Source organism: Hemicordylus capensis, chromosome 5 (assembly GCF_027244095.1).
Source record: "Hemicordylus capensis ecotype Gifberg chromosome 5, rHemCap1.1.pri, whole genome shotgun sequence".
Classification (NCBI taxonomy): domain Eukaryota; kingdom Metazoa; phylum Chordata; class Lepidosauria; order Squamata; family Cordylidae; genus Hemicordylus; species Hemicordylus capensis.
The window spans coordinates 121,608,899-121,753,077 of NC_069661.1; the positions used below are offsets into that span (position 1 = coordinate 121,608,899).

At 42.8% G+C, this 144,179-nt stretch overlaps 1 protein-coding gene across 2 annotated transcripts; it reads left to right on the forward strand.

Annotated features, from left to right (window-relative positions):
* The first annotated feature begins 10,888 nt into the window (after positions 1-10,888).
* Positions 10,889-103,907, forward strand: SLC2A9 (solute carrier family 2 member 9). Of its 2 annotated transcripts, XM_053258571.1 has the most exons (12): positions 10,889-10,993; positions 16,358-16,456; positions 27,464-27,624; positions 30,648-30,772; positions 32,627-32,772; positions 38,694-38,826; positions 48,708-48,895; positions 58,149-58,259; positions 61,476-61,577; positions 64,929-65,004; positions 89,256-89,383; positions 99,202-103,907. In XM_053258571.1, exons 1-12 carry the CDS (start codon positions 10,943-10,945, stop codon positions 99,457-99,459), a joined length of 1,578 nt encoding a protein of 525 aa, XP_053114546.1. In that variant the 5' UTR covers positions 10,889-10,942; the 3' UTR covers positions 99,460-103,907. The 2 variants fall into 2 exon arrangements, with proteins under 2 accessions (XP_053114546.1, XP_053114547.1); XM_053258572.1 differs by lacking the exon at positions 16,358-16,456 and having other exon boundaries at positions 10,936-10,993.
* The last annotated feature ends 40,272 nt before the right edge of the window (positions 103,908-144,179 follow it).

Genomic DNA, 144,179 nt, shown 5'->3' on the forward strand with positions numbered 1-144,179 from the left:
AGTTTTTATCCCCCTTCTAAAATAAAGCTAAAATACTCAGAGTTCTGAAATATATCATGCAGATTTTAAATTTCCCTGATGTTGGAAACCTGCATCACCAGAAATCACAGTATTTCTAGTTTTATTGATGATGATTGTAATGATAATATTGATTATGGTGGATTTTTGCTTGACAGGATCAAGGCTTTGATTTGTAATGGTGCTTGCAGAAGACAATTCCTTCACCAGCTAATTTGAAGAGGCTTATTGTGAATATCTTTCCATATTTTAACAGATAACAAAATGGATAACAAAACTAATAGCAATGGAGGCATTAAAGATAATCCTGTAGGAAAGAAGAAAGTGGTGAGTGATACTTTTTTCCATTTTAAATTCTGTCAAAATGTGAACAGTGCATTTTGTTTGAGAGCAAGTGGTCACTTCATTTAAGATAACAGCAGTCAAATATTTGACAATGGGTTCATTCAATTATAATTTTCAGATGGTTGATCTCATGTTACTAATTAGCTTCCTAACTTTTTTATTGTGTGGTTTAGACCACATGTGTTTGCAAATCTGGAGTATGTTTGACAACCATAAACAAACCCTTTTCCAGTGCTAATGGCAGTCGAGACCTGGTAAACATGATAGCTAGAATACTGCATGGTTTAGGGACCATACGACAAATACCAATGTTTCTGTGATTGACTGCCCAACAGCTCCTGGAGGAGTTAAAAATCTTCAGTGCTCCATGTATCCAACAAGTAACATGAGCCTGGCTGCATGTTTTTGAGAGGACTCAGTTGCTTGTGCTGGCATTAGGAGGGGGGTCATATCAGTACAGCACAGAGAAGCTCTTGATCCCAACCCTTCATCTCTTTTGAAATAGCTTGACACATTCAGAATGCTTTGGTAAAATATTAAGCCTGAGTAATATACTACTTAACACATAAGAAATGACGGTATAACACATCTGAGCCCTTAAAACAAGGACTTCAGCCGTTGGACCAAGAGACCTTGCTCTGTGCACTACCACAGAAACTTACCCGAGGAGGGAGCTGCTGGCCTGCTTTATGGTATACTGGAGCACCAACATTGCAAGTGGAAAGGCCAATAAGGTTCTATGAAGCTTCTGACTCTGGTCAGCCTCATCAGTCTGAACTTCTTAGAATATAAGAACAGCCCTGCTGGATCAAGCCCAAGGCCCATCTAGTCCAGCATCCCGTTTCACACAGTGGCCCACTAGATGTCGCTGTAAGCCTACGGGTAGGAGTTGAGGGCATGCCCTCTTTCCTGCTGTTACTCCCAAGCAACTGGTACTCAGAGGCATCTCAGATGCCTTTGAGGCTGGAGGTGGCCTTTGCCCTCCAACTAGTAGCCGCTGATAGACCTCTCCTCTATGAAGTTATCCAAACCCCTCTTAAAGCCATCTAGCTTGTTGGCTGTCACCATATCTTGTGGCAGAGAATTCCACAAGTTGATTATGCATTGTGCGAAAAAGTACCTCTGTTTGTTGGTCCTAGACCTCCTGGCAATCAATTTCATGGGATGACCCCTGGTTCTAGTATTATGGGAGAGGGAGAAGAATTTCTCTCTATTCACTTTCTCCACACATGATTTTATAGACCTCTCCACATGATTTTATAGACCTCTATCATGTTTCCCCAAAGTCATCTTTTTTCTAAACTAAAAAGCCCCAGGTGTTGTAATCTGGCCTTATAGGAGAGGTGCTCTAGGCCCCTGATCATCTTGGTTGCCCTCTTCTGCACCTTTTCCAGTTCTACAATGTCCTTTTTTAGATGTGGTGACCAGAATTGTATACATTACTCCAAGTGAGGCTGCACCATAGTTTTGTATAAGGGCATTATAATATTAGCCGTTTTATTTCCAATCCCCTTCCTAATGATTCCTAGCATGGAATTGGCCTTTTTCACAGCTGCCGCACATTGAGTCGACACGTTCAATGAGCTGTCCACCATTACCCTAGGATCCTTCTCCTGGTCAGTCACCAACAGCTCAAATTCCATCAATGTATACTTGAAGGTGGGGTTCTTCGTCCCAATGTGCATCACTTTACAATTGCCAACACTGAAACACATTTGCCACTTTGTTGCCCACTCCCCCAGTTTGGAGAGATCCTTTTGGAGCTCCTCACAATCCATTTTGGATTTCGCTACCCGAAAGTGTTTGGTATCATCTGCAAATCTGGCCACCTCTCTGTTTACTCCTATATCTAGATCATTTATGAATAAGTTAAAAAGCACCAGTCCTAGTACAGATCCCTGGGGGACCCCACTTCTCTCCATTGTGAAAACTCTCAATTTATACCTACCCTCTGTTTCCTGTCCTTCAACCAGTTACCAATCCACACATGTATTTGTCCCCTTACATGCTAAGTTTTCTCAGGAGCAGGGGCGTAACTATAATAGGGCAAGGGGAGACAGTTGTCTGGGGGCCCACTGCCTTGGGGGGGCCCTAGAGGCAAGTCACATGGCTGACTCCCCCAGCCACACACTCACCCAGGCTTCCTTCAGTTGTATTCATCCTCTGAAATTGATGTGAGAGTTAAGACCTCAGCCTCATTTAAGATTTCTTTACTTCATGAGCTGAGCTTCAGTGAGGGGGGCCCATTTTAAAATCTTGTCTCTAAGCCCACTCCAACCTTGCTACACCCGTGCTCAGGAGTCTTTGATGAGGAGCTTTGTCAAAAGTTTTTTGGAAGACCAGGTATACTATGTCAACAGGATCACCTTGATCCACACACTTGTTGACACTCTCAAAGAACTCCAAAAGGTTGGTGAGGCAAGATATACCTTTGCAGATATACGCTTCCCCTACTGACTTTCTGTCTTCATAACTCGTTTTGTTGGCAGTTTACAGTATTTAGAGATAGTTTATTAGGATAGGTCTCAGCTGTATTGGTCAGCTATTTAACTGTCCAAACTGCCTTTCTCAAGAATATGAGGGAGGATACAGGCTGGCCAAACTGCTCAGATACAGGACCGGCCAAACTGCTCTTGGTCTACCCATCCTCACTTGCCTGCTTGATCACCTGCTTGCCTCCAGCCTTGACAGACTGCAATCCTACAAACAGCTTTATTTATATTAATCTCAATCTTGTCCAATGGTCTTATAATGAACTATGCTTAAAGCATAGTTGTCTCAGAGACAAGATCTCTCACTAATCAGACCTCAAAAATTTATGATCAACAGTAATTTGGCCCAATGAAGCCTACTGTACTTGGGAAAAGATTTTATAAATATTTCAAATACTGGTACCACAATCAGAGATAATTACAGAGGAAGACAAAGGTAGTGAATCTGTGGTTTTGTTTCAGAAGCTGAACTATTTTTATTTATTTTATTGTTAGATTTATATACCGCCTTTCGCTAAAAACAACCCCAAGGCAGTTTACAAAAGTTAAAACACATAAAAATGAATTAAAAGTATTTAGTTAAAAATATAAAAACAATCCGATATTAAAATATATAATATACAAAATACAAAAAACTATACATGGATGAAAACACACAGAAGCAGGAATAAAACAATCATGTAAAGGCCTGGATAAAAAGCCAAGATTTGACCAGCTTTCTAAAAACAGTAACGTAGTCTGAGGAGTGAATGGCCACAAGGAAAGCATTCCAAAGCCTGGGGGCAGCAACAGAGAAGGCCCTGGTGTGATGTGATCACACCGGGCATCTCCAGATAGAACCCTAGCTGCTGCATTTTGTACAAGCTGCAGTTTTTGAATATTCTTCAAAGGCAGTCCCACATAGAGCGCATTGCAGTAATCCAGCCATGACATGACTAAGGCGTGGGTAACTGTGGCCAGATCTATCTTCTCAAGAAAGGGACGCAGCTGGCGCACTAGCCGAAGCTGTGCAAAGGCACCCCTGGCCACCGCCTCCACCTGAGCTTCCAAAAGCAGAGCTGGGTCCAGTAATACCCCCAAGCTGCGTACTTGCTCCTTCAAGGGGAGTGCAACCCCATCCAGAACTGGTAAGATCTCCTCATCCCAATTGGCTCTCCTACTGACCAACATCACCTCCGTCTTGTCTGGATTCAATCTCAGTTTATTAGCCCACATCCAACCCATCATGGCCTCCAATCCCTGATTCAGGACATCCACCACCTCCCTAGGATCTGGTGACAAGGAGAGATAGAGCTGAGTGTCATCTGCATACTGCTGACAACTCAGTCCAAGTCTCCGGATGACCTCTCCCAGAGGCTTCATGTAGATGTTAAACATCATGGGGGACAAAATCAAACCCTGTGGGACCCCACAGGCCAATGGCCACGGGGCCGAGCAGTAATCCCCCAGCACCACCTTCTGGACCCTCCCCCCAAGAAAGGAACGGAGCCACTCCAACACAGTACCTCCAATTCCCATACTCAAGAGGTGGTCCAGAAGGAGACCATGGTCGATGGTATCGAATGCTGCCGAGAGGTCACCAAAGTTGTCACCAAAGTTTGTTGTCACCAAAGTTTACTATTCCATGGCTCAGAAAACAAATCTCAGTGATAGATTATCTTTTTTATTACGGTCATAGACCAATTAATCTTTACATTTTACAAAATATTCAATTAAGTAATGCAGGCTTTACAAAGCTTACATACAGTAAAACAAACTTTGGCCACATTAACAGTCATCGCAGGTTTAAAATTGGACAGCAGATACTCCAAGTAAAAAAAAAATCGGTGTGGCCCGGACAATTCTTTAGCAAAGGTAAAAGAAACTTAGAATGACTATCCCTATAAAATTCACAATGAAGAATTACATGAGCAGTGGTCTCCATTTCATCTGCACCACAGGGACAAAGGTGGGCCGCATAAGGTAGCCGCTTGTATTTCCCTCCAAGACCGCGATAGGAAGTACATTGAGGCAGGCCAGGGTCAATGCTCTCCTAAATTTAGATACTAGAATGTTACTAAATAATCGGCAGGTTTAAGATGAAAACCTTGAGGGCCTACATATAGCCCTCTTGTCACCCGTACAGATTCCTCTTGCAGCTCTATATCTAGAGCTCGTTGTTTGATAAATTGAATAGCCTGATTGAATCCCCGCCCTATAAGTTCTTCCTGGGATGTACCAAGATGATGCAACTTTGTTTTTAATGCTGTTTTCCATTTGGATGTAAAGCTATCAACTAATATTAGAGGGGCAAGGCCAGTAGGAGAAAATACCAGGTTCAACCAAAATTTTATTATACACAGCCAAATGTTCAGCTTTAACATGGTGACCCCAGCCTCTCTTCGGAGAGCAGCATTAGTAACACCACAGGGAACTTGGAGAATAGCCCTTAGAAACTTAGTCTGGATTACTTCCAAAGGAGTAAAGGGCCAAGCTGTGCACCATATAGAATATGAGAGTATACCTTAGCGATAAAGAGTTTAATGGCCGCTGGAACAAAAAGGGCACCCCTTGAGAAATAAAAAGACTTAATGGCATTTGCCGACCGCTGTGCACTATGAGAAACAGTATTAAGGTAGGCTTTATGACCCCCACTAGAGTAGAAGGCTACCCCAAGATATTTAAACACCCTCACCTGTTCAATTATTTGCCCATTTATAGACCATCTAAAGTTCTTTGGGTGCTTTGCAAACACCAAGACCTTTGTTTTGGAATAATTTATCTCCAAGGCCTCCTTAGCACAGTAAGAAATCAGAGATGCTTAGCCTTATTTTAGTTTGTGAAAGTAGCACTATGTCATCTGCGTAGAGTAGTATTGGGATATGTCTACGTGCCAATTTAGGAGGGTGAAGGGCTGGATCATTCAGGTGGGAGACAAAAGAGTTAATATAGAAATTAAATAGAGATGGGGCTAAAATACACCCTTGCCTCACTCTTCTATACGTAGGTATTTCTGCAGAGAGATGTCCTTTCGCACTGCAGTGCACTCTAAGGCGGGTATTAACATGGAGGTTATGTATTAGTAGCAATAAACGCGACTCAATAGTTGACTCCTTTAACTTAGCCCACAATCTATCCCTCGAGATGGAATCGAAAGCTCCTTTAAAATCTATGAATGCAGCAAACAGGGAAGACTTGGGCCTAAAGGAATATTTTTCAACTAGATGCTGTATAATAAACGCTTGCTGGATGGTGGAACATCCCTCACGAATCCCTGTTCAGCCGAAAGAATGTCGTCAGAATCAAACCACTCATGCAATTTTCCCAGGAGGTGTCTTGGCGTACAATTTGCTGATGACACTAAGCAAACTATTGTTGGGATCATCTCTAGACCCTTTTTTATAAATTGGAATAATTATTTAAGTGCCCCAATCTTCAGGAATTTTGGTGGTCAAGTCAATAAAGGTAAATAACAAGGCTAATAGAGGGGCCCACCATTCCATATTGTTACGTATAATTTTGATTGTAATGTAGTCTGACCCTGGGCCCTTGCCCACCTTGCATTTCTTAACTAAGCTCTCAATTTCAGAAACAGAAACCGTACTCCAACCTGGTAGTTGATCAACATTATAATCCAGAATAACTGCAGAGGGACCCTTCTTTTTATATAGTGCCAAAAAGTGGCATTCCCATACCCCGGCTGGGATAATTAAATCGAAAGTAGAAGGAGCCCTCGCTATAGGGCGTGAGATCAAACACCAAAATTTAGCCTGATTCTTAAGTTTGGAGGCACCGATCAAGTCAGCCCATTCCGCTTTCTTGGCCTGTAATTTCTTATTTCTCAGTAATTTCTTATACTGCTTCTTCAGAGCTACTAAGGTCTGGGCCGAAATAGTCGTAAGGCCCTCAGTGTAAGATTTAAATGTATGAACTAACTTTCTTTTGGCCTCCAGACAATTGTGGTCGAACCAGGTATAGGAGGTATATTTAACAGTCTTGTTGGAAATGGGAATTGTATTGGCTAGAACCGGCATAAGCAGATCAACCAAATGCTTATATAGCTCTCAAAACAAATCTCAGTGACTTTTCATTTTCATTCTGAAGTGAACAGGGCCGAGCTATTACAAGCAGATTTTAAACATTCTGGATAAACAAGCCCCACCTTTTTTTCCAAGCATTCTTCATTTTCCTCATAATTACCTGTCTGGAGAGCCTGTGGAGCCTCACTATTCAAAATGATATCCAAACAGTCAAGTAATCCTGGGAGAGAAATGGAAATGCTGTTGCTGCAGTATGAAATGTTCGTGCAAGACAAAACATGAGACAACCTTTTCCCTCTCTGCTAAAAAGTAATAAGACTGAGAAGTAAAATTATCCAGTGACTTCTACCTATGAAAGATTCAGGGTGGATGAGAGATATGTTGCTTTCTCAGATTCTTCTAGAATTAAAAGGTATGAAAATTCTCTCACATCAGAGATTCATAACATAAATAAATAAAACAAATTGTTGCAACTGCTGCTAGATAATCGTGCTAGAAATTGAAACTAAGGACATTAATAATAGGGTGTAAAACTAAGAAAATGTGTAAAACTGAAGTTTATATGATACTTGTTTGAGGCATATCGCTTATAGAATGTTCTTATGTAAATTTTTCACAGTTTACTATCCACTAATTTAGAAATGGAAATTAAAAGCAGGAATCTCTTTGAACATCACATGCCTCAACACCAGCAGTTATATAAGCCTTCAAGGGTGTGTCAGAGTAGTTTGCCCCTAGGGCAGTGAAAGCCCTAAATAAGAACAGCACTGCTGGATCAGGCACAAGGCCCATCCAGTCCAGCATCCTGTTTCACACAGTGGCCCACTGGATGCTTCTGGGGAGCCCACAGGCAAGAGGTATGTGCATGCCCTCTCTCCTGCTGTTGCTCCCCTACAATTGGTATTGAGAGGCATCGTGCCTCTGAAGCTGGAGATGGCCCACAGCCACCAGACTAGTAGCCGTTGATAGACCTGTCCACCATGAATCTGTCTAAGTGCCTATTAAAGCCATCCAAGCTGGTGGCCATCACCACATTCCATGGCAAGGAATTCCACATATTAATTATGTGCTGTGTGGAAAAGTATTTCCGTTTGTTGGTCCTAAATTTCCCAACCTTCAGTTTCTTGGGGTGACCCCTGGTTCTAGTGTTGTGAGAGAGGGAGAGAAATTTCTCTCCATCTACCCTCTCCACTCCATGCATAATTTTATACACTTTGATCATGTCTCCCCTTAGTTGCCTCTTTTCCAAGGTAAAGAGCCCCAGATGCTGTAGCCTAGCCTCATAGGGAAGGTGCTCCAGGCCCCTGATCATTTTGGCCCATCCAGTCTAGCATCCTGTTTCACACAGTGGCCGACCAGATGCTTCTGAGGAGCCCACAGGCAAGAGGTATGTGCATGCCCTCTCTCCTGCTGTTGCTCCCCTACAACTGGTATTGAGAGGCATCGTGCCTCTGAAGCTGGAGATGGCCCACAGCCACCAGACTAGTAGCCGTTGATAGACCTGTCCACCATGAATCTGTCTAAGTGCCTATTAAAGCCATCCAAGCTGGTGGCCATCACCACATTCCATGGCAAGGAATTCCACATATTAATTATGTGCTGTGTGGAAAAGTATTTCCGTTTGTTGGTCCTAAATTTCCCAACCTTCAGTTTCTTGGGGTGACCCCTGGTTCTAGTGTTGTGAGAGAGGGAGAGAAATTTCTCTCCATCTAACCTCTCCACTCCATGCATAATTTTATACACTTTGATCATGTCTCCCCTTAGTCGCCCCTTTTCCAAGGTAAAGAGCCCCAGATGCTGTAGCCTAGCCTCATAGGGAAGGTGCTCCAGGCCCCTGATCATTTTGGTTGCCCTCTTCTGCACCTTTTCCAGTTCTACAATATCCTTCTTAAGATACAGTGACCAAAGCTGTACACTCCAGATGTGGCCACACAAGCAATTTGTATAAGGACATTATAATATTAGCATTTTTATTTTCAATCCCCCTCCTGATAATTCCTAACATGGAATTAGCACCGCTGCCACACACTGGGACAACACTTTCAATGAGCTGTCCACCACAACCCCAAGATCTCTCTCCTGGTCAGTCACCGACAGGTCGGATCCCATCAATGTATATGTGAAGTTGGTGTTTTTTGCTCCAATGTGCATCACTTTACACTTGCTTACTTTGAACCACATTTGCCATTTTCACCCAGTCCCCCCGTTTTAGAGAGATCTTTTTGGAGTTCCTCACAATCCATTGTAGATTTCACTATCCTAAATAGTTTAGTGCCATCTGCAACTTTGGCCACTTCACTGGTCACCCCAACTTCTAGTTCGTTTATGAACAAGTTAAAGAGCAGTGGTCCCAGTACTGATCCCTGGGGGACCCCACTTCCTACCTACCTCCACTGTGAAAACTGTCCATTTATTCCTACTCTGTTTCCTGTCCTTCAACCAGCTACCGATCCACACATGAACCTGTCCCCTTATTCCATGACTGCTAAGTTTACACAAGAGCCTTTTGTGGGGAACTTTATCAAAAGCTTTTTGGAAGTCCAAGTATACTATGTCAACCGGATCACCTTTATCCACACGCTTGTTGACACTCCCAAAGATGCAATGCAACTCCCTTAAGGATCCCTTACTTTTTAATGCTCACTATGAAATGATAATGTGAATGTACTTCAGTTTTAAGAAGTATCCAATCTTCACCAGGATGAAATTAATACTAACTGGGAAATGAGGTCTGGTAATTAAGAGAACAAGCTTTCAGAGCCTTCCTTAAAACCTTTATGTGAACAGGGATGAACAGAACGTTTTGGTTTTTCTCATGTAAGTGTTGGTGGAATCAGGAATGCACTCATTCTGTTATGTCAAAACTCCAGAAACTCTAACCGGTTTTTGAGTGTAATCAATGTAGGTTTCACAGCTGCAGTGCTTTATATATTGATTTGAACACAAATAAGTTTAAAACCACATGTGAACATGTAAAAGTTTCCAGCAGGGAACTAGCAATGGAATGGCCAGTTGGTTAATAGGAGAGATTAGGAGGCGAGATCCAGCGGTTCCTCACTCAGTGTAGTCCAGGGATTCTCAAACTTGGGTCCTCAGGTCAGGTGTTATTGGACTTCAACTCCCATAATCCCCAGCCTCAGTGGCCTTTGGTTGGGGATTATGGGAGTTGAAGTCCAATAACACCCGAGGACCCAAGTTTGAGAATCACTGTCCATTCTTGGCCCTTAACTGTCTCCAGCAGTTTTTGAATCTTTCGTCTCTATGGCCATTCCTCTTACAATATTTTTTTCACTATCACCCACACAGCCAGCTTCATTGTATTCTCCCTCGCCTTAACCCGCCACAAACATGCAGTTCAAAAGTTGCATTACATAATATGTACAGAAACTGCAATCTGGGATAGAACAATCGGTTTCTTCACCGAAGGAAAACAGCCAATGATTAAGTTGATCTGATCCATCAGGTCGGGTGAAGAGGAAGTTCCTTGTTCTCTCACACACACGCGCTCCAACGTGGCTTTCTGATACAAGTAACAAGGTATTTCTTGTAGCAGGATTAAAAGCATCAGGTTTAAGGGTGAGTCTACGACTCCTCTGTGCTCAGGTTTCTCTCCCTGGCAAATATTCGGAGCAGCTCGTTGCTCTTTGAGCAACATTCTGGAAAGATCCCCCTCCCCTCCCGCAAGCAAGAGGTGTGCCGTGTGGCGCCCCAGCACAGCTTGCCGCGCGCGAGAGAGCAGGTCTTTGTACAGTGCCTAGGCTAAGGCTTTTCCTTCTCCTGACTGATTCCCAGTCGTGAGCAGCTAGAATCCGGCGTCGCTCCGAAACTGTGGTGCTCTCACGCGGAACACCCCCACCACCCTCCAGGACTTCTTGCCCTGCGGCGGCTCACTTTGCACTGCAGCCTCGCCCACGCCACCTTTGCAACGCCACGCCTGCCTGCCTGTGCCGTTTGGAGCCGCGCACGATACAGAAGTGACTCCGACGCCACTGCCCATGTGCACGGGCAGAGCCTGCTGGCCCAAGGCAGCGCCGGAGGAGGAGGGAAAGGCCCCAAACTCCTCCCAGCATGGCAAACCTAGTCCCCCTGATCCAAACTGGCAGTAAAAAAGGAAGAAAGGTAAGCAGAGTTCTGCTAGCCAAGCCGAGAGAGAGAGAGCCACGCTGACCAGCGCTCCTCCACGTGGCTTTTCTGCCGCAGCGCGCGATCCTGGGTGCGTTTACTCGGGAGAGGAGCCCTACCGTGTTCACTGGGGCTTGCTCCCAAGTAACCCTGCAAAAAAAGACTGCAGCCACAAGCGCACAACTCTTCTCTCTGGCGCTGACCTTTCCCCCAGCGTGGTGGGGAAAGTGTAGAAAGCAAGCAAGCAAGCACCAGGGGCGGGGATAGGATTTCCACGTTCTTCGTCGTCGACGCAGCTTGAGTCTCGGTGAAAAATAGCCGAAGGTTACAGATAGAATAGAGAGATAGCCGTGCTTCGTTCTTCAGAGAAGAGACACCAGGGCAGTGTAAGCGGTGCTGCCTGATCTTGGATGTATGTCTCGCTGCGATAGCTGGGTGGTGGGGGAAATGCACTTTGCACCTGTTCAGGAGCTGTGTTGTCTATTGTTACTTCGGAATCCTTCGGGGTTGAGCCCTGAGCCGGCGTTCATCCCGGCACAAATTAGATGCTGAAGGGGGAAAAAAAATTAAGTGGGAAATTGTCTCTTATAAACACCACTGAAATGGATGGAAGTTTTTACGCAGTCTCCATTCATTTCTGGCGCAGGAGAACTACTTGCTGGATTGTGACCAACCTTTCTCTTTATAGTGCATTTAAGACAGTAAAAGAGTGGCCATGTGGCACACACTGAGCTCTTGTTGTGGGGGCGTGGACTCCTTCCACTTTTCAGGGAGCTTTGGCAAAACAGCTGTTGAATACGCAGAGCTAAAAATACTGCCCCACACAGTATTACCCAAGGACAAGAAGTGCAGAGAAGTGACCTGGGTTATTATTAGCCATATCAGAGAAGAAGCAAGGAAGAGAGAAAGTGTGCATAAAGCAGGCAGAGAACGTTTGCTGTTCTATCCCACTCCCCGAACATTAACCTCTACCTTCCATAGAGTCGTTGGCACAACCCCTTAGTTCCCAAGCCCAATCCTATGCATGTTGACTCAAAAATAAGCTCCACTTCATTGAACGAGATGTACTCTCAAGTAATTCTGCATAGAATTGCAGTTTTAAATCACACTAATCTCTTGTGTACACTTGTTACTGCCTCCATCTGTTCTCTTTCCTCTGTTCTGTTCTCCCTCCCTCCCTTGCCAACTGCAACTGCAATTTTTTTTTACAAATTCTTTTGCTTTGTAAACTATTTCAAGAATTTTTTTGTTGAAAAGCAGTATGTAACTATTTAAAAAATAAATTATTTGAGATAGAGATCTCTCTCTTGTTTACATTACTCTGAAGAAGCATGCATAGTGACATTGCATGATTATAATGAATGGTAATAAATAAAGTATAATCATGGAGAAAAAAATAGTATAATAAGGTCATCCTCCAGTAAGACTGCAATCAAGAACATAGGGAGCTGCCATATACTGAATGAGACCATTGGTTTGTCTAGCTCAGTATTGTCTACACAGACTAGTAGAGGCTTCTCCAAGGCTGCAGGCAGGAATCTCAACTCTATATTGGAGAAGCCAGGGAGGAAACTTGGAACCTCTGTTCTTCCCAGAGCGGCTCCATCCCCTAAGGGGAATATCTTACAGTGCTCACACATCAAGTCTCCCATTCAGATGCAACCAGGGCAAACCCTGCTTAGCTAAGGGAACAAGTCATGCTTGCTACCACAAGACCAGCTCTCCTCTCTACTACTATTCATACTAAAGTGTGAATCCCTCTGAAAACAGTGATTGACACCATGACTAAATTGCTCAACAGAAGTCTCATTTAAATTAATAGGGCATTGTATTAATTTCAATCGGACTTTTGTTGAGTAATTTAGGATGTCAGCCAGTGGGATTCACTTCAGAATAAACACACAAATGATTGCATTGTATGACTGATCCAAGATCCTGATAGTATGCTTTGTTTGTTTTATTGCTGTTGATTTTGTTTTTATGTTTTTACTTATAAGCCGCTTTAGATGCATTTGTGAAAAATAAACTTTGTTAAATAAGTAAATAGAACTGGTTTAGCATAGTGGTTAATTCACTAGATAGCCTCACACAAATCATTAGTCTCTGAGCTTCAGTGCCTGATCTGCATGGAGGACCATAGTTTCTGTGGGGTCCGTGCCCCCTAAAGGAGATTCCAAGCTGTTTCCCTGAATTTTTGACTTTTATTTGGAAAATGAGGTAATTCTTTTGCATTTTTATTTGTGGTGATAGAAGAAAAACTGTACAGGCAATATTCTACTCTGCTGCTCAGTAAAAAGTAAATCTGCTTCTGGCAACAAATGTCCTGGGCAATGAATGCAAAGGAACTGGGATAACTGAGCAACACTAGGCCCTTTCTTTATAACAAAGAATGCAATTGAAGCACTGTTGGTTTTGGTGCTTCTGAAATGCTAGTTTCTCTCTCTCTCTCTCTCTCACGCACACACACTCTTGTGTCTTTCTGTTCAGTGATTTTCTCAAAGGCAAGAATTGAATGTGAGGAGAAATCCTCCCCATGATAAGGAACCCTATGGGAAGGATCTTTCCCCAGGTTCAGTGGTTGCCTCTGATCAATGCAGAGACTCCAGGGGGTGTGGCTAGGGAACAGGCTGGCAGAGACATGGGTAGCTGGGACACTCGTGTTTACTCTCTCCATGCATTTGCCATCCACAGAGGGCAAAAGCTCAAAGACAACCTCACTATTACTGTAATAAGTATGCAACTGGAGATTACCAGAATGCAGAGAGATTCAGAGGCGGGTCTCATGATCAGTGAGACTCTCTTCTAGGGGGTTTGCGGGGAGAGCAGGCTTAACCCACTCTCCCCGCAGATGAGCAAGGAAGCAGCCCTGGGCAGCCGGATCAGCTGCCCCACACTACAGCCGGCTCTGTGACAGAGCCGGTGGGGATCGGGGGCCGCGCGGCCCCTGGAAGTCCCAGGATGGCCCTTGTAAGTGTGCGGGGCATCCTGGAGAGACCCACAGGGCCGGGAGGCTTGTTTCAGCCTCCCGGCAGGGGTCTCCTCATGTGTTGCCGCAGCGTGGAGCCACGCCGTGGCAATACACGATCAAAAAGACGGGGTTAGCAGAGCGCTCGCTCCGCTAACCTCCTCTAAGGGGAGGGGGAATCTGGAGGGTTTGCTGCCGGGAGCCACGTGACTTCCGTGGCAGCAGACAATCAGCAAAAAGCGGGCTAGGCTCCCTTAGCCCGCTTTTTGCTGGTGGTGAGAATCTCCTCTTAGTGGTTAGCAGAAGCAAATTACAGATAAGGGCAGCGTAAATTGTCTTATTAAAAAGTAGTAGTATGGTATGACTCTTAACAGACTAAACGGCGTGAACTAGGAAATCCACGATTCAGATTTTGCCTGTGTCATGAAATGGCCATAAGTAAGTGTGGGCTTGGTTAAGTGGCTCTGTCTCATCCTCAGTTCCCCTCCTGCAATATGGAGATGATAATGCTCCTTTTGCGGGGAGCTGAAAAGATTATTGAGATGGTATGTGTGGTTATGAACACCTAGTGTCTGTGAAGTGCTTTGAGTATATTAAAAAGTACTGTGTGTAGGCTATTAGCACAATCAAAGTCTGGACTTTAAGCTTAGCAAAGATGAGTTATGCCGAGTTCATGGTTACCTGCGATCAGATAAGCTACCTATGGACTTTTTAGAACTCTTTGCCCTACTCTGATGGTTGTCATTTTAATGTGAGCCATCACTGTGGTGATACATGCTTACCTGCTCTAACTGTACTACAACAATCATGCACTAGGAAACTGTGAAGAAGGTTAATGTATGGCCAGAGTTATAGTAACCCTAGTAATAAAAGTTAAAGCAAGAAGGATAATTGCTTGATCCACTTGATGGAAACTACTTTTATATCTATCTATAGATATAGACAGTCATTTAAATCATGGTTTAGATCAGCGCTGCACAACTTTAGTCCTTCTGCAAATGTTGGACAACAACTCTCATCATCCCTGACTATTGGCCACTGCGGCTGGGGGTGATGGGAGTTGTAGTCCAAAAATAGTTGGAGAGCCAAAGTTGTGCAACCTTGGTTTAGATTATCAGGAATGAGTCACAGTGAATTTGCCGTGATCCCATCCTTTTCTCCTCCCTCTCATGTGAAAGTTTTGAATAAACTACAGCTTCCTGTTCTAACCGAACTTGAGAATAGTATTATAACTGTGGATAGTCTGAACAAACCAGGATCAAATCATGCTTTCCAATCTTGTTTGTTTGTTTTACTATCCACACTTTGAATCACTCAGTTTCCTGAGTTTGGATGTAACACGAAACTGATGTTTATTCCAAATTGAAAGTAGAAGCTTTTAGTCTTCTCCTGTTGCAAAAAAGGCAGGGATGTGTGTGCAAAGGCTTGAGGTTCACTGCAGCTCATCTATAATAATGGAAACCATGGTTATCTGAACTGGGTCATACATTGATTTATACACACTTAACATTATACATAATTTAAATCTAACATTATACATAATTTAAATCTAAAAAATCTTAGCAATTACTCTGTTCTTTTTTTCCTTAAACAGAAAGTGTTTCTGTGAAGAAAAATGTGCATTTTAAGTTAATGCCAATGGGGAAAGGAGTGAAAGAGTCAAATTTTATAACTCATCTGAAATAATGAAGCCAGGTATGCTAGAGAGGATTAGTGTAATTCTGAAGCCAGGTATGATAGAGAGGATTTGTTACCTTTTTAAAGAAATTTCTTTTTGACAGTTCAAAAATGGTGGTATTCCTTTTAAGTTGAACAACAGTCAGAGGTTATGGGATATATGATAGAAAGGTTCAAAAATAAAAGTCTCTGCCCAGAACTTCTATGGAAAATCATAGTTCTATGTTGGAACAATTAACCCATTATTAATTGACTATTTTTAAAAATCAGTTGACAGTCCTAAATAAAATGTGCTTAGACATTTGCTAAGAGAACTCTTTTCAAATTCTGCTACACACTAGATACTGGATAAGTACCTCTGGATTTTTCAGTTTAGTGGAAAAAAATATGTTTCTGATGTCTTTGTATAATAGCAACTTGCAAATATCTGATGTATATAATAGCAATTTTATTTTTAATATGATAACTTATGATTAGTTTTGTTGTAGTAATTATAACTTTGACAGTTTGCTGTCTGTATTTCTGTAATCTGCATTCCAAAGGTATGTGTATCAAATACAGTATGTTTTTAAAAGAATCATTTGCTATCAAAATTGTAATAATATTTTGATTAAAAACTATGTATGATGTATGATTTGGCACAGTCTGATCCACTCCCCCCACCCCTTCGACAATTTTTCTTTCCCCCCACCTTTTTTTTTTTTTTTTTTTCATTTTAGGACTGGTCAGCTAGTCTTATTGTTGCTTCTTTGGCTGGAGCCTTTGGATCCTCCTTCCTATATGGTTATAATCTTTCTGTAGTAAATGCTCCAACAGTGGTGAGTATAATTTGGGGGGGAAATCAAAGTCCAATTTGGCTCAATCCAGTGTAAGCTTTTCCCCTTATAATGGACCGCCTATAGACAAAAGTTTTGGGTGATATAGAAATATGCCAAATAAATAAATAAATAAATATTTTTTTCTTGCTTACTTTGCCCAAGATCAAATATTCATATCTAAATATGCTATACATCCGTTGTGAACAATTTAGATGATTTTGTCTTTTTTGTTGTTCGTAATTTTCAGATCTGTAAATTTTTGTGAGCAGAAAACCCCCTCAGTCCAGTAGAGGGCAATGTTGCCTCAGAACTGTGCATGTTAAACAGCTGTTGTATATAGGAGAGATATGCATGGAACTGGCCAGCCTGGTTTGGCTTGAATCCAGATCAGATTCGAGCCACCCCACATGGCTTGGTTCACACCCATACAAGCCCAGGCCTGATACAGTTCTGGTACAGTACAGCCGCCAAGCTACAAGACAGTTTTATTGTGTTCTAACCCATGAAGCTGTAGTGTTTGTATGTGTGTCAGGGGGAGAGCGAGAGAATCCTGCAACCACATAGATGTGGCTGATTACATGCATTGTTTTTCTTATCCAGTCATCACTCATCTGGATGGAAATCATCCAGTCATCACTCATCTGGATGGACGTGTAACAGAGTTGCATATGAGAGCCAGCATAATGTAGTGATTGTCAGATTAGGACTTGGGAGACCCATGTAATACATACAGTAACTAAGTTTGCATTGAGAATGAAAAGATGCTTGTTGTGCCCATCATAGGTTATGACACACTTTGGGTTCAGTGGTGGAGCATCTGCTTTGTATGAAGAAGGTCCCTGGTCCAAGGCAAATAGGGCAGGGAAATCCTTGCCTGAAACCCTGGAAAGTTGCTGCCTGTCAGTGTAAACAATACTGACCTAGATGGACCAGTGGTCTGACGCCACATAAGGCAGCTTCCTATATACTTATGTAGACTTGATAAATTCAGTTGAATCAGTAGGTACTAGGGACTAGGGTCAAACTCCTTGTTCATGAGCTTCCATGAATGGTACTCCTCAAGGTGTGTTGCTTCAAAAAGCAGCTACAAGATCAGGTTCCCTTTGGTATGTGGGGAAGTGGGGATTGGCCCTTTACCCCCACATCAATTCCCCAACTTGTACATTTCCCCTAATGGGCAAATAGCAGCTTAGGGTGAATTTCAAGTTGGGGAATCCACAAGGGGGCAAAAGGTTAAATTTCCCTTCCCATGAGCTGCCACCCGTCTGGATCAGAGTATGGAAGAAAAAAATCCAATGGTGTTCCCATAAAATAAGCCCATGTAATGTGTATTTTGGACTTTAGACACCAGTTTTGAATACACTTCTGAGTGATAGTAAATAATGTATTAAAACTAACCAAAAAAAAGCAGGATATGCATACTGTATTTATCTGAATCCAAGACTTGGTTTTTCCAAGTTTTTCATGTTAGAAATCAGGGGGTCATCTTAAATTCAGAGCCCTCTTCCTTTTGGGTAAATAAGGGCGTAACCTTTATTTAATCTTTATTTAATTAAATTTAATTTAATAAATAATTTAATTAATTTATTTAATTTTAAAGGGACTAATTGTAAATTCAGAGTCATCGTGCATTCTGGTAAATAGTGTAGTTGCATTCTGACATATTTTATTTCAAAGTATGTGATAGAAATGCTGCAGACATCTGTGTTTTCCTGCAGTTAAAGTGAAACTTGAAAATGGGATATTTGTTGTTCCAGATAAGTTGTTCCAGAACAGAGAATAGCTTGAACATGATATTGAACTATATACAATAATTTGATTCTGCATTGCAGAAAATGCATTTCTGAATAACAATATTTATATACCACTCTTCCAAAAGGTTCTAAGAGGTTTACATTATAAGAAAAATACAGTTTAAAGCCAACAGTTATAGTATATACATCAGCAATAGCATAAAAGCAGTCATATGAAACAGTGGGGCTATTCTCACAATCAGCAAAAATTGGATTAGGAGAGCCTAGCCCAATTTTTGCTGATTGTGTAAACCACCGGGCTCGCAGGCGAGCCCGGTGGCTTACAAGCAGCTAGCCCGCTTTTGTAGCCTTCCCCTTAGCCCGGGTTTGTGGAGCGAGCGCTCTGCAAACCTGGGCTTCCCAATCATGAGTAGCCATGGCGTGGCTCTGCGCTGCGGCTACTCATGAGGAGACCCCCGGAGGGGAGGCGAAAAGCCAGCTCCTGGGGTCCCACCAGCATGCCCTGCGCACTTGCACAGGGCATGCTGGAACTTCCGGGGCCGATTGGCCCCCACCGGCTCTGTCACAGAGCCAGCAATCATGTGGGGGGCCGATCTGGCCACCCAGGGCTCTCTCCCTGTTCCGGGCACTCACAAAACTGATTGTGAGACCCGGCTCAATATTGTCAGTCAGAAGTCTGACAGAAGAGGTGTGCTTTTATACCCTTCTGAAAAATAAGGCGTGAGAGAGAAATGTCTTAGATATGGTGGCCAACATCCTGACTAATGGTGTGTTTGTGTGCTTCTAATAAAAAGCACATGCCCCACACTAGTTCCCATGCTTCTTAAGTGTAGGTGCTCTTACACAAGAACGCGATGAGTTTTGCCGTTCTCCCCTTGCTCCAGAAGTGCTCTTTGACAGCAGAAACATATTCCTGAGGGTGATACAGTGTGTTTGCTGTCAAACATCAGGGATGTGTGTTTGCTGTCAAACAGTGCTTCCAGAGCAAGGAGAGAGCAGTGAAAATTGCTGTGGTCTTGTGCAAGAGTGCCCATGCTTTTAAAGTGTGGAGGGAGTGCTGTGTGTGTGCTTTTGCTAGAAGCACACACACACCCAATTAGGATGCTGATGTGTGTTTAGTATATTTATATAACATTTCTTTTCAACAAAAAAAGTTATCCAGGCAGTTTAGGTAGCAAAAGGAACGAGAAGGTGGTCCCTGTCCCAATTGGACTCCCAATCTATAATGCACATGTGCGCACACATACACCCTAGCCTCTGAGAGGGACACTGTGCTAAAGGCAATTGTTATCCCCTGCTGTGAGAGCTACCATTTTAATACACATACTACATGCTAAAATGGGCAAAGAGGCACCTTTGAAGTACTAAATATAAGAGGTGGCTCACTTAATTTCACAGGTGAATAGCATCCCTCCTAGTGGCTATTTCTGTGTCCCCATTGGGTTTCATTTTAATTTAACTCCTTTGGGATTGGACTTTTGGGTGAGGGGTAGGGGGGAATTGGACAATTTTTGTTGAAAAGTGGTATATAAATATTTTTAATAATTAAAGGTGCCTCTGAGCCCAGCTGGAAGGGGAATGCTAGAATGCGGGAAGGCAAAAGTATTTGTGGAAATTAAGGGGTTAGACTTGCACATTCCCGGACAGCAATACGTCATACAACACAACATGGCAGTAATGTAGCATAATGTCTGGAAACAACCTACCAACAAAGGTTGGGTTTTTAAAAAGCTGAATATCAGTCAGTATATAACTGCATTATAGCATTTAAAGTTCAAGACAGACTGTTTGCAGGAGCAGCATGGAAGGTAATAGTCACCCATAATGTAGTTGTTGAATGTTGAAATTAGTCACATTGGAGTTGTATTTAACTTACACCTTTGACCCCCTTTACTTGCACTTTGCTTGCTGATGAAATCTATTACATGCTTCAACAGCTTATCCAGTGAGAAATGGCAGTACATTTTATTGGGAAATTGACTGAGTCACTTTATTTCTTTTTATGTCTGCTTCTAATTCTTAGCTTTCAGATCTCTAATAATGTTGTATCTTTTAATCAAAGCCCTGTAGTCAAAGCCCTCTGCTTCTTCATATTCCCTTGAATTCTTCCATCTTTGTTTCTTTTTAATTTTCACAATACTTTGCTTTATATTTTCTCCTACAGGTGAAACTTGGAAAATTAGAATATCGTGCAAAAGTCCATTAATTTCAGTAATGCAAATTAAAAGGTGAAACTGATATATGAGACAGATGCATTACATGCAAAGTGAGATAAGTCAAGCCTTGATTTGTTATAATTGTGATGATCATGGCGTACAGCTCATGAAAACCCCAAATCCACAATCTCAGAAAATTAGAATATTACATGGAACCAAGAAGACAAGGATTGAAGAATAGAACAATATCGGACCTCTGAAAAGTATAAGCATGCATATGTATTCAGTACTTGGTTTGGGCCCCTTTTGCATCAATTACTGCCTCAATGCGGCGTGGCATGGATGCTATCAGCCTGTGGCACTGATGAGGTATTATGGAAGACCAGGATGCTTCATTAGCGGCCTTCAGCAATTCTGCATTGTTTGGTCTCATGTCTCTCATCCTTCTCTTGGCAATGCCCCATAGATTCTCTATGGGGTCAGGTCAGGCGAGTTTGCAGGCCAATCAAGCACAGTACACTGTATACTTTTCAGAGGTCCGATATTTTTCTGTTCTTCAATCCTTGTCTTATTGGTTCCTTGTAATATTCTAATTTTCTGAGATTGTGGATTTGGGGTTTTCATGAGCTGTACGCCATGATCATCACAATTATAACAAATTAAGGCTTGACTTATCTCGCTTTGCATGTAATGCGTCTGTCTCATATATCAGTTTCACCTTTTAATTTGCATTACTGAAATTAATGGACTTTTGCACGATATTCTAATTTTCCGAGTTTCACCTGTAAGCTCTCCTCCCTTTCTTCCATCTTCTTATCTCTTTCTGGCAAGTCTCTGTCCAGATCTAAATCTTTTTCTTTCAACATAGTCTCTAATTTCTGCTCTCTCACCACATATTTATTTATTTATTTACTCACTCACTCACTCACTCAGAGAGAATAAATTCGCAGTAAAGATATCATTTATTGTGTCTGTAGAGAAATTCCTTGATGCTCTTTCCTCTTTTTCTCTCTAGCAACCTTCTTGGAGTCTAGTTCTTCTAGAAATCTAGTCATTTGTGTTTTTTCAGTCTCCGTTAATTATCCCTTTGTTCTTCTTCCAATCTCTTTGCTTTAACAACAAACTTCAGAGTCTTTCATACACATGGACACACACTGATTTTGATCAATTATTAGTTAATGCCCTTATTAACTTTGTTTAGTACCCTCATTAATTCATTATCAATTTATTAATTCATACAGCTCAACATTCTTAATAAACATATATTCAAATATCTAAAAACACTATATCTTTTAAATTTATCTCTCTCTAGATCTCTGTAAGTGTATTTCTTTAGGTCAGAAAAAATCAGTGGCTGAGATCAGTGTTCCCTGTAACAGGGATTCCCAGATGTTGTTGACTACAACTCCCAGCATCCCCTGTTGTAATGGCCATTGCAGTGAGGATGCTAGGAGTTGTAGTCAGCAACATCTGAGAATCCCTGTTATAGAGAACACTGACTGAGATCCAGCTTAGCTTTGCACATAATAAATACCGTTTCACATACTCAACAGAGGTATGATTTTTGTCAAACTTCACTTCCCTCTGCAGACTTCTGTGCCTGATTAAAATATGTCTGGGCATTTATAAGACCCTCAGGAACATATTTTTGGGAGGCACAGAGGGTTGTGGGGGGGCGGAATCAGGAAAGGTTGCCCCTCCCACATCACATATGTGAAGTGTTATACGGATTCCCCTGCTAACTTGGCAAAGAGGCACCTTTTTAACATGATGATTCTCTTTATTTAGCAGGGGGAGAGTAATTGGCCCTGTCCACCCCCAGCACAGTACCTCCAGTGACTGTTGCTGGTGTCTATCTTATGTTTCTTTTTAGATTGTGAGCCCTTTGGGGACAGTGTTCCATCTTATTTGTTTGTTATTTCTCTGTGTAATTTTGGGGCCATTTTTGGAAGGGCCATTTTTGAGCTATTTTTGGAAGGGTGGTATAGAAATTGAATAAATAAACAATAATAATAATGTGCAGTGTTAAGTATGGATATCAGTCAATATGCACATACACACAAAACTCCAAAATTCATTCGTATCTTTTTATTCCCATTCTCAACTAAATCTCCAGCTGCTCTTTCAAAAGTTTACTGTCATAGAAATAGTTCATAGTGTGGCTTCCATAAGCATAGTCTATATAATTGTTTTTAAACACTTGATTTCTTCCATGAAGTCTCACCTATTAAATTATTGTTCTCATTAACAAAATACCTCCAAACAAAACTTCCATGTCTGGAATCATGATGCTTTTAATACTGCTTTTGTCTGCTGCTTTTTTGTTTTGTATATGTATATTATTCTCTTTTGTAAACTGCTGTGATAACATTATTGAAGAGCAGTTTTATACATTTTGCTAATATCCACCCCCAGCGCAGAACTTCCTCCAGTGACTGTTGCTGGTGTCTAGCTTGTATTTCTTTTTAGAATGTGAGCCCTTTGGGGACAGGGATCCATCTTATTTGCTTGTTATTTCTCTGTGTAAACCACCCTGAGCCATTTTTGGAAGGGCGGTATAGAAATCAAATTAATAATAAATAAATAAATATACATACATACATACATACATGGCGTGGCTTCTGTTTGTAAAGTGCCTAGGGCCTCCACAAACCTAAATTCAAGTCGGACAACCATGCATTGGTTGTGTTATTGCACACCTCTTCTATTTTTGTAATTTGAATTTTGTAAACCTCCAGCCAGAGTACATGCCTTGTACTCTGCCTGGAACCTTGAATGTTGCAAATCCTAGAAGGTTATTTATATTACTAGTATGCAGAAATTTCTTGCTGTTATTTTGTAGCAAATTCCAAAAATATAACCTTCAAACTGTAGGAATATCACAATTGATGTGGCTGCTGAGGGACAGAAGAAGCTTTAAACTCATAAAACTTAGCAATTGATTAATATTCAGTAACAGTCTTGTGAACTACATAAAATGTCGCATAATAGTAAATGGCTTCTTGGTTTACGAGTTTGGTACATGGCCAGTATGGTTCATTATTATAAATAGCTTACTACAGTATTTTAGATCCTGTTAATGAATATGAGATAACTTGCAGCTTCACAAAAAGCCGCTTCTTGTAGAGTCTCGAAGCCTAGTCCAAATATTACTCTAAACCAGTGGTCCCCAACGGTGGTGTAGTCGCAAATTCAGAAGTGCAGGCAGTCTCCATGACAACTCCATAGCCACGCCCACCCAATGGCCACACCCCATGGCCATCCCCACCCCACACTTAGATGCAATAATTTTTGGGGGGTGGGGTGGGGGTTCTGTTACAAGAAGATTGTGGATAAAATACAAAGAACAGTGCTTACATGTGAAGACTTGGCTTTTAACTCAGGCTTTTATGTACAGTGGTCCCTCGACTTACGAAGCACTCGACATCCGAAGATTTCGACATACGAACAACAAAAAATACCGGAAGTCGTTGCCGGTTTAGATGCGGCTTCCTCGACCTACGAATTTTTAGATGCGGTTTCCTCGACTTACGAGTGTTTCCGGACCTCCGTGGATGCGCTTTTCGACTTACGAAAATTCCGACCTACGAACATGCGTTCGGATCGGATTATCTTCGTAAGTCGAGGGACCACTGTACTTGTCTTCATTGCTGCTTCTTTGTATATTGTGTGGTATTTTTATGTATGTATTTTAAAAACATTTTTAATTAGATCCAATTTTATATTTTAGCATATTTTAATTGTGCAATTTTTATAGTCTTGTTTTAACTTTTTCTATGTGAACCGCCTTGTGATTATTTTAATGAAAGGCAGTATATAAATTTAACAATACATAAAATAAAATATTAAAAAATCTGGGGTTAGGCAAGACTAAGGCCCTGCTCCACAATCCTCCATGTGTGTGCCTAGGAGTGAATGTGCCTTCTCTTAAAAGATAAAAGATTTTATTAAAGAGTCTCCACTCCTTATCTTCCTTAAAGAGTCTCCACTCCTTATTTTCCAAGGCAGACATATTAAATTGTCAAAATAAAAGAATGCTTACTGTGTGTCTCACATATAACTCAGCAAGAAGAAATAGACACAGTAGATACACATTTATTTCAGTCATCATCAGACACATCTTTTTAAATTTAGAGCCTTTGGCTGCAATCCTATTCAATTTACCTGGCTGGGAGTAAGTCCCATTGAACTCGATGAGACTTCTGAATAGCCATGAAAAGGACTGCACTGCAGTGTTGTGTATGCAACATGAATAATAGCCATTCAGGGTTGGGAGGTGTCTTAGAAGTCATCTAGTCCAACCACCCAGGTTGTGTGAGAGAAATTAAACTTTATTTTGTTTCGACACATGAAGAGCATGCAATAGAAGAACACTGTGCGGCTCATAGAGAATACCTTGAGCTAGTCTAAGATTACTAAACCAAATCATTGCCTCTGTTGTATGAGATGAATGGCAGAGTTGGTAGGTTTTCTCACATTGTGTCAGTGATTCTTGGCTTTCCACATCAGCCCTGTAAAGTAGGTTGTAAAAACTTGAGAAAAGAGCTGTATAAAGCTGAGCAGCCATTTGAATATAGCAATCTATTTACTGCATCACAATGACAAAAACATTAATAATCAATGCAAGTTCCCCCCCCCCCCCATATTAACTGTGCCGTACAGGCGCAGCGGGGAAATGCTTGACTAACAAGTAGAAGATTGCCGGTTCCAATCCCTGCTGGTACTACATCGGGCAGCAGCGATATAGGAAGATGCTGAAAGGCATCATCTCGTACTGGAGGAGCCAGTGGTAAACCCCTCCTGTATTCTACCAAAGAAAACCAGAAGGCTTTGTGGGAGAGGAGTCGGATACTTACAACATCTGTATCAAAGAAAATTGCCTGTTAAATAAGATGCTTGTGGATGTTGCCATTCTAATATTCCAGAAACTGTTGAGCTGGGCAAGCCCTGGGCAGAATATTACATTAAAAATGTGTTCTGCCCAATTAGAGCAAGGCTCCATCTCCTACAGCATCCTGTTTTCAATGATGTTTGGGTGCATCCAGGACACAATGGGACATGAGGGCAATAGCCCTTCCCTGTTGTTTACTCTCCAGTAACTGGCATTCTCAGGTATACTACCTCTGGCACTGGAGGTTCCATTTAGTTTTCAAGGACAATTCTCCATATGCCAGCCTTTTTCTTAAAACTAGGTAGGGAAATTTATGTAATTAAGGAATATAAATCAGCTTGGTATCATAGAGGTGAATTGTGCACTCTTCCAACAAATACCATGAGAAAGGCACACTGGTGGCAGTTTGCTAAAGCAGCAGCACTGAGCTCTGAAACAAATGCATAGAGAGAGTGCATCCAAGCATTCATTTGCTTAGTTCATGGCAGATTGAAACAGGAAGAGTCTGCTGACCTAGCAGCATCCTCTTAAGCATTATGAAGAGAGGTGTTTTGTCTTTGTTCCATTTTAAAACATGTCCATCCTTCTTCTTCACCCCCACCATGGGGGGACTTCTACTCCAGCACAGTTTCTCTATTATGAGCCTTTGCTAGAGAAAATGGGGGCGGGGGCTAGAAGGGACTTACCTGGTTCCTTCTTAGGCACTGTGGCAAAGGGGGGCTGGATGAACTGGGTCTTGAGTGGGTGTTTTAGAGCAGTTGTTGTGGGCAGCCATGTCTCCCCCTGAGCTCTTTGTATGTGCGCTGCAGTATGATGGGGAGACCTTTCCCATTTCTGTTGGCCAAGCTGGGTCCTACAGTCCTTGGCTCTCGGGGCTGGAATGCACCTGCTGGAGTTGGCTTCCCAGGGGCAGGTTGCTGTTTGACACCAGCCTGCCTGGTCTCTTCTAAGGTCAAGAGGGACAAGGAGGAGCTGTGCTCAAGCTCAAGAGCTGGAGCACTATGGCAGGCTGAAAGCGGGGGGCAGGGGAGCTTGTTTAGTGGGGGAGATGCCAGCAGTGAGGCTGACTGTTTTCCTTATGCTCCTCCCCACCAACATCACACCAAACTGCACATTCACTGGCTGCCTGGTGGGGCTAGTTTCTATTCCTCATTCCAGCTTTTGGTGTGCTGATGGCCACCCTTTACCTGCCCTCCTGTTGCCCACTAGGGATGTGCATGAACTGGTTCAGAGGCCCTTTTATGGACCTCCAAACCAGTTCGAAGATCTGGCGGTTCGGCCAGTTCAACAACAGCGGGTTACCTTTAAGGAGCAGGGATGGTGCTTCTCCCCACCACCACCACCATGTTTCCCCCGCTGGCGCTGTCTGCAAAATCGCTGGCTTGCTGGGGGGTCAGCACCAGACCGGAAGTGGCCTGTGCCCATGTGGAACGTGTGCACGTGCACCAATCGCTTCTGGTCTGATTCTGACCGGGTGGCAAGAGGGTATGCTGCCACCCCATGCCAGCGATTTTGCAGACAGCACCAGCCAGGGAAATGTGTGTGGGGGGGGTGGGGGGTAAGAGCATCCTCCCTGCTCCTTAAAGGTATTCTCCCTGCCATTGAAAAGGCTGTCTCCAGTTCTGTGCACATCCGTACTGCCCACCCTGTGCTAAACCTCAGACTCCTTCATCTAGCATTAAACTAAGGAAGCTGCAAAGAGAATCCATTACTCATGACCCACCTAAGAACACCATATATAGAGAAGCAGGTTTCTACATACGCATAATTAGTTTACTGGACTACATATGTACAGATGAGAACTTCACACAAATGACTCCTCTCTTGCCCAGTAACCAGGACTGTGTGCATGGAGCTCTTTTGTAAGAATATTCCAGTGATAAGCTGCTTGCGAGTTGCAATAGGAACTGGATTCAGTTTCCCCAGACCTGTTTCTTTGCCTAAAAGCTGATTAGTAAGGGTTTAGCTTTTTAGAAATGGGTTTACATGTGTATGCATGTCACTTGTTTGTATTAAATTCAGATTTCATTTTAAATCAGGTTAGATTTATTTAAAAAGAGACATTCCTGTAATTGAAATGTTGGACAATGATTTCTTTTTTAAATTAACATTTAAAATGATTAAATTATAGGATTTATTCATTTAAAATTAATTTTTTTCCATACTGATCAGAGTTTTAAATGGTTTCCCCTACTGTTGTATGTAGTTTATCAAGAAATTTTACAATGAAACTTGGGAAAGACGATATAACCATTCAATAGCAGAAGAATCAGTTACCCTGCTCTGGACTATATCTGTTTCTATTTTTGCCATTGGTGGACTTATGGGAGCTTTAATTGTTACCCCAGCTGTGAAGTATTTTGGCCGGTAAGTATAATATAGAGATCTCTGTGTCATACATGTTTGTTTGACTTGCTTCTAATAAATCTTACAATGATTCCTACTCCAGTGGCCAACTAAGATACAAAAACTGCCAGTGAATATCAAGTGCACAACTATCATAATCACATACTTATGGCACAATCTACTGGGTATTAACTGCTAAAAAAGGATGAGCAGAAACCTCATGGCTGGGTTCAGAAATGGTGGCCACATTCGCACGTAATGTGGTGTTGTTCAAGGGGCCAGAGGTCGCCAAACCTGCATGTCCAAATACAGGAAACTCCAGTTCCACAAGGTAACCAACCCGAGGTGGGGTTTGTTTGTTTGTTTTTGGTAACTCGAGCCTGATCCCTCAGGTTGTAATGCGTTCTGACATCCCAATCCAAGGTGTGGCTAGAGTTGAGGGAGGAAGCGCTTCCTTTTCTCTGGCCATGATTGGCTGTGCTGGCTGTCCTTTGTGCAAGAAAGAAGCCCACACAGCCACTTTCCCCTCTTCTCTGTAGCCTCGCTGACTGCAGGCTCCCTGCTCTCCATTACATCTGAATTCAGCTTGGGGGGGGGGGTGTTATGTGCGAATGCGGCCAATGTGAAATCATGATTGGTTTAACAAAACCATGGTTTCACCTTATGCCTGAACCCACAAACCATGGCTTGTTGGGTGTCCAACAAACAATGATTTGAAACCATGGTTTGAAGTTGTGCTAGCTGTAGTTCCGGATCACGTCTGAATTCACAGACCACTGATTAAATCATAGCTAGGCTCATTGCTCTACTTTCAAAGGCTGTTGCGCCATGGAAACAGAAGTTGCTCTGCCTCCAGATGTCTGAAAACTCAGAACATGGTTTGGGTTCTTAATTATGGTTAGTGCAAACCATGTGCAAGCCTTCCCAGTAAGCAGAAGAGCTTCCACTGATTACTAGTGTCCATGGCAGTGGGGGACCCTATGGCACCAAATCCAGGATGGCCGTACTGAGTTGAATAGCCATAGTTGTGTCCAAAAGGGCTTGGGGGAGAAGCGTGGCCAGATCCCTGCACTTGCTAGATTTAAGGTGACCCAGAGTGGAGCCTCTGGGAGAGGAGACTGAACAAGAGGAGGCAGGCTTTGCCTTCCAGAGAAAGATAACCAGGAACTGGAAAGCAAGCATGACTTGTCCCCATAGCTAAGCAGGGTCTGCCCTGGTTGCATCTGAATGGGAGACTTGATGTGTGAGCACTGCAAGATATTCCCCTCAGGGGATGAAGCTGCTCTGGGAAGAGCAGAAGGTTCCAAATTCCCTCCCTGGGATCTCCAAGATAGGGCTGAGAGAGATTCCTGCCTGCAACCTTGGAGAAGCCGCTGCCAGTCTGTGAAGACAATACTGAGCTAGATGGAGCTAGGGTCTGACTCAGTATGTGGCAGTTTCCTATGTTCCTATGTGATAGGCTCCAGTCTAAAGATCATGGCTGCACTCTGCAGGCTGTGAAAATCATGAGCCCGGAGCATCTGCAGTGAGCCTGAGAGATAACTTTGTCTAAGTGTAACCCACCTGAAATAAAGTTGCACATCATACACCACCTGCCATCTCCTGTGTTGTTGTTTTGTTGTTGTTGTTATTTTTACGTCTATATCCCGCTCTTCCTCCAAGGAGGCCAGAGTGGTGTACTACATACTTGAGTTTCTCTTTCACAACAACCCTGTGAAGTAGGTTAGGCTGAGAGAGAAGTGACTGGCCCAGAGTCACCCAGCTAGTTTCATGGCTGAATGGGGATTTGAACTCAGGTCTCCCCAGTCCTAGTCCACCACTCTAACCACTACACCACGCTGGCTCTCTTTGAGACAGATAGAAGTACTGGGGCTGTTTAATGTGGAACCACTCCCTTGAATGGAATGAAACCCCAACACCAAGGTTTCACATAATGTCTGAACCCAGACACCCTCATGTGATGTATTTGTTGATGTTTTGTATCATTTCAAATTATGAGGGGAGGACGGAAGGTTTAAATTAGGGATGAGCGGATTTCTGTTGTTTCATTCCATTATTGTTCTGAAGGTTTGTTCTGTTTCGTGTTTCACTTCGCCTTTATTTTGGCTGAATACAAAGAATTTCTAACATGAATTCTGGAATTGGCATGCAAGCCATTTGTTCATTCACATTTCCCACCCACCCCTTCATTTTGCCACTAGATCAGTGGTAATGCAGGGTTCCATTCTCATAGTTTTTGTGTCCAATGGGCAGTTTTTAGACCTTTGACAGAGTGATATATTGTCAGCACAAGATTTTTCTATGAATGGAAGGAGAATTGCACTTGCAGAAAGAGTCCTAGGACAAGCAAAAGGGGTTCTTTTGTAACTCTCTTTCAGTTCATGAAATGATCTTTTGCGAATGGTGCATCACTGTGCCAGAGGTCTAGATTTCACCCAGCAATTCTGTGAAAGATGCCTATAAAGGAGTGGTGTATATAGTGCCTATACAGGAGTGCCTACACCACTATTTGTGATTCTGCATATCTGCAGGGTGTCTCATCGACACCTGTTTTCAATATCTGCAGATAGGAAAGGGTTAAAAATACATATCTGCAGTTCCTAGAGAGCTAGAAGTGACCGTGGAGGTCACTTCCGACCTCCATTTTGTCTCTGGGTAGCCATTTTGTGACTCTTTACAAAAATAGACTTTTTAAAAAATGCCATTTTTTGCATGGGGGGGCATTCTTGGGCACATGGGAGGATTCCTGGCCATATACAGACCCCGCAGAGCATGCCACAGTAAGGTGTGTTCTTACTTGTGGTTCCTTATTTGTGGCAGTAGGTGAGGAACAGAACCCTCCCATGAGTAATGAAGTTCTCCTGTATAATACAGTTTAAATGCACATCATAAACTTTCACTGATTCTATTATGATTCCCATTGTATACATATATAATACTGAGGCATTTTAATATAATGTAATTTGTTATTACTGCCAAAAGCTGCCACTTAGCTGACAATGTATAAATGTAATGTATCCATCTATGTATTTGTTTCCTTTCAGAAAACGTACACTGCTGCTAAACAACGTATTTGCTGTCATGGCTGCATTGTTAATGGCATTCTCTCGACTGGCAGGATCCTTCGAAATGATTATTCTGGGCCGATTCATAATGGGTATTGATGGAGGTATGATTTAGTCTGTGCTATGCCGATTTTATCCTGAGCATTCCCTGCTATTCAAGAAATTGGATATTTTAGCTGTACTAGCTAAGGAAGAATAAGACTGGGGTATTTTTCACATAGTAGGCTTTACCACAAGTTTACTGTGAGGCTTTGCTGTGAACTCGAATATGGCATTTTTAAAAGAGTGACATTCTGCGGTCCTCGCTGCTGTATCAGGTTTGGGATTTGTGTTCATAGTAACAACATTAATACACAAATGCCTTTATATAGATCTATGGTGTGGCCAGATTTGAGTACTCTGTTCGGTTCTGGTCATCCTATCTCAAAAAGAACATTATAGAAAAGATGCAGAAGGGGGGCAACCAAGATGATCAGAGACTAGATCACTGACTTTATGAGGCAAGGCTACAACATCTGGAGCTTTTCAGTTTAGCAAAAAAGAAGAGACATGATAGGGGCCTATAAAGTTATTCATAGTGTAGACAGAGTGGATAAAGAGAGATTTCCCTCATTCTTTCACAGCATTAGAACCAGGGGTCATCCCATGAAACTGGTTGCCAGGATATTTAGGACTGACAAAAGGAAGTACTTTTTCACACGATGCATAATTAAACTGTGGAACTCTCTGCATGGGATGTTTTGATGGCCACCAGTTTGGATGGCTTTAAAAGGGCATTCATGGAGGGCAGGTCTGCTGATGGCTCTAGATTACCTCCAGGCTCAGAGTCAGGATGCCTCTGAATACCAGTTGCAGGGGAGCAACAACAGACGAAGGGCATGTCTTAATCTCCTGCTTGGGGGCTTCCCAGAGGCATCTGATGGGTCACTGTGTGAAACAGGATGCTGGACTAGATGGGCCTGATCCAGCAGGGCTGGTCTTATCCAGCTCTGTATGTATATCCACACATACAGAGGATTGCTTCCATGGGTATATAGCCTCTACCTGAATCAAAGCACTTGTGCTTTGTTCCTGACTCATGTTTAACAGCCACTTACTCCATCATATTTTTCCTTTTGCTTAGAATGCTTTCTATATTTCTTCATAAATTTAGGGGGGAAAGAAAAAAAATCTAAAAGTAGAAAACATTCCATATTATTTAAAATCTGCTAAAAGCATATGAAAACTTGGTCCTTATCTTTTTATTTACCTGGATGGCCTGCATCTTCACAGAAACCAAATAGTTAACAACAAGGACAGGACAGAATTACTTGCTTCAGGATAGTTTTTACTGACAGGTACTGAGATAATAGTACCTTGTCTAAGAACATTTGGTGTATTTGAGATTGAGGATTGGGTTTGGAGTTTGTTTTGAACCAGTGGCTTTTTGGCTCATAGGTCATGCTCTTGGCAATGTGTCACACCAGCTCAAAGTGCTTTACCCCCTGATTAGTTGAAAGATCTTCTAAGTGCTAGTTTTAAACCTGTTAGTGGTCCACATGTTGCACAGTGTAACACAGATGGTACCAGTCTGCCCACTCTGCTGTGGGCTCATAGCAATTTGCCAGCAGTCTTGCGCTTTTGCACATGAGCACAAATACAACTAGTAGCATGCCCACACTCTGGAAGCGCTACTTATATAGGAAGCAAGTTACTTAACCATCAGTGATGTGTTTCCAATTTAAGTAGCGCTTCTGGAACAGAGGTACTTTTGCACTCTTGTGCAAAAGTGCCAGCACAACTCACAGCAGCATAGGCAGAGAATGGTACTGCCCCCATCATACTAAACAACATGTGGGCTAATGTTCTTATTTGTCAAAATAGTCTTGTTCAAACATGCATTAGGGTAGTTTGCTGATTTTTAGATTTTATACTTCTTTCCCCTAAAACTTGTCTTTTTCCCTTGTCTTCTTTCATAGGTATCTCTCTAAGTGCCCTCCCAATGTATTTAAGTGAAATTTCACCCAAGCAGATCCGTGGCTCATTAGGACAAATTACAGCAATCTTCATTTGTGTGGGTGTGTTCACTGGACAGGTTTTAGGGCTACCGGAAATATTTGGGAAGGTTTGTAATATTTTTTTACATATTTGATTTGCATATCTAGTCATATATTTTCTACTTCTTGGCTCTCACAAAGGCCCGAAAGGGTGGTTCATAATAAATTAAAATCACAAAATAAAAATATAATTAGCTATAGTAAAATAACACAATTCAAAAACATTAATTGGGGGAGAGAAATCAATGCCTGGTGAAACAAATATGTTTTTTTCCAGTCAACAAAATGTGAAGGGATCAGAGGGACCTCATGATGCTGAGAATTCCCGAGGTGTTGCATGTTCTGAGGGGGCTCTGCTCCGGGTGCCGACAATGAGGGAGGTTCGGTTGTCATGCACATGGGACAGGGCCTTCTCTGTTGCTGCCCCCAGACTTTGGAATGCTCTCCCAGTGGCCATTCATTCCTCGGACTCCATCAGAGTTTTTAGAAAGCTTGTTAAATCTTGGCTTTTTATCCAGGCCTTTACGTGATTGTTTTTATTGCTGCTTCTGTGTGTTTCATCTGTGTATAGTTTTTTTATGTTTGTATTTTATATATTTTAAATCAGACTTGTTACTTATTTTTAGCTTAATATTTTTAATTATTCGTTTTTATTGTATGTTTTTTTAAACTGCCTTGGGATTGTTTTTAATGAAAGGCAGTATATAAATTTAACAATATAATAATGTCTCTTCCTTTGGACAATATTCTAATTTATAGTTTCACACTGACAGAAAGCTGAACTGTCATAACACTTTTAATTATGTTTATTGCAAAGACAGAAGTCTATGCTAGATTTGTGTGTGTGTGTGTGTGTATATGTATATATGTGTGTGTATATATAGATAGATATATACACACACACACACACACATATATATATATACACACACACACACACATATATATATACACACACACACACACATACTGCATATAAAATGTTCTTGCATATCTGTCAAATATGAGGCACAGTCCACCAACCTGGTCTCCTTTTGAAGCCCTTTTGAAATGAATTGAAGTATACAATTCCCTGGGGATGGTGTAGATCAGGGATTCTCAACGTTGGGCCCCCAGATGTTCTTGGACTTCAACTCCCATAAACCCCAACCAAAGGCCACTGGAGCTGGGGATTATGAGAGCTGAAGTCCAACAACATCTGGGGACCCAACGTTGAGAATCCCTGGTGTAGATAATACTGAGCTAGATAGACCGATGGTTTGACTCATGCCGCCCAGGTTTGTGCAGTGTCCATTTATTTTGGAAGTCTGTAGTCCACTTTTATCAAAACAGTATATATCTTACAATTCTCGGTGTGAGTTACAGCTAAAAATGAAAAGGACGAATAAAAGCTAGAGATACATCTGCAGAAGCTTAGTTCCATATGTATCTGACCTGTCTGGATTGGAGTTACTGGTTGACATCCAGACTAACTCGCATGAGAAGGAAGGGATGGGGTGAATTTTTCCAAACTTCCCTTTCTTCTGAAACCCACTGTGCCTTCCAAAAATATGGCCCTGAGAGCTGTGCAACCCTCAGAGACACATTTTCGAGGAGGAAGAGGAGATTGTCAAAAATCTCCCCCCCCCCAAGTGTTAATTTGGATATCAGGCACTGTTGCACCAGTGCAGTGCTAGTCTGGATCAGATAAATGAATAACAGACCGTGACTGAATATATTAAAAGAGGAATGCTCCAGACATAAACTAATCACCCCCAGTTCTTTTATATATTAGACATTTCAGAGCTAAAGTAACATTCCCACTTGATGTAACAAAGTGCATAAAAATATAGTCCAAAATTCTCAAACAGATGTATAGTTCAATAGGCACTTGGGTGTAAACAGTTCTTATCTTGTAGTCCTGATAGTCAACTGATGGAGTCCAATACCAGTTGAATCCAATAGGGAGAAAACTTCTCATCATGATGTAATAGTGCATTCTCATTCTCAGTAAAGCATTCTCATTCTCAGTTTGTTCGAGGTGGAGATAATATAGGTAATTCAACCATGCGTTTTAGGGACCAAACAATGTGCAATATGTTTATACCCAAGTGCCTACTGAACTATACATCTGTTTGAGAATTTTGGATTATTTTTATGCACTTTGTTACATCAAGTGGGAATGTTACTTTAGCTCTGATATGTCTAATATATAAAAGAATTGGGGGTGATTAGTTTATGTCTGGAGCATTCCTCTTTTAATATATTCAGTCACGGTCTGTTGTTCATTTATCTGAGCATATATTGCGTGACTCCTGTTGAGTTAAGAGTTATTTTGTGCTAGTTTGGATGGCAGCCATTGTGTTTACAACTATTTGTTACTCGGATAAGAAAGTCTATAATTGGGTAATTAGTCATTCAAAACTTATTCACACTTGATTGGAGATAACAGATTTTTATTTGTTTTTACATTTATACCCCGCTCGTCCTGCAAGGAGCCCAGAATGGTGTATATGGTTATGTTTATCCCCGACAATAGCCCTGTGAGGTAGGTTAGTGCCTGACCCAGAGGCAAACAGGAAGTTTCATGGCTGAATGGGGTTTTCAAATCAAATCTTTATCATTACGGTCATTCGGCCAGCAAAACCCAAAGTACAAAAGCTTTACATAAAAGTGAGCTTTACGTAAAAGCGGACTTGGTCAAATAAAGGAATAAACTGTTAAAGCATAAAACAGAACCATAACACCCGAGTTCATCCATTACATAAAACAGAGGGCTCCATGCATTATAATAATCTAAAATTTAATTCAATCCATCCCCATATCTTGCTTCTCAACATTTCTTAAAATGGGTTTTTAACTTGGGTCTGCCCAGTCCTAGTCTAACACTCTAACCACTACACCACACTGGGACATAGGGGCATAGGAAGCTGCCATATACTGTGTCAGACCATTAGTCTATGTAGCTCAGTACTGTCTACACAGACTGACAACGGCTTCTCCAATGTTGCAGGCAGGAATCTCTCTCAGCCCTATCTTGGAGAAGCCAGGGAGAGATCTTGGAACCTTCTGCTCTTCCCAGAGCAACTCCAACCCCTAAGGGCAATATCTTACAGTACTCACACTTCTAGTCTCCCATTCATATGCAACTAGGGTGGACCCTGCTTAGCTAAGGGGACAAGTCATGCTTGCTACCACAAGACCAGCTCTCCTCTCAAATATTTTGCTGGTGGCCCACCTTCTTTTAAATGCTGCTGCACAGAATTTAGCAACCTGATGAGTAATATAAGGACTTAAATCAGATAACAGAAATTCAACCATTTGGTAAGAGAAGACTCCCCAGGCACGCTCAAGAAAGGTGCAAGAAAGGTCGTCCTAACATTGTCAGTTCTGGCTCCCTTTCACTAAGAGGGGTTTGTGTACATTCTCTTTGATTTTTAAGATGTGACAGGCGTATACAGAGAATGTTTAAATTATTTCAGAAAATGTTTTAAAAGCCAATAATCATAGGACCTTGAAGAAAAATATCATAATGTTAACTCTAAGCTTCCTCCTTCGTATGTGCACTTAGTGATTGGCATTAGTCATAAAATAAGAATATACACTGTTGGCATTATCACAATTAACACTAAAGCCCCTAGTGTTGTTGCTGACCCTGAGTGGTGTGTTTCATCTTATCCAGAGCACAAGCAGAGCGGAGATGTTTTGCCTGCTTTTGCAACTGCATGCTTGTAGAAGGACTGGGAGAGTTGTGTGTGGTCCCCAATTGCATCCCCCCTGTCACTCATGTGTGAGCTTTGTTAGGATGTCAGCCACTGTTTAGCTTGGAATGTGTTCAAATGGAACTTTGGAATGGAGTCAGCACAGTTTTAAAAGGGGATGACAGATTCTTAAATGGAATACGTATTCTCATTAATGTGGCTTATATTAGATCATTTTATAGAGGTAGGAAATGCAAAATCTGCTTCAAAACGTCAGCTGGAAGCTGATGATAGTTCTTAAGAGAGTTGAAGGTAATATAATAGTGGCAACCATGCTTGTGGTGCACTTTTCCCTCACTGTCATCCCTGATCAACGACCTTTGCATTGCAGAGGTTTTTTGAACAGTACAAAACCCTACAACATATCTTTACCAGAGGCACTAGCGGTAATGGAATATGTGTCCAATGGTGCTTCTTTCATACCATCTTCCACACTGTGTGTGGTGGTGATGGGGTGCTACCATCTTTCTCTGGAAAATCAAAATTTGATATATCAAACTTTTGCAGGCTTTTGAAATAGTAGATTCCCTGCAAAATACGTTTACCATAAGAACCAGTGGAACCAGTGTGCAATGTTCTCCACTTTGGGGGGTAAACCCCCATCATCTGTTTCCACTTAGAAAGAAGCAAGCATTGGGTACAAAAAAACGTAACCTGGTATTGTGGCTGGTATCTGTTTTCTGGCCACTTGATGTCGCTATTACTCTAAGCAAATGCATCTGATACTTGGGCTTTTTATCAGTCATTTCTACATCAATATACAACTCTTCTTTTTTTTAACACTGATTTTTTAAAAAGTCATCTAGTATCTGTATAGAATTGAAAAGAGTAAAGTGTAAGGCATAGCAGCTCTGGATTATGTGAGGGCTAGACAACTTTTTAAAAATGGGACATACAATCTCAGAGTTATAAGGGGCCAAACCTAACTTTGTGAATCCAGTTCCCTGCTGCCAAACAGGACTATCATTCCAATAGCACCCATGAAATTAATCTACTCCCAAACCTATCAGATACAAAACCTGAGATCTTTATTGGGCCATTTTTTAATCAGACATCAGTGTAACCTACAGCACTCCTTCAATATTTCACACAATTTCTCCTAGGAAATTGGCCTTAGTAGGGCAGGGCAAGGGACTGATTTACAAATGGCTGGTACTACATGTCTCAACATCAGCTTCTCTCCCATTCTATTTAATTCTACAATCCTGGCAGTGACCATGAGTGCAGAATTTGTCATTTGTAGCTAGGGGGAAGTGTGTGGGCTGGATTGGGTAGTGGTGGCCAATGCACAACGGGAAAGGAGTAAAATGACAAGATGGCTAGCCTAACAGTTTTTTGGGAGGAGCAGCTGCTTTCCTTGTGAGAGGATTTTGGAGCAGAGGATGGAGAGCTGAAAACGGCTGCTGGGGGAGCTGGTGATTGAGGGTAGATCTGGTGAATGAATTTGGGCAGATAAGATGTGGAAAGGTGGCACATTGGAGATGGATGGAGAAGGGTAGCATTTTAAGCTAAGGACTGGTCCCCCTATTGGCCTCCTCCCCTATGAAAATTGGTGCAAAATTATGTGTATTGCCTCTGCTGTCTGATGGGCAGGGAGTCTAGCCCTACAGCTTACACTGTATGCTTTTACTCTAAGCCTTGGGCACATGAGAGCAGCAGAGTATGTGAGCTCAAAGCTTCCTTAGGCATATATTACTAACCACAGTTTAGTGTTACATCTGAACCAAACCATGATCAGAATGCATTGGTTCCTTATGGCATTTTGGTGATACATAAAACCAGCTGAACAGAATCCTATGCACATTCACTGAGAATTAAGGCACTGAATTCAGTGGAACTTACTCCCATGTAAATGCACATGTGCTTGTAATTTTTTCAGAAGACCTAAACCAGAACCAGAATGTTGCTAAATTATTTGTGGTTGAGAGATAGGGAATTATTATTTGTTGCTATTGATTTTATTATATACAAAACCAACCTTCTAATTTATTTTATCCTGAATGATAGCTGAACTTGAATGTGACAGAGTGTTGCACTGACATCATAGCTAATGTCTATCCAGACATAGCTAGATAGAGATTTCACCTCCTTTAATATATTTTTGCTGGGGCTCTCCTTACAGGAGTAGAACATTGGGCAGTAGAACATTGCATTAACCAACCTACCACTGAGCTGTGAACACTCCCTATGTATCATCTATTATGTTTGTATCAAGTCTTAACCACCATTATCTTTACTTTTATTTGCAGGAATCCTTATGGCCTTACTTATTTGGAATGATCATTGTTCCATCAGTCATTCAAGTTGTGGTCTTGCCTTTTCTCCCAGAAAGCCCTCGCTACCTGCTGCTTGAAAAACATGACACAAAAGCAGCAGAAAAAGGTACTACCATGAAGGGGGGAACCAGTACTACAACTTTTTGTCTTATCCATCTTTCTTAAACATTGAGACACTGCACAAAATGCAAATATCCCTTTGCTCTGCAATATTGATATGAAAATGATGTGAGAATGAAAACCGAGCAAAGGACAGTTACATGCTTTAGTCCCCATGCAGTTGCGTCTTACTTCACAGCAGAAGCTCAGTCTTTATGAGCAGGTATCAATGAGGCTCACCATCAGCAATCATCACAAAAATATGGTGGACTTCCTTGTCCGACAAATGACTAAACCAGTCATGTTGCACTGTGGTTTACATCTGTGCTGCTCATGCATGTATTATGGGAAGGGCTAATTATATATTATATATGGATTCCATGTATATGGAAGGGTTTACCTGTTGCCACCCCTTCACTTTGGAATTCTCTTCCCCGCCCCAGATTCGGTTTGCCTCCTCCCTTTCAGCCGTTAAGATCCTATTGAAGATGTTTCTTTTCCTCCAGGCATTTGCCCTTTAAATCTCTCTCTCTCTCTGTCTCTCTCTCTTTCTAAATTTTAAATCTCAGATGCTTTTCTTGCCTGTACACCACCCTGAGTCTGTGGATTGGGCGGTATATTAAATCTTTTAATTAATAAATAAATACATACATAGGGAGCAAGCAGGCTGGTGCCACACCTTCCATGACGTTTAGTGCATTGGGCTTGCATGTTTCCATGGTGCTTGTATAATTATGTCCCATATAGCCTGCCTGTTCAAGAATTGGGTTTGTTTTACTACCATTAGGCAGGATTAAAGCTCCTCAGGCAGCAGATTTTGGGGAACCATAAAAAGGCAACAAATTGACAATTATTTATTTTTATATATTGACCACCATGACAGATGGATCCAGTGCCATTTGGATATTTTTGTCTCCAGCATCAAAGTATTTTGGACTCTCTCTGCTAGGTTCAGTTCTGTCTTTCTCCCACTAGTACTGCCCTTTGATTGGTGCCAACATGGCTGCAATGCTCTGATGCATTAGTCCACCTGACAATCATAGGGTGAGATGGGTGGCACAATGCAAGAGCCATAGGATGAAGCCACAGAGGAGAGCTCAGGAAATGTATAAAGAGTTTCTGGCTTTGCCAGCCTCTAATTGGCAGACTTTTAATACTTGAAATGAGAAGGGTTTGGGGCAGCCAAGACAGAGTGAAAAAGACTTTTGAGTCATTACTTATAATGGATTGCTTTGAAAGGAGAACATAATAGGCATTAAATAAATTGTCCTAATAACTCGTTACTAGACAAAATTGACAGTACTTTTTTAAAATTTATAATCTTGTGGAAGTTCATTCAGTTGTAAGTGGAATAGGTTTGTCAAAAGCTATTTGTAGCACATGATCTTTGGAGTGAAGTGTGATAACTATCTAAAGATAGACAGATTTTTTTACTGCCCTGCAGGCTTTGCCGCATGCAACATTAGCTTCTGCGTACTTTCCTACATATGAATCAACTGCAAGGCATTCTACCTTTAGAAAGAAAGGGGAGGCTTATTCCCATTCGTGCTGTGTTGTTGGCTGCTGCATTCAAACGCCATACAGATATTGGTAACTAACAGCTTTATTTGACAGGGTTAGAGAGCTCCCTGACATATCTCTAAGACACAGGCCTGTGGCAGAGTTTCTACTGGTGCAAGTGAAAGAGCGGAAGCAGGGAAGTGTGGAGATTGGATGCTAGTTAATAGGACCATGCATACTCAGTTCACTGTGCCGAAACACAATACATCATTGACTCAAGCAGCTTAAAAGCAAACTGACAGGGAAGTTACCTTGATCTCTCTGCTGTCTTTGATATGGGCAGTACCTCTTTCCTGCCTGATTTCTGACAATATCCTCAGCTGGACTCTGTTGAACAGGCATGAAACCTTGGCTTTGACTCTTCACTCTCCTTTCTCCCTCTGTTCAGTCTATTGCCAAGTCATGGCACTTCTCCCTTTGAAAATATGGCCCTTCCTCTCTGCTTCTTGGGCAATAGCTCTAGGCCATCCTCTCATTTCCCACCTTTGACAATCCTCTCTAGCCTTCCATTATTATCCATTATTACACCTTGACCCCTTCACCCGTATCCTAGTGAACTCTGTTGCCATAATCACTTACCTTTGTTGTTCTGCCTTTCTTTAAATTTCTACACCTGCTTTCTGCCTATGTCTGGATCCTGCACAAACTCCTGAGACCAAGTTGCACCCTTATCTCTTTGCTCTCATAAGGTGATATAACTTTGTCTGTGACCTTTGTTTCTCCAGCTTCACAACTTTCAGCGGTTGGAAAGTCTCCTGCTGTCTCAAATGACACCCCACTTTCTCAATGCCTCTTATGCCTGAAACTGCCCTCTGGGATACATTTTTGATTTTATGTATTTATTTGATTTATATACTGCCCTTCCAAAAATGGCTCAGGGTGGTTTACATCAAAATAAAAACAAACAATTAAAATCAAAACTAAATCAGTTAAACAATTAAAATCATTTAAACGTTAAAATCATTAACATTAGAATCATTTAAAACTAACATTAAAATTTTAAAACCATAAATCTAATGAAAAGCCTAGGTGAATAAATGTGTCTTCGGTGCTTTTTAAAAAGTTGCCAGAGATGGGGAGGCTCATATTTCAACAGGGAGCGCATTCCAAAGTCCAGGGGCAGCAATGGAGAAGGCCCGTTCCCGAGTAGCTGCCAAACAAGTTGGTGGCAACCGCAGACAAACCTCTCCAGATCATCTTAAAAGGCGGTGGGGCTCATGGTGAAGAAGACGTTCTCTTAAATACCCATTTTGCTTTTCTTTCTTCCATCAGAGCCACCTTCAAACACATATTTCAGCAACATATTTTCCCTTATTCTTTACCCCATATTGAAACTAAGTACATGCAACTGAAACGAATGCATATTTTTACCCAGTGTGTCTTCTTCCCTTCCCTCTGTAGGCTTTCCTGTATAAATTTTTTAGCCTACTTTCCAGTAGGCTTATGAGATCACCTGGCATTCCATGTATATGTCTGTGTGTCGAGGTATGTGTGTCCCCATCCCAACTTCACAGCGCCTGAAGCAATATCAACCAAATCGAGTACAGTTGTAGGAACACATAGGAACACCTCAACAGCATAGTTTGTGATGATGTCATCCACCCCGATTCAAGATGGTGGATGTGTAAACTTCTGAGGTGCAAGTGGACTAATGTGTTATCTACCTAACCAATTTGAACCAAATTTGCTACAGATGTAGGGAAACACAGGGATCCACAATGGCATAGTTTGTGATGATGTTATTGTTGTGGTCCAGGCCTGATTTATATACTAAATATGCTCATTAGCTAGCATATAAAATTAGGCCTGTCTCATAGTGTCACCAAGTGACCAAGTTCTTTTATATAGTGACCATGTAGGATCTGGGCGCAAGGAAGAAAGGAGATCAAACCAATCCTAAATGATTCAATGGGCTTTATTGAGTATAAAAGAACAACAACATCAATCAAGCTGAGCAAAAAGCAGAACATCCTATCAGTATTACTAACAGTATTTCAACCCTAGCCAGCAACAATATTCACCCAGTGTTCCTAACTAACATAAGTGTGTGTATTAAATCTTCCTAGAGCCTAAAAGAATTCAGATATAGACGGAAAAAGGGCGGGGGTAAGGAAAGCTGAGGGCTGGCATGGTTTGGGGAGATCAGGAATTAGTAGAGGGAAAAGGGGGGAAGGAGAAGGAGGGGAAAGGATGGAGGAATCCAAGGCTTGTGGGGTGGCATATTACCAGGATCAGAGGCTTGAAAGCGGTGGATCTTTCAGCTGAAGGAGAGAAGCTGTTGGCTGGAGACAGGAGCTTTTGGATCAAGCATGCAGTTTGCTCAGAGCACGGCTGAGACTCAGAGCACCATGGCTGGGGAAGTCTTGACTTCTCACTGCACAGCAGAAGTCACAAACAGTCCCTTCTCCCATGGGAAGAGTTCCTGCCTCTAGCCCGCGGCTTGGGCAGCAAACCCTTGGATTGCTCGTGAGCAGATCTTGCTTGTAGGCAGAAGATTGCGTGTAGGCACAAGACTGCTTGTAGGCAAAAGACTGCTCATAGGCACAAGACTCCTAATCTGCCATGTCCAGAGACTCCTTCTTATAGTGGTTCCATCCTTTGATGTCCATTTGAGTCTTCTGGATCACAAAAGGCGTCTATTCCTGCTATCCTCTGAATAATGTCTTTTAATTACCAAAATTAGCTCAGGATATTTGGTCAGTCCTGAGCCTTTTGGAAGGTCAGTATAAAAGTTTTAATAATAAATAAATAAATAATAAACAGGGTCTCTCCTGTTAGCAGAGTATTGTTCTATTGTCATTCCCCAAAACAAATCTACATCTTCTCCTGCCTTGTCCCAAGAATGTTAGAAGTCAGGAGTTAGTGAAAGAGTTAGTTCTATTTGTGTGAGACAGCAATTAAATTATTTCTTGTGTACCTCTATCTAGTGTGTAATTATAACAAGAGAATATTTAAAGTAACATAAAAAGGGGTACATGTGTGAGACGAGTTAATCAATACATTTGACTGAGGCAGAAGCATCCAGTCAGTGAGGAAAAGGGATAATTTCAGCAGTGTAAGACTGGTAATTAAGCCTGACCCATTGAGTCTCTTGTGAGTTCCACAAAGACTGATAAACAATGCTAGATTACCCCTGCCTCTATAATTCATTTACCAGGCGTTACCCAGGCAGATCTGGGTGTCATGTTCACCTCAAGTTCAGGCATTTAATTGAACTCTTAATATAAAATGAAATCAGACACAGGCCTGAATTCCATATACTTCTGGGCCGGTACCTCTAATGTTGGGGTGCCCAACATTATCCACGCCAATCCAAGATGGCAGACATGTGAACATTTGAGGTGAAAGTGGAATAACTAGAGGACTGTCTAACCAGTTTCAACCAAATTAGGTACAGTTGTAGTGGTTAACATACAGGGACCCCTCAATGGCGTAGTTTGTGATGATGTCATCCACCTCAATTAAAGATGGCAGATGTGTACACATTTGAGGCGCAGGTGGGCTAACTTGTGAACCACCTAACCAATTTGAACTAAATATGCTACAGCTGTAGGGACACAAAGGGATGTCACAATGCCATAGTTTGTGATGATGTCATCCACCCCAGTTCAAGATGGCAGATGCAAAAAACATTGAAGGTGCAAGTGGGCTAACTTGTCTAACCAATTTGAATGAAGTTTGGTACCATTGTAGTGAGTGACACACAGGGGCACCTCAATGGTGTCATTTGTAATGATGTCATCCACCCCAATCCAAGATGGTGGATGCGTTAATGTTTGACGCACAAGTGGTCTAACTTGTGGACCACTTAACTGATTTGAACCAGTTGTAGGGATAGTGACAGGAAAGTAGGCAGATTTGTTCTTACTAGAACAACTTGTATTATAATCCTCTTAGAGGGCCTGCTGCCTATTGTGTTACATTGTGTTAATGCATATTGATGGACAGCAAACAAACAATAACAAACAAACTCCTTCTCAACATTGCAGTGGAATAGGTCTATGTGGCGGGAGGGTTTGCATATTCCAGGGAGCCCTGATCTTACATGTTGTGAACTTTGTTCTTCCATCAAGTCTGGGCCACCACAGTGTCTTCAAGTACTGTACAGTACAGTACACTTCTCCATAAGAATTAATGGCAGCTATTCACTTTATATTGGAGAAAGTAAAGGGGTGCCTTTACACCATTAAGAATCAAGCCTGCTTTGAAATGTGTAGCCCCATTATGGGTTCATTTTGTTGGCCATGCTAGAGTACAATGGATAGTTGGGGACTAGATTTGATAGAAATATTATCTTCTTGAAATGTTTTCTTTCCTGGTTTAGAAGTAACAGAAATCATATACGCATAATGGACAGATTCATTCATTTCCCCCCTCCTTATTTGAGTTCACCTGGGCTTTGACCATAAATCCTAAAGGAATGTTAAGCTTTCAGAGGGCAGAGATATTTTTTTAGTGTGCTGACCTGATTTCCACTTTTGGCTTGAGATATTAAAAAAAAGAAGACAACAGGATTACCTCAAAGTGGAACATTGCCATTTTGTATGGATTGTGTGGTTGCTAGATACGCCACTGTATTTAATAACAAGAGGTAGGTTGCACTGCCCACCATTGGAGTTCCAATCGGCCCGAATACAGGATATTTTGTCCACAAAGAATGCATTAAAAGTGTCACAGCAAAACACTTCCGGGAGCCGTTTTGAAACAGCAGGAGCAAAAATTAAACTCCTCATGACCTAGGATAGCTCTGCCGAATGCGAACCCACAGATGCAATGTGCGCTGACCAAAATCTCCTTTTTGCCATAAGCACTGCCTTCAAATGGGTCCTGTGCCTGTCAAATTCGAACCGAGTTTTTCCCTGCTTGCGTTCCGTTGCCTACCCAGCCACTTCAGCCCTCGCAGTTCCTCAGTATACCAAGCGGCCATTTTTGAAGCAGGTCAGGAAGGACGCTTAGGAGCAATCATGTCTCCTGCCCTGGTGAATTCCCTATTCCAGGTTCCCACCAGGGCATCAACAGAATCACTGGCAGGACCATCTTCAAAACCTTCCAAGGCTTTTTAGAATCCTGCTGGGTCCAGCAGCCTTTTGGGGCGGGCCATCCTAATATGTCCATCATGCCTGCAGGTTGCTTAGGACAGGCACTCCTTTGTTAAGCTTCTTCTGAGCATCTCACACCCCCATAAAAGGTCAGACTAACATGCCAGGAGATAAAACTACTTGAGCCACATTAGACTAAGTCATAAATATAGTTTACGTGCCTTTGTGATAGCAGCACTTTGATTACAAATCAGTTGGGGGGGGCGGGTAGAGACCGTGGGTGATAATAAAAATGACATCTTCCTGGTCATCTAATTGCATGGATTATTGACAAAGATGAGTATAAGTAAAGGTAAAGTGTGCCGTCAAGTCGATTTTGACTCCTGGTGCCCACAGAGCCCTGTGGTTTTCTTTTGGTAGAATACAGGAGGGGTTTACCATTGCCTCCTCCCGTGCAGTATGAGATGATGCCTTTCAGCATCATCCTATATCGCTGCTGCCCGAGTGCATAGAAGGGGAGGGACAAAGAGCTGCGCAGGGTCCCTGAGCTGAAACTGTGATCCAAAATGCTAAAAACCTTGTTTACCAGTTCTCCTGACTTCTGAGCTTTCACTAGGCACCCTCTACTCAGAAAGGAGAGTTGGTCTTGTGGTAACAAGCATGACTTGTCCCCTTAGCTAAGCAGGGTCCACCCTGGTTTCATTTGAATGGGAGTCTACATGTGAGCACTGTAAGATATTCCCTTTAAGGAATGGAGCTGCTCTGGGAAGAGCATCTAGGTTCCAAGTTCCTTCTCTGGCATCTCCAAGATAGGGCTGAGAGAGATTGCTGCCTGCAACCTTGGAGAAGCTTCTCTGTGTAGACAATACTGAGCCAATGGTCTGACTCAGTATATGGCAGCTTCCTATGTTCCTCTTGATGCCACAAGGACTAGGAACTTGTTCTGTTTTAGGAATGATAGTTAAAATCCCTGGGAAGAAGAATTCTGTGCATAATACCACATTCTGCTTTCTTGCTGTACTCTTGCAGAACCAAAAGCTCTGATTACTAAGTAGGCAGTAGCCACATTGACTCCTTCCTTTCTATGTACTCTTCAAAAGGCATGCCAGGAACAAAGGAAATGTTTTGAGTAAATCAGCCTTATTAATGCAGTTTCCCAAGTTGACCTGTGATTTCCCAAAATCATCATATATTCCGATGATGATGATGATGGTGACTATTACATTTTATATCCTGTTCTTTCTCCAAGGAGCCCAGAGTGGTATACTCTTCACAACAACCCTGTGAAGTAGGTTAGTTAGGCTGAGAGAGAAGTGACTGGCCCAGAGTCACCCAGCAAGTATCATGGCTGAATGGGGATTTGAACTCGGGTCTCTCTGGTCCTAGTCCAGCACTCTAACCACTACACCATGCAACCAATGTATGTGTGTGTAGAAAATACTGGAAATATACCCTTTTGCCCTTGAGTCACCAAGGCATTTTATAATTCAATTAAGTGGCAATCCCAGTCCAACCCCAACTCCAATTCACAACCCCAGTCCTCCAAACCATGGTTTTGGAGGTTCAATAATGTGCTTGAGGACTCTTTCCCTCTTGCACATGGGCTTCCTTCTCTACTTAACTGCTATCCTCAAATTGTAGGTTTCAGTGACCAAATGTTTAGCAAACTGTGGTTTCTAATTATGGCCTGTAGACAAGAGACTAAACTTGGCTTGCAGATTCTGACATTATGCTTAGAAAAAACCTAGAACCTACATGCAAGAGAGAGGAGGAGGGAGAGTCTAAGCCCATAGCATGTCCCCATGCAGTTCAGTTTGTAACATCTGAATTGAGCTTTTCTTAACTTCCAAATACCGAAGCACCCCAAATCAGACATAATTTGAAAAATAAATAAATAAATCGGCTATATCTACTGAACTCTATAGATATTCCTAGGCATCCTGAAGAAATAATATTATGTACTTTTATGCTGAGCATGGCCCATTTATTAATTTTGGCAGGTTTATTCATTTCTGATGTTGTCTACTGCGGGAAAGGATATCGGGCCATGTCTGATAAAACCATGTCTGATTTTGGATTTTTTGTGTTCCTGATTAGAGATGTTGATATCTTTTCAATGCTAAAAATGCTATATCTCTGTCCAAATACACATAAATACACACAAAGCCCTATCCCACTGCTTTCCCCCCTGATTGAATACCATTTAAGTGTTCCTCTATTTAATAAGATAACAAGTGCTGCTCTTTCCATAAAGGAAGCAATTTTTAGGTAGCCTGCTGTTTAAAGAATAGTTTCTGAAGTAAGCGGCCTGCAGTCTTGAGAAGGGTCTCAGCATGGGAGTCTGTGCTATAATAAAATCTTTCTTTTTCCTGCAGCAGGATTAGTTCTGAGCTCCTGAATGCTTAAATACCTTATGAAATCCCATTGCGGAGATATTGTTGAAGATATTGATTGAAATGTTTGTGGTCCACCTTATAACATAGCTCCTTCCTTTAACTCATAAGAGATGCTTTACTAGCAGAGTGAAGAGTTCTAACCCCAGAATGAAAGTTCTAACTCTTTTTACTGAGATGCCAGGGAGACTGGCATGGATAGATGAGCAAGAGAGGCCTTTGGTTTATCTAGTAGCCTGCTCAACATTTCATTTATTTATTTTTTAGCTCCGTAATGCTGATGAACACTGGGATCCTGGAATTAAATTTGATTCACAGATTAAGGGTTTGAGATGGACAAGCTCTCCCACACTTGCCTTGGATTAACAAAAAAATGGTTCAAGTTCTTCCCCCCAATCTGTAAAATTTTCATAATTTTTCTGAACCCTTGCGTACTCAGAAACCCACATCCCCCAAAGCCCTTCCTGACAGGCCCCACAAAATGCCCTGCCCTGGCATGCAGGGTGAGGAGTGGAGGGAGGTTTTCTGGCTTCCAGTAGCCTTTAAAAAACCTAAATTGTTCTCTAACACTGCCTCTTGCTGCATGAGAGTGTGAATCAATGAAGTTTATAGGAGTTTAAATGAGAAACTAACCTCTTTTCCCAAACTGAAATGACTCGGGTGAAATGGAATATTTCACGTGTTTATTAAGTCTGTAAGCCTTATCTACGAGCTAGTATGAACCTAGTTCATACAAAATCCTTCCTGTAGCTCACATGAGGCAAAACTCTACCATGACTGTTACTCAAAAAGGGAAAGATGTTCAATGCATATCAAGTAGTTGATTTGTTGTGGATTTATTATGGAACCAGCAACAACCTGCATTCTAAACAAAAGTGCAATTGTGGGTTTTACAGCATTTCAGACGTTCCTTGGAAAATCGGATGTGTCATATGAAGTGGAAGAAGTTTTGGAAGAGAGCCGAATGCAGCGAAACATCCAAGTCGCATCTATCTTTCAGCTTTTGTGTGACAGCAGTAAGCGATGGCAGATCCTGACTATAATTGTCACCATGGCCTGCTATCAACTCTGTGGCCTTAATGCTGTAAGTATTCACATTCATTGTGGTGTTTGCTGTTAGGGCAAACAGAACAGGGGTAGGCAACCTTGACTCAATTGTTGCTGAACCACAACTCCTGTCATCCCCAGCCACAATGTGCTGGGGATGAGTTGTAGTTAAACAGCTGGCGAGCCAAGATTGCCTATCTCTGTCTTACAAATGACATTTTAAAGATTTCTTTAATGCTAGATGATCGTTAGAATGTTCATGGAACCTTTAATGACTCCAAATCATGAATAAGAAGGTTTCAGAAAGAGAAAGTAAAGGGTGTGTCCTTGCAAGGCTCTTCTGAATGGAGGAGCTTGAGACAACTAGGAAGACACTTGATTCATTTTCCCCTACTAGCTCTCCGTACAGCCTGCCTGCCTTTCGTAAGCCTACCCAGGCAAGGAGGTACAGGCAGTAGGGAAGGATCCTTGCAGTTAGGCTTCAGTCACTGGGCCTGGATGCTTCTGCAAGCATATGAAGAAGCATCCATTGTCATCAGGGAGAATGGGAAATTTGCCAATACTCAAATAACTGCACTGGCTACCTGTTTCTGGGAATAATTCAAAATGCTGCTTTTAAACTTTAAAGTCCCAAACAGCTTGGAACCAGGAAAGAGCCCCTTCACCCAAGTGAGCCTACCCAACTTTTAATCTTCTGATGTCCTGCTCAGAGTGCCTCACATTCTGCAATGAAGTGGGTGGCAATGAGGAACTATACCTTTTCAGTCATGGCCCCTCACCACCTCTCCCTGTCCACTCATTGTGCTCCTTTCTGCTGACTTGTAGAAAGAATTTGGTGACACTGTTGTTCCCTCCTACTCGTAATATGATCTGATGATGATGCTATATTTGCATTGTTTGTTTTATCAGCTGTTGCATTAGGGTTTTGAAAACGATTGTTTTGAAATCATGAATTTTTGCAATTAAGAGGCAGGGTCTTAATATTTTAAATGTCTAAATATACTGCCTCCTAATCCCTCCTCTTCCTAGGCTCGCTTCTTCCCACTTAGTTTGCAATGACACCATGGCCAGCTGTGTGCCACATCCACACTCTTGGGGCCAGGCGTAGCCTAATCCTTTTCTGCCTCCAAAAATCCCAGACTCCTGCCAAAAAGAATCAAGCTCCAAGAGCAGGCTCTTCGATCCAAGAACTTCCATAGAATGCTCCTCACAAGCAATACAAATTCCCAAGAGTAGCCTGAAGCTCTTCAACTTTTGTTCTAACTTCAGAGGCAACAACAGCCCCTCAGGCTGATTTGGAAACAGGGCTGAAATGAGGAGATGATGATGATGATGATGATGATGATGATGATGAAGAATAAAAATAAATCATCGTCATTATTTGTTAGCCACCTCAGAACAATTTTTTCTCTGGGTGGCTTACAGCATGAAAACATGAGAGAAAAGCACACAACACATTAAATCATAACAGATCCCTCCACACACACACACACACAAAGGTGTGTAGGGGGGTATGAAATACAATACAAAACAATTTAAAAGACATTTTTTAAAAATCAGTTAAAATCAGATCAAAATTTAAAAGGTCTGAGTGAACAAAAAGGTCTTTACCTGACATCTAAAAGAACAAAGTGATATGATATTTCCTGTCATAAACGGTGACAGGAAAGGTGGTAGGAACTGAGCTGCTAGATGGTTTTGGAGAAGCAGGATATAAGGAAGGACTTAATTAATTGGGGAAAGAGGCAGATCAGCTCAGTGGAATAGCAGCTGCTTGGCATGCAGAAAATCCCAGGTTCGATCCCCAATATCTCCAGGCAGGGCTGGGAGAGGCTCCTGCCTAGGGTTGTGCACAAAACCGGAAAACTCGGCTTGTTTTGAGTAAAACTGGACTTGAACCAAACCAGGTCCAGTCGGGTTATGTGCGCACTAGAACTGGGCCTGGTCCAGCTTGAGTCTGAACTGGTTTGGGCCTTGCTCGGTGGGGGGCGGGTTTGTGGTGGGATGGCAGACTTACCACCATTGCAGCACTTCAGGGGTTCTGCTGTGGCCGTGGGGGTGGGGTTTCCTGAGGTCTCTCTCCCCCCAGCAGCCTCCCTCCAGTCTGAAACAGCCCATTTGGGGCCATTTTTGGCCTATCCAGGCCTCTGTGTGCTAGAAGCAGCCATTTTGGAGGCTCCCGCACATGCACACTGGCCATTTGCATGACCCGGTCATTACCTGACCATGCAGATGGCCAGTGCACATGTGCAGCAGCCTCTAAAATGGTTGCCACTAGTGCACAGAGGCCTGGAACAGGCCAAAAGCAACCGGGGGAGACCTCAGGGAACCTCCCCCACCACCACCACCACAGCAGCCCAGTACAGAAAAGGCAGCAGGATTGACTTAATGCCAAAGCCAGTTCTCAGACCCTCTACTTCAGGGCTGCTCAAATTAAGCCCTCCTGCAGATGTTGGCCTACAACTCACGTAATCCCTGGCTATTGGCCACTGTGGCTGGAGATGCTGGGAGTTGTCCAGAAACCACTGGGGGGCCTAAGTTGAGCAGGCCTGCTCTAGTTTATGCCCACGAACTCCCAGCATGTATGCCACCAGGTAGCCATCCTTGCTTCATATAATGGTCAATCTCTTCATAGAAAAATGCTTGAAGAGGGAGTATGATCCCCGTGAAGCGTATTTGCCCAGTTCATGTACCCTGGGCAAAATGGGGCATTTGCACTGCAAACTAAAATTCTTTCTTTTTACTACTACTACTACTGCCCTCGTGTGTGCCCTCGTGTCCACTTCTGGTGCCCACAGAGCCCTGTGGTTTTTCTTTTGGTAGAATACATGAGGGGTTTACCATTGCCTCCTCCTGTGCAGTATGAGATGATGCCTTTCAGCATCTTCCTATATCACTGCTGCCTGATATAGTACCAGCGGGGATTCGAACTGGCAACCTTCTGCTTGTTAGTCAAGCATTTCCCTGCTGCGCCACATAAGGTGACACCACCACTACTACTAGTACTACGGATATTTATATACCGCTCTTCAACTAAAGTTCTCAATGCGGTTTTACATAGAAAAAATAAATACATAAATAAGATGGTGCCCTGTCCCCAAAGGGTTCACAATCTAAAAAGAAACATGAGGCAGAAACCAGCAACCGCCACTAGAGGGATACTGTGCTGGGGTTGGATAGGGCCAGTTGCTCTCCCCCTGCTAAATATAAGAGAATCACCACTTTAAAAGGTGCCTCTTTGCTCAGTTAGCAGGGGTTTCTTTTTTTACATATATTGATGTTTGTGTAGGCAATTTTAATGATTTAAATGTCCCTAAAGGAACTCAGTTGGCTTTTTGAATAAGCTCTCTGGGCTGGTGGTAGATCCACAGCTGTTTAAGACACAGAATTACTAATACTGTATATCACATCAGATGATGATATAGATATTTTTAAAAAGGAAACCCACTTCCAGTTTGTTGTTGCTTGTCAGGAATGAATAGTTTGTATTCTGCCATTCTTCTTGCAGTATCACTCTAAGGGTTAATTATGTGTTACTGAAAAGCTCTTCACTGCCTGCTGTGAATAAGATAGAAAATACATTTAATAATGTCTTGGATAAACCTATAAAGACATCCCACAAAAAGTATAACTTTCTGCTAACTGCAGGATTTCAGTGCTAATGACAGGCTTGTTCTATTCTCTGTTGTTGATACTTTACTGAGAAGAGACATGGAATTATCTTGTCATCTACTCTCTTTACAGCCATGCTTATAATTACACTCACAAATGATAGGAAAATGACATCTATAGTGAACTAACTCAGCGTATTAGAGTCCTATGCTTGAAGAAATAGCAAATAACATGGGCGGGGGGGGGGAATCTGGGACCATGGCAAAAACTGTGTGGTATTTGCTATTTTTGGAAGAAGTATAGGAATTAAACAATCTTCAGTTGCTGCAGCAACTGCAGATGATACCCATAAGTTGAAAAACCAAAACATTAGGAGTATGCAGGGGGAAATATTTCATTCCAGTATCTGTTTTGGTGGTGTTATTAAATCTTTCATCCATCCTGCTATCTACTAGAGTTTGTTTGCTTTCATTTTGGGATCCATTTGTACTGGTGTTGTTTTAATTCAAAACCTAATTATTTTGCTTTTAAAAAAACCAAAAAAACCACCTCTCTCTCTCTCATCATACTTTGATGCTGGATCTCTTCAGCCTGGTTGTCTTCTGATGAGCACCATGTTAAATACCCATGCTGTCGTGGGACATATTGTCATCCCAACAACAACAAATATTTATATACCGCTTTTCAACAAAAGGTTCCAAAGTGGTTTACATAGAGAAATAATAATTAAATAAATAAAATGGATCCCTGTCCCCATAGGGCTCACAATCTAAAGAGAAACCGCCCAGAGCCTCTGGATAGAGCGGTTTATAAATGTAATAAATAAATAAATAATAAGCATGATAGACACCAGCAACAGTCACTGGAGGTACTGTGCTAGGGGTGGGTACGGCCAGTTACTGACTGTGTTGTTTTTTAAAAAGGCAGTCACCATAAAAAATGGCAGCTATCGTTCTTTTATTCACACTGCTCTGGAATGAGGCTGCTTCTCAAGGCAGTATGTTATTTGACATGGCACCTCCATGGCACCAAAGGGGTCCTGTAACTGTTGTTGCTGCTGGCACAAATGTAAGCCCCTCTCAAATTCTGAAAGAGTTACAAATAAAATAAATGGAGTTAGAAAAAGGGAGTCCAGACATACCGATCAGTAGCCCTTTATTCATTTCTTAAGGAAGGAAATACAAACCAAACGGATCCCATTCAGTTCATTTTTCCCATGCATTACTAAATGAATTGGTGTTCTCTAAACCCTGAAAAAGGTCATGAGGGATATCCCTTCAAGGGTAGAGGCCTCTAGAAAGGATTTTCATGAATAGTAAATTATTTGGGCAAGTTTTTTCTAGCTGATGTGTGAGCTGAGTTGGAAGATGATTTGTAGGTATAGGCTGGGGAACTGTAAGTATTTGTAGGTAACTGAACTGTAGGTATTTGTAGATATAAACTGGGGAGAGCTTTGAGAATGCTAAGCAGCCCAGCCAATAATCCTGTCTCTTCTATTTGGCAGATTTTATTTGGGCATCTGTTTTCAGAATCCAGACAGATATGGCCCGTTGCTAATTTGCAAAGTTTGCAGCTAGGATAAAGTGAAAATAGTGTATCAAAATATGCATGTCCTGCCCTTTAAGATTACAGTCAAGGGTATTTCCAGATGATCAGGTTATAGGGCAACCAGTGCACAGTCACTGCTCATATGCAGTGTGAGTTCCAAATGTCTTCACCCAAGGAAATATTTCTTTGTGGGTGTTATAATACAATGAGTAAAATACAGAGCTGATGCAGTTTTTATAGCACAATGATGCAATTGTTTTCAAATTTTTTAGTCTATAGCATTGTATAATTATCCTGTTTATTTTAAAAAATACTGTTATTTTCAGTAGAGTCATTTATACAAAAAAGTAATTAGGATTTCAGCCAGAATATTTATTTATTACAGCAATCATGTGTTTCTCATTTGATTTATTAATTGTATTTTATATCACCCTGATTCCAAAGTCTCATGGTGGTATTTATTTATTTACATTTTATACCACCCTTCATCCTAGGACCCCAGGGTGCTGAACAGCAATTTTTAAAAAACAAATAACATTTTGTTAAAAATGAAAATACACTGAAAATCAGCAAACTGTTTCAGCCTTCAGGAAAAGAGAAGGGAGCTACTCGTTAACCAAAAGCCTGAGTAAAAAGTGTAGTCTTCTCTGAAAGACTGAGTGAGGGAGCTATGAGCATCTCATCTGAGAGCTAGTTCCACAGCCTGGGAGCAACTGCTGAGAAGGGTGCTTGACAAACAAGCTTCAGCAGATGTTGCCATGCAGAGCAGTTTCCTCCTGGCTGATCTAGTCAAGTGGGTAGATTTAGCTGGGAGCAGGCAAGATACCTGGGGCCCAAGCCGTGTAGGGCTTTAAAGGTAATAACCATCACCTTGAATTGTAACTAGAAGTGAATTGGCAGCCACTGCAGTGTCTTCAAAATAGGGGTTATGTTTGTTTGTTTGTTTGTTTGTTTACACACACAGCCCTAAACTTTTGTCTCTGGGCGGTTAACAGTAGCATAAAACAAGTTAAAATATATACAAAAACTTAAAACTATTTAACAATTTAAAAATCATCCACAAATTAAAACCTTAAAATTTTAAAGAACTGAAAAAGCTTGGGTGAAGAGGTGGGTTTTCAAATGCTTTCTAAAAATTGTCAGAGATGGGGAGGATCGTATCTCAGTAGGGAGCGCATTCCACAGCCTCGGGGCAGCAACCAAGAAAACCCATCCCCGTGTGGCCACCAGCCGGGCTGGCGGCAACTGGAGACGGATCTCTCCAGACAACCTCAATGGGTGGTGAGGCTCATAATGAAGAAGACGTTCTCTTAGGTACCCAGGACCTAAGCCATTTAGGGCTTTATAAGTTATGACAAGCACTTTGTATTTTGCTCAGAAACCTACTGGCAGCCAGTGTAATTCTATCAACAAAAGAAGTGATGTGGTCTCTCCAAGATGACCCAGAGACCAGCCTGGCCACTGCATTCTGTACCAGCTGAAGCTTCCAGACTACGTACAAAGGCAGCCCCACATAGAGCGCATTACAGAAGTTATATGAGCTCTGCAGACAGTGCTAGATATTCCAGACTCAGAGGCAAGATTCCTCTAAATACAAGTTACAGGGGTAAAGTAAAAGTAAAGTGTGCCATTGGGTCGGGGTCAACTCCTGGCAACCACAGAGCCCTGTGGTTTTCTTTGGTTGAATACAGCAGGATTTACTATTGCCTCCTCCCGCACAATATAAGACAATGCCTTTCAGCATCTTCCTATATCACTGCTGCCCGATATGGTACCAGCGGGGATTGGAACCAGCAACCTTCTTGTTAGTCAAGCGTTTCCCCGCTGTGCCACTTAAGGTGACTAGGGAGAGCAACAGTAAAAGAGAGGGCATGCCCCCACCTCTTGCCTGTGGGTTTTTCAGAGGCATCTAGTGGGCCACTGTATGAAACAGGATGCTGGACTAGATAGGCCTTGGGCCTGATCCAGCAGGTTTATTCTTATGTTCATTATGCACCATCTGTAGAGAGATTGTCTCTCCCTCTTCCATTTTATTATAAGAGAGCCAGCATGTTGTAGTGGTTAGAGTGCTGGACTAGGACCAGGAAGACCCAAGTTCAAATTCCCATTCAGCCATGAAACTAGCTTGGGTGACTTTGAGCCAGTCACTTCTCTTTCAGACTAACCTACTTCACAGGGTTGTTGTAAAATAGAAACTCAAGTATGTAGTACACCACTCTGGGCTCCTTGGAGGAAGAGCAGGATATAAATATAATTAATAATAATAATAATAATAATAATGATGATGATGATGATGATGATGACAATAAAATTCTGGCATCCCAGGTCCTTGGGAAGGACTTGATGTCTGGATAAAACAAACCAGTCAATAACACCTGTCTGACTGTGTAAAATAATAATAATAATAAATAATAATAAATAACAAGAGCCCTCTAAGCAGGCTAGTCTGAGGGATAATGGCTAGCCCAAGGTCATCCAGTGAATTTCATGACCAAGCAGGGTGAACTTGAATTGGGTGAACTTGACACACTCTGTCCAATACACCACACTGGCTCTCATTAATTCTTACATCTCGTGTACTTTTTTGACACAATCTCAAGCATGCTCTAAATAAGTGTATGCAATAATATCAGTGTATATGTGTTACAGGAAATGCCTAGAGTAAATATTTTTCCTTGGTAATTATTTGAAAGTCAGAGCTTGAGCAGGATGACCTGCTGGCTAGGTTTTATACCATACTTCAGGGTGCATAGCTTGGGCTCTCTTGCAGATGTTGGACTACAGCTCCCATCTTACCTGACTAGTGGCCCCTGTTGCTGGGGTTGATGGAAGTTGCCATCCAAAAACAGCTGCAGGGCTGAAATTATGGAGTCCTGCCATACATGGACATTAATTGCAGGGAAATTTTTCGGCTTATTCTCACACATTGAGCCTTAAAATTATACCCAGGACAAATTACTGAGTGGCAGCCATCTGTTTTAGCCTAGTTGATGTCTTGAGAAAGATAAATGGAGATTATTCCCTTTTGAGGGTTTCTAAAGTATACGTCAACAAAATATAGTGGCCCATGTTAGTGGCCCAAATATAGTGTTGCACAAACTCCGCCCTCACAGGGAACCAGGAGACTAGCCATGCTGAAGGCTTGCCATGCAGCCTCATACACAGCGAGGGAGATGGGGAACTGATTTTTTTTACTTCTCTGCCTTCCTGCAAAAGCCCCTTTCATTTCCATAAATAAGTCCCTGAAGGTTGTGTGACCCTGAGGGACATATTTGTGGAAGCAGAAAGGTCTTTTACAGGGAGGGTGGGGGAGAGAAGGAGAAATCACTTTCTGATCCCTGCATGCTGGGTGACACATGCTACGTTGTATTTCCTGTGGCAGGGGAACTCTTTCTCTACCCTCTTAAGGCTGTGGAGAATGTGGGCCAATTTCAGCATAGGCATTCCTTTACTTTATGTGTAAGAAAATGTAATGCAGTTATATAGCTTGTAAGAACAGGAAAAATAATTGTGTGTTGTGCAGTGCAACCCTGTGCAGGTTTACTCAGAAGTAAGTCCCCGCTGGCTGACATTCTGACAAAAGGTGTACACATTTCTAACAAATGCACACATGCAGCTCTAGCCTCCTTGCTTCTGAAGCACAGACACTCTTGCGCACGAGCACTGCAATTTTATCAGCTTCTCCCTTGCTCTGAAAGCACTCTTTGACCCATGGAAACACATCCCTGAGGACTGTGCAGTGCAACTGTTAGGGTTGTGTTACTACAGGTCAAAGAGCACTTCTGAAGCAAGGGGAGAAAAGCAAAAATTACCACCACTTGCACAAGAGCACCCACACCTCAGAAGCAGGGAGGCTAGTGCAGCACATGTGCTTTTGTTAGAAGCACAGATGCACATTTAGTCGAAATGTTGGCCACTGAGTTCAGAGAGACATATGGCAACTTATCTATAGGACTGCAGTGAAATGTGCTGGATTGTGGCCCCAGAGCTCACTACTCAACAAAACATTTTACATCCCTTGACAAGCACATCATAAGTGAGGCACTAAATGTATGTTGATCTACATTTTAATTGGATGGTGGAAACTCCTTTATGAAATATGGTAACTGAAAAATGACTTCTTGTTTCAGATTTGGTTCTACACAAATGACATTTTCAAGGGAGCCGGATTAAGCCCAGAAATAATCCCATATGTTACCTTAAGCACAGGAGCTGTTGAGATTTTGGCTGCTGTTTTCTCTGTAAGTTCTGGACGGTTTGCATATGTTGTAGTTTTTTTTAGAAAATGAAAATGGGAGGATATACTCTTGAGAGAGGACTAAAAGGGAGGAGGGATTGCTTAACCCTTTTCTTGCCAGCCATTTGTACTTTCAAAATCATGCCCAGCTACTTTTCTTCCAGAAAATGGCTTCACATTTTTTCACCTCTCAAGGAAAGGTGAAATGGTTTGCACAAAATTTTGAGCAGAGAAGTGGCTGATAGGGAAAGCAGCCCCTCCCCACTTCTAGTCTTTTCCAAGATCATATTCTCTTGCCAGTGCTTTTTTATTTAAAAAACAATGGGGGGAAAGAATCACACGCTTAATATAAAGTTTGAACCTTACTCCCAGGTTGGTGTTCATAGAATTAAAAAACTTAAAGATAAAAACATTGCAAGCATTTCATATTCAAGCATTGTGTGTACATTCATTTGGTGAATATCATCAAAGAAGCTCATCAGTGATGGCCAAATTCCAAAGCACACTGATTTTTTAAATTCAGTAGGATGTACATTTCAGGAAATCTGTTTAGGATTGGTCTAGATAAATATAATTCATGTTCATTGCTAGCAATAAAGTGTTAGCAAAAACTAATTGGGTTAGATTCCAAAATGCACCAGAATGTTTCTTTAAGTATGGTGCTTTGTTAGTTCTTTCTGTGCAGAAAAGTCTGCTGCTTTTTTACCTTTGCCATTTTACATAGCTCTGACAGAAGGCAAGTTCCCATAGCAGCAAGGCTGAAAATGGAATCTAAGGTCAGGAACAGAATAGCAGGAAAATCCAAACCTTGCACCAATTAACTGCATTTTTAATGCAACTTGAATATGTGCTTGAACACATATATTGTTGGAGTGGGCTGCTGTAATTCAGGGGCTCAAAACATGAGCTGGGAAGTTGCTGGTTCAAACAACAACTGAACAGCCAACTCACTCAAGAGCAGGCTGCTCCACTTTGGCTCTCCTGCAGATGTTGGTTTACAACTCCCATAATCCCTGGCTATTGGCCACTATGCCTGGGGATTGTGGGAGTTGTAGTTGAAAAACAGCTGCGGGGCGGGGGGGCTAAGTTGAACAGGCCTGCTCAAGAGCTTTAGACATGCCAGTGTTTCCTCTAGCCTTCTTTCTTCTTCCTCATTTGCGACATGCAGGTGATTGTTCAGGGCTGTTGTAAGCAGCAAGACGTGAGCTGTGCTGAGCTCACCTTAGATTAACTTGGAAACGATCCAAATTCTACCCCCCCCATTTTTTTTTCAAGCCTATCTGAACCCATAATGTGGGTGAGGAGACTCTTTGAGGTGTGAAAATAGAAAGATGGGGCTTCATTTTGCCCACAATCTCAAACTCGTGCAGACCAGCTATAGAGCAATTTGGATTTTTGTTGCACATAGGATTTTAGAGCATTTAATGTACTCCACATACATTATCTCGGTAATCCTGACAGCAACCTTGTTGGGTAGGTGACTATTTTTATCCTCATATAGCTGATGAAAGATAAAGGCTGAGGGAGAGATAAAGTAAAGTTGTGCCGTCAAGTTGGTGTTGGCTCCTGGCGCCCACAGAGTCCTGTGGTTTTCTTTGGTAGAATGCAGGAGGGGTTTACCATTGCCTCCTCCTGCACAGTACAAGATGATGCCTTTCAGCACCTTCCTATATCGCTGCTGCCCGACATAGGTGCTTCCCATATTCTGGGAAACACACCAGCAGGGATTCGAAACAGATGCCTCCTGCTCTTTCACAAATCATTTCCTACTTCTTGCTTAAAATCACCTAAGGAGTTCACAGCAGTGAGGTGGGGAATTTGAACAGGGGACTGTCTGGCTTATAGTTAAGTCTCTTAGCTTGTTTCAGTCTCTTAGTTATAGTTAAGTCTCTCTGGCTTATAGTTAAGTCTCTTAGCTTGTTTCAGGCACCCATGCTACATGGCCACTTTTAAAACAGCCTTTCTGCTTAATAAAAGTGATAAAAGGTTTTCTATTCTGTGTTTAATATGCCCACATGAAATATTATGTAGAAATTAATCTATTATTTTGGGCAGCCATAAATAATTATGATGTATGAATGAGCATTTGGTTTTCCCCAAGTGACTGTCATGTTCATTTAGTTAAAATAAATACACTTCAAGTGAATTCATTTCTAGATAATTAAATACTTGGTTGATCTGATGAAATATACATCAAGTGTGTATAGTTAGCGGCAGCCAAAAAACCCCACAAAACCCTCAAGATGTGAAATTCTGTCTTTTTTTGGAAATAGAGATGAATATGACAAATAATATTTTCAGGTTTTTAAAATAATCTGTTTAGTCCCATTGATTTCCATAGGGAGTTAAGCAAAACTCTCTCCCATCAAAATCAGTGGGGCCTAAAAGTGTGTAACTTTGCTGATGTGCACTTAAAATTCATAAAGTAATCCTTCTTTGAGCTTCCAAGTATTAATATCTGTGAGCTTTACAAGGCACATTTGTTGAGGTGAAAGGTATTAAGATTTGCATCTCTCATTGGCCGACTGAGGTTCATGGCAATGGGGGCCTCTTTGAGCTGGCAGCAAGAGCACAGTCTTGGTGGCAAACCCCAGCACCCCCTTGTGGTGTCATCCGCAGGTGCTGGGAGATTGCCAACCAGAACAGAAGGCTGCAGGAGACAAACAGGAGAGGGAGGGTGGTCTAAAGAGAAAAGATGAGGGCCATGGAGAGGAAGGAATGAGCATGGATGGAGAGAACACAGAAGGCAAGGGCAGGAGATGAAGAAGAGGAGGAGATAGAAGCAGAAAGCAAGGGGCTGCTGTGGGAAATGGGATGCTCACCTTAGGCCTGATCCAGCAGAATTGTTCTTACGTTCTTAACACAGCAGAGGGCCACAATACTAGGGCAATTCTCCCTGTGTGGTAGCCAGTTGTGCAGCATCACCTGAGAATTGGCCCAAGCAGAGTGAATGGGGCCCAGGCATGTCGGAGTAGTCAATATCAGAGGGGTGAGGGCTGATCCAGGCCATGCACTTAAGCAACCTTGGCAAGTCCAGTGCAATGGGGGATTTTGGCCTAGCTGAACCTGTGCAACCACTCCCTGGGCTCACAGATTTGAGAGGGACAGATGCTATTGCTTCTGGATTAATCGATTCGGAGTTACAAGAACTGAGAACATCAGTCCAGGACTCCTCTGGTTTTCTGAGAAAATAAACCACCATTTATTTATTTTTCTTCAGGGGTTGGTGATAGAACGACTTGGACGTAGGCCTCTTCTCATTGGGGGATTTGGCTTGATGGTTCTCTTCTTCGCAATACTTACTGTGTGTATGACTTTACAGGTGTGTAAGTGTTCACTACTTTGTTTTCTTTTTAATTTCAGACTGTTTTTAGTTCATGCCTTCACTTCACACTATTGAAATGCTTGTTTTCGTCACTGAATAAATTAATTAGGATTCTTCAAGAACTGTTGGGCTTGAATTTAAGGCTATGTTCATTCATTTCCTGGTTGAAATCCATGGAACACAAGTATTTAACTCCCTTCCTTCCTTCCTTGGCTTTTTTCTTTTTTCTTTCTTTTTTCTTTTTTTCTTTTTTTTGGCTTACATTTGACTAGATTATGCCCAAGGTTTTGACAGTATTTTTATTAAGCTATGCCCAAAGCTGTCAACAATTTTATTTATTTGAGAGCTTACTTTGCCCTGTTACCTGTACATCAGCAGCTAGTGGCCAAGAAAGGGCACTGTATAATATAGCAGTGCTACATAAGAGTTTACAGGTGGAAGGAGGAGGGGGAAAGGGGATGCTTCCAGGGGTGCTCCTTCCCAAGGATTGCCAGGAGTTTGCATACAAAACCAAATCAATTCCCATTTGTCTGCGGGGTGCCTATTGTGGTTTGTTTCAAGACCCATTTGAAGGGCCCTAATTCATTTTAAGCCCCCTCTCATTTTCAGGGTTCTTTAAATACATACATTCATACATACACGTGTGTGTGTGTGTGTGTGTATTTGTCAGGTTCCATGCGTTCAGTTCTGATTCCATTGGGTTTAGATTCATACACTCAGCAGCTGGGGGTGGTGAGTGATTCCAAATGGATGGGTTTGTTTCTGGAACCTCCATCTATTCCTAATTTCTATTTTAAATACCAACAAGTCTTACTTTTATTGATTCAGTTTGCTGTCACTGGAGGCAGTTCAGGGTGCAGCCTTTAAAAAGTAAAGGGTCACGTAATGTGAACTGCAACTCATGCAATGTTCCACTCAGCTTTGGGGATCATCTATAAAGTATGTCACACATCAGAAGAAGAGGTGGTAGCAAAGTTGTGGGAAAGGACTATTACAGCAGTGGCGGAGGGGATTAAGAAAGGCCTTTAAAATTTCAACATATATATGGATGCCCTTTTGTTACTGGGTTGCTCAGGTTGTTTTTAGATCAAGAATCAGATCTGTATCTGAGTAAATGTTTTTGATTCAAAAACACCAGTACTAACTGCAGATATTGGTGCACTGGGGAGCAGGGTGCAGGGATGGACACTCTCCTCTTTTTCACATATTCTCCCCATCCTCCCCCTTCTTTAAGTGGGAGAGTTGTATTCATGCCAGGACACCTTCTCAAAGTGCTAGGAGCCCTTGCACGAATGCAGCTCTTCTTGCACTCAAGGAAGGAACTTCTTTCTACAGTGCACTGCTCTGCCAAAGGTCTGGATGTCACCCAGTTATTTATTTGTTTGTTTGTTTGTTTGTTTATTTATTTATTTAAGATTATATACCACTCAATATCAAAATTTGTAGCCAGTGTACAGAATTAAAAACTAATATAAAATCTAAAACATTTAAAATTCATAAAAGATAAAAATCATAATAGATAAAAACTATTCAAAAATTTTGGTATCAGTTGAAGGCCGGGGAAAATAGCTACATCTTCAGGGTCTTCCTAAAAATAAACAGAGAAGGAGATGCTCTTATTTCAGCAAGGAGTGAATTCCAAAGCCCTGGGGCAGCCACAGAGAAGGCCCAGTCCCAAGTTGCCACCAAACAAGTTGGCGGCAACCATAACCAGATGATCTTAACAGGCAACAGAGTTCACAACAGAGAAGGCGCTCTCTTAAGAACCCTGGGCCTAAGCCATTAAGAGCTTTATAGATATTAACCAGTACTTTGTATTTTGTTTGTATATGCATATCTGAAACTCTTTTTTTATTTCTAAGTATCTTATTAGTAAGGATTTTACAAAAGACCAATGAAATGACGTCAAAATGCCAGTGTGATTTTGTTAATTTAGCTTTTAATAGTTTGATTTTAAACATGGAGATTTGTTAAAATGGCAAGCGCTTGGCTTTGAGATGCAATATTAACGTTTCCTTTTCAGCTGTTTTCAAACTGTCAGAAGAAGGTTATGAAGCAGATGATAGAACCAAGCAGCCATACTTTATTCCCTACCTTGTTTGACTCCTGTTGGCATATATTATTGTGCCATTTCTTTTGTCCTTGAGGGCTTCTCTCAAACTGATAAAAACTACATTTCTGACAGGTTGGAACAGCCTGCTTTGGGTGAACTTTCAGCACATTGTATTTCTGCTGGCAAAGTCATGATCTCTGTTGCTCACAGAAAGGTTAAAGCATATTTCCCTGGATCATTAGAAGTGGGGCAAGAATCGCTTTGAGCAGTGAGATCTCTGCTATCAGTCAGAGGATTGCCAGAACCTTTGAGTATATCAAGCTGCCTCATACTGAGTCAGACAGTGAGCCCAATACAGTCAACACTGACCAGGAGCAGCTCTGAGGTCACTCTTGCTGCCTGATACCCTTTTTAATGAAATGCTAAGGAGCAAATATAGGATCTTATACAAGCACAACATGTGTTGTGCCACTGAGCTATGACCCTTTCTCAGATGTGGTTATTGACTTCTTTATAAGACCCACCCTACAATTCATGAGTATCTTACTGTGTTCCTATAGTAATCTATGCTCCCACTCTATTTCCCAGACACTTTTCAGTACATAATCTAATGTGTTGAAGCAGGGTGCAAATTGGTAATTGTCACAAGTGGAGCTGTGCCAAGATAGATCAGCTGAAGTTTGGGCATATATGTAGCTGTAAAAACAGAGATTAGTATAGCTTTGTTTAAAACTGTGGGTAAGATTTCATGAAATTACAGTCTGGAATTGTATTCTTTTTTCATTCTGTGCACTTTGGGGTGAAGATACTGGTGTGGAATTAAGTTCCAGATTTGTATTGCTAAGCAGTAAAATAGTGTTGATCCCCAATCCTTATTTGCTGCAGTGTAAATGCCAGCATAATCCTGTACAATGTACAATGCTTATTTAACAATCCTCATGCCCATTCTATTTGCTTTTGTGTTACTAAAATAGGTTAGAGATTTAAGGGGTTTTGTTTGTTTGTTTGTTTGTTTGTTTGTTTGTTTGTTTTTAAACCTCATACATGCAGCTATATCACCACAGCTAGCAGCACTGGAATTTGTGACATTGCATGAGCGTAGTATACCATTTTGAATATGCATTTGTCAACACAGAAACTCTTTATTCTGAATCTTATATCACCAAAGGTAATGAGTTCTTGTTCCAAGGAGGAACAAGCCAAGGAGGTCTGGCTTCACTCTGCCTATCATGCTTATTGTTATCAGTATCTGTTACACACCTTAACTTGTAGTAAGACCACTCTGTCTTTTTCAGGATCAAGCAATCTGGCTTCGATATCTCAGTATAGTCTGCATTCTTGCAATAATTGCATCATTTTGCATTGGACCAGGTAATACTTTTTCCAAATTGCATTTCAGTTAAGTAAATTATCAGCCACATAGTGAAGTAGTGTTGCATTAATCTTGTTAAATTAGTATGAAGGGCACCATTGAACATGGCCCAAACTGGGTGAATGGGCGACAAAATGGCAAATGTGGTTTAATGTAAGCAAATGTAAAGTGATACACATTGGGGCAAAAAACACCAACTTCACATATATGCTGATGGGATCTGAGCTGTCGGTGACTGACCAGGAGAACTTGGGGTCATGGTGGACAGCTCATTGAAAGTGTCGTCTCAGTGTGTGGCAGCTGTGAAAAAGTCTAATTCTATGCTTGGAATCATTAGGCAGGGGATTGAAAATAAAAATGCTGATATTATAATGCCCTTATACAAATCTATGGTGGGGCCACATCTGGAGTACTGCGAACAGCTTTGGTCACCATATCTTAAGAAGGATATTGTAGAACTGGAAAAGGTGCAGAAGAGGGCAACCAAAATGATTGGGGATCTGGAGCACCTTCCTTATGAGGATAGGCTACAGCATCTGGGGCTCTTTACCTTGGAAAAGAGGTGACTAAGAGGAGGCATGATCAAGGTATATAAAATTATGCATGGAGTGGAAAGAAGAGAAATTTTTCTTGCTCTCTCATAACACTGGAACCAGGGGTCACCCCATGAAACTGAAGGTCTGGAAATTTAGGACCAACAAGAGGAAGTACTTTTTCACACAGCACATAATTCATCTGTGGAATTCTTTGCCATGGGATGTGGTGATGGCCACCAGCTTAGATGGCTTTAAAAGGGGATTCATGGTGGACAAGTCTATCAATGGCTACTAGTCTGGTAGCTGTGGGCCATCTCCAGCCTCAGAGGCACGATGCCTCTCAATACCAGTTGCAGGGGAGCAACAGCAGGAGAGAGGGCATGCACTTGCCTATGGGTTTCCAAGAGGCTTCTGGTGGGCCACTGTGTGAAGCGGGATGCTGGACTAGATGGGCCTTGTGCCTGATCCAGCAGGGCTGTTCTTATGGCCCAGTTATGCAGGAGTCAGGACACTTAGTAATGCTGTGAGCCTGCAGTGTTCTTAAATATTTTGATGCAGTAGTACAATACAAGTCCTGATTTCCAAGAGATCCATCCTCATATTGCAGTGCTTTCCTTAAAAGTACCATAGTACTCTTTCTACAGCCATAATCCAAGTAAAGTGCATTTAAGCCTTTTTGATTTCTAGGGAATGTATAAGTTATACTTTGTCCAATATATTGGGGCCTTTGAACATAATCCACCAGGAAGCTCACTTGAACATTTAAATGAATAAGATCTGCATAAGAGCACAGTAGTAAATCTGGGCTCATTAAAATACAAGCATAATAGAGTCCTTGCATAATTCTGTCATGTTAATGGGGAATGAGCATGTGAACATCCCCTGTGAATTGTGCCTTTTATTTATTTGTTGCTGCAGATTAACATGATTATTCTTCTGTAATTTTTATGCTTGCTCAAACCCATGTATTTGTATACACACACACACACACGTGTGCCTGGTTTATGTGTCTGGCTCAGGACACTTCTCCAGTTCTGGGGAAATTGTTCTTGAATCTGAAGGGCGTTAGGAATCCCCTTTTCATTCTGCAGCCAGCTATGGCCAGCTGGGGAAGCAGGCTTAGATTAACTCACACCAAAGCAGTGAGTGGGAATAACATTCAGAGTGGGGTCTAGATAGTGAAGCTTCTTTGTAAAATACATTGAATGGCCAGCAGAGATAGGAGACAAGGATTTTTCCAGCACAGAAAGATCTATTATATTAATTAAGGGTGTGCCTTGGAATGTGCGTCCCAGAGCCCAGCTGATTGGCTGAGGCGCACCCAGGAGGATTGGTTGCCACGGCGGCAGCCCAGCCGTGGAGGCCAGAGGTGATGGGCCCAGCCCAGTCACGGAGACAAGGCCCAGGAGTGGGGAAAGAAAGTGGGGGGGGCAGAAGTGGCAGTGGGGAGGAGAGGTGGCTGGGCCCAGAAGCAGAGACTGGGGTAGAAGTGGGGGAGAGAGGTTACCGCTGGTCCCAAAGAGCGCACAGATGCTCTGTGCGGGGTTGGCTAGTTTGTATTAAAAGAAAAATAATAGTCAGTGTATTTAGTGTGTCTGGGCAGTGAGGATAGAGAAAGGATAGAGTTAAGGCTTTCCAAATAATGAGGAAAGGGGAAGAATAGTAGGGAAGGGGATGGGTGAGAGAAAAAGTCAACCCTTGGCCCCAAAACCAAAATAAGAAGGAAAGAAAGAAGAGGAAGAGCAATCTATCCGTTGTGGTGGTTGTTGTTGTTGTTGTTGTTGTTTTTTGCTGAGGAGAGATAAAAAATCTTGAAGGGGAAGGGAGCAGTGGTTGCACTCCATGGCAAAGCCTGCACCTGGCTAGATTTGCATCTTCAGATCACACCTAGTCAAAGGTGTCCCAAACGTGTCTAGGGGTCTCTGCAGCAAACCCAGTTGCATAAGTCTAAGCAGGGATTGTGCAGTGTATGCTACCAAGCCAGGTTTACAGCATAGGATGCTGCGTACTGAAGTGAAATGACAGAGCAGTTACTTAGGTGCTCTGAGAGAAATGGAGGCAGTGTGTGTGCCATCAGTCTGCTCTCAGAAGAGCACTGACCTCAGGATTGCAAGGCCAGTTATCAGGGCCAAAGAAAAGACAACAAAAGCCCGGAGCATTTCCAGACGGGGCTTTTAGCTTGGAATGGAAGGTGTGAGTTTGCACGTTGGCTGGATTCGTGCTGAAGTCCATGCAAGATATTGGGGAGCACTTCACACACGATTCGGGGTTTTCATTGTGCTCAGAGCCTAGCCCAATTTATGTCCAGGGTAAAAAGATCCCCTTTTTGCATCTGGTTTTTTGGAGAAATTAAGACTTGCAGCAAACACGTGGTGAAGCCTGCTGGAAAGGTTTCTGAAAGGAGGTCAAAAGGACGGGGTCGATATGCTCATCATCTGAAAGAGATGTCAGGGGAGATCACTGAGTGGGGTCGCACTATTCTGGAGGAAAACAAAGGCAGATGGCACCATCACTTGGCCCGTTTAGCAGTGGCAAGGAGTTCTAATTGCATTGAGGGCTGGCCTGTTCAGACTCCTAGAACTTTACCTTGCCTGGCCAGCAATTCTCTAAATGCAAACTGCCAAAATTCAGTTCCCACCTTTCCAGGTCAGCAGTCTCGAGACACAAGCCCCTGTATGCAATAGTTTCACAACCAAAACAGAGGGTTGAATGGGGCTGCCCTGGCAACAGTTGGTGTCTACCAAGGGCATCTTGCCAAGGAGTCATCCATAACCTGGAATTGACCCTGCATATACATAGGAACACAGGAAGCTGCCATATACCGAGGCAGACCTTTTTTCTTTCCAGCTCAATATTGTGTACACAGACGGGTAGCGGCTTCTCCAGGGTTGCAGGCAGGAGTCACTCTCAGCCCTATCTTGGAGATGCCAGGGAGAGAACTTGGAACCTTCTGCATGCAAGGATGCAGGTGCTCTTCCCAGAGTGCCCCCATTGGAATATCTTAGGGTGCTCACATGTAGTCTCCCATTCAAATGCAAACCATGGCAGACACTGCTTAGCAAAGGGGACAATTCATGCTTGCTACCACAAGACCATATTTAGGTATGAGGTGCAAATGTGCATACAGATGTAAAGTTTATTTCCCCCACCCCCAAGTGTAGAAGTACACTTAGCCAAGTACAATTTGAGCCAATGAAGGATATTTTACATTTTAAGAGAAATATGTGTCTATGATAGTGGAGATCTTACATAATGCTTTTAAAGTAAATACGCCTTTTCTCTCTCTTTTGTTCCCAATGATAAAATCTATTTTTATTCACTTCGCTTTTATCCCATTATGATTCAGCCAGTCAGGACTTTCTAATGCTTTTTGCGATTGTGCCGAAGCAATCTGAGCAGAGATATGCCAGAGTAAAAAAAAAAAATCATTATTTTTCTCCTTTCCTATCTCTAAAGAAGATAAAGTTGGGTTTTTTTGGGGGGGGGGGGGGCATTGTTTGTTAAATGAAATAAGTGATATTCTTTACAACAAAAGAAAGCATCAGGAATCTTAGAATACTTTACTTTTGAAAATAAAGTTCACAAACATTGTATCAGATTTCCTGAGGTTGTTTCAAATGTTAATGTGTAGGGGAGTAGGTATACATCTTTCCTATTCACCACACACTTGAAGTAATACCTTTTATGATAAAGGCACTCCATATGGAGGCCTATACACAAAGGGGCACAGTTCACATGATCTTTCCTCCCTTTTTTTAGTGGGGGGGGGGAGATACTCAAATTGGAGCTTGTTTATATGGTCCTCTGTGTGGAGCACTCATATGTTCCATTACTTTAACTGCATGATGGAATGGAGGAGTGTGCATCCACCCCACTGCATCAGCTGATCACTCCTCCTCTATGGTGTCGGAACTGGGCCTTTTGTCCACAGAAAACATTGAACAACTTCAATATCCACACCTACAGCTGAGTGAGATGCAGCAAAGCTTAAACGGGTGTCTCAAAATACTGAATGCCTTTATGTTTCTTGAAAAGGATTGTGATGTACACTATCCAGAATTGCACAAATGCTTCCAGATATTTCCAAAGGCAAACTTGAAATTCAAACAAGTGTTATAAACCAGGACAGTTATAAATTGGCATTTGAGCATAAAATCACAGCAGATATTCATTTTATGCAACATGATACACAAACACAGACACTGAGGCACTTGCCACCTTTTGGCTCTTCGACAGCATAGTCACTCTATGGCCTCCCAGAGGGAAGGAGGTCGGAGTTCCAGGGAGGGGTTGGTTTCAGACAACAGTACCCTTGGCCTGGACTGACACATCCTACCTTTAAGACATTTAGCATGAGTCAAATCTAAACAGCAAGCTGTGACATTGGAAAATGTGAAGGGTAAGTTCCCAAAATAAATGAAGGGAAAATACAAAATGGAGACTTTTGCTTTGTTTTTGTTTTTTCTTTTCTTTTGAAGTTAGAATTCATGGCCAATCAGTCTGAAGAACAATATGTTGCACATCCATAAAAGTAATTATATGTCCTTGTTGCCCCAGTGTTTATTATAATCATGAGACATAAATTCAAACCTTAGATGTTCATATAGATATCAAATTACAGTATCTGCAAATGGAATATAGGCTGTAGCACTGAAGTCAGTGCTATTGCACTGATGGCAACTATCAGTGATAAGATGAGTTGTGGCAGGTTTGGCCAAAACTATAAGATGGCAATGGGCAGGCAGGTTGCATAGTAAGAGTGGGACGGGCATGCATCTCATTAGTAAGGAGGGAAGTTTGAAAACAGTACACAGTGCAGTGCTGTCCTTGCCCAGTTGCTGGCACTGCTGCACCCGTGCCAGGCAGCCCCAGAGGTGTGGCAGAAGTAGGCAGTTGTGCAACTTCTTCACACTGCACGCCTGCAGTTGCATAGCACTTTTCCTGTTGTTCCCAATGGAAGTTATGCTATGCAACTGCAGAAACACAGTTTTAATTAGTTGTGCTGGTGATTCATGTACTTTTGTACTGCCCCTTTTATCATGATATTAATTTTATATTTATTTTGCCTATTGTTATCAGATATCCAGGTAGGTCGGATGAGTTTTATTTTCGCTGTTGTTATCCGATTGGGATCCTAGTATCACTGCGTGGTGTAGTGGCTAGAGTGCTGGACTAGGACCAGGGAGACTCGAGTTCAAATCCCCATTCAGCCATGATACTAGCTGGGTGACTCTGGGCCAGTCACTTCTCTCTCAGCCTAACCTACTTCACAGGGTTGTTGTGAGGAGAAACCTAAGTATGTAGTACACCGCTCTGGGCTCCTTGGAGGAAGAACGGGATATAAATGTAAAATAATAATAATAATAATTAGTATTCATTGTAAGATGATTTAATTGAGTATCTTAACTGCACATCTTAGTCATTCTTCATGTATTATATTTTATATGATTGTTTGGGGGCAGGGGGGTGTTCCTTTTCTGGTCCATAGTTTGACTAAGTAGTTGCATAGCTGCCCTTCGTGCAACACTGCTGGGGCTGCCTGTCACGTGCACAGTAGCGTTGGCTGGTGGGCAAAGCTGGCATTACATCATGTCAACCAGTAAGTTTATCTGATTAAAATCACAATGCAACTAGGACATTTGAATTTGAAGTATAAGCCTAGAAACTATTGAGTTGGCATCTCCATGAAGCCCAAAGGAGGGAGGCACAAGACAGGAAGCCACTCAAATTGGCTATTTTGTGTCAGCAAAGGATAATTTTTAGGAAGCACAGAAGCTTTTTATATTTGGGCAGGAGTTTTCTTGCCTTCATCAAACCCATCTTGCTCTAACATAGCACTCTAACTTTGGAGATGAAAACTAGGGTCACGGAACAACATTCACAGGGTTTGTTAAGCCTTCAGAATCTTTTGTCTTTTCTTGTGATCCTTACCAGCCTGCATAATGTCTTAGAATTGCTGAATTGCCATGTAGTCCAGTCCCCCTGCTGCAAAGCATGGCAATGTATCCAACTCTCCACTACAGATCAGCCTATGAACATGGTGTGCCAAAAGCAAAAAGCAGATGCAGCACTGGTTATGTCATGTTCTTGGGTCACAGTCAGATGTTGCATCTACACAGTGCTGTCTCATGGAATAGTGTGACAGGATGAAGAAATGGGCAGAGACACCTTTCAGAGTGGTGGTCCTCTTTATATGAAGGAGGGGGCAAGCAGCTGAACAACCCCAGCACAGCTTTCCTCCATTGCTGGTCTCTCTTTTTGTCTCCCGAGTCGAAATACTTTAAAGGGAACCATTAGTGACATTTGGTAACATTGGGCTAGCCTTGGCTCATGACTGGGCTGGTGTCTGCATCTTACTAGGCTTTTGGATTCCTAGCTACTGCAGTACTGTCGATGAACAATATCCAGACTGGTTTGTAATGACTAAGTACCACTGAACTCGTTTGGACAATTTAGTCATGAGTTAAAGTTCCATTAATTTCAGTGGCGAACATGTTATGTAACATTAGGAATTCGGAGCAGGAGCTGTTCTATTACAGAAAGGCTGCTGCGGAGCTCAGCTAATGACTTGTCTCAGAGCTGAATATTCATGGAGAGTGATTTTCTCCTATCCCTTCCCTCCAAAAGTACTCTTTGGCTTCCAGAAATACATCTCTGAGGGCATATATTATATTATTTATTTATCATATTTATATACCACCTAATGTGTGTTTCTCAGCTGCTGGGTGAGGACATCTCATGTGGGTTATCCTTCCCAGCATGCTCCAGAGGGCAGGTCATATTTAAATTAGTCAAAGCCTTTAAGAGGCCCCGGAGGATAGCCCCTCCCAGTTTAGTTTGTCCTGCAGAGCTCCAGAGCAGACAACGCTGCCTTGCTTCTATTACCACTCTACCTTTACTCCACCTTTTCTCTTCGCCACCTTCATCCTTCTGTACCTTCTCATCTTCTAAACTTTTTTTAAAAAACCCTCTTGTACCATTTCCATTCTCTTTCCCACTCTTTTCTCCTGCCAGTGGAGCCTCAGAGATCCGGCATCCTTCATGAACTGATGCCGAAGGGGAAGAAATTGGTGGACTCCTTCCAGCCCGGTAAGTCCCATAACCACTGTGTGATGGTGCACACCACACAAAATGTCCCGCCACAAACCACTGCATCTTCATCTGGTGCGACGGGCATAAGGGCCACCACCCACTTTCAGGACACCAGAATGGCTGACTTGCAGCGATCCAACATGCTCAAAAGCGTGACCGTTTTACCCCCCCTCAACAGGCCTGAAAGGCCCGACCTAGTGGTCCTAGAGGAGGCCGTCTTCAGTGCTCCAGATATCTCACGGCCAGCACCGCTTCTGGCCAAACCACCAGGGTGCCTGGGAACAGACGCCAACGTGCCCACCCCAAAGAAAGGGGAAACAATACCCGGCAAAGGGATGGATGATGTATCGACGGGCTCCCCCCTGCCAGCGAATCCTGCTGGGTTCCCGGACTCTTCACCGCAGGGAGAAATGCCTTCTTCTTGATCCATTGAGGAGGGTGTGGGCAGAGGAGCTCCGAACGCAATGCCACTCCAACTACTACCTATTCAGCTGGAGAACGGGCAGATAGAGGCCCCAAGAATGCTGGCCAGCCTACTTCAGCCTGATCTAAGTCCTGAGTCCAGGACCCTCTGGGCCAGTAGCCCCTGGTGGAGAACCCCAACCTCCCACGGGCCCTGCCATTCCGGTCCCCCTTCCCACTGGAGAAGTACCTGAGCCCTGGCATCTCTTGTTTTCCTCTCTGTTAAACCAGACACTTGAAAAACACCACCCAAATCGCCCACATTAAAAGTGCAGCAAGTGCAGGGAGCAGTCCGCTTCCTCCTCCTCACAGGACTCGGACTCCTCTTCGGTGTCTTCTGAACCCTCTCCTAAAAAGAAAAAAAGAGGTCATAAGCATTCCCGTAAGTCCAAGGGGAAGAAATACAAAAAGTCAAACCAAAAGCATAACCAATCCTCCTCTGAGCATTCATCCCTGATCTCTGACTATGACTCCCCTTACCCTCACCCAGACAGACCTATGGAACCCCTGCCCCCATATGGGCCCTCAACTCCCCAAGAAGATCCCACAGGATCAGGGCAGAACCCCATGGAACCAGACCCAGAGCTTGAGTCCAAGGAAGGAGAATGGTCAGATGGCCAACAGGTGGAGCCCTCCCCCCATTCATGCACGCTCTTTCAATCTGAAGACTTTTCTAACCTGTTTGTGAAAGCCTTACAGACTATGGGCCTGAATATTGAGGGCTTACAGGGTAATACTGTTCCTTCCAGGGAGTCTTTAGTCCTTCCCACCACCTCTTCTTCAGATTGGTTGTTTCCACTACCGGAAATCTTTGCAGAAGTGCTAAGACAGGAATGGCAGGCTCCTTCTGTACAGAAGAAGACTACTACACTGGCTAACAAACACTATGGCTTTGTTCTGGCAACAGCAACCTTATTTCAGACACCTCCTGTCAATGCTCACGTAGCCGCTCTCGTATATGGTGCCATACTGCCCTGAGATGGAATATCCATTCTCAAGGACCCCACTGAAAAGAAGCTTGAATACCAACTCAAGAAAAACAACGAATGCATTTCCTTATCCATATGGGCATCCATATGGATTCTATATATCAGCTTCTATCTTTTCTAAGGCATCACTACTCTGGACGGATGAACCCCTTCAATCACCGCAGCCTGATCCACCCAGACAGAGGCAGATTCTCTTAAAAATTCAAAAGACCCAAGCATTCATAGCAGATGCAACACTTGATTCAGTATTTTGTGGGGCATGCGCCACGGCCAACAACATGATGGCCAGACACACCTTATGGCTCAAATACTGGCAGGTCAACACAGCTTCCCGCTCTAACCTGTCATCAGTCACCTTTACAGCTAGTAAATGTTTTGGGGACGAGGCCTTACGAGATATCTTAGTGGAGATGAAGGATAAGAAAAAAGCTCTCCCTTTGTCCACTCGCAAAGATGACAAGCGACCTAACAGAAGACCTAATAGAATCAGCCCTTTTGGCCCTTTCAGCCCACTTTTCATCCCAGAGATAGGGACGCAAGACCACAGCAGACCAACTGGAACAGGCCTCGCTTCAACCTCAAGGCTAACTCTACAAAGCAACACTTCGGACACCAATCCAAACCTTGACAATCATCCTGACTCACCAGGCATGGGAGGCCGCCTGTCTTGCTTCTTCCACTCCTTGGAGGCCTCCATTTCCGACAAATGGGTCCGGGACACGATCCTCCACAGTTGCAAAATAGAGTTGATCGCCCGTCCCTAGACACATTGCAAGACAGACTCTTCCTCCCGGAGGAAAGAAAAGACAAGATACTACTCTTAACCCGATCCATATTGTCTCTCAAGAGGGTATTGGTCATGACCCTAGCCCAACTACTGGATCTCGTGGTGTCCACCTTGGAAACACTTCCCTGGGCATGCTTCCATCTCCGCCCTCTACAATGGTTTCTCTTACCACACCAATTGGAGATCACACAGAAACGTCACACAAGGGTCACTCTGCCTCCTTCATTCAAGGAATCTCTATGTTGGTGGATAAAGCCTTCCCACCTGAGTCAGGGCAGACCTTTTCTGGCCCCTCCCAGGATAATTGTCATGACAGATGCTAGCCTTTATGGCTGGGGAGCACATTGTCTTTCACACTCAGCCTAAGGCACCTGGACTACACAGGAAAAGCACTATAACATGAACTGGCTAGAACTGAGGGCCATACGTTTAGCACTCATGGCCTTCAAGAAACAGGTCCAACTCAAAGATGTTGTGATACACACAGATAACATGACAGCAAAAGCTCACGTAAATTGCCAGGGAGGGACCTAATCCCAGCCTCTCCACCAGTAATTGGTCCTACTAATGCATTGGGCGGAGACGCTCCTGTCCTCCATCATAGCACATCACATCAGTGGTTCCCTCAATACTCAAGCAGACTGGCTGAGTCACCAAGAGTTGCACCCAGCAGAATGGAAACTCAACCCTCAGATCTTCCATCTCCTCACAAGAGCCTTGGGTCATCTGTCAGTGGACCTTTTCGTGTCTCACCTCAACACCCAACTACCCCGTTTCTTCTCCCACTTTCCATGCCAACAGGCAGAAGGGGTGAATGCCATGTCAGCTCCATGGCCCTGGGATCTACTGTGCACCTTCCTACCAGTCCCACTCCTTAGCAGACTACTACGCCACATTTGATTGATGGGAGCACAAGTGATTCTAGTGGCTCCCTACTGGCCTTGCTGCCCATGGTTCACAGAAAATCATCTGGTGGTGGATGGCCCATGGTTCCTTCCACCGAGGAACAATTGCCTTAGTCAAGGCCCAGTCCTCTCTCTCTGCATTCTGTCCATGAAGCTAGCCTTCCTGATAGCTATTACATCAGCCAGGCGAGTTTCCAAATTCAGGTCCCTATCCACCAATCCCAGATTCTGCATTTTCTCCTCAAATTCGGTTATTCTGATACCAGACCCCTCGGTACTACCAAAGGTGGCTTCAGTATTCCACAGATCTCAGAACCTAGTCCTACCCTCTTGTCCTAACCAGGGATGTGCGCAGAACCGCGGAGCTGCGTTCCAGTACTGGGGGCCGCAGCTCCACCTTTAAGGAACCCCCTTAAGCCCCCACCCTTAAAGGAACCCCCACCCTGGCATTCGAACCGCGAACTGCCCCATGATCGGGCTGGGCCGGAGGCCTGTAGAATGGCCTCCGGACCAGTCCATGCACATCACTAGTCCTAACCCCTCTCACCCAAGAGAGAAAGATTGGCACAAGCTCGACGTTCGCTGCTGTCTGAAGGCTTACCTGTCTCGGATCTCTTCATTCCGTTCCACGGAAGCATTGTTCATGTCCTTCCTACCATTCACAATGGGACAACAAGTCTCGACATCTACTTTGTACAGATGGATCAAGGCCTGTATTTCCATGGCATATGAGGTCCAGTGCCTTCCTACTCCACTGAAGCTCACAGCTCATTCCACTCGCTCAGCAGCTACCTCGGCAGCCTTCTCCACAAATGCTCCATTGGAAGACATCTACAGAGCGGCAACATGGTCATCTCCATCCACATTTACAAGACATTACAAGCTAGAACTATTGCACTCCTCTCAGGCTGCCTTTGGCAGACGTGGGCTTCAACACGTTCTTCCTCCCCAGTAGCCGGGGTCGCCCTCCCTCCCAGGGTCTTGTTGGCTGTGGCATGTCCCACGTGAGATGTCCTCACCCAGCAGCTGAGAAAGGAGCATTGGTCACTCACCGTGAAGGTTTCTTCTTGCTGCTGGTGTTGAGGACATCTCGACCCACCCGGGGCATCTGCGGCTACTGGTCTGCACCTTGTTTACCTGTTTTTTCAATACTTACTGTTATCTCTTATGGATTTTTTCCTTCCTTTCTAGAAGCTTGGCTTGACTAACTAAACTGGGAGGGTCTATCCTCCCAGGCCTCTTAAAGGCTTTGACTAATTTAAATATGCCCTGTCCTCTGGACCATGCTAGGGAGGATAACCCACGTGATATGTCCTCAACACCAGCAGCAAGAAGAAGCCTTCACAGTGAATGACCAATGTTCCTCTCTCTAGGCAGTGTACACAATTTAATACAACAAATATAAAACAGAATAAAAACAATTAAAACAATTTCACAGAATAAAAAGTTAAAACAATTTCATAGGACAAAAACAATTAAACAGTTTAAAATTGATTTCAGTTAAAAGCCTGAGAAAACAAGTGTGTCTTGAGGGTGTGTCTAAAAGCAATCAGAGAGGGAGATGCTGTTATTTTGACAAGGAGCATATCCAAAGTCCAATGGCAGCCACAGAGAAGGCCCAGTCCCAAGTCGCCACCAAACAAGCCTGTGGCAACTGTAATTTGACCTCCCCAGATGATCTCAATAGGCGACAGAGTTCATGACAAAGAAGGCACTCTCTTAAGTATCCTGGATCAGTTTAGGGCTTTATAGGTAACTAGCTGAACCAGGCACAGACCCCCCGCTTTCTCCCCCCAGCCCACTCGCCAGTCACTGCTTTCTCCCGTCTGCCACTGCTTTCTTTCCCCTCCCCCCCGCCAGCGCCACCCCCCCTTTTTTTCCCCATCCGCCCACTCGCCGCCACCGGTTTTCTCCCCCCACCCGCCGCCACCGGTTTTCTCCCCCCACCATCTGCCCACCCACCCCCACTTTCTTCCTCCTCTCCTCCTTCCTCCTCACGCGGCCAGGCCTCTTGCCAGAACTCTCACAACGTGTTGTGAGAGTTCCGCCGTCAAATCCTGGGAATGCATGCCGGCTAAGAGAATTAAATACATAGATAACCAGCACTTTGTATTTTGCCCAGAAACCTATTGACAGCCATTGCAGTTTTTTCAGAATTGGTGTTATATGATCCCTTTGAGCTGTCCCAGTCTGGCTACCGCATTCAGTACCAATTGTAATTTCCAGACTATATACAAAAGCAGCCCAACGCAGAATGCAGTACAGTAGTCACACCTGGAGCTCACCAGCATATGCACCAGTTTTAAGATCATTTACCTCCAGAAATGGACATACTAGACGTATCAGCTTAAGCTGATTAAAAGTGCTCCATGCCACTGCCTCAACTTGAGAAACAAGAGAAGGAGTTTTGGATTCAGGAATACTTCCAAGCTATGTACCTGATCTTTCAGGGGCAGTGTAACCCCATCACGAACAGGCAGATCTAAACCCTCTCTCGCGTACTGACCCCCTCCACAGTCAATACCTCCATCTTACTTGGATTCAACTTCAGTTTGTTATCCTTCATCCCGCCCATTACCTCCTCCAGGCAGGCACTGAGGGAGGGTATGCCTTTTCCTGATAAGGTCAACCTGGAGAAATAGATAACACTCTACACCAAATCTGCTGATGATCTTGCCCAGTGGTTTCATGTGCAAGCAAACCTCATTAATCACGGGGTTCCATTTCTTGCCTATTACCACAAGTAACAAGTCATTATGCCTATGGGGGAAAGGGGATTAGGTTCCAGATTGGACCAAAAAGGTGTGTGTGGGGGGGGGATGCAAATAACCATGAAAAAGACAAAAGTAATTGAAACCGTTTTATTGTACCATGCTCCCATGTGCTCAGGAATGCAGCCCCGATCTGTGAAATGCCCCCAGAGCTGCAAAAAATTGCAGGGGTTCTTTTGTGGGGGGGTTTAAAAGAAATGAGCCACAAAATGGCTCCTTCTGTCTCCTCCTGGGCTCCTCCTGACAAAATGGTGCCCGGAAGTGACCTCCACAGTCCTTTCCGGCCCTCTAGGAACTGTGCATATGTGAGTTTTAACCCTTTCATGTCCATGGATACCCTGTGAATACATGGAACTGCATATAACGAGGTTTGCCTATAGATGTTAAAGAGTATTGGAGACAGTATGGAGCCTTGTGGAACTTGATACTTTGGTTCTCGCTTTGCAGAGCAGCCGTCTCCAAGCGATACCATCTGGAATCTACTAGAGAGATAGGAACGGAACCACTGTAAAACAGTGCCACACAATCACATCTCCCTCAGATGACCCAGAAGGATACCATTGTTAATGGTTTCGAAAGCCGTCAAGATCCAAAAATATCAGCAGAGTCAATCCCTCTGACAGTAGCCAATTGGAGATCATCCATTAGGCCAACCACGGCAGTCTCAACTCCATAGCCTGCTCAAAAGCTGGTTTGAAATGGGTCTAGATACTCTGCATTATCCAAAACTGCCTGGAGCTGAGAGACCACCACCTGCTCAATCACTTTGCCCAACCATGGAAGATTATAAACAGGTCTGTAAATAGCTAACTCTGAGTAAGTTCATTATTCCATATTTGCACCAGAACATCAACAGAATCACTAGCAGAGTCCATTCTTAATCCCTTCCAAGGCTTCTTGGAATCCTATTGGATCCAATAAACTTCTTGGGCAGACCACCCTAATAGGTCCTTTGCCCCTGCAGAGGTGGGTTGTGGTTGCAAGTCCCACCTTAACCAGATGGTGGTCTGCCAATGACAATGGGGAGATGACAGGAGTCCCCACCCATGGGGATTGGCTCTGCAGAAGCTAGGTGAGTGGCGGAGCTGATTCCCTGCCGCAGGGAGTGCTGAGCAGCGCACTGCAGCTCAGAGCAGCTTGCAGGTGCTGCCAGAACAGAAGTAAGCACCTTCTAATTTATGCTTAAAGGTGACTTTCACTGCCCGCCCCTCATAGCCGCTACTGCATGGAACACCATCCTGATTAGAGCAAAAGACCAAATCAAGTGTGTGACCAGCATCACACATCAGTCCACAGACTGTGGACCGGCCACAAGGGATAGGCCCATAGTTGTCAAACCACTATGAACTTGTGAGCCATTCCTGACAACCCAGACCTGAAGTGAACATTGAAGTGCCTCACCAACCTGGGCAACTCCAATGCCAGATCCGTCAGCTCAGGGCAGCGGGGTGATCAGTACACCAACAAAAGTCCCAGTCTTTCCTTGCTCCCCAGGCATTCAATATAGGTTGAGTAATTGTAAGAACCACATCATCTGCATACAATTTTATTTTATGTTCTTGCTTCACCATTTTAATTCCAGAGACATTTTGTTCTTGCCATACCTTTATCGTCAATGGTTCAAAAGCTAGGATAAACAACAATGGTGAAAGGGGACACCCTTGTCTAGTACCCTTTGTATTAGAGCATTTTTTAGATAACATCCCATTCACTATTATCTTTGTTGATTGTTCATGGTAAATGCTTTGAATCCATGAAAGGAAATTCAGACCACAGTTCATTTTTTCTAATAGTTTAAACAAGAAGGACCAATCAAGATTGTCAAAAGCTTTCTCTGCATCCAAGAAAATCATCTCTGCTTTACACTAGCCTCTCCTGACCAGGTCTCCGTCATGCATACCAAATCAGCGCCTTCATCCATAATCAAGTCATGGATTATCTCAGACTTATTTTGGACCAATCTGGCATTAAAGAGTAATATGGTGGGGTTCTGTCAGACATATATTCCTGAAGCAAAAAAAGTACTTATGGAGGGTGTGGAGAGCAGTGAAAATCACTCCGCCCACACCTTTGTGTACGCTTGGCTGAAGTGCAAGGTCTTGCTCTAGTCTCCTCATGCTGTGAAATATGTGGACCAATGGGACTTGGTCTAGATGCTGCCCAGTGTTTTTGCTATCTTTGAAACATGAATGAAATGGGCAGCATTTCATTGTGTCAGTGCTTGGTTCATTTGAACAAGCAGAACAGGAACTAAAAAGAGATCTGCTTTGCCATCTAGTTCCGTTTGGGGACTATACATTTGCTCTAAACTCTGTCTTTGACAGATTGTCTGCTTATTAGTAGGAGGAATGTAGGCATAATTATATGTATTGCAGAAGAATGTCTGTTACAGAGCTCAAAGACTAATATACTTTAAGAGTATTATGATTAAGACAGGTGTAAATTTTTGATTTACTGAATTGGGCAAAATTGGGCTGAACGTTTTCTATGTAGTTACCTATATTACCTTGCACACAATCATCTGGGGATGGTTTGGGGCAGGGAGGAGCCTTAACCCTAATGCCCACATTTGACCAGAGCCTCAGTTTGGCTCTCCTGACTTACATGAAATTACACCTGTAATTACATAACAGATCACAGCCCCTCTAGCCACAGGGCTCTCTGACAAACATGGCAGCCAACGGCCAGGACCTGCAGAAACAGGGAAAAGTGGACAATCAATCCGAGGTAGTGAAGCTACTACTCTGCATGAACCTGGGTTAAGACAGAGGATTAGAAGCAGGCTTATCCAGATTCAGACTATCAGAACTTTGGGAATTTGCCCTGGTTCACATGAGCATGCAGCCCTGGGTTATCTGTCTCTAAGCCAGGTTTAGATGATCATGTGAAGAAGCTTAATAAGTTGTTAACATCAAAAGGCCCTTAAAATATATTTGCAAGCCAAAATGCATTTGACAGCACTATGGAAGACAGGCTACTGACTTCCATAGTGACCCAGGAAGGCAGGGCTTTTCTGTTTCAATTTTAAGTAGCGCACAAAAGAACCCCAAATAAAAATCTTGATATACAAATCTTAAATCAGTTTATTTTATACAACATGTTTACATATTTTAATATTCAGCCAAATCTTTTTTTAATGATAGTGCAGTCCCATTGCTTTTAACAAACTTACCTTACACTTAATTGCTTTTATGTACAAACTTTAAAAGTGCTTGTCTCAAAGTCCTGATCTAATTCTTTCCAATGTGTAACTTATTTTATGCATTAATATTTTCAGGAATTTCACATAGTAAAATTTTCTTTAACACCAAACAGATTGGGATTTACATTGGAACAATTAAGATGGTTTCTCCGGAGCTGTCAGCCTATAACTGATATTGACAACAATGTGGTTGCTGTTACCTTTAAGTGACATTAAGTTGCATAATCTAGTTTCTGAGATTGGAGAGGTCCCCTAAGCAGCTTCCTTTTGGATAGCTTTCTCAGGCATACCCTTAGAAACATCTCTCTTTTTTTGTCTAATGTTTTGATAATTCTACCTTGTTGAAACGGAAACTCATGATGCAACTATTGAGACCCATAAAAATGCACTCAGTTCTGTATAAAATACAGTATGTATAAAAGTATCATGTTAAAATTAATGGTTGACATCTAAAATAACATTGTGTATGCTGGAAAAATTCAGTGTGCAGTAGAGGAGGGGCAATTTTTGTCCATCTCCCTTTCCCTCTGCAACAACCTGTGCCTCCCAAATATATTTCCCTGAGGGGTGCAAGACTCTCCAGGTCATATTTTCAGGAGGTACAGGCAGTTTCATAGGGAAGGGAAGTTGTACAAAACTTGCCCCTCCCCCATTGTGCACAGGGATTTTGGAGGGGGGGATAATATCCTGAATGTCAGCTGTTAAAATAGATTATCCGGAGAATAACTAGAGATTGATGGGATTAAGAAGTTTAAAATGCAGCTAATGTGTGTTCTGGCTTTATTTCAGGATATAGTTAGCTTTCATAAAATAATGTTGCAAAAAGAACAATTGAATTCCTAAACTACTGCATTAAAAGTTTTGCCTGGAAACCATGACTCAGGGGGCTGAAATCACACTTCAGTAGAAAAAGGAGTCATCAGATTATTCAGATCAATGGTTTTCTTTTATATTTTCCAAGTGAAAAATTGGTATGCAGAATATGGACAATTACCCTAATGTGCAAACCAAAATTATTCTGCTTTCCCCCCTTGATTTAGTTACGTATTTCAACTACTAAGGGACAAATTACATACACACATCTTTGCATTTAAATTAACGTAGTTTTGTACTGGGTATCAATTAAATACTTTAATTTTCTCCCCTTCTTTATTTGTTTTTAAATTTATATCCTGCTATTTGGGCAGGATATAAAAGGACTCCCAAGTAGTCTACTATAGAATAAAAATACAAATGTAAAACAACAAGAGCAGCAATAATAAAAAATGAACCATGCAACAACAGAAAGAAAACAAGGTAAATGACAAAGACAGGATGCTCTTCACCATGTGTCCATTTTTAAAAGTTATTCTACAGTATGTTGTCCACACAACTTGTTACGTACCAAGAATATTCACAATAGCTTTCAAACTGCCTTCCCAGCTCGTGTGTGTGTGTGTATAAATCCATACTTTCTTTTTTATTTCTGCTTTCTGCCTTGGAAGGGGCCCATGTGCTTCAATTAGTGCTGAAGACTGAACCAAGTAACGGCAGGGTTTTGTATATTCAAAAATGGGGGCTAGCTTTTTTGTGTGGTCCCAATAGCCTAGGTGCATCTCAAAATCAGTGTAAGAATGATCTAATTCAGTCTACGTAATTCCTTTAGCAATTCATTTTTGACTGCTATAAATTGCAGACTTTTGGGCTCCTAGACAATGCCCAGCTTCCCTCTCTCTATCCCCACCCAATGTGGTGGTGTTTTGCTCCAATGATGGAAAGTTCTGGAGAACTCAAAAGCATGCCAAGTATTGTACTACTTTGGGTTGTTTTGGTTGGTCTTAAATAATGTATTAGCAGAATGTGGCTTTTGGACCTTTTCTGTAGTACATATAATTTTTAGGTACCTTTTAAAAATGGGACTAGAGCTGAATCAGGGTAAAGGTGAAGGGGAGCAATTATATAAGACAAATTATTGCAAACAAATTTTGTAGTAAAATAAACCCATCAGTCCCAATTAAATGTACTAACTAGACTTTGGCTGAAGTCATTTGTGTACATTACTAATTTGGGAATTTTAAAAAATCTGTTCCAATGTCTTTCTGCAATTATTATTCTAATGTAAATTTATATAGCACCTAATGGCAGATAAAATGTAAACATTTTTGTCTTCTGTGTGCATTTTTCTTTCAAGGGTTTAAATTTCAGCCTTAAAATTAAAATCACAGGGGATTTTCAGTTGCTGGTTAATGGGTGTGAATGCCTTTCCTTAAAGCATCAGGGTATGTTTTCTATTATACTCAACTCAATACAGAAAGAGACAGTGTAATTGAAATGAATCATTGCAGTAATTATGTTTGGCACATTAACTTTGTGAATTCATCTTGTAGCTTCCTTGCTTCAAGCCTCCTACAGAACTTCTCAGTGGATTTTTAATGAGCAACGAGTTTTATTTTAAAAATATGTCCACAACAGATCTTTAAAGTGGTAGTTGTGTATGGCTTGTCTTTAGTGGGGGTGATTACATAATTCAGGCGGGCTGAATCAGCATCACTCACCCCTATACTGTGGAGGCTACAAGATATCCCAGTAAGGACTTATAACATTGCTGTGGAAACTCATATTGCTTGCTTTTCTAACAAAAAAAAGGGGGGGGCAATGAAGCAACGAGAGGCCAAATCTGATTGAGGCAGCTGATCTTCTGATGAAGAAAGATCAGATTTGGGACAAATAAAAATATGTTTCACCTATTCCTGCAACTATTGTGTAGTAACACTCTCCTTACCTCTTGGCAAGATGGTGCGAAAGCCTATGCAGATGACACATTCTGTCACACATTAAGACAGTTCACATGACTGAAAACTGGTCCTACCCAGCTTCGGGAGCTGTGTGCTGAGCAAACTAGGTAGGAGGAGTGGGATATGATTGTGTGTGAGAGAGGAGCTGGGTAGCACAGGGCTGTTCTTAGGTTCTTGAGTGTTGAGGTAGTTCTTTGGCAGGAATCACCATGGGGTAATAGAGGGCAGAGGAAGCACAAGCGTATGTGAGCATCAAGAATGGCAACCCTCTATCAAGTTTGCCCCACAGTGTCTAGGTATTACCTGTGTAGTTTTCCCACCCCTCCAGAAGCAACCAATGGTGTGGAGTAGAAGCAGGAAGATGCATGATGAGATGATGTCACAGTTTGGGAAGTGTGCCTAAATGTTAAGAGAAGAGGAGAAAGAACTTGACACAGAGCTGCTATTTTCAGCAGCAGACCTATGTTGAGCATAATGTCTTGTTCCAGCAAAGTGTAAAGCATAGTTTTGCTCTGGGGGACTATGTGCCGTGGAAGGCAGTTTTTCAGAACCTGGTTTTCAAAGTACTGCAAATCTATTATTCAATAAATACAGGGGGGTTTTTTTGTTTTAAAAATGTATATCCCTGTTTTCTTCATATAAATCCAAGGCAATTTATGCTTTGTTGGATGCTTCTACCCTTCCCTGATACCATTCATTTCACCTTTGGCTTTTACTCTGATGTACAGTGCGTGCTTTTCCAAACTGATCTAGGAGCAGTATTTTTATTATGCTGACAAGAAGACCGCTGTTTCTGTTGCTTGTCCTACAGCAAAGGCATGACATAACAAATTATTATACCAATGTTCGGTGTTGCTGCTCTATCTCTAAACTTTCAATTTCTCTCTGCAAGGAGAAAAAGGGACTCTTCTGCAGATATGTGGGTTATAGTACTAATCTAGCTTGTAGTAAGGATTATAAAAGATAATTATGAGAGTATTATTTTTCTCTGAACTCTCTGTAAAATGCATTCTAAGTATTCTTATTGTAAAAATTACTGGACTTCAAAGAGCTTAGTTTCACGTTGGATTGTGGCAAATGAAGGGACGGATGCAATCTGTATTTCACAATGTACAATGATTAGTTGTTTACAATTTCATAAAATGTTATATTACAGTTGGTCAAGTGATATAGATAGAGGGTGTTTCCCATAAATATTAAATATTCTCTCAAGAGTAGCCTTTCAAGAAAAAAACTGGAAAGAAACTGAAAAACTGGAACCCATAATATCAAAAATTATGATTTTTTTTTTAAAGAGGGTATTGAATATATTTAATAGGAAGTATTAACATCTGGATTTTAAAACATTTTTCATCACTTTTGCTGAATCTGTTTAGTGTTTAGCCATAATCATGCTAGAATCCCTGACGTATGTGTCATCAAAAATTAAGAAAAGAGAAATATATAAAATGACAGGCATCACTAGTAATACAATCCTCTACATGTGGCTTGGAAGTACGTCACAGTGGCTGATATCCAGACTAATCCTTCACCGATGCACCAGGTTTTTTCATTGCATGAGAAGAGAGAGGCAGTTTCGGCAATCTCCACCTATGCTTCCTGGTTCCCCCAAGCCTTAGGAACATAGTTGTGGGAGGCACAACAGCTTCAGAACATAGAGGAGATAATAAAAAAATCACCCCATGCCCTCACACAATGGATAAACCTGGTGTGTCAGTGGAGGGCTAATTTGGCTGTCAGTCATTGTGTTAAATAACACTTACTGTACTCCCCGAAAAGTGTGCCTCCATGAACTGAAGCCAAATGTTTCTCCAAATGACCGTTGCCTAGAATGAAGGGATTCTTGAGTCAAATTAGTAAGTTGTTTTATGTGGCACCATATGATACTTGCATGCAGCTCAGTATTTGAGGTCTCATTGGGTAGAGTGTTATACCGATGGCTGAACTAATGTTCTGTAGTATACAAATCATATTTTAATCAACTAGTGTCCAGAAACACAGATGCACTTAGGAGCATGCTTAGATTGTCTTACTGTGGTACCAAGGCTAACATGCCAACATTAGTGAAATCCAAGGGATTCACATATAATTAAATGAGGTTAAGATTTGTTTCATTTTTTCCCCAAATAATGGATGAGAAAGCAAGTATTTGTAGGTATTTATTACTTATGTATTTATTATTGGCCCACATGACATGCAATACAGTGGTGGCATTGCCTTTTGGAAAACACTGCTGCACCTGTTGCAGGCAGCTCTGGCAGTGTTATGCAACAGGGCAGTGTGCAAATACTTAAAACAGCACGCCTACAGTTGTGCAGTGCTACTTCCATTGTATCCAGTTGCCTGCTGGCATGCTGTTTTAAGACTGATTGATTGATTGATTATATTTATATACCATTCAACTGACCAGTGTCCTCGAAGCTGTTTACAAAAAGAATATTAAAAACAGAATCGAAAACAATGACAACCAAGATAAACACACAAAACAATTAAAACAGCCGGTAAACTGATAAAGAGTCAGCAGATGACCAGAGACGCAGCAATTGCCAATTAAAGGTTTGCCAGAAGAGGTAGGCTTTCTCATGGTACCTAAACAATGACAAAGACATTGACATCTCTGACATCCTTTAAAAAGTCCTTAATGATGCATTTCTTCACCCAGGCTTTGATTGTTTTGATTGTTTTGAATGTTGTTTTTAGAATATTGTTTTAAAATTTAAAATTGTGTTTTAAATTTCTTGCTTTTAATTTTTTTTTTGTTTTGTTTTTGTTTTTAATTAATGTTCTACTTTTTAATCTTGTTGTAAACCACCTAGAGACGTAAGTTTTGGGCGGTGTAAAAATATGATTGATTGATAAATAAAAAATAAATAAATTGCCAGGCAAACCTCTCTAGGGAGGGTATTCCATAGATGGGGGCCACTACTGCGTAGGCTTGCTCTCTGGCAACCTCCCCTTGCACCATTGTGGGTGGTGTGACCCAGAGGAGACACTTGGAACAAGTGGTGGCACAATTGCCCTCCATGCAATACCTGCCAAGGCTGCCTGCAATCTAAATAGCAGCGCTGGCTGACTGGCAGTGCAATGAACATTATTACTATTATTATCATTATCAAAATATTTATGTACTGCTTTTCAACAGGAAAGTTCTCAGAACAGTTGACATAACAAAAGAGATGAGGAAATTATTCCCTATCCCCAAAGGGCTTGCAATATAAAGGAAAGCACAAAAGAGACACCAGCAACAATCACTAGTTGTATAGGGAATCAATCACTGCTGTGTTGGATAAAGACAGTTGCCCCCACCCCTAAATATAAGAAAGCCAACACTTTTAATAACTGCTTCTTTGCCCTGCTAGCAAGGGTTGCTAGGATGTAATTGATGAGAACTGTGTTAATATGCATTGTCGCTGCGTGCTAAACATTCAGTTTTTCAACATTTTCTTCATTTTGTTATGTTTTAAAAAATGAATAATTTACCCAGCCATATGGTCCAGTTAAACCATGTTTTAAATTATTTTAACTGAATCATCTAATCTTTTATTCACAGCTGCAATTTTTCATATTTTCAAGACATATTTCAATTTTTCTGCTAAAATTTTGTAAATATTAGGGCATATAGTCTGGTTGCTTCCAAACTAGCTGATTGTTTTTTTAAAAAAATAGACGTCATTTACTCACTCAGTTATTATGGAGAATCCAGATGGTATTGCTGTCAAACTATTGCATTCTAGTGTGTTTCATGCCATCTTCCCATCTTTAAGAGCTGTTTTGTGGCAACATTTCTGACTTTCAGTGTAATTGCAGTGCCAGTCTATCCAGCGTGGATTGGCAAATTGATGCTCCTGGCAGGAGCAGTGGTCTGTGAAGCAGTTGATGATGTGGTTGGTCATTGCTCCTACTATTCTGCATTTCTTCAACTTGCATTTGCTGGTTGCACAGCCATTACCATATCCTGCTACACAGTCCTTTACCCCATAGCAGGATTTTTTATAACCTCATTTCAGTTTGGGCCTAAAATATGAGTATAAAATATAACTTTTGATTTTTATCAATTGTTGCATTTTCCCGGAGTGCAATTGTACTAATAAAAAATGAATCCCACCAAATGGTGGGATTGCTGTGGCTTCAAAGAGTAAATGACTGGAGCCAATTATGGCAGAGGGGGAACACAAAATTCACAATTTAAAATGAAGGGAACAGAAAGTAGCTAATTAAAAGGTTAATTTCAATAATGCCCATGGCTGGGGAAAACAGAAAATCTAGTTTAACTGCTTTAACCCACACCAAAGAAGGAAGTTTACTGACTGAAGGCTGCTGTCATAAGCTCCAGCTACTGGCATTTCTTAAGTCAGACTTATTGATGAGTAAACATATGATCTTGTCCACAGGGAGAGGAATCACAGGATATATATGTGGAATATATCACTATTTTAAACGTCATGTGGTATCACAGGGCTTTTTTCTTTCAGCTGATTGTGGAAGATGAATGCCTCAGCAGTGATAAAAGACTCTAGTTCAGAAAAGACCTCAGCATTCCTTAGATGTGATACTATTATAAAACTACTGGAAAGAGAATGATGGGTGAAGTTCCTTCCCAACCAGAGCTCAGAGTCTCTCTAGGATATTAGTGCCAGAAGCTAGAGATGCTTAGATGAAACAGAAAAACTTAATCTTTCAGACTAGGAATAGCAGTTTCTAAAGTACCTTGTTCTTACCTCTCCCTTTGCAGGTGGAATCCCCTTTGTCCTAACAGGAGAGTTCTTTGCACAGGCTCAAAGGCCAGCTGCATTTATGATTGCTGGGATCATCAACTGGCTCTCCAATTTTGCTGTTGGGCTCCTTTTCCCTTTCATTCAGGTATGAGCTGTGACTTATGTCAGGTAAATTGTCCATGTTGAAATGAGAAAATGGTGACCTGGGGCCTGTGGTGGGATTGAACAAAAGATCTTCCTTGATATGTATGCTGTAGCATCTTAAATGGACACTCAACAGCATCCACAGTTTCCCTTAGTCCAGAAGAGGAATCCCTTACTCTGGGGTAATAAGGACTCTAGTTCCAGACCAAGGGAAACTATGGTTGCTACCCAGTGTAGTTACAAGGAGCTTCTACTGAAGGAGAATCAAGGTGTTAAGGTTTTAATAAATAAAAAATTATTCCATTTTCAAGATGTCACACTGGAACTATGGAGTTTGGTTTAGTCTCACACTCACTCACTCTCCTTGCTCTAATTCTGGAACATGTGCCTAGATCTCTCAATGGAGATACAGAGTATTCTACATGGAAATGCATTTGAAAAGTGACTGGGAGTATCCACTTGTTCAGAATTCAGCTTACCACAGTGGCACTGTAACAGCAGTTGTTCAGGATCTGTAATGGTTTCCAGTATAAAAGTCATGAATGGTCAGGTCCTACAAATTGATGTCCAATCAGTGGTTTTCAGATTTGCTGGGGACGCATCCTCAGCATACCAACTTAAGGCATTTGTGATACACACCCTGCATTCTCATTAGTAGTAGTTTCCTTCCTATGATATGATTTTAGATATGTCAGATATCCGTCCTAAGCTTCTTCCATAGGATAAGGAAAATGCCTTTTTAAAAATTTTGCCAATAGTCCTTTGAACATAAGAATAGCCCTGCTGGATCAGGCCAAAGGCCTATCTAATTCAGCATCCTGTTTCACACAGTGGCCCAACAGATGCCTCTGAGAAGCCCATAGGCAATAGGTGAGGGCTGTTGCTCCCTGGCAACTTGTATTTAGAGGCATCTTGCCTCTGAGGCTGGAGGTGGCCTTCATTCTTGACACACTGTACATTCTTTAGTAGTTCTTTTCTCTGAATCTTATATTTTGGTGATTGATATGTTGTACGTTGTATCGGTATGCTGTATTGGTATGGTGTATGAGAATTTCCTAAATATCTAGACTCTCCAAGATTCTTGTGGATAGAAGCCAGGATGGAAACCTTGTCATGGGTACTCTACCCAATGGTTCTTATTGCAGATTTTAATGGCCTCATTTAGCTAGAGTAGTAGTTTTACAGATGGGGGTGAGTCAGCTTCACAATAACTTGTGGTGTGCACAGAACCGGCTGGTCCTTTTCAATTCAAGTCTAAACCGGACCCGAACCAGACCGGGCCAGTTCGGTCTGGCACCTCCTCGAACCCCCTCCCTATTCAGTTCGGTGGGGTTCATGAACCTTTTAGGGGGGTTAATTTTTTTTGTTAAACTTATCTCCTTCAGGGGGTTCTCCAAAGTGGTGGTGGGGCCCATTAGGCAGGTGCAGTGGCCTCCAAAATGGCCTCTGCACTAAGGGAAAGGCCCAGACGGGCTGAAGAATGGGCGAAAAGGGCCATTTTTCTAAGGAGGGAAGGCTGACAGGGAGAGGGGGAACCTCCACAGAACACTGCTTGCTGCCGCCTCAGAAAACCCGCCCCCAGAGGGGGTAAGTTTTTTAAAAATGAAAAATTTCCCTTAAAAGGTTCATGACACACACCCCTGAACGGGCCAGGGGGATTCGGTCTGGGGTTGAGCCAAACCAGGGGTGGTTCAGGTCGACCCCAAGTCTTCAAACCGAACTGGTTCAGCTCCAAACCGGTTTGGTTCCGAACCTGTTTGCACATCCCTGTCAATAACCCCCGTAAGGTAGGCTTAGTGGAGAAGTATCAGCTAGCCCAGTAAACCTCATGGCTGATCAGGGATTTAGACTCAGATTTATCTGGTCTAAGTACAGCACTGTCCATTCCACCATACTGAGGACAGCATCTAGAGAAGAGCTCATGGAAAATATCTCTGTCTGGTGTCTGGACTCCTGCCACCCATTGTCACCACCACACATCATTGCCTCAACTCTCAAAAACAGATTTTTTTTCAGGGGGTTATGGGGTTGCAGTGAGGAGTGGGGAGAGAGGAAGATGGCTTGTGCTTACACTGTTGCTCAAGTGCTGCTCTGAATCCTTGTGTTTGGTGACCGTGTGCCTGTTTTCTAGGGGAAACTTCTCCCCTAGAAAATCTAATTTCTCTTTATGGTCTTCAGTACAATTCTCATTTCTCTAGCAACGAAAGAACACAGAGCCATCATCTTTGACACTGCTATTTACTTCATTTAAGGTTTCAAGTATTCTTTTGTTAAAGAGGCTGCCTTTTCTTTTCCATAATAAAGCAATGTGGGGGAAGCCAGTACACATGGGTTTCTAGAATGGTGTATGAGCTGCCTTGTCCTTTTCAATATAGTTAGATGCTCTGCACTTAGACTCTTGTTAGTCTTTGAACCCTTCATAGCTGTGCTCCCAATGTAGTCATCTATTCCGAGGCTCCAAAACATACTTGAAATTCATGTATCCATAACAACTTCTCATTCATTTCTGTAGAGGAATCTGGATTTACATGCACATATTTCCCCTTCACTGGAATGGAATGGGAGTACTGTGTTTTCAAGAACTCTAGAAGCTTATAAAAGCAGGGAGCACTTCTAAATTCAAGCTATAGTATGATTAGGATTACAACATTTCATCAGTTAATGGGTTAGATTAAGTGATTACAAAGCTTTGGATCTGCACTAGTGAATTAAGCAGCAGATTGTTTAAAAAATCTTAATGTTATTATAAAAACCGAGGGTAGCAGACACCATCTTAGGAAAAGCATCCCTCCTTAGCCCTATTCAGACATTAAGGTCATTCACATGACCATAAAAGTGAGGGCTGGGTTGGGAAGGCAGGATCATTCCTATCTTCCTTCGCATGACCAGAGCTATTCTCTCACCACACTGTTTGCCTGTACACATGATCACTGCTTCAGCAAGTGGCACAGCATTCTGGAGGCCAGGAAAATGAAACCTGGCCCCCAAGAATCCTATAAATCAGCAGGTTAATTATTTAACCTGGTGATACACATCATTACAATATGTTTCCACATACAATACATGTGTAAAGCAGATTTTGAATTATATATATTAGCACTGTGCCACGTGCAATGAAATAGTTCTTTTCAGTGGTAACTCAGAACTGGCCTGAAGATAATTTTATTCTCAATTCAAGCAAAAGATATTTGATAGTCACAGCCAAGCTCCATGTCTGCTGTGATTCTGCTGGAGCAGAGGGGGAAATGCAGGAAAGAGATACTAATTTAAAGTGTGCAGCAATGTCTTTTGAAATCTCAGAAGCCACAGATATGAATGCTTAAGTAGTTACTGACATGGCAATACCTGAATAAACTTTCTATATATTTTTTTAAATGTATGTAAACCTGTGCAGTTTTTATAAGTTATTCAGGTTGCAGAATTCACCTTGGTTGATCCATAATCTGGATTACCTGGGCTGAGAATTTTATTTACTGTTAAAGATATACTTAGCTCACATAAGAGGCATATTGGCCAACATGCTGCACAGCTGGAGGTCAGTGTAAGGAAGGCTCTGGGTCCGCAGAGAACCTCCAGTGTCCCTGAAGTAACGGCAAGTTGCACGGCCAAGCAGAGTGGGAGAAGCAATTTTTGCTTCTCTCCCTTCCCTCTAAAAGCTCTTTCCACCTACAGGAATCTGTACCTGACAGCTGCCTGCTTGGCTGCGGTGTGCGGTCACCGCAGGGACGTGCTCTGAGCATGTCAGCCATTGTCATCTACAGAAGAGGTGAGGGCATGCCCACAAGTTTTATTATCTCTTAAATGTGTTGCAGTCAAAACCTATTATTAAGTGCACAGAGTTTTCAAACCGATCAGGAAAAAGCCACACATCTTTTTAAAAATGTTAAACTCATCAAATATTTGTACAACTGCAGTATCTTTGTGATCCCTTTGGCATTTAAAGTAAATAAAAGTGTGCCGTCGGGTCGGTGTCAACTCCTGGAGACCACAGAACACTGTGGTTCTCTTTGGTAGAATACAGGAAGGGTTTACCATTGCCATCTCCTGCACAGTGTGAGATGATGCCTTTCAGCATCTTCCTATATTGCGGCTGCCCGATATAGGTGTTTCCCATAGTCTGGGAAACATTCCAGCAGGGATTCGAACCAGCAACCTATGGCTTGCTAGTCAAGTCATTTCCCCACTCTTATTCAGCTTTTCTTCAGAAGAGACCTGTTTCCAGTTCTCCCTGCTTCCACTGTAATGTGGAGCTTCTAGCAAACAATTTATAGTCTCACTCTGTCCTGAGATCCAAACTGATGTAATGGAGCCTGACAGTACATTCCAGGAACACTCATAGGTCCCATGAATTGGCAGACATGGATATTTCTTTGGCACCCTGCCTAAAGGTATATATGCCCAAGGCATTAAAGAATGCTATCCTTTTGAGAACAGCAACACTGCTTGAAGTAGAAAAGCTGGTTTGATGCTGATACATGTGAGCAGTGAAGAGACTGGCTGATCTTTATATGTGTTGTCCAAAATCAGATACTTACATGAATTCTCTTGAAACCATGTTTAAAGCCAGTGTATTAGAAGTCTTTGAAAGGGTGTTTTGTTATGTTTCAGCCCCTCCTCAATTGGTTATCTGCCAAAATGCAGTTTTACTGGTCAGATATGTAAATGGGCAGTTAAAATCCTTACACTCCTCATGTGTGTGATAAAGTATCACCATATGCTGACCTCTGGAAAATGTAGAATTATCCCATCAAAGAGAGTGGAATAGGCCCAGTCGCTCATTATTACACTACAGCAGAAACTCATTTTTTTGTGGGCCTCTGTTCTGCAGTATGTTGACTGTCTCCTCTCCTAGAGAGGAGAGCTGGTCTTGTGGTAGCAAGCATGACTTGTCCCCTTTGCTAAGCAGGGTCCACCCTGGTTGCATATGAATGGGAGACTAGAAGTGTGAGCACTGTAAGAGATTCCCCTCGGGGATGGAGCCACTCTGGGAAAAGCATCTAGGTTTCAGGTTCCCTCCCTGGCTTCTCCAAGATAGGGCTGAGAAAGATTCCTGCCTGCAACCTTGGAGAAGCCACTACCAGTCTATGAAGACAATACTGAGCTAGATGGTCTGACTCGGTATATGGCAGCTTCCTATGTTCCTGTATAATGACTATTTTAATAATTCACGCATAATTTTGTAATTCCATAGACCAGAAAGAAAGCAAACAAAAGTTGAGGGCATGATCAATTAACATGCAGACCACTGTGTTTAGCTTTGTTCTTTTTTTAAAAAAAAATCATCTCAGTTTTCTTTATAATTTTTCAGAGAGCTACCTGTGCAGCAACAGGAGCAGCCTAACAGTACTTCCCAACTAATTGCTCCTGTGCAGTGGGGAAGGGGCAATTTGCCCTCTCCTTCCCCCAGAAAGCCTGCTGTGCCACCTGAAAATATGTCCCTGAGGGCAGTGCATGGTCCCTCCCCAACTAAGTGCACCAGGAAAGTGCTGTCAGGCTGCTCCTCTCGTTGCACAGGTGCTTTCTTGTGCAACGAGAAAGCAAATAACAGAAAAATGATCTGGTTACAAATTATAAGTGACTAGTATTTTGAAGCCCGTTATAATAACGGGCGCTAGCCTTTTCCTCTCTCCTTTACTGTTTTTTTTTTTAAAATACTGACGACGACGCTGCCGCCGAAGTCCCACCCTCCCTCCCTCCCAACTTCCGAAACCACCTTACCCCTCCCGTGACAGTTGAGAAAAGAAAGACCTAAATTGAAGAGGGAGAGAGGAGCTCGCAAGCAGTGCTCCTCCCTCTGCAAAGGCTCTGCCCGAACTGGCGCTTGGGGCCGAAAGGACCCACGCAAGAGGCGTCCTTTCCGCCCCAAGCGCCAGTTCGGAAAGAGGCTTTGCAGAGGGAGGAGCACTGCTTGCGAGCTCCTCTCTCCCTCTTCAATTTAGGTCTTTCTTTTCTCAACTGTCACGGGAGGGGTAAGGTGGTTTCGGAAGTTGGGAGGGAGGGAGGGTGGGACTTCGGCGGCGGCGGCAGCATTTTTACTTTTACTTTTCTTTGGCCGCCACCCACCGCAGCCCGTGTCTCCGGCCACCCAGGGCTCCGGTGGGCCCGCCACCCACCACCGCCGTGGTTCCAGCAGGCCCGCCGCCGCAGCTCCGGCCGGGCCCTCCGCTGCCTGGGGCCTCTCCCTTGTCGCCGCGGCGTGTCCTCTGGCCAAGGCGGCGGCGGCCAGTGTCCCCCGGTGCTGCTCACCCAGCTTCTTCGGGGCAGCCGCTTCTGGCCGCCCAAGATGGCCACCGGGTGCCGGTGGTCGTGTCTCTCTTGCTCTGTTCTGCGCATGCGCTCCGCGCATGCGCAGAACAGGCCAGGGAGGCACGGACACACGCTTGGTGTCCGTCCACGGACGGACACCAAGCGTTTTATAATAGAGGATTCACATGATCATTGTTTTCTGAACTACCTGGCATCCTCTCTTTTAGTTTTACATGGATTTTATCAGTTCTGCTACAATCACAAGAAGTCCTGATTCAGAATTTTGTTGCGACCTCCAAAAGCAGTGAACCCAGTCCCCTGGGAATGTTTTCTTGTACAAACTCTTTTGAAATGAATGAGAGCTATACAATAGTTTCCATTCACTGGATTGTGCCTGCCATCTTCTGCATTCTAACGGTGTAGTGAAGAGTCTCTGAATTTTATTCTATTACCAAATAGAAATAATCATCCTGAATTAGCATAGTTTTACATAACAGCTGTCTGATCTTTAACTTGCACAATGCTTTATCCAACATATAATTTTATTTTCATGAGTAATGTCTGTATTTTTGAATATAGCCTCCCTATTGAATTAATATGACCTTTTGCTCAAATTTAAAAGTGAACTAGTGATTATTCATGCATGGAAAGCATTTGTACTAATGGAAAGAACCTTAAAGATCATCTAGTTTTCATTAGATTTATTGTATTACACACGCATGAGAGTACCTGTATATTATGAGTAGAGTGGTAGAACGGCATTATTTCATGTTGTTTCACCTGACACACACACACACACAACCTCCTGAGGTTTCTCTAAAAGCTTTCCTTTTGCACTGTTTGTGCTCAAACAGGCATTTTTAAATGTGTTTTTTAAATGGATCCATAGAAAAAGTTACGAGGGCCAGAAGTTGAAAAGCACACACAAAACTGCAACACCGGTTGGCTCTCGCCTCCCCCAGCATATTTACAGTTTATGTAAATTGTATATTCATATTTACAACTGAAGATTTATTAACTAAAATAGTGAAGCCTATACTGACAATTTCTTTGGGAAAGGTCTCTTGATATTCTATCTTCTATATGGGGTCCTTTCATGGCTTACTGAAATAAATATGTTTTGAATGTGTACAAATTAAGTAAATCACTCTCATTAGGTTGTATGATAACACTAGGTTTGCACATGCTCAGTTGGGGAAGAGAAATGATCGCTAGTGCCAATAGAAGAATCATGGCCATGGAGGAGACAGAGACAATTATACCTGGTTGGTGGGGAGTAGCCAAGCAACTTCTTGGCCAGGCAGTTAGAACCTTCCAGTATCCCTGCCAGCAGTTAGCAGCTCTCCTGGTAGCATGAGCACTCATCTGCAACATTCAATTCCCCATCATCTATACCTCCTTCCCTACACCATTGCTTGACCTCCAAAATCCTCTCATATGCCAAATATTATATCTCCCATCTTTTTAAAAGATGCATTGCATTAGAAGGATAAATAAATAAAATTATACACAGCCTGATTATAAATTGTGTTACATGTTGCAGAGGCCATTTTGAATATGGGAATACAGGAAGCCCTCTGTATCGCGGCGGTTACCTTCGGGCCCAGTACCGTGAATGGTGAATCCGTGATATTGGAGTGCTTAACCTTACCCCCCCCACACACACACACGCCCCAAATGGGATTAGGTTCTGCACTCGGGCAGTGCAAGTGGCTGGGACATTTGCACCACCTCTTAAAGCCTCCCCACATGCCAGCTGGGAAGCAGGGAGAGTGGCCCTTTAAGCCTGAAAGAGGCCCTGCAAGTGGCTGGGACAGTCACTTATGATGTCACAGGCATCATTCACAGACAGTAATTATGGCGAGGGGGTAGACCCACGAAACTACTCCCCGTAATAACGAAATTGCTATACAAACGGGTGGCCCACAAATAACTGGCACTGTGGAAATGAATCAAGGGCCACCTGTATTTGTGCCAATACAAGCCCCTGCTAACTGAGCAAAAGAGGCACCTTTTTAAAGTATTTATTCTCTGTATTTAGCAGGGGGAGAGCAACTGGCCCTATCCATCCCCAGTACAGCACCTCTCCAGTGGCTATTGCTGGTGTCTATCTTATGCTTCTTCTTTTTTAGATTGTGAGCCCTTTGGGGACAGGGAGCCATTTAATTTAATTTAATTTAATTTATATCTATGTGAACCGCTTTGGGAACTTTTTGTTGAAAAGCAGTATATAAATATTTGTCGTATTTGTATTCATTTTTATGTGCATCTTATTTCAGATCTGAACTTCCTTTCCATCCCAAATCATCAATTGATTTCCAGGGGCAGGGAGGAGCGACAGGAGGAGGGGAGAACACGCCATGTCAGGGAGGGAGAGAGCCAAGTCAGGGGCCCCAGTGGGGTGTGTGCTTGCTGCCAGTGGCCTATGGGCCACACAGTGAAGAACGCTGTCTTAGCAATGGCTAGTTGTAAAATATAAAGCCACAAAAGGGCAAACGTGTTCAAAATCCCACCTAGTTTGGCCCTAAAACTAGAACTCTAAGGCTGCAGCCCTGTACGTACATACTTTGACGAAAACCGCCTTGTGCTCAGTGGAACTTGACCTCTGACTAAACATGCATAGGATTGTGCTGTCAATCTCTTGTGGACTCTAGCCAATTTATCTTGGGGCCACTTTACATATTACTCTTATAGTGTATATAAGATGTTTTAGTGAGAAGTGTAAAGTATGAGTGTATCAAACAGGTCAAAAGGAGCCACGATTAGCTGCAGAGCCCAGTGTGCCCTTGTGTAATGTGAGAAATGGCCCTTCGGCTGCTCCTGTTTTGTAGAAACCCAAGATTTGCTCAATCACTTCCTGCATGATTTAATTATACATGTTTTAACAGAACATGGCTTGTGCCAGTGGCTGGCAATTAACACAGCTAGATAAAAATAGCTCTTTTTCATAAACTTAAAGTCTACTCTTGGGTAATCTTGCATAGATTTTATTCCTCATGACACAAGCAGCTATGAAATTGTAACAGTAATGTAAGTGACTTTCGACAGTACTCAGTTTCTAAACTGGGAAAGTGTTTGGGGCTTAAACATCTCATTATTTCATACCGCCTTCTCTAGAAACCCTAATCCCAGAGCTGTGCCTGCTCATTGTTTAGAAAAAAATACTCTGCACATGTGCAGCTCAAAGGCATTCTTATTGATACTAAACTGGTTCTCACAATCAGAGAGAGCCCGGTGGAAGGATATTTGCACAGTGTGTGCACTCCCAATCATAAGAACCCAGAATTGTTTGTCAGTGTCAGGTTGGCATCACACCAACACAACATGTAGTGGAGATCCTCCTCCCTAGATCAAATCTTAGATAACTGATCTCCAGTACTGATCTCTAGAAAGAATATTCCAGATTCTTACTATCAGAAATCAGCAGCATGCACACTGTGTGAATATTCTGATTCCCTTTCTACCAGGCTCAACATGAACATGGGAACCAGTGCACTATATTCTTAGACAAAATCTTGACTCTTGCTTCTATTGTATTTTTAATGCTGGGGTTTCTCTCTCTTATGTTTTTAGCATGGCTTACAGACATATTGCTTCCTGGTGTTTGCTGTCATCTGTGTTGCTGGAGCCACATTCCTTTTTTTTGTCCTGCCTGAAACAAAAAACAAGACTCTTGCTGAAATCAACCAGGCATTTGCCAAGAAGAAGAAGGTGCCTTTAGAAGTACGTGAAATGGACCAGTTTGAAGCTGAGAGAAAATCAAGTGGTGAACAAGAACCCAACTTCTCTTCTACACTGGACAATGGAGAAGTCAAAACCAAAATAGTCTAAAACCCAATGTTTGGGGTTTTTTTCTAAGAATATTTTTGCATCATATGCATTGATACCATAATCACTCCTCTGCCCAGACATTTCTTTTTTATCTTGGTGAGTTTGTAAGGAAAATTGTTTTAACTGGGGTTGATCTGTGATATGAAAAGTGGGAGGGTATAATATAAAATTAGCAGAGGCTCACCTGAATGTATGAAAGTTCAAAACTGATCATTGTTTACCAAGCAGACAGAGAAGAAACAATACTGGCCAGCAAGTATTTCAAACTGGATGCAGTAAGGACTTCCCATCGTTTATTAGATAGAAGGAGGCTCTACATACAATCAACGTGTGGAGCCTAACCAGGCTTCCCGCTCCCTGTGCACACAAGCAGACAGCCGTCCCTGGGCGGCTGGATAGGCTGCCCACACAACTACCGGCTCCGTGACGGAGCCAGTAGGGGTGGTGGGGACTGGGGGGGCAGCTCGGCCCCTGGAAGTCCCAGGATGTTCCATGCAAGTGCGCGGGGCATTCTGGGAAGACTTCCAAGGCCGGGCAGCTTGTTGTTGCCACTCGGCCAGGAGTCTACTCATGAGTTGCCATGGCATCTCACGATCTTGGAAATGGGGTCGCTCCACTAACCTCGTCTAAGAGGAGTGGTACTTTGGGAGGTTTGTTGCCAGGAGCCATGTGGCTCCCGTTGCAGCACACGACCTCACAAAAGTGGGCTGGGCTCCCTTAGCCTACTTAGGGGAGGTCGTGTGAATAGCCTTGAGGTCATGCTGTTGATGCTATTTTTTGACATAACCACCTATCTTCTGAGGCAAGAAGCCCTTTAGTCCATGAGCCAGGCCCACAGATTTTGGCCATGGGTACAATCTCAGGGGATGAATGCTCATATTGATTTTTTTGCAACATCCTACTCGCGAAGAGATGGGAAACAAATGATAGCATTGCTGCACTTACAGCTTTCTGTGAGTTATCACCCTTCCTTTATTATTATTATTATTATTATTATTATTATTATTATTATTATTATTTTATTTTGCATTTATATCCCGCTCTTCCTCCAAGTTGCCCAGAGCGGTGTACTACATACTTAAGTTTCTCCTCACAACAACCCTGTGAAGTAGGTTAGGCTGAGAGAGAAGTGACTGGCCCAGAGTCACCCAGCAAGTATCATGGCTAAATGGGGATTTGAACTCAGGTCTCCCCCGGTCCTAGTCCAGCACTCTAACCACTACACCATGCTGGCTCCTTTATTCCAACTTCCCAAGCAAATAAGGTAAAATTGCAGTCATTTTTGCACAGAGGAGAAAGTCAGGGCCAGGGTTAGGTTTAGCAAATTGTTGTACTCTGTCCATGGAATGATATACTTGGAGGACATTCCTGCCAATGCTCATTTACATTCCTCTGGCATCATCAATACATTTTTATTGTAGCTTTTGAGTTTTTAGAAGCTTTCAAAACAGTCAAAGCTTTCAGAACGGCCCAACAGTCAGGACAAGAAAAGCACAACACCACACTGAAAGCTGCAATGCTATCACCTATTTTTCATCTTTAGGAGTGTAGAAGACCTTGTCGAACATCACAATGTACATTTGTCCCCCCTGGTGGTACCAACCACCCCAGCTGGCTTATGTACTAGAGTGTTTCCTAGTTCTCCCAAGATACTTGTAAACTTGAAGTAGCAAAACTGATTGTAGCCGTGCTCTCAGAGAACTGGCTGGGGAAGAAGGCAATAAGCGATTTGCTGCCAGGCCTTGACTGTCTAGTTTGTCTTCTCCCTAAGGCCCACAGAGAAGTGGCAGGGGACAGCATGGTCTTTGGACATGCCTGTCCAGTGGATGGATCTGTCCTATGAAAATAGCTCCCATAGACATTGTCCTTGACTTGCAAAACTATTACTGAAGTGTGCTTTCAATATTAAGTGTCTTATCCTATTTTCATATTGCATCATCTGGTCCATAACTGCTTATCCCATTTGCCTTTTAGCAGTTTTCAGGAGAGAACTATTAGGCATTTAATTGATCATGACACACTACATACATATTATGGATCTTTTAGACTCACACTGAGTCCTCATATTAAGCCTCAGATCATACCCTTTTTTTCCCCTGCTCAGTCCATGTAGTTTCATACGTTTGTAAATTTTATTTGTGTGATTTTATGTAAGATATGGGTCCTGCTGTGTTTTAAATGGGTGTGTTTTTATTTAAGTCAAATTTATGCAACTTTTTAGTATTTTGGAAATGTTGTCATGGAATGTCAGCCACTTTTTCAATAACTGAGTTTCAATTGTATGTATTTTGAAAATCTGAGCAACATCATGCACTTAAATTCAGGCTGAGCCAATCCAGTTTCAGTAATGTAAATAGTTTATGGTTTGGGGTACATCTGATTTGGACTTCTCAGAGACATTCTCAGTTCTGTGCATTTACACCTATGGAATCATCACCTATGCAGAGCCTCATGCAGAACATGCTAGAGGTCAGCCTGTGTGAGCAGTGGCTCTGTGGATCATGCCCACATGTCCAACTAGGCATGATCTGCCCCTCCTGCCTCAGTTCTTTCACCCCTGTAGCAGTAACTTCAGGAATAACTCTCTCTTGGTTTTTGCAATTATTATTATTGTTAAACTTATTTGGGAGCCAATGATTGTTGGAACTGCAACTAAGTCATTTTCTTGTATTCCATCCTTCTGTTACTTGTAATTATTCGTGTTTAATTCACTGAGATTATTAAGTTATTTGGGCTTGGTATTGCTCGAGCCTTGAGAGTTAAAATGACTTATTCCCAACAGAATTTAGGCCTTAATCAGCAGTGTATGAACTCTACACCTTAAAAGTAAGAATAGTCATGCATTCTGGAAGATCACAGCCCTGTAGAATACAATGTGTATTGTTTATTTTGAATAACAATGTTTAACCTAACACCATCAAATTTAGGATCAAATTTGGACCAAACAATGCTAGTCCTACCCTGCATACCCAAACCTATTGGTCAGCACCAGATTTATTTATTTTTCCAGCAGCAGACATGTCAATTTCTACATTCCATAATCCACCCTCCATCACTTTTCCCAAGGACTGGGAGTAAAATAAGAATAGAAGATAATGGATCACTTTGGCTCCATTGTTCATTGTGGTGATTCCTCCCTTGTTCAGTCACCCTTGGGTAACTGCCCAGTCTTGCTGGATGTTAACACTGGCTGTGCCTTTAGCACTTGTTAAAAGACCTTCAACTTTATTATGCAGATTCCTTTACGTCCTGTGACACTCTTTTGGTGGTGGTGCTAATAGTCCGGAAGCCCATTCTTTCCCCTAGTCTAGGTTACTGAATATTCTGTTTCTCCCTCAGTCAGGCGGCCATACAGTGTCTCAGCTGGTACTACCATGTACACGCTCTAGAAACCACATTCTCTCACAACTTATTGCCCTAGGTGGACTAAGCAGGTGCCAGGCAACAAGCCAGCTAGTTAAACCAAAGAGAACAAAATAACTTTTCCACTATCCCTGCCTGTAAATTGATAACTCTGTATCTCTTGGTAACAGTAGGCTCCTAAAAATTTAGCTATTAATCCTTGATAATAAGTGTATAATAAACTAAAGGCATCCTGGCCTAAATTTCATTTTTGCTAAACTCCTGAAATAAAATCATCCATTTATAACTTAAGGCACAAATATTTACAATTGCATCCTGAATGAATCCATTTTAACCTTACCATTGTCCCCTTTTTCTTGTTCAATGTGCAAAATTTCCCTTAGAAAGGAAATTGAAGTAAATTTGAAGGGAATAGCTTTCCCCTAGCTAAGAGCTCCTCCATGTTTCCTGTTTGAGAAAGGGCCTTGATACAGAGATATATTGAAAAGGACTGTGTGAAGCAACACTGTTCATTATCTTGTACCAAGGCAGTCCCTTGTTCATTTGGGGACTGCCTTGGTACAAGATAGTGTTCTCTCGCTATGCTCAGAGAGAATAGAAATGGAACCAGCCAGGAGGATGGTGGCAAAGCGGGAAGAGAAGCCAAAGCTGCCAAATCACTTCAGAAGCTTTGATTTTGACCAAACGTATGATGTTCCTGTTCAGATCCAAATCAAATCTTTGGTCAAACTGGACTGAATACCTTTCAGATCTAATCCACCACCAAAGCATCACACAACCCTAGTACTGAGCCTTCTCTTGCTGTACACATCTGCATTCTTGCAGGAAGATGTGTATCTGGCCAAACTGCCAGGGAATTCTGGGGTGCAGACTTCGTGGCCCCATCTCTTAACTACCTCAGGTTTAAATGCATCAACGTCATAATTCCCTTGAATACTAAACGTGGACGATCCTTTGTCAATTTGGAAGTGAAACCTTTACTATGAAATTAAAATAAAAGGAAACCAAATGACCAAAGACTTGTGTTCAATACCTTCCAGGGCTTACTGAATGCTGAGGGCAGTTGAGCCACAGAATGTTGAATGTATCTGTTGTAGGGGGGAGGGTGGATGCGGGTGGGGGGCAATGAGATTGTCCTAACAACATGTCCACTTGAGTGGACAGCGGAAGATGCCTGCCATGAAATTAAAACAAAAAACTACTAATTCTCCCCATGCTATATGCAGAGGTGCTCTTACCCCTGGATTTCCGGGCTAAAGTCCAGGGTCTCCACACTCCCCGGGGGTGGGGGACCTAAATCCTTTTCAGTCTGTCCTGTGTGGTGTGGTCATGTTGAAAATGTGTGGGGCAGGGCCTCCAAAAGCCTTTAGGCCCAGGCTCCAAAATTACCTAGGTGTACCTCTGGCTATATGGGTTGCTTTCAGAAGTAGGAAAAGGAAGCCTTTTCTCATTTCTACCTTTCAGAAGACATTCTTTACATTCCACTATATGGCAATAAAGTGTCACAGCTAGTAACCAACTCCCAGCCTGAGCCCCTCAGTACTATTTACCACAGTGGGGAAAGTTTCAAACGGCTGGGGGTGGGGGGAAAGAAGTCTCATTTATCGTCTTCCTGAAACCAACCCCCTCTGAACAGCACTATAAGGCTCCTATTCCAGGCTGAAGAAACCCTGAGCAGGAGTTTTCCTGTTAGGTGCTGAGGATGCACAACATTTTGTTGCTGGCATCCACTTGTTTCCTCTAATGTAAACAATTGAGTGAGACAAACCAGCAGAGCTGAGAGAATGGCAGGTGTAGACAGTAGTTATCTGGTTTGTAAAAGGGATAAACTTCATGATTAATACATGTTAGAGCAGGAGTGGCAACCCCGAGGCTTCCCAGCTATTGTTTGACTACAGGTAGGGATGATGGGAGTTGTAGTTCAACATCAGCTAGAAAACCTCATGTTGGCCTCAGTGCATTTCATCCAGTGGCCCTATGGTGTTGGGAGACTTCAACTTTACTCTTTCCATGCCATTTCATTTTCAGTAAGAAGGTAACAATAGACCTCCAAGAATACTGCATATATATTTTTGTTAAGTGTGGTTAATGATATACAATGGAACCAATTAATGTAGTTTCACAAAAATCAGAACATAGATTAGGATACTGCAGGTCTAGGTTCTGATTTTAACTATCTGTTCAGTGGCTTTCTCAGGTTACTTATGAAGCAACTAAAATTTTAGCACTCTCAAATCCAAGCGTGTAAATATTTGTATTTGACAAAATATGAATGTAATCCAGAACTGAATAAAGTACAGATGTTAATTTTCACTAATTTTTTTCTTCTTCAATACCATTAAGTTATTCTGTACTGATAGGCATAAACTTTCTAAAATTCAGGCTTTAGTATTGAAATTGTTCTCCCCATTCCTGTATGCATGTATTGAGAGACATTATGCATTAATTCCTTTTTAAAAAGAGAGAGAGCCTTTCTCCTTCATGCCACCACAGTGCCAGAAGAACTACTGCTGTGCCAGCACACTTCAATGTGACCAGAAATTTTTCCAAGGCTCATCCAGACCTCCCACAGGACAACCTAGCAGCACATCTCTCCCCTACTCCTGGTATTCAGGTTTCTCTCAGAGGAGGGAGAGTTAGGCCTCACACAGGTTTGTGAAGAAAGCTGGCTGCTGGATTGTCTTGGTGAAGTAAAGAAAGCCTTTACATCAGGCCTGCTCAACTTTGGCCCTACTGCAGATGTTGGCCTACAACTCCCATAATCCCTGGCTATTGGCCACTGTGGCTGGGGATTATGGGAGTTGTAGTCCAAAAACAGCTGGGGGGCCTAAGCTGAGCAGCCCTGCTTTACATGAAGAAAATTGCCCAACCATGATGGAGGGCACTGGCACAGCTGTGGCTCAGCAGTGCAGCAGACCCATGGAAGAAAAGGGTGGATTTTTCTCGGTTCCTCTGAGGAGCTGCTCTACAAACAGCTTTCGACACGTGCATGTGTGTGTAAGGGGAGCAAAACCTTAGCCTAAATCACTTGCTTTCTCCATAGCTGTATGGTTCGATCAGGGACATTGGCTTACATGAAGTGCCATGCCGTGCTGGCATAAGGACTTGCCAAAACTGTAGCACTAAGAAAAGGATAATCGCATTACGTTGCACAAGCAGTCAGTTGCACAACTTAAACAGCATCTACACAGTTGCACAGCACTACTGCCATTGGAAACAATGGCAGTAGTCTGTGCAATTGCACAGATTCTGTTTAAGTAGTTGTGCAACACCATTGGGCTGCCTTTCCTATCAAGCAGCAGCCCCCTTAAGTCAGTGTTCTTTTGCTCATTATGTCAGCCACTATTTGGACAGTAAGCCAACTGTCTCATAGAGAACAAATGTTTATCCCTTATGATTGTGATGATTTATTTATTCCACTTATCTCCTGCCTTTCTTCCACCATGGTACTCAAGGCAGCATATGAGGTTCCCAGGCAGTCATCTCCCCAAACACTGCCCAAACCTACACCTGCTTAGCTTCAGCAAGGGTGGATGCATATGGGACCTTATATGCATAAGGTGTGGGCAGTGTTGGAGACATGCTTCAAAGTGTGTAGTTTATTTCTTATGGAATTTCAGGAGCCAGGGGAGTGACTGAATAAGATCTTTGGTGGCGAAGGATGGAGGTGTCTTCAGTCCCCTATCTCGCTCCTGGCCATTTCCAATGACTAGCAAAATTACATCTACGGATATTTATATGCTGCTTTTCAATAGCAAAAAAGGAGTTCTTAAAGTAGTTTACATAGAAAAGGAAATGGGATTATTCCCTATCCTGAAAGGGCTGACAATCTAAAAAGAAACACAAGGTAGACACCAGCAACAGCCTCTGGAAAAACACTGTGCTGCAGCTGGATAGGAACACTTACTCTCCATCTGCTAAATATAAGACTTACCACTTTAAAAGGTACCAGGACCAGTTGTGTGCAATAGTAAAAACTGCAGAAACTGTGCTAAATAAGAGCAGTGATTGACACATCAGACACAAAGGTAAATGTCATCTAGTTGTAACTTACTGAAATTTCTCACCATCAAAAATAAGTTGGAAGAAAATATTCATCACACCAAATTTGCTCAACCAGCTTTAGAGGAGCACTGATCTTGTGGTAGCAAGCTTGACTTGTCCCCTTAGCTAAGCAGGATCTGCCCTGGTTGCAGGGGCGTAGCTACTATTGGGCAACTGGGTTCAAAGAACGTGGGCCACCGCTTTTCAGGGGCCATGCCTCACAGCCCCAACACCCCCACACACATCTGGTGTCAGATGTGGGGGGACTGGTTTAGCTCCCAAGCGAGGCCACGCAGCCCCATTCAGGAGTTAAATGGCCATTGCTGCGTTCGCAGCACGGCCAAGAGCGGATATTCCCTGCCTTAAAGGCAGGGAGAGCTGCTTCTGGGTGCGCTGCAAACAGAGCGCTAGCCCCAAACTAGCTTCCAAACGGGGCCATGCGTCCCCATTTGGGAGTTACAGTAGATGGCCAGCACTGCTTTCATGCAGCCAGCACTGGCCTGAATCTAACTCCCAAATAGGACCGCATAGCCCCGTTTGGGAGCCAGACCACGCCCTCCGTGTCTAACATCAGACGCGGGGACGTGGCCAACCCCAGCATCTGACGTAGGGGTCAGGGCTGCGGTGGCAGCTAGACATGGGCCGCCGCTGGTCTGGCTCCGCTACTACCTGGTTGCATGTGAATGGGAGACTAGAATTGTGAACACTGTAAGAGATTCCCCTCAGGGGATGGAATATAGCCACTCTGGGAGGAGCGGAAGACTGCAAGTTCCCTCCCTGGCTTCTCCAAGATAGGGCTGAGAGAGATTTCTGCCTGCAACCTTGGAGAAGCCGCTGCCAGTCTGTGAAGACAATACTAAGCTAGATAGACCAATGGTCTGACTCAGTATATGGCAGCTTCCTATGTTCCTAAGATAACACATCACTTTGGTGTATATCACTCAGGGCCAAATGACGCCTTATTCTCACTATGCAGAGAAAATAAAACTTACATGGAAATGGATTATTAGCTCTTTCTACATTCTACAGCCAACGCACATGATATTCTGCCAATTATGTCTCATTCATGCCGCAAATCACAAGATCCAGCTGTAAGAAGTTAGTCCTGTCTTTGTGCTATGCTGTAGGAAGAACACATCTAAATATGGCTTAACAGGAGTATCCAAGTGGCTGATAAATGAAGTCTACGCCAGATTATTCATGCCATGAGCACATGAGGCCACTGCTGTACTCATGGCTAGACTATGTTCACAAATGGTTACACACAAGGCCTATTGCAATCTCTTGGGTGTGGCTATTCACACTAACACTAGTGTTGTCTCCATATGAATGCAGCCCAGAGATCACCTCTTATGCTCCTTCAGATACACACACAGATGGAACGCTGTAGCAATAGCATGATCCCTATCATTTCAGACAGGTTTGTACAAGAGAACTGCCCACTGGATTGTGCTCTCTGTGTGTGGTGTGTATATTTATTTATGTATTCGGTTTTTATACCACCCTTTCAAAACAGCTCAGGGTGGTTTAAAACAGTATATATGAGAGCTGGGTATCCATATCAGGTACCAAAAGATCTGTGGCCAGCCTGATCTCTGACCCCAAACAGTCCTAGCAAATTGTAATCAAAAGTAAGAGCTGGTAAAAAATATTGACCACAGTGTCATTCGGAAGGGGAAGAAAATGATACTGAGAGTCCACCCTCTACTTTTGAGCTGGTTTGGATGATGAATGATGCCTGATCAACCCACCAAACCACATGGGGAGTTACCACATAATTAATCACAAAGGGAGGCAACTACACATTGCCCCTTTGTGTGTGATTAAATACATCTTCAGAGTGGTATTTAAATCTCACCATGAGGCATGGTTCAGATATCCCCCATGCAATTATACAGTGGGAGCATGGCACATCAAGGCAGCAGGGCAGGTCTGCATATGCACCCCATCACACATCTGAGCAGGCCAGTTAGGCAGTATTGTCCAAATCGGCCCTGTGGGGTTTGCAGGCAATGCCTTTCTTAGCCAGAGCAAAAGGGCTCCATATGCTTGAGAAGCCCTTCCTGCCTGGTGGTGCTGACTTCACTAGACAGCCTGGCGTAGCATCTTGTGCAACAAAGCAAGGAATCTGGTCATGTCCTGTCCCATCTACTATCCCTGTCCAAAGAATAGAATAGCCCAAGACTGCAGAGACTCGTCATCCTCAGCTTAAACCACATATGGGTAAAATGATATTTCATGTCAGTGTAAATCAAAGAAAAACAGCAACATGATGCAACAATGGGGGAAAGCTGGATTTTCTAAAAGATAGATATAAAATAGTCTGTCATGACTGATAGATATACCGAAAGGTAACACCATTTCCAAGAAAAACATTGTTTGTAAAAGATCAGTGACTGTAACAGATACAGAACCTTTAAATGTCACTTAACCAACTAAAATTCTTTCACATGTCATGATAGGAATGAGAGATTAGGTGTTTCTAATGATTCAGAAATAATGGTATGTTGTAGGGCGTATAAATGGAAACAAAATATCAAATGCAAGTCAAATGGTTTTTTAACTGACATTTGTCTCAGAAGAATGTAGAATGGTTGGTTAATAAAATTGATGCATATAATTACATATAGAGGGAGAGAGAGAAATGAAAAAACTTTTCGAGAAAAATTGATCTTCTTTGCAGAACAAAAGGAATGAACTGAATTTGCCTCACATTACTTTATTGAAAACTCTACAGAGAATTAATGGAAGATCTGATAGCATTTCAATTCTTTTCCTACATAGTCCAAAAGAAATTCTATTATATATAATGCAGCCAACTGCAACTTTTATGTCACATTGATTTCAATGGGAAAGATTTCAGCATGTGATTTAAAAATGCTTAACTTTGGCCACATCTTGCCCATAATCTTAATCAATAGGTCTTTTAAAATCAAGACTAATTCAAACAGTGCACACCAGTGTTAGTCCACACCTGAAAATGTATTCACAAAGATATATTTACTCCCCCCTGCTAACTTGGCAAAGAGGCACCTTTTAATGTGGTGATTCTCTTAGTAGGGGGAGAGTAACTGGCCCTCTCCACCCCCAGCACAGTGCCTCCAGTGACTGTTGCTGGTGTCTATCTCATGTTTCTTTTGGAATTGTGAGCCCTTTGGGGCCAGGGAGCCCTCTTACTTATTTATTCATTATTTCTCTATGTAAACTGCCCTGAGCAATTTTTGGAAGGGCGGTATAGAAATCAAATTAATCATCATCATCATCATCATCATCAATCATATATATATAAAAATTCTCCTGGGTGTGCCTTGGAATGTGCATCCCAGCGCCCAGCTAATTGGCTGGGCAGCAGAGGCGCCTGATTGGCTGAGGCGCACCCAGGAGGATTGGTTGCTGTGACGGTGGCAGCCGGCTGCAGAGGGCAGAGGTGGCGGCAGCAGGCCCAGCCCAGCTGCGGAGGCAAGGCCCAGGAGGAGGGAAAGAAGGGGGGGCAGAAGTGGCGGTGGGGAGGAGAGGCGGCTGGGCCTGGCACGGGCCAGCCCGTGGTTAGGAAGCGAAGACTGGGGCAGAAGGTGGGGGGGAGAGGTAACCGCCGGCCCCAAAGAGCACACAGATGCTCTGTGCGGGGTCGGCTAGTAATAATAATAATATTTGTTTGGGGGGGGGAATCAGTTAAGACTTTTGCACATGAGCTAATCCTGCCTCTGGAACTGTCAAGACACATCTCAGTGGACAAGCATGAAGAATATCAACTTGGATAATAAGGCTTGCAGATATGCTACTTTGAAATTGCAGACTTAAAAGCACAAATTGAGTGGGAAGCTCTGTTGTGCAAAGTGCTCCACTGAAATGAATGCAAGCTGTACACGAATACCACTATGCTCTGCACTGCTCCTATTAATTCCAATTAGGATTGTACAGAAGAACTCTCCCCTCATTTGTGCCTTTAGAGCTCCTGACGAAGCTTTTAAAATGTCATATACATATGAATGAGATGTTGGTCAGTTTCATTATTCAAAACACATCATTTTCGCCCCCTTCATTCAAGCTCAACCAAGGGTGAAGTTTCCTCTGTTTTGTTTTAAAACAGAAAACTCCAAAATCAAATGGATGTTTTAGTAAGTGCACCTCGGGGCCAAATGATGCCTTATGGGCAGCTGGGCTTATATCTTCTCCGAACCACCACCACTCCACAAATGACAGCAGCCTCTGAGTTTCAGTGGAGGAAGGAGGGAGGGACCTCCTTTCCATTCAGGCCATGTTTCTGCTGTTCCTCCACCATTGTTTTTTGTCCCACAAGGGAGAAAATATGGCTATCCATGAGGCAAAAAACAGCTGAGGGAAAACAGCCGGAACAGAAAAGGTAAGAAGCCCCTTCTCTGCAGTCCACAAGCTTGGATGCTGCTTTCTGTTCAGAAAAGGAAAGGTTGGGGAAGAGATAAACATAGTTGTGGATAAGGCATAGTTTAGCCCTTAAGCAGGACATAAATGGCATCTATTACTTCATCTTCTCTGTCAGAATAGTGTGTGGTTTCCATAATTCATGAGGAGCAACAGCTATCTGCATATCCGCTACAGTGAAAAGCACATTGGTGGCAACTGTAAGGTGCTATAGAATAGGAATGCATGCCTTACCCATCAGGAACATTAATCAGCATGATAGGACATGGGGTAAGGGTGTGAAGCAGCCAAGCCAATTCCTGTTGTTCTGGGGCTATTTAGATGGTGCCTGAACCATTGATATGCCACTTTACTCAGCACAACTTGTACTGCTCTGTTATAAGGCTGGGTCTTTGTACTTTACTCTCACTAACTAACTTTCTCCACTAAACCCACCTGATCCAATGTTCCTGGAGTGCCATGGGATGGAGACATGGGGCAGTAGTAACCTTGCTGCTTTCATAAGGTGCATTCAGTCTCCACACATGTGAACTCCCCATGCTAGATGCAGTAACAATACCTGACAGAAGTCTCATCAATAGCAATGCTTTGTAAGTGGCTCTGGGGTTATTTATTAAATGTATGTCTTGCTTTTCCATCCCAGTAACAGGATGCCCAAAACCTTTAGCAATCATTCTAAACAAATAGATTGCATACAGTGGCCGACATGTTGTACAGCAAACCATGGGCGGTTCAGCACTGCCCGTGCCGCTGCACATGTCTAGAACACTGTGGGGTTGTTGTGAAACAGGGATGCTCCACTCCTAATTTAAATTGTGCAAGAGCATAATTTAACACTGTTATATACGACACAACCTCCATTATTTCCAGCAGAGATTGTGCAACTGCTCTTCTGCAATTTAAAGTTGGAGCAGAACAGCCCTGGTAGTGTTTTAGACACATGCAGTGGCATGGGTGGTGCTGAATCACCCGCATTTCACTGTGTGGTATGTCAGCCAGCATCATGAACATATACAGAGCTGCCTTATATGGACCATTGATCAGTCTAGCTCAGCACTGCCTACACTGAATGGCAGAGGCTCCCCAGAGTTTCAGGCAGAGATCTTTCTCAGCCCTACCTGGAGACATGAGGAATAAGCCATACCTTCTGCATACAAAGCATGTACAGCTCCTCTCGTAAGCTCAGCAAAACAAAACACTTTATTCAGAATCCTCAGTGGGAAGAAAACTAACAAAAGGCCCGCTGGAAAAGACATGTTTACAGCATGCAGCAGATCGCCTGGATGAATAGAACTTTCCTGATCTTATAATGGAGGGCCCTTCCATCATAGGTACATAGGAAGCTGCCATATACTGAGTCAGAGCATAGGTCTACCTAGCTCAGTATTGTCTACACAGACTGGCAGCGGCTTCTCCAAGGTTGCAAGCAGGAATCTCAGCCCTATCTTGGAGATGCCAGGGAGGGAACTTGGAACCTAGATGCTCTTCTCAGAGCGGCTCCATCCCGAGGAGAATATCTTACAGTGCTCACGTATCAAGTCTCCCATTCATATGCAACCAGGGCAGACCCTGCTTAGCTAACGGGACAAGTCATGCTTACTACCACCAGACCAGCTCTCCTAGTTGTCACTTTGGATAAGGCCTTCCCATACATGACTGCCAGCTGTAGCTCCATGGACAGTGAACCAAACAAGAGGGCCTCACTGATGACTGCAGAGGTTGAACAGAAAACATCCAGGAGAAGGTCTTTCAGGAACCATGGTCCTAAGCAATTTTGGGCTTCAAATATAATGACCAACACCTTAAAATGTGCCCAGAAATGGATCAGTAGCTCATATAGCAGCTCATCACAGAACTGTTTGGGATGGAGCCACAGCAAGATGAAACACTCAAGTCCTATCCATGCATTATGTTCAACAGTCGTACAATCTGTGTACAGTCTACACAGGTTTGGATCTGTATGCAAGCACCATTCTTCACATGTCATGTTCAATGCAGGTACAACAGCACACTTCCTATCTATATCCTGCACTTCAGGAGGCCTTTACCCAGGTTCACTTTTAAAATGAAGGCAGATGCAATCATTCACACAAAACACATGTACATGTGTGTGTAGAGATACCTGTACACGAGTACAACATAATGTCTGAACAGGGCTCAAGACAAGACTGGAGAAGGAATCCACCTGCTGAGAAGCCACATGACTCTGCTGCTTCTAGTGGGCTGAGTCCTGTTGCTTCTTGGTAATCTGACAGACTGGGGGACTATTTGCTGTGGAACTCTGCGCCTCATTGTGCTTAACACATTTGGCCTTGCAATCAGTCTCAGTAATGAGCACCATCTGCAGGAGCTATTTACATAAATGTGGGGACAGATAAACCTCAAACTGTCCAGACTGCAAGCATAGCTATTTACAATCATGCAAAATGTAGGATGCTTTAAAAAGCCTTCAGGGAAAAACAATTCCTGAGTTATTTTATATATGCTCCTGCTTACTTTAGACTGCTATATATATATATAATATTCAAGTATTCCTACAAAACATAATGGAAAGCTTTGAATTTCTCTCATGAATTTCTATGACCCCTTCAATATTTAAACAGCAAAGTCCTGGCTGTAGCACTCCTGATGTATTCAGGCAATGGAAAAGAAAAGGTCTTTCACAGCATGAATCTTAGACTGTTTAAAAAATGCTATTATTATTTTTTTGGCCAAATGTATAATTTTAGAGGTGAACATTCAGGTTATGATGAGAGTGATGTTGATGATCAAAGGCTGTGCAGATATAGTTGTGATTGGATACTTCACTGTTGACAGTGATATTTGTCAACTTGTGTGGGAATAGGACAGTAACTGCCTGAAGGAGCAGACCCTTTACAACGAATATCCTCCTAGTAGGACTGCAGTTCATCAGAATTAATATGGTTTGTGTTTCGGCACAAGCATATTTCCTTCCTAGAGGCACAAATGGGAGAATATAAAAAGTAGATGGTTCTATGCAGTGAGTTTAAGTTGGCCTACCTGGAGCATTTTTATACATAAAACTGGAGAGATATTCAACATCCACTGCTGGATCAATAGATTCAACACCTATATTAGAACCGGCCCTTCCATTTTGACAGATGGGTCCTCTCTTATAACACAGCAATTGGCAAATCTAACAGAAGAATTCTATTCCGTAAACTGCTATTGTTCAAGACACTTCTGACAGGGGAATTTGCTTAATTTGTTACTGAGTTTAAAGAACTGGGGTTTTTAGCCCCACCCCCGCCCCCGCTAACTCCAACATTTTGGGAAACTAACTTTTGTTCTGCTGTTGCCACTGACTTTGGTAACCCATTACAAGATAGATTTATATCAATCACTTCATTGGCAGAGTGATTTTGTGGTAATTCTACATCAGTGGCTGTTTGCATTGATGTAATTTCAGCATAGCTTAGTTGGGATCTCATGCACTCTCCACAGCAAAGTAGATTAAAAATATCACTTTGAACAGCTCAGAGCATAGGAACTCCTCCAGCATGTGTAGCAATACTATCTTCCAACCAGCATGGGCAGCATGCTGATGACCCTTGCCCCCATAGACACACTGGCAGACACAAGAATGCCATGGCACCCTGCAAGCATCAAGTCTGCCAGGCTAACAACACTTTAAATACCATGTGTCTTTCAATCCTGAAATACCCAAAGGTTCTTTCACAAAGAGTTTTGAATCCCGTTTATACTCACATATTCAGACTGCAAATGCATTTTTTTTGACTGGCCAACATACAGGAAGGAAGGGTGGATGGTCCATTCAGGAGAATGCCAAGGCAGCTCATGAGGAAGAGGGCATGCATAATATATACAGGCTTTCCTAGGACATAGGTTCAAATCTATGCTGAAATTTAGTACACACACAGTTGGATTAGGGAGGGAGGAATCTGAAAGGATAACATTTGTACACCTCTTCCTCACTGGAGAACTTGAAGCATGCCACAAAAAAGTTACATTATTTCTACACATGTCAGAAATTTGGTGCACACAACCCCAGGGTATTCTGGAAAATGGATACTTTACCATTGTTCCCTCAAAGGGAGGAAATGCAGTGCACCACAAAATAATGCACACACTACCTAGAGAGCTGGAATCTTATTCAAGCAGAGTCCAGGACACCCTGATTACCAGAAAGCACTGAAAAGATAACACTTTTATACCAAGTACTTACACGGTGGAATATGACATTTAGGCCGCCTTCAGACATAACACCCAACCAGAGGTAAATGTGCTAGAGGTTCAAGTTTGTAGTTGCCCAAATCCGTGAAACCATGGTTTCATCATCCAACTGCAGCTTGGGTTTTGGCCCCAAATCTGAATGTGAACCTTTGGTTTGTAGTGAGTTTCACTGCTGAAACCTCAGGTTCCAAAGGGCCATTGTTTCATCTGGATTCTGCCACCACTGTAGCCTGGGTTTCGTGCCGTGGCTCCTCCTGAAACCATTGAGAGGGTGATTCAGAGCAGCCGAGAAATGCTAACACTCTATGCCAGCCATGCTTCTCGCTGGCCGCCTTTCAGAACTGTTGCCCTGCCCTCCACCGTCTCTGCACTCCTCCTGCCACAGCTTGGCAACAGGGATGCCATGTCCCTAGCATTCATCCATTTAAAAGGGAGAGAACCACACTGGAGAAAGGCCACTTTCCCCTGAATCTTATGGGCCCCCTTGTCTATTCGCACAAAAAGAATGGGATGACAAGACAGACACAGCAAGAGAGGTCTCCAGTAATTCAGGACTGCAGAGATATGTCCACAAATGCATGAAGCCCTGGTAACACCAGAAATTGAGTAACTTGGTTGTTTCCCACAGAAAGTACACATGCCAGGCCGTTGGGGGAGTGATACCATGGTGCTTAGCAGAAATACCAATGTGCTGACTGCATGCATAAATCTGTGGAAACCCTGGTCATGGAAACCTTCCTCTTCTCCAGTCATACAAAGAAAGAGGGAACATGTAGCCCCATAAATCCAGTGTTTATCTCTGTCCATTTAATTGAATTTATTAATAAAACTGTAACACACACCTTGACACGTTGCCCAGCATGCAGAACCTTTACTTGGAATTACCATACAAAAGGTTTTGGCAGCTTCTATCTGGGGAAGGGGAGGGGGCACATGCACAAGGAACCCTTTCCTTATGGGTTTCCACACGTGATGTAGCATGGCTGGTCAGCAAGGCATCTTGCTGTCTGGTTGGGCAGCAGGACACTGACACATGGTGCCTCTGGTTTTCAGCCATGAACTGGCCCTCTCATGAGAGGGCTAATCCCTGGCCGGCAAGCCAACAAAGGGGCAGGAGTGTGTTGGGGCTTCCTGGACTGCTTGGCCCAGGTCTATGAGTCCAATAGCATCCTTTGTCACAGTGGATCAAACCCAGGATCCTTTGCCCACCCTCATATACATATTCCCTCCAAGAAAGTCATCATTATCCCTTCCTGAAGGAACAGAAAACCCATGCCCCACCCCATGCCCAATTACAATCAGTAATTGTGCTTGTGCAAGACTATATGGCTTCAGGGCTTTTGCAAGGGCAGTGGTGTAAGGAAAGAGTTAAAACACCTTTTCCCTGGCAGGGCAGGTGATCAATGTTGAAAAACATGCCTCCTTGAAGATCGTGGCCAATTGTTGCTGCTTTACTGACATACTGATGACTTGTCCAGCATCACACATGGTACAGAGCTTGCAGGGATGCCACCTTGGCAGACCAGGAAGAGGGATGGGCCCCTCTAGGCAGAGGGTTGCGAAACCACAACTGGACGATTGTCTGCAGTTCATCTACCTGAGATGTCATGCTATGTCCGAATGCACTGTAATCATGGAGTCCAGAATCCATCACAAAACAAACCCAAGCTACACTTGGAAGTATAATGTTGTATTCTAGGAGTTCTGTTGTCTTTGTTCACAATTTGAATCAGGCATGTATTGGGGAAAATGAGGATTTCCAACAGCAGCCAGGAAAATGCATTTATGCTTGAAGTGTGCACGCTTTATTATACAATATTATATTTGTTCAACATTTCTTTTTAAAGACCATTGTAGAATATTTTGATTCACTTGGAGGCTTTAAGGACAGGATAGGAAGGAGTTTTGTTAAACACTCTGATCTTTTGGATTTCTGCCACTACACTTCATGTATATATTATAACTTCATCTGATGTTAGAAGATTCCTCATGTGTTTAAGTGCTGCATTGCACACTAGCATACTTTGCAAAAGTGGAAACTATATTCACTGGTCTGTGGAAATTGAATCACTTTATCTTATTTGCTAGATGTGGCTGCTAAGAAATTTAGACGGTTATTACAAATGACATTTCAAAATCCATTATCTTCATTAATTAGTACATTAAAGAGGTCTCTCAAAAATGATGGGGAAACTTCCACACATTGAACTAATGTAAGCCAGTGGTTCTAAACAGCATTTAAGTGGTTCTTTTTATAACCCTGCTGCTTTAAAGTCTTTAACTGTTGTAATGAAGAAATTATTTCTGACCTTAGGTGGACTCCAGCTTGCATTCTAGTATCTTCTCTAAGGTACTATCAAAGCACTATCAAAAGTGTAATTCCCCTGACTTTGCATACCCTCAAATTTGCGTACCCTCAAATAGCTAATGTTAGATGCATATTTATATTTATATGAGCCCCTGGTGGCGCAGTGGTAAAACTGCCGCCCTGTAACCAGAAGGTTACAAGTTTGATCCTGACCAGGGGCTCAAGGTTGACTCAGCCTTCCATCCTTCCGAGGTCGGTAAAATGAGTACCCAGAATGTTGGGGGGCAATATGCTAAATCACTGTAAACCGCTTAGAGAGCTTCCAGCTATAGAGCGGTATATAAATGTAAGTGCTATTGCTATTGCTATTGCTATATTATAACCCCCCCTAAAATTGTCTCAGTCCTTTCGATTGTTCGACTACCTTTTTAAAAAACAACTGAAGGAATGGGGGAATCAGATCACTTGATTTTTATTGTATCATGCATATCCTATTGCCACAGGGAGACTCTGAATTTGATTGATGCAGCAGTGCTGGGGAAGAACTGTGAATCCTTACCCCACCCAATTTTTGTGATCTAAATCCCTCCCACATCCAAAGCTGTCATTAGCTCTACTGGGCGGAAATGCAGGTACCTCTATTGTGCTTGTATATTTTCCCCAATAAGACTAACAATAGCTGGAAAGGGCAACAATTTAGATGGGAAGATTGTATGAGGGAAAGGGGTCATACGTTCCCTTCCCAACTGATGAGTCAGAGGCTTCAGTGGCTGCTTTAGTGTAAAATAAATAAATAAATATCAAGAGATATAATCATAGCTCTCTCCCATCATGTTCAATTTTGTCAAGATCTGGCGTTAATTTGCTCCAATTCAGTGTTATGGAGTCAGTCACACATTTGATCAGCCAGGCACAGACTAGAAGTCTGGCAGTTCTGGGCAATGCCAGAACAGCTACCCTGTATCTTGTCTGGGAGTCCTTTCTCTTTCTCAGTATTGCTATTGAGGTAGCCATGTGACATGTGACTGGGCAAGCAGACACCCCCCCCCCCCGTTGGCTGGCCAGTTGACAGCTCATTCTAACCAGTGTTAGGGCAGTGTTCCAATTCCACAGCAGCTCTGGGGTGAAGAGTAGCAGAGGCTCTTCACTCCAGAGCCTCTTCATAATGCTGTGTATCATGTCAGCTATTGTTTCCATTCCCCTTCCCCACCAAAAAAAATCAAGCTTTTAAAATTTTCGGGATTGCCTGATGTCACTGCCTGGACACTCCAGGCCAATCCTGGAATGCTGGAAAACTCACTGGGACTGATAACCCAAAATGTTAAAAAGCCCAAGTCAGTCAGGCCTTAAGAAAAACCATGCTATGCTCTTTTATTTCAATCTAAAATAAAATAATTTGCAAAAGTGGGGATTCTTCAACAGGGAGGGGCTGGGGAAATAACCAGTGGTGATTCCACAGCTCCTGACCACAGTTCACATCATACTCCCAGCAGTTATTGCAACACTGACTCCCACTAAGGACAGAGCCACATGCCAGTGAAGCCCTCATGTTAGTGCAGAAGCCTATCTGAACACAGCAATGGAGGATAAAGTTCTGTGAAGTCAGCCTATTTCCCCACACACTATTACACCACAGAGCTCTCCACAGCAGCAACCACAGTGGTACAGGCAGCAAAAGTCCAATAACTAAGAAGTTTCAAAGATTCTTCACACAGGGTTCTGAATCCCCTTATGATAATCTACAAAGTACCAAGCACTAGAACTGGAGAATTTGGGCAGTAGGGCCCGGGCACCTTGCTCCCTACTACACTACCAGGGTAGCTTGCTGGCTGAAAGAGTTACTGGACTGTATAGACCTGGAATGGGAATACCTTCCATTTCAGCTCAGTGAGCTCTGCATGTTGCTTCTAGGGGTGTGCATGGAACCGTTCTGGGTGGTTTGGTTCAAATCCTTCCTGAATTCCCCTTTACATTACAAGCATTTCAAATTGGGCCAAACCAGTTCGATCTGAACTGGGCCCAGTCCAATTTAAACTTGGACCAGCCCCCGCTTGGGAGGAGGTGGTCCAGTTCAAACTCAGACTAGTTCTTCACACCCCTAGCTGCTTCTGCCCCTATTTTCCCTCCCCAAAAGTAAGTAAATTTGTGCCGTTGAGTCTGTGTCAACTCCTGGCGACCACAGAGCCCTGTGGTTTTCTTTGGTAGAATACAGGAGGGGGTTACCATTGTCATCTCCCATGCAGTATGAGATGGTGCCTTTCAGCATCTTCCTATATCACTGCTGCCAGGTATAGGTGTTTTCCATGATCTGGGAAACATACCAGCAGGGATTCGAACCAGCAACCTCTTGCTCCCTAGGCAGGTTACTTCCCCGCTGCGCCATTAGGTGGCCTTTCCCTCCCCAAGCTGAAGTCTAATTGGGGCCAAGTTTCACAGAGCCCGGGCTCTTTTGCTTCTTGTCCTGTTTCTACTTATCAAGACCAGCTCCTCTAAAAAGTAAAGTCGGTTAGGTGTTACTGAAAGTTGACATGAAAATGGTTAATACAGATCCCCTTACAAAGATTCCACCTAATCAGGCGTTATTCAAACTACTGTAACCTTCAAAAACCCAGAGGACAAGAATGACCTTTCTGCAGCTGTCTTATGTTTTGCCTCCATCTTCTCTCCAAACTCCTACAACAGCACAATTCTAAGACTTCAACTGCTGGCACAAAATAACAAAATGTGACACCCTGCTGGTGTTGCCGGCAAATATTCCAATGCAAATGTTTCAGGGATGCCAGTTTGAGCAAACACACTTTTTCCCTCCAAAAGGAGCAGGCAGTACCAAGGGAGCACTGCTATGCTGAATTAAGTCAAAGCAAGGTGAAAGTGTGTTGTGCCAGTGCCATTGGGAAATAAATAAAAGGGTTGTCCAGGTTTACATAATATTAGTGGTGAGCCCAGTGTGGAAAGCAGGGTGAGTTCATTTAATTCAAGGTGATTTAAATCTGCAATTTTAATCTAAATCAAAGAGAAAATGACCATTTCAAACATTGATTTAAATCAAAAATTGGCATTTATTATTTAGATGCTAGGAAAAGTCATGCATATTTATAATTAGACTACCAACCAAGACTGAGCCAGTTGCAAAGATCAGGTAGTTTACTAGGCATAAAAAAAGGTCACACAGATAGATCAATGGATGACACCTCTGGTGACTTGCAAATCCTGCCTCGCCCTCATGATCAAGTCATAATAAGAGTACATAAACTATTGTGCTGTATGATGACTGACAAAGATGTCCCCATCCCCAGTTTTGACTTTAAAGAAAAGAAGCACTTTATAAGATAGTCTGAAGATCAGTTTCACGTGATTAAAATGAAATTTAAAACTAATGCAAACATATGTGGTAGGCAAACTTTCTTAGAGAAACATATTACCACTTTTAAAAAATCACATTTATGTTTTTAAAATGTCTTATTTTATTCTTATTTATTTATTTATTTATTTAAGTTCACTGATTTCTATCCTCCCTGGTGGAAATGCACTCAACACATTTTGGGCAGCTTTCACAATGAAGCTCAGAAGCCATTCTTTCTGTTTTCCACTAAATGTATAATGCTGATTAGATGGCCCTTGCAACAAACACAAAGATACTTCCCCTCTCTTTGAAGCCATTTTAAAATGTAAAATACTAAGATTGGGCCAAGAACCACTTATTCAGATAAACATGCAAGATGCATCAAAAAGAATATGAAGGCAGAGGCCAAGTTCAGATGTACGCTCTAGCCGCAGTTATAGCTGGCCAAGGTTCTAACCGCAGTACGCCCAAATGCATGAAACCGCTGTTACAGTCCCAAAGTTAACTCTGTTTTGCCCCACCAAACTCCAGTTGGGTCATTTGGTTTTCTCTAAACTTCGCTGCCAGCAATTGCAGTTTTGTCACTGAAGCGTTACACCCGACTGCAGAGGCATATCTAGGGAAAATAGCACCTAGGGCAAGCACTGAAATTGCGCCCCTGTCCAAACATCTGACACCCATCTTTCAGATAACTTTACCATAATATCAGCTCAAAAATACAAGTTCAGACACTTTCAGGAGAAACAGGTAGTAAGCAACACACACATGCATGCACACACACAACCACACATGTGGTACATATGTGCCAGTTGCCTTCCCAAGGAAGCGCAACACATTCATAGAGCTAAGCAGTGAAAGCTCTCTTTAGCAAATGCTCTGCCACCTCAGCAAACCTCACTACAGGTTGCTACCTCCAAGAAATTCAGGGATGGGTTTTTTCTGTCCAAACAGCTTTTGCCTGAAAGGGAGATGGTTGCAAGGGAAATCCTAGGGACCCCAAACAATCTGAAATTATCCAGCAGCTTACAATAGGCTTGGATTTAGCAGCCTGGTCAGGAAGAAGGTGGAAGTTGCAACTAGCCACAGAACAGCAAAACAGTGTGATATTCGAATCAGAAAAATGGTGTGTGTGGGAGAGAGAAAGAATTTATAACAATAATATACCCTGCACTACCATCACCAATTTTCTGTCTCTGCCACACTGCAAAGGTTTGGTAAAAGGTTGCCCCTGCCCCATCCCCTCAAGTTCCTGGGTCTAAAGGTAAAAACAAAACAAAAAAACCAATTCTATTGCACACGTATTCCATTTCCTATCTGTCGCTGTGACAGATACTAAGGTAGTAAGAGCATATGGCCTGTGATAGTGTGTATTGGATGGAGGAAACCAGCTACCTTCATAGCATTACAACCCTTTCAAAAGTGAGCTCTGCCATAAATGAACCAAGTAGGCATACAAATATGGTGCCTTGGATAAGTTACACCTCCCTTGTTCAATACAGAGGCAGCCAACAGGCAGACTGGACAGTAAACTTTATGTCTAGTTTATCAAATGCACTAATCAATCAGAATCACAGCATGACTATTCAATGTGTCTTTTAAAAACAACTGTGTTCAAAGTAAAAAGGGAGTTGCATTGATTTTTTTAAAAAGACATTCTAAAAAATAGCTTTTTTAGAAGGCAAGGAAACATGGGCAAATCTACTTGGGATGCACAGGCAATAAAAATCCAAGTACAACTTGGATTTTATTCCTTGCCTCTGCCCGCCACCCTTCAGTTTTGCCAGCTTACAAGGTATTAAACCAGTTGCAGGGGAGTAATGGCAGGAGAGAGGGCACGCCCTCAACTCCTGTCTGTGGCTTCCAGCGGCATCTGGTGGGCCACTGTGCGAAACAGGATGCTGGACTAGATGGGCCTTGGGCCTGATCCAGCAGGGCTGTTCTTATGTTCTTATGTTCTTAACTCAGCTAAATTGAAGGGAATAATTTGCAGCACGTTAACCACTTATTTCAAAAGACAAGCCATTTCTCAGTATGGTAAGACTGCACAACACAGGCATGGCAATACATTGCAAATGCAACATTTCTGGATGTGAATTCTTACAACAGGTTGTTTTTTGTTGTTTTTTAAGCACCACACAAGTTAAAGACAGGCACTTTCCAAGTTTAAAATCCCACAAGCCATATATTCAGATTGCTTGACAAATATGCAGATAAAGATAGAGCTCTGTATAGAGAATTAAACAGCTTGCGACTGAATATTTCCATTTTATTCCTTGCCTCTCCCCACCACGCTTCAGTTTTTCCAGCTTACAAGGTATTAAACCAACATTGTCTTTTAAAGGGATGTTTTGTCCACTTACTTTTGTGCCATTTATATCTGTTTTTTTAAATGCTCGGGTCCCTTGCCAAAAACTTTGCATTCTTTTGACTCCCTAGATCAGGGGAAAATCTAGACTTGGCTCTTGCAGAGGCCATTTGAGCATATGCAGCAGCCATTTTTGTTTTCAGCAGCCTTTTTTAACATTTTAAAAAATGCCCACTGCACATGCTCAAATGGTCCCTCTGATGTCCTATGCCTTGCCAGGCCTTGAGGAGGCCTTTTGAGCATGTGCAATGACCTCCAAAATGGCCACCAACTGATCTTTGTAGGCCTGAACAGGCCTGAAAATCAGCCCGGGACAAACTGCGGCAGAGGCCGGCGGGGGGGAGAGGGAACCTTTGCAGGACCCCACCTCTGCAGTCTTTAAGAAGCCCCCAAAGGGGCTACAGGTAATTTTTTTAAAAAAAAAATTAAAAATCCACAAATTTGGGAGGGGTGGGGGAAGCATGGCACTGGCGCCCCCCCAGGTGGTGCCTAGGGCATGTGCCCTGGCTGCCCCACCCTAGTTTTGCCTGTGCCCAACTGCAGACTCAGCTATAACCGCAGTTTCACACACATTTCCAAACCCCAATCATAATGGCAGCTTCAGACTTCTCCATGTTTTTGGCACTCTAGGAAAACTGGCTACAACCTTCCTGCCCGCCGTGCAGCTATGCAGTTGCCACACTACAGGAATGCCAACATGCCCTATCCTGGACTGGCCAGCCTGTCAAGCCACACAGCTGCTTGGGCCCTACCCCAATTCCCATGCCACCCATTGCTCCCCACCACCTGGCAAGCAGAAGAGTGAGGGCACGGAATGACAGGACAGGAACACAGTGCTTTGCTCCCTGAGAAGGGAGCAACCATCATGTATGTTCACAAGCACAAACACTCCAACCGTCATGTATGTTCACAAGCACAAACACCATCATGTATGTTCACAAGCACAAACACCCCATCATGGTGCCAGGAGCAGGAGGGAAAGCACAAAAGGTAGATCCAAGCAGGGAAGCTTGAGCAGCCAAGTTCGACTTTTTACACAGAAAGGATGGGGGAGGGAGCCCCAGCCCCTTCCCTTGGGGTGCACACTTGCAATAGTGGCCGTACCTCATGAGCAGATCCATCCTGGGTCACATACAGATATTGACCTGGCAATAAAGTCAAATGTCATGATAAAGATTAATTGTAAACTCCCCAGAGATGCACATTTTGGGCAGTATAGAAATATAAAAGGCAGGGGGTAGTCTTAGACATCCTCCCAAGGACCACGTTTTCATAGAGGCACACAGGTGGTCCAGAGGGCAGCTGCAGTTCAGCCCGTTTACTAGGTCCCTGCAAGCCCAGTGGTATTGGAAGGGTACCCCAGTAACACCTTTCCCGGTCTCAGTGGCTGGTGGACAGCAGGATTAAAAGCACTCCCTCTGGCAGTCAGGTCACCCCTCTGCACATACACATGATGTTCTATGCCCAAGCAGCTTGGCAGAGATTGCTGAAAATGCCAGCTACCCTCAGCCGGCATTCCCTGCACCAGCTGATCTATATATGCCGCAACACCAGTCCTGGACCAGGAGTAAGGATGATTTCTGGATGGCAACCACTGGGAGTGCTACCCCAGAGACTGTTTTCCTTGTTTTAGGGGCTGAAGACAAGCTGCTGTGAAACTATGTCCCGTCAACCCATGTGTATATGTGTACTCTTGTCATTGCCTAGGACTGGTCATCCTGCCCGGGGATGGCCAGAGAATGGGGGCTCCCCTCTCCTGTCAATCACCATGCCAGCAGATCTGCATAGGGCACAAGGAAAGACCATGACTCAAGAGTTTTGAATGGGTGGAGAGGTCTGTGCCAGTGTCTACCCCTCCCTCCCTCCCCTCTGCGCATGCGCCCAGGCAAAGACAAAGGGAGCATCTAGATGGCCTTTGGGTGCACAAAAGTCTGCACAGGGAGAGGGTGGGGAGGTTTCAGGGGGATCTGTTCTACTTTTTATTTTAAGAAGTGGGCAAGTGCGACCTAGCCACTTATCTGGAGGGATTTTTTTTAATAACCCCTGGTTACTCATGAGCAAGGCATGATGAGTGTGTCGCACCTATGCACAGGTGTACCATCACCCCAGCCCCTGCAGTCAACCCAGCTGCTTCAGGGTTGGGGCAGCAGAGGAAAGTGTGCTCTGCCATAGCTCCCTTCACCTGCTTATTTGCATATGGAGCATAGATAGACCAGAACAGGGATTTTTAAACTTGAGTAAATGTACTGTCAGTACTGTCAATGCAGTCAGTGACCAACTAATATCAATTAGATTTCATGGACAACCCTTTAATACGTCAGTTCTTCAAGTATATGCCCCAACAACTGATGCAGAAGAAGAGGGTTGATGAGCTTTATGCTCAAATTCAGTTTGAAATTGACAAAACATGCAAACAAGATGTGCTGCTGGTGGTTGGAGACTGGAATGCCAAAGGGCGAAATGGTAGGGAGGAAAATACAGTTGGATGTAAGGCCTAGGAAACAGCAATGAAGCATAACAACTTCTTAGTTTCTGCCAAGCCACTTATCTCTTCATTGCTAACACTTTCTTCAAACAACCAATGTGGCACCTATACACATGGACATCACCATATGGAGTACATAGGAATCAATTTGATTACATTAGGGTTTCTTAACCTTTGGCCCCCAGATGTTGATGGACTACAACACCCATCATCTCCAGCCATAGCCATTGTGGCTGAGGATGATGGGAGTTGTAGTCCATCAACATTTGGGGGCCCAAGGTTAAGAAACCCAAGATTACATTATTGGTGCAACAAGGTGGAAGAGCTCAGTTATAACAGCAAAGTCGTGGCCAGGGGCCGATTGTGGAACAGATCACGAACTGCTCATGTGCAAGTTCCAAGTCAAGCTAAAGCGGAAAAACAAAGCTATCCAGCTTTCATGATATTATCTTGGGACTGTACCCACCATTTTCAAGAAGAACATCAGGAACCACTTTGAAGTTCTGAACCTCATTGATAGGGAACCAGAGGAACTGTGGCATGAAATCAAAGAAGTTGTTAAGGATGAACATGAAAAGAGACTGCCAAAGACCAAGAAACAGAAGAAAGCAAAATGAATGTCAGAACAGACAGTGGAAATTGCCCAGAAGAGGAGAGAAGCCAAAGTCAAGAAAGATAAAGACCTCAGGAAGGAACTTAATAGGGAATTTCAGAAAGCTGTTAGAAGAGACAAGGAGCAGTATTACAATGACATCTGTAAAAACCATGTGGATGGAAACAGACACAGAAAACAAGGCAAATTTTCCAAAAGATCTCTGAACTCAGAAGGAGGTTTCATTAGAGCCAGCGTGGTGTAGTGGTTAGAGTGCTAGACTAGGACCGGGGAGACCCGAGTTCAAATCCCCATTGAGCCATGAAACTAGCTGGGTGATTCTGGGCCAGTCACTTCACTTCACAGGGATGTTGTGAAAGAGAAACTCAAGTATGTAGTACACCACTCTGGGCTCCTTGGAGGAAGAGTGGGATATAAATGTAAAATAATAAAAATAATAATAAAATAATAATCCTTGAATTGGTAGGTTAAGGGCTGCCAGCTAGTAACTGATTCAAAGAAGATCAAACAGAGATGGAAAGAGTATACTGAAAATGTGTACACCAGGAATGTCAACATCCAAGATACTCTAGAACAGGGATTCTCTACGTTGGGTCCCCAGATGTTTTGAGACTTCAACTCCCATTTGGTGGCCTTTGGTTGGGGGATTCTGGGAGTTGAAGTCCAATAACATCTAGCGACCCAACATTGAGAATCCTTGCTCTAGAAGGTATTCCCTACTTGCAAGAACCTCTAGTACAGGAAGATAAAGTTAGATCAGCACTCCGGTCATTACCAAGTTGGAAGGCTACAGGAATTGATGGAATAACTATAGAAATATGGCAGGCAACAGAAGAAGAATCAGTCAAGTCTCTAACCAAACTATGCCAGCAAATTTGGAGAACGACATAGTGGCCAACAATCTGGAAGAGGTCAGTTTACATACCCATACCAAAGAAAGGAGACTTAATAGATTGTGCAAAGCATCACATAATATCCTTAATTTCACATGTTAGCAAAATAATGCTCAAGATTAGAGCCCTACATGGAAAGTGAAATGCTGGATGTACAAGCTGGTTTCAGAAAAGGCTGAGGAACAAGAGACATAATTGCTGATGTACACTGGATAACTGAGAAAGCCAAAGAATACCAGAGAGAAGTCAGTATGTGCTTTATTGACTACAGAAAAACCTTTGATTGCATCGACCATGTCAAGTTGTGGAATATCCTTGGGGAAATGGGCGTCCCAGAACACCTCATTGTTCTCATGAGAAACCTATACAAAGGACAGGAAGCCACAGTCCAGATGGAAGATGGGGAAACACACTGGTTTAGGAATAAGACAAGGCTGTATACTTCCTCCTTTATTCAACGTATATGCTGAACATATACTGAGAGAAGCTGGATTGGAAGAAGATAAGCATGGTTTTAAAGCTGGAGGAAGAAACATCAATAACCTGTGCTATGCCGATGACACCACTCTGATAGCCGAGAATGCAGATGATCTGCAAGCTCTAGTAATGAAAGTCAAGGAGCACAGTGAAAAAATGGGACTACAACTAAATGTAAAGAAGATTACAGTAAACTAATGACAACAGGTACAACAACCAGCTTCAGAATTGACAATGAAGACACTGAAGTGGTCGATAGCTTTTGCCTTTTAGGATCGACCATCAACAGTAAAGCATCCAGCAGTCAAGAAATATGCCGCAGACTAGCACTTTGTAGAGTTGTAATGAAGGCCTTAGAAAGGATATTTATATGTCGTGACATGTCTACACCTACAAAGATTAGAATCGTTCGGTCAATGGTTTTCCCCGTGACACTCTATGAATGAGAAAGCTGGACTTTGAAGAAGCAAGATAGAAAAAGCATTGACGCTTTTGAACTTTGGTGCTGGAGAAGACTTTTGAGGATACCATGGACAGCCAGGAAAACAAACAAATGGATCATAGAACAAATCAATCCAGAATTTTCACTCAAGGCACAACTGACCAGACTCAAACTATCATACTTCGGAAACATTATGTGAAGATCCAGCTCCCTTGAGAAGTCCAAAATGCTGGGAAAAGTTGAAGGAAAGAGAAGAAGAGGATGACCAGCAGCAAGGTGGATGGATTCAATTGCGACAGCAATGACTGGACCACTGAGAGACCTTAAAGGCCAAGTTGAAGACAGATCATCTTGGAGAGAATCTATCTATGTAGTCGCTAAGAGTCGACACCAACTTGATGGCACTTAATCAATCAATCAAATCAGGAGCAGAGCCAGCCAAGTGGTGGTCTGGGTCAAGCCCCGCCTGGCAGCCCCTCTGCTGACATCCATGCGCCCCACCCCCGGGCTACCAGGAGCCAGCAAGCGCTTGCTGACCTTTTTCAAGCAGCAATTCTATCTATCTATCTATCTATCTATCTATCATATTTTTACACCACCCAAAACATACGTCTCTGGGCAGTTTACAACAAGATTAAAAAGTAAAACATTAATTAAAAACAAAAACAAAAGGACCAACAGAGTCACACTTCCTCTGTCAATTGCCAGTTGGAGATCATCCATCAGACTGACCAAGGCAGTCTCCACTCCATAGCCAGCCTGGAAGCCAGTTTGAAATGGGTCTAGATAATTCGTTCCCTCCAAGACTGTCTGGAGCTGGGAGGCCACCACCCTCTCAATTACTGCCTTACTACTCAATTACACAAAAACTACTCAATTACACCCTCTCAATTACGACCCTCTCATTTGCTGCCTGAAAGTGTCTATTCCCCTTTCTCTTCCTCAGAGAGGGAGAGAAAGGGAGAATAGATGCTTTCAGGCAGCAAGCGCTGCCTGAAATGAAAGGGAAGGGCTCGCTCGGGCTCTTCGGAGCTTGAGGCCATGCCCCCTTTGCACAGACGTCTGTCAGGATGTCCTCTCGGATGTGTGCAAGGCTTCAGAGGGATTTGGGGAGAGAGTAGTAGTGAGCAGGTTCCATTTAAGAGAGAGAGAGAGAGAGAGAGAGAGAGTGTGGTGGGTCCCACTAGAGTGGGGGTCCCTTGAATTCCCTGGTGGTTAAGTGGGTGACAAAGGTCATGAGCTCAAAATCCACAAGTGGGGATAGCACCATCACAGGCACAGCCATATCCCCAGTACACTGGGCCTCTCGTGAGAGTTTGAGCCCAGTGGACAGCAAACTGCTTGCAGTGGGTTTGTGATAGGTCTGGTTGGACTGATCTGCCAGGGTCTCCCTGTGAAACATCTTCCCTGGTCATGGGGGTACAAAACCTGCCCCCCCCAGCATCCTTTGCCCTCTCCCATCTGTATATCCCATTCTAGCGAGTGCAGGTTTTCCCCTCCCCTCCCACACTAGAAAGTGATCCCAGTCTGCAGTGCAAATTCCATCCCCACTGGTCCCTCAGAAATCTGAGATTGTGTGATACTTTTGGGGTGCAGAGCAAATTGGGGGCAGCAGTGACATGGCTGACTGAAGCAGTGCTGGCATTGCAGAGCATTTAAAGGACTTTCAATGCTCTTCCCCTGCCGAGGCTGGGTGGGGCACTCCAAAAATGCATGACCATGTTCGACACGGCACACACCCCTGGAGATTGTAGCCAATCGTGGCTGAGCTGCTGAGGAGGTGATGCTTTGCCCATAGTCTAGCCACACAGCTGGCTGGGATCAGGCTGGGAGGCTGAGCAGCAGGCTTCCCTCTCCTGAAACTCTAGTTTGGCTGGCTGCAGTTTGCTGAATGTCTGCAGTGCAAATGGGAGTTAGGAATTGTAACTCCAGCCATGGTTAACGGTGGTTATCTTGTGCATCTGAATCTGGCCAGAAAGTCCACTTGAAGCAAAGTGGGAAGAGGAAGAAAGCTCTGGATTCAAGGCTTATTAGCATCTATCATTTGAGAAGCAAATCTGGAGGGAAGGCCACAATGGGAAGGGCTGTAGTTCAGTGGTACAGCACATGTATTGCATGAAAAATATAATTAAAGGTTTACAATTAAAATACCTGGCATCCCAACTGAAAGGACTGCGTAGCAGGTAATGGAAAGATGTCCAGTGGAGAGCCATTACCGATCAGAGTAGGCAATCCTGAGCTCGATGGACCGATGGTAAAGAAAACTTCATCTTTTCACTCCATGGCAGAAATTTATTTATTTAATTTATTTAAAATATTTCTATACTTCCCAAAACTTGCATATCTGGGCAGTTTACAATTAAAATACCACAATAAACCTATCTGAATGTAGATTGGTACACTCCCAAAGATACAAAGCAACCAAAATTAATTACAATAATAGATGCATGACTATGTTCATGAGTCTGCTCACCCCACAATCCAAGAAGCTGCTTTCTGTAAACATGGGCGTAATGAGGGTCGGGCAGGCACCATTGCAGGGGTGCGCAAAGTGCCTGCCATGCCCTGCCCCCGCCCCCAACTGCCGTCCGGAGAGGCGCCACCCCAGAGAACATGCTGCCGCCCCATGGGACCATTTTAAACCACAGCACCAGTGGGGGAAACAGTGGGGGGGGGGGAAGAGCACCATCCCCAGTCCTTAAAGCTACCCCCCCACCACTGAACCAGCAGTCGCTGGTTCTGTGCACATCCTTATCAAGTACCCCAATATCTTGGTACACAACTCAGCACACAGGATTCTGCTGCCCCCACCACCACCACCATCCCGCAAAAAAACAGGGAAAACTCACATCTTTGGGTTGGCGATTTTAATTCTACTTGTAAAACAAACTACACTAGTAGACTGGTATTGGTTGGCAATAAGGGAATGAGCCAAAATCCTGCTGAAGACAACTATTTTTACATTTTTAAGGGATCTCTGGCTGAGGACTGAGGGCCTGACTGAAACCTACACCTTTTAGTGTTACTGTTTGGGGCCACACTAGACAAAACAGAAAAGACACGTGAACAATCTCCTTTATTTGCAGGCTCAAAAGCTGTATTGGAAGCAGAAGAGCAACAATGAGGTCATTCACACAATTGAAAACTGTGTTCTACCTAGGTTTGGGAGCTGTGTGTACTCCCAATTGTTGGTTGTCTGGAAGCAAGTTAAGAGGATAGCGTGGGCAGAAGTGATTGTGTGGAAGCAAGGTAGGAGAAAAAGCTACCCAGGTTTTCCTCTAACCTTGCTTCCACACAATCACTTCTACCCAGGTTTTCCTCTAACCTTGCTTCCACACAGTCAAAAATTGGGAGTACACTTAGCTCCCAAACCTGGGTAGAACACAGTTTTCAATTATGTGAATGAGCTCACTGCCAGTTTAACCCTCTCTCTTCCCAAAATTTGTCCATTCAAAATGCCCCCTCCAAGCTGCTCCAAAAGACCAGATATTTCCCTAACCATGTCAGGAGGACCAATTTGAGTGAACAAATGGCAGGAGAGAGAAATATTAAGCCTCTCACACCTGCTTTTCCTCTGCTGAAAACTGGCAAACTCTGGCAGCCTGTTTTTTTGTAGAGAGAGAGATAAAGTCAGGACACTGATCAGATGCCTCCTGCTTATTGTCTAGTTTGATCCTTAGAGCTCCACAGGCTGTTGACAACATATGATTTCATTCCCTGGATTTCTCCTCTGGTAAGACTGCTGTGGGCAGATTGTTCTCTCTTGTCAACATGTTTCCCCACTTCCTCCCACTTCTGTTAAATTTTGAACAAACGGTATATAATCCTCTTCTGGGGAGGAAAAAAGATGCTGAAAGAATTTCCCCTTGGGCTGTGAATACAGAGCTCTCTTAAGAGGCTACATTTTGTTTGGGTCCTAAATGTATTTACTAAGAAGCAAAGCCCTCTGATTGTAGGGGGATGATTCCCATGGAAGTACCCACTGGATTCTAGCCTTAATCTCTGAATACATCCTCTTTGGGATATTTCCCAGTTCATTCCAGCACAGGATCCCTCCAGTGAATGCTGGTGATTCCTTCTTTGTGTGTATTTCTTTTTAGATTCTTAGCCATTTTAGGAAAGGGAGCCATTTTGTCCTACCATTTGCAATGTAAACCCCTTTAAGAACTTTTTGGGTATATCACTACTTTTAATAATAATTAGCCACAGCACAGTTCTTTCCTTTAGGCATATCCAGGGATTTGGATCAACCCAGAAGGATGTCCTACTAGGGTTGCCAACCCTCCAAGATTGGGCTGGAGTCTGCAGGAGTGGGCATCAATCTCCAGGAGACTTGGGGGGGGGGGATCTTGGAGCTTCCTCATTCCCACACAGGACTTCCAGTTCTCAGTGACCAATGAGGGAAGCCACTTCGAATGAAACTTGCAGCATTAGCCTCTCTAATGCGAGTTGTCTTTTGTGTAGGTTCACACACAGCTTGCTTCTGTGTTTTCCTTGTGGCCAATGGCTTCCTAGAGGAGGCAGGATGCCATGTCTCCCTTTCCCCAAAGGGTTTAGTAATTAAAGCACCCTCTGTGATCCAACTCTGTTGAAGTATACACACACACACACACACACACACACACACACTTCTGCTTAATTGGATTGTGGATCAGACTGCCTGTTAGCCTTCTGCCCCCCCCCCGCCGCAACCCCAACACACTGCCACAACCCCAACACACACCTGCACACACAGTACACACAGTACACACAGTACACACACACACACACAGTATGTGTCAGCCCTCCTGTAGTTTCAACCAAGGACAGTGACCAGAAAATAGGTCCTGCCCTGCTCACTCAGTGGGGCCTCTAGAGTGCATGCCAGCCCCAAACAAATGCCAAGTCCTCTCCTCTCTCTAAATGGTTGCTTTTCAGGCTGCAATGCTAGGCATGCTTACACGGGAGTAAGACTCACTGGGCATACCATAGAGCAGGACTGCTCAACCTCTTGCAGATGTTGGCCTACAATTCCCATAATCCCAGGCTATTGGCCACTGTGGCTGAAGATTATGGGAGTTGTAGTTCAAAAACAGCCGGGGGGCCTAAGTTGAGCAGGCCTGCCATAGAGCATATTTCTGAGAAAGCATGCACAGGATGGTGCTATAAGGCAGTTTCCAGCTCCTGTCTTGCTGCAAGATACCTGGGGGGGCCAGTAAAATAGTCTCTGTGGGCCGAATCTGACCCCCGGGCCTTATGTTGTGCAGGCCTGGTCAAAGGCAAGGCAGCTTTGTTTTTGCATTCCATAGACGTGACTTGCTCTTATCATGTAAATGTAGAGACTGATGTCAGCGCTTTGCATCTGATTTTCCAGGAAACCTTGCTGAAAACCAGCATTTAAAAAACACTGAAATAAACCGGGATGAGCTGAAATCCAGCAGGAAAAGCCCAATTTGTGTGTGTGGTACATCCAAAGACATTGAACTGACCTGGGTGGGAATCTGCCCAGTGAAACCACATAGCCTGCCTCCAGGAGGAGATTCGGGGTAAAGCCCCTATGTAGGAAAGACCCTGGAGATTTTAATGGCTTGATATGGGTCAGAGAAGGGTTTTCAGGAAAAGCTTCAGTCAGAGCTAGCAACCCTATTTTGTGCCCTTTTTCTATAAACTTCTGTGAAGGAATGAGGCACAAACCTCTTCATTATTGTAAATAGTATGTACAGAATGCAAATAGCATGTATAGAATGCTGACTGGTCTCTGTGTTGCTAGCAGGGTTAAAAGTCCAAGCCTGCTGTTTTGTTTTGTTTTTTGTTGTTTTCACATTCCCACTTATACATTTTAATTTCAACACATTCAGAGCTGAGAGTTTAATTTTGGAGGAAAAAACTATTTTAAAAAATGGAGGGAACTATGACTTGTACTGATTGGATGGGTTGAAAAACTGTTGGGGCAAAAATTACATATAAAGAGAGAGCGAGTGAGACAACAGAGTCAGAGGCAGTCTGCAGGAGAGTCAAGAACAGTCTGCAGGAAAGAAGTCAGCAAGAGAGTCCTGGAGAAAGCCAGTGTACAATCTTGGGAAAGAGAGAGAAGGAGAGTCTCTTTTGAAGACACAGTAAGAGAATCAGAGATGAAATCTCAGAAGTTCCAGGCTGGATTGAGCTCCAAGCATGTGCTGTGACCAGGATAAGAGTCTGCTCAACAAGCCAGATGCAGAGAAGATAACTGTAGAGGACTCTGTAGGGATCTATTTGATTGATTAAGTGCCGTCAAGTCAGTGTGGACTTCTTGACTGCTGGATCCTTTACGGTTGATGGTCGATCCTAAAAGGCAGAAGCTATCTACCACTTCAATTCATTATCAATTCCACTTCTTCATTATCAATTCTGAGGCTGGTGGTTGTACCTGTTATTAGTTTAGTCTTCTTTACATTTAGTCTTAGTTCCATTTTTTCACTGTGCTCCTTGACTTTCACTACTAGAGCCTGCAAATCATCCGCATTCTCAGCTATCAGAGTAGTGTCATCAGCGTAGTGCAGGTTATTGATGTTTCTTCCTCCAATTGTAAAACTGCACTCATCTTCTTCCAATCCAGCTTCCCTCAGTATATGTTCAGCATATAAGTTGAATAAATGAGAAAGCATACAGCCTTGTCTTACTCCTTTGCCCATCTGGAATCAGTCTGTTTCCCCATCTTCCATCTGAACTGTGGCTTTCTGTCCTTTGTATAGGTTTCTCATAAGAACAATTAGGTGTTCTGGGATGCCCATTTCCCCAAGGATATTCCACAACTTGACATGGTCGATGCAATCAAAGGTTTTTCTGTAGTCAATAAAGCACATACTGACTTCTCTCTGGTATTCTTTGGCTTTCTCAGTTATCCAGTGTACATCAGCAATTATGTCTCTTGTTCCTCAGCCTTTTCTGAAACCAGCTTGTACATCCAGCATTTCACTTTCCATGTAGGGCTCTAATCTTGAGCATTATTTTGCTAACATGTGAAATTAAGGATATTATGTGATGCTTTGCACAATCTATTAAGTCTCCTTTCTTTGGTATGGGTATGTAAACTGACCTCTTCCAGATTGTTGGCCACTGTTCCTTGTCTCTTCTAACCTCTTTCTGGAATCCCCTATTAAGTTCCTTCATGAGGACTTTGGCTTCTCTCCTCTTCTTGGCAATTTCCACCATCTGTTCTGACATCCATTTTGCTTTCTTCTGTTTCTTGTTCTTTGGCAGTCTCTTTTCGCATTCGTCCTTAACAATTTTATGCCACTATTTTTATTTGTTCCCAACCAATTAGGTTCCTGATGTTCTCCTTGAAAATGGTGGGTACCATCTCAAGATCATATCGTGGAAACTGGATAGCTTTGTTTGTCCACTTTAGTTTGACTTGGAACTTGCACATGCATAGTTTGTGATCTGTTCCACAATTGGCCCCCGGCCATGTCTTTGCTGTTATAACTGAGCTCTTCTACCTCCGTACACCAATAATGTAATTAATTTGATTTCTGTGCACTCCATCTGGTGATGTCCATGTGTATAGGTGCTGCTTTGGTTGTCTGAAGAATGTTATAGCAATGAAGAGATAATTGGCTTGGCAGAAACTATTAAGTCATTCTCCTGCTTCATTTATGTTTCCTAGGTCATACACTCTGACCGTGTTTCCCTCCTTGCCATTTTAAAAGGTTGATGTTTTAATTGAACTATTTCTTCTCAAAGTAAACTTTCTTATATAAAGATTAGAAACTTGTTTATTTGTCTCCACCCCACATCTATTAGCCTTTCCACTCTGAGTTGTTTGGTTTTTGGTAATTTTAGGCAAAGATGTATGGGCTGTTGTAGTGGTCCCAGCCAAAGTCTACTTGGAGCTTTCCCAGACAGCAAGCTTTCAGCGGGGTTTACCAAGAGGCTTTACTGAGAGTTCGAAGTTGTCCCAAAAACCCAACACAAAAAGTGGATTTTTTAAACTCCAGATATAAACTGGGCTACACTCTAATGTGCAATTTTAAAAAACAAAACAAAACCTGAATTGTGTGTGAAGTGCTCCCCAATAGCTTGCAAGAGACTTTGGGGCAAATTTGGCTGACATGTGAACTCCATTCCAGAAGAAAGGTGAACTAAAAGCCTGGTGTGAAAAACTGCTTGGTGGCAATGGTAAAAGTATAGGTGGGATAGGCAGCTATTCTTCCACAACTTAACTTCTCCACATCAGCAAAGGCGACAATTTATGCTCACTAGTGTAAGACCAGCTCTTTTCCCCATAGAAGCTGCTATCAGTTTCAATTCACATCCCAAACTGCCTCTAGCAGCCTGTTCACATGTTGGGTTGCCAGATCTCAACAAGTGGAACATGACATCTTATTTTTTAACACAGATACACCCCTCGCAAGGAATTAACAAGTCACAAAATAGCAGGGTGGAAACTTGAATCTGAATCTGTTTTCAGTCAGCAATTGCCTTTCACTGAGAATCTGACAACTCACCTCTTCAGTGCCTATAGCACAAAAGAGCCAGATTCACCTCTCATATTCTTAAAATAAATATGGTTGCTGAAATTTAGCTTTACTCACAACAACAGATCTAAAACAAACCAATGAACTGAAAAATGCCTCATTCTGACAGACTAGGAATGGAAAAGTGGAACCATATCATGATTCAATGCCCACAGAGCGGTCATTTATTTAGATATTTAAAAGTATTTATATCCTACCTCTAAATTACAGAAATTTGTAAAGCAGCTAATAAACATGAAATGTTTATCACCATGAAATTTTTTAAAAAGGAAAACAATTGACAAGTTGCACTTAGAAATAGCAGCAGTATTGAACCATATTAACAGCTGAAGAGAAAAACAAAGTTTTCAGTTTCTTTCTGAACACAACAGAAAGGGCAGCGGGTGCACAGAGAGTGGAGGGAATCCAGAAAACAAGGCACTGACACTGGATGGTCCTGTTCCTTTGCAAGTGGAAGCAAAAGAACTCAGAGCAGGGTCTCTGAAGAAGACTGGCAGGTTTATGTGAAAGCCGGCAGTCCTTTAGGGACCCTGGTCCTAAGCTGGTTATGGCTTTTGTTACACTCTAGGACACAGAGATTCAAGAAAAACACACATTCATTGATCAAGAGCAAAGCTTAAGGCAAATGAGTCTTCTAAATTAACTGAAGATTAAGGCAGACTAATTACATGTCACACTTGTAAAGGTCAAGAACAGCACTTTGCCCGGAAACCAATTGATATCCAGTGTAGTTTAAATTCTGGCAAGACATAGTCCCTATTATTAGTATCAGCAACTTAACTGTATTTTGCACCCTTTGTAGCTTCTGAACAAAGGCAACCCCATGTAAGAAGTATTACAGTAATCTAAGCAGGTGCTATGAGGGTGTATAATCTAAGCAACAGTGGAAAACCCATTACCAGAAAACATCTTGTACTTAGACTCCACTGTAGAAGCTATTTGTCTACAAAGTGTCTTGCAATTAGCCTCTGACAATATAATGCTGTCATTTTGAGAGGAAAGATGCAAAGAAGTCTCCTCACCCCCTAAAAGTGTTTGGATGGTGGTGGATCAGGATGAAATTACATTTAATCATAATTAAATACAAATCATAGTCATAAACTCAAGAACCTCTAAAATAAGCTCTAGCCCATGAACAGTCATCCTCTCGTTCCACCAGTACACTATCTTCCAATCCATTTCATTGTTCTCATCTCTCCAGTAAGTCAGAGAGCCAAAGGAGCTTTTCTCTGTAGCAAAGGTGCTTAGGAGCAATAATGTTGGTACCCTAGGTCATCCCTGATTTCTAGGGGGCTCCCTGGCCTGCCAAAGGCCTGTGCATCAATTATTTGTTTTTATTTGTTTATTTTATTGAATTTCTATACTGCCTGATATAGACATCTCTAGGCAGTGTACAAATTAAAATATAAAACATAAAACATTTAAAATTCATAAAACAGATAAAAATCACAATAGATCAAATTTAAATTTCAGTTAAAAACCTGAGGAAACAGGTACATCTTTAGGGTCCTCCTAAAAACAAACAGAGAAGGAGATGCTCTTATTTCAGCAGGCAGTGTCCCTAGGGCAGCTACAAAGAAGGACTGGTCCCGAGTTGGCAGCAACTGTAACCAGACCTCTCCAGATGTTCACTCCAAATCTTAATATCCAGACCTCTCCAGATCTTAATAGGCAACAGGGTTCACAACAGAAAAGGTGCTCTCTTAAGTACCCTGGACCCAAGCTGTTAAGGGCTTTATAGGTAATAACCAGCACTTTGAATTTCATTCAGAATCATAGCAGCAGCCAGTGCAGTTTTTAGAATCAGTGTTATATGGTCCCTTCAGGTAAACCCAGAGAACAATCTGGCTGCTGCATTCTGTACCAATTGTAGTTTCCGAACTACATACAAAGGCAGCCCCATGTAGAGTGCAGATAGCACTACCACGGAGAGGGACAGATAGCCACACAGAGGTTATCAGCATATGTACCACCGTTTTAAGGTCATTTTTCTCCAGAAATGGACGTATCTGGCATATCAGCCAAAGCTGATAAAAAGCACTCCTGGCCACGGCCTCAACCTGAGAAACTAAGGAGTTTGGGATCCAGGAGCACTCCCAGACTATGAGCCTGATCTTTTAGGGGGAATGTAACCCCATCCAGAACATTAGGATAATCACAATTATGATCACAAAACCTATTACTGGAATCACAGCATGGAAATTTTAAAATTCCTGAAAATGGCAAGGGCTTATTACTGGGCAAAAGATCAGTTTCAGCAGAGGCAGAGTTTGAGGCACACTGCGGGAGGGAGCAGCATCCAGGAAAAGCGGCAGGATTCTATGGGAATGCTATGGTTATGATTATTATACTTCTATCTCGCTCTTCCTCCAAGGAGCCCAGAGAGGTGTACATGGTTATGTTTATCACCACAACAACCCTGTGAGGTAGGTTAGGCTGGGAGAGAAGTGACTGGCCCAGAGTCACCCAGCTAGTATCATGGCTGAATGGGGATTTGAACTCGGGTCTCCCCAGTCCTAGTCCAACACTCTAACCACTACACCACTGAGCACTCCCAAGGTGCACTCTGCAAGGAGGAACCTCAAACCATCACTCACTAAATTTGTAAAACAAAAAGGGATGGAAGCTACGCAAATAAGGGAGAAGAGTATGTGATGTATGGGTCAGTTTTGAGCTGTGTGCCGCTAACAAAAAACAACAGACCTACAACAACAACAACAACAACAATTCGATTTCTATACCGCCCTTCCAAAAATGGCTCATGGCGGTTTACATAGAGAAATAATAAATAAATAAGATGGCTCCCTGTCCCCAAAGGGCTCACAATCTAAAAGAAACATAAGATACACACCAGCAACAGTCACTGGAGGTACTGTGCTGGGGGTGGATAGGGCCAGTTACTCTCCCCCTGCTAAATAAATTCCAACAAATACTAGTTGTTGGAATAGCCATACCCATGGAATACTCTCACTTAGAAAGCAAAGGATTAACTATATGCAAAGGTAATGGTTAACTCCTGAAGTTGCCTAGCAACCAGGGACATGTTTATCAATTCTTGCTTTCTAGCACATAAAATTCCTCTGTCCCCCATGCACGTATTTCAGTGCTCACTAGCACATTTAGTTTCTTCTTCCTTATTTTATGCTAGTTTAAAATACAAGTTTGTTACAGTAATCACTTGTGACTCGTGAATTTCTTCAAAAGCCTGCTCTGCCAACACTAGTTTTAAGTGTTTGCTGTCCCTTTTGTCCTTCTTAGACATCTCTCATGGGTGCAAAGCATTTGGTGCAAAGTGGTTTCACATATAGCGTGGCACCTCAGGTTTGCGCAAGGTGCCATAGCCCCAGGATTGCACACCATGCCCACTTCCAGTGTAGGTTCCAGTCTGCCAGTCTGTGGGTTGTGTGAACCCACCTGCCAGGAGCTAGACTTCTGTCCCTCAATTCAAATCCATGTTATTGCTGTGAGGTTCCCTGCAGCAATTAGGGTAGGATATGCCAAGACTGGTGGGTTCACATGATGACCAGACAGTCTCAGCATAGTGGAACCTACACTGGATGTAGGGTGCACCAGAGGCGTATCTAGGGAAAATAGTTCCTAGGGCAAGCACTGAAATTGCACCACCACCACCCCCCAACATCTGACACCCATCTTTCAGATAACTTTACCATAATATCTGCTCAAAAATACAAGTTAAGCTTGTTAATGGACAAATCTTTTAAACTACAAATTATGAGACTACCTACCTTTATAGCATTTAAAATGTAAGTACAAAGATGCAACACAATATTACACTATTTATTGAAGTGATCTGTCTTGACCACTCTTCAAGCAATAACCATTAAAGAATTGAGTATTTCCTGATGATTAATTACCAGGTGGGAGGAGCTGGTGACCTCAGACTATTAAACCTAGAAATATTCATCCTTAGGAACTACCTTGTTCTGAGATAATTATTCTTAATACAAATAGCACAGAGAAAGATGGGTTTGTTTGAATGATTATTAGAGAATGAGTTAGAAGTGAATTGATGCCAGTATTTTAGTAAATCTGATTGCTACAATTATTACTTAAATTCCATTCTTGCTATATTTAAATGCTATATATTGACTTTATGTAGCATTTTACATTACAGCTGCTATGAAATGTTTTTTTCTGTCACATAGTGGCATGTACTTTAGTGGTGCTATTGGCTTTAGCATTAAATGGGCTTCATATATCATTACAAACACTATATAAAGATAGTGAACACCCTCCACAGCAATGGACATTGTCTGCACTAAAAGAATGCGAAGTGTATTGCTGTACATGTGTTGAAGGTATCTCAAAATTAAACAATGTGGTGTACCTTACATAAGTTTCATGATTGCTTACCTAATTGGGTTATAGAGGAATACTGGGATGTTATAATTGCAAACAAACCAATTATGTAATGGTATCAGTACTTCTATATTTAAGCTGAGTAACTATTAAGGAAAGCAATGTGTTACATGGAAGTTCTTCAGATATTCAATATATGTTGCTCTTGAATGATTCCCCCCACCCTGCAAGTCATATACAGTCCACTTCCAGCACAATAATATTTTTCTGCATTACAATACTGAATCCATATTTTAATTGTAATTTATTACAGACCAAGACTAGCAAGACAATTTATATATTACTATGCTCTCTTAAAATGTACTGCCCCCGCCCCTTTTGAATAGAGAACTTATCCCCACATTCATTAGCTCTCAACCTTCTAAGATCAAATCACAGTCCAAAACACCAATGCATTAAAGCTGCTCAGAATTCTTTTTTTAAAATTGGTTTCAGAATTTCTTATCACTGCATAAATATAAACTGAGTTCATTACTTCATGATCAATATTTGCCTGCTCTGTCAGAATAGAGCACACTGCACTCACTGTACTACTCAACATTACAGTATAAATTCATAAATAAAAAACAACTATTAAAGGTGGACCTCTAATATGCTGGGGATCTCTAAAAACATGAAAGCAGTCATCACTCATCAGCAAGTCCCCTGGGAGTGTCCCTAGCAACTCTTGGTAAAGCTTGGTGTTTGGTAAAGCTCTTGGTAAAGCTTGCGAAATGGGGCGTTTTTCCTGTGGGGAGGGGGAGTCAAAGGTGCCAATGTGTTGGTGTGTGTGTGGGAGGAGATGGGATTCCTTTGCCTGCCAAAGGCTGGTGGGGGGAGGGCTTGCCTTGGGCTCGAGAAGAGCCGAAGAAGAGAAGCGCTGAAGAGAAGAGAAGAGAAGAGAAGGCTGCTGCTGGGGACGAAGCACGTCTTTGAAGGAGGGAGACCTGGCATATTCTGGGCTGCCGCTCAACAAAAGTAGTGTGCCCGAGAGTGAGGGGGAGCTCCCTCCTCCTCCACCCCGCCCATTGTAGTTAAGCCCTGGAGGGGGGGCGCAATGCAAACAGGGGGGGCGGGGTGTGTGTCAGGTGGATCCGGAGGAGAAGCCCCGGGAGGTCCGTCAAGCAGGCAGCGCAGCGCCTGGCCAGAGCTGAGCTTGCAGGGTGGGCGCCATTGGCGCTGCCGCTGCAGGAAGAGTCAGTCTCACCACCTCTGTCATCGCTGTCGGGCAGGAAGCATGGCACCCGGCTGAAGCTGAACTCGCTGGGACGCCACCGCTGCTAGCACCCAGGCGCGCCGTGCATGAAACAAAAAATTTTGGGTGGGGTGTGGGCGGTGCGGGAGTCCACATGGCAATTTGGCGCCCCCTCCCATGTGGCGCCCAGGGCACGTGCCCTGCCTGCCCTACCCTCAGTTACGCCTCTGGGATGCACGCTCTTGGGGCTGTGGCACCTCAAGGGAACCTGAGGTGCCGCATTGTGTGTGAACCTGGCCATGACATACAGTAACACTATGCAATTCAAACCATACTCCAGATCAGACCTACAATTCCAGCCTGTAAACAAAGTGACCACCTGAGCATTAGCATTTTAAGTTCCATTTTTTCCTATGAATAATATCACTGCAGTACTTAGAACACAAAGAATCAGAAACCAATGAAAAAACCAGCACTACCATAAAACCAAATCATGAGCTATCATAAATCATCTTAGCCCAAAGACATCAACGATTTGTGTATAGTATTTTGTAGCAGCTTGTCTTTCCTTTTCCCATTTATTTTATCCAATGTTGGTTGGTCCGTCTCATACAGTCACTTTGCTGAAGGTCAGCAAAGAACTATGGCAACTGTCAGGCAGAAGCTATTTTCTCCAAGGCTTTTGATATAATTAATCAATGCCTATTGATTTAGGAAAATATGTTACACTGGGCTCTTTGTTCTTTCTGACAAGGAGGGCTGATCATGATTGGAAGCCAAGCTTGTACAGCCTGCAGCTCCACATTTCCCCCCACCCCACCTCATGACTATTTTCCTCTTCTTTCCTTTGATTATCTCCAGCTTCAAAAATCTGACAAAGCAAAAATGTAGAAAAAGCCTAAAATGTAATATGAATTTGAATCCATTTTAAGCTGGTTTCAGACCCAATTTTGGGATAAAAATGGATTCAGCCGTCCTTGTCAGAAAGAACAAAGAAGTCCTGGATCCCCTGAAGAGAAACCAGAAAGTGTCTGGATAAGCATCATAAACTGAAACTTAATCCAGAAAAGACCAAATAATAAATTAATAAATAAATAAACTTGTGCATCTCTCATACATGGATGATGGGGATCACACATTCCCCGGGCTGCTTGACAGGTGACCTCCCAGTTAAGGAACTTCTTGCCCATGGAGGCAGGATTATTTCCTTCCTTAATAGATAACCTAGAAGGGAGCTATAGATAGTTCTCTGATGAAAGAGATGGACTGCTCTAAGCTATATAGCACATTCTGATCAACGTGAAATGCCATACCAAGTTAGCCTACATGTACAATTAGGAAAACAGATCTGCAAATGGATCTGGAGATGAGCGGTTGGCGTAAAATCTGAGAGATCCATCAGACTCTTCTATTATGTGCCAATATAGAAGAGCTGTCTTACAAAATCCTCTCCAGGTTTATTTAATACATTTGTATACTGCCTACTACAAAAGTCTCAAGGCAGTTAACAAGCAAAAACAGCCATAAATTTATAACAAAGACCAAAACTTAGAAAGAATTCATTTAAAGTGATTTAAAACAAACAGTAAACATTCAACCAAAAGCCTGACTGAACAGGTGCATCTGTAGTAGTTTCCTAAATGCCATCAGGGATTGAGCCAGGGGCATAGCTAGGAGAGAGGGGACCCATGTTCACCCCTCTCCCCAGTAGACCCTCAGAGT

Excerpts from the sequence above, each read along its gene's own strand:
- SLC2A9 (XM_053258571.1), top strand. The coding sequence starts at position 10,943 with ATGGCAAACCTAGTCCCCCTGATCCAAACTGGCAGTAAAAAAGGAAGA. Across the intron at positions 30,773-32,626 it reads CATAATGGGTATTGATGGAG|GTATCTCTCTAAGTGCCCTC; the intron begins GTATGATTTAGT and ends CTTCTTTCATAG. Across the intron at positions 48,896-58,148 it reads AACTCTGTGGCCTTAATGCT|ATTTGGTTCTACACAAATGA; the intron begins GTAAGTATTCAC and ends TTCTTGTTTCAG.